The 144,179-nt window shown below is 41.1% G+C and overlaps 2 protein-coding genes across 6 annotated transcripts in view; both read left to right on the top strand.

Moving 5' to 3' along the window:
- pou2f2b (POU class 2 homeobox 2b) overlaps positions 1 to 46,942 on the top strand; it is a 59,619-nt gene extending 12,677 nt beyond the window's left edge. The window contains exons 1-16 of one of the 5 annotated variants that reach the window (XM_084727188.1): positions 22,761 to 22,889; positions 31,300 to 31,365; positions 31,525 to 31,559; positions 33,163 to 33,219; positions 34,054 to 34,173; positions 34,935 to 35,282; positions 35,615 to 35,720; positions 36,663 to 36,754; positions 36,883 to 37,032; positions 37,134 to 37,275; positions 37,603 to 37,751; positions 38,450 to 38,647; positions 38,732 to 38,937; positions 40,830 to 40,898; positions 41,218 to 41,291; positions 44,996 to 46,942. In XM_084727188.1, the coding sequence (XP_084583314.1) occupies positions 22,835 to 22,889; positions 31,300 to 31,365; positions 31,525 to 31,559; positions 33,163 to 33,219; positions 34,054 to 34,173; positions 34,935 to 35,282; positions 35,615 to 35,720; positions 36,663 to 36,754; positions 36,883 to 37,032; positions 37,134 to 37,275; positions 37,603 to 37,751; positions 38,450 to 38,647; positions 38,732 to 38,937; positions 40,830 to 40,898; positions 41,218 to 41,291; positions 44,996 to 45,318 (2,190 nt within the window). In that variant the 5' untranslated portion in view covers positions 22,761 to 22,834 and the 3' untranslated portion in view covers positions 45,319 to 46,942. Of the gene's footprint in view, positions 1 to 22,760; positions 22,890 to 31,299; positions 31,366 to 31,524; positions 31,560 to 33,162; positions 33,220 to 34,053; positions 34,174 to 34,934; positions 35,283 to 35,614; positions 35,721 to 36,662; positions 36,755 to 36,882; positions 37,033 to 37,133; positions 37,276 to 37,602; positions 37,752 to 38,449; positions 38,648 to 38,731; positions 38,938 to 40,829; positions 40,899 to 41,217; positions 41,292 to 44,995 lie in introns of those variants that run through there. The other 4 variants (XM_084727187.1, XM_084727191.1, XM_084727189.1 and 1 more) reach the window with 4 other exon arrangements.
- Positions 46,943 to 81,779: 34,837 nt separating this feature from the next.
- erfl3 (Ets2 repressor factor like 3) lies at positions 81,780 to 141,384 on the top strand. The gene is made up of 5 exons (XM_084727186.1): positions 81,780 to 82,421; positions 123,559 to 123,793; positions 138,338 to 138,453; positions 138,638 to 139,788; positions 140,465 to 141,384. The coding sequence occupies exons 1-5, from the start codon at positions 82,400 to 82,402 to the stop codon at positions 141,122 to 141,124; spliced, it is 2,184 nt and encodes a 727-aa protein (XP_084583312.1). The 5' UTR covers positions 81,780 to 82,399; the 3' UTR covers positions 141,125 to 141,384.
- The last annotated feature ends 2,795 nt before the right edge of the window (positions 141,385 to 144,179 follow it).

Raw genomic sequence — 144,179 nt, 5'->3', positions numbered from 1 at the left:
CCTCCTTTTCTGTCATTACAACACAGACTAGAACAATGAAATCACTGGGTGTGGTAGCAGCGCGGGCTTTGATTCTCACTGGCCAGATCTGTGTTATATTTGGGTGTACTTTGTTAGCGAGAGCAGATGTTAGCTCTCCAGCCGGCTAACGAGGTTTACAGTAATTAGGAGTGCTGATGAAGCGCTTTGATTCTCCGGCTGTGGCGGCCCTCTCATTAGCGGCTAGCTAGCTAGCGCTGCAGCAGGCGCTCCAGTCACATCCTATTAGGCGGCTCAATGTACACTCTGAATTAGGAGCGGGAGATTAAGTGGAGATGAAAACTGTCTGCGTGCACACACAGATAAATGCACACACGCATGTGTGCACAGGCATACACACACACACACACACACACACACACACACACACACACACACACACACACACACACACACAAATTCAGACTGTTTAAAAAAAAGACCAGCAAAGTCCACATACACTCACTGTTATAATGAGGTTGGTAGAAGAAAATTCCTCCTTTGGAACCAACAAAAATTTAATAAGATACTAATTGGAGGCAGTGTTGTACTGAACATCTCTCAAACTTATGCACGTGTCAAATACCACGTTTTAATAAAACAGGCTTGTATGAGAAAAAAGACAAATGCAACAAATAGGAGGAAAACAGAATCATGAATTTTAAAGTGCCATATTACGCATTTTGGGTTTTTCCCTTTCCTTTAATGTATTGTGTAGCTTTTTGTCCATATAAGAAGTAAGCAAAATCACAAAGATCAAAGTCTATGCCAACAAACAGTCCTCCTGAACTGCTTGAGACTCCTTGTTTGTAATCCATCCTTTGTTCCGTTACTTGGTGACATAACTATGTAACGCATTTGCTTTGGGGCCTTAAGAAGACAAGAGCTAAAATGTTTCAAGCAGAGAGTGAGTTGTGTTGCTGCTAATGCCAGTATGATAAAAATAATGTAATGTTTAAAGTAATGTTTTTGAACATGAAACCATGTAAACCTGCTCTAATAGAAACTCAAACAAAGATATAAGCTTGATAATGAGCATAATATGACCACTTTAAAGGGCCAACTTAAGCAAGGTGAAAAATACAGATTTTTCCTCTGACTTGTAGTACTATTTATCCATCTAGATTGTGTTAGTGTGAGCTGCAGAGTTTTGGGGATATCAGACATAGAGATGTCTGCCTTCTCTCGAATATAATGGGACTAAATGGCACTCGACTTGTTGTGCTCAAAGCATCGCAAAAATAGATTTGAAAAACTCAAAACCAGCGTCTCTTTTCAAAAATCGTGGCCCAGTTACTCAAGACAATCCACAGACCTTGTTGTGAGCAGTTTCATGTAGGAACTACTTTCCTGCTAGTAGAAAGAATGTAGTTCCTACATGAAACTGCTCACAACAAGGTCTGTGGATTGTCTTGATGGGGTCATGATTTCTTCAAATGTATTTTATTTATTTATTTTTTTTGGCATTTTGAGCACCACAAGCTGAGTGCAGTCTACTTCCATTATATTCCAGATAAGGCAGACATCTCGACAACAGATATCTCCAAAACTCGAAAACTCATACCAAAACAATCTAGATGGATATATTGCACCACAGGCGGAGGAAAAAATATGTATTTTTGATTTTGGAATTGTCCCTTTAAGAAATAAATTTGTGTGTGTATCCATGAATCTCCAGTGACTAATCCAGGCGGTGGAAGAGTTCCTCGTGTTTCCTACAAATTAAAAAAAACAAAAAGAACACCTTGAAAACACTCAGCACCTTTTTTTCCCGTCAGTTCTTCTACCTCGCCATTCGTCAATACTCGCTACATGCTCCTCTCTGCTCTTCCCGCTCTCTCTCATCGTCTTTTGTGTGATGGAGTGATTATTGAGGACGTGGCTCCTGTGTTTAACGCTGGTTGATGAAGTCTGCCTTTGTCTGTCTGTGCTAACCTGTCGCAAACGGGACACCGCTTATAGCAAAATCAATACACAGAGTGGAGGAGAGAGAGAGGCCTGGCAAGGGAGGTAGAGAAAAGAAAGAAGAGGGAGGAGGAGGGTGGAGGGGAGGTAGATGAATGCAACGAGGAGCGAGGATGGAGCAGGAAGTCATTGGAAAGAAAAAAGGAAGAGACTGAGAATGGGAGGAGATTTAAATACTTAACTCCACCACTGGCTGGTGAAACGTGGTGAACGGCTGGTGTCACAGTCCTCGCATGTGTGTGTGTGTTTATGTGCGTGTAAATCAGGGCATTTATATGTATATGTTTGTCTTGCCTGTGCGTGGCCTTGACCGAGGGGCGGTTGTATCGCTGGTGGTGTGTGTGCATGTGATTGTTTAAGTGCCAGCAGAACGGGGCTATCACTGTGTGTATGTGTGTGTGTGTGTGTGAGCTTCTTTTGCTTCCACTCCCCAGAGTCGGAGCCGGCGTGAAGAGGCGACAGAGGGACGAGGAGAAGGACGGTGAAGCATAGGGAGAAGGGGAGAAGGAGAGGTGTAGGGGGGTAGCAGTTGTGTGAGAGAGGCACAGCTGGGAAATGAGAAATGCAACCCCCCTCCCCTTATACCACCACCTTACACTCACACATACGGCAGACACACACACATGCACGCACACACACGATCCCCATCTCTTTATCCTTCCCTCAGGAAAGAAGGGGTGGAGGTGGAGGTGGAGGAGGGGGTGAAGGGAAGGGAGAGGCAGGGGGGATAGGAAGAGATGGAGAAGGGGACAGATAGGGGCATTAAAATTCATGGCCTTTTTTTTTATTTTCCCTGCTGAAAATCAATAGTGTTTACTATGAATGAGTGGAACAGTGGACAACAGTGGTGCCGGGGGGACAGAGAGAGAGACAGAGAGGAGGAGGAGGAGGAGGAGGAGGAAGAGGAGGAGGAAGAAGAAAAGACAGAGAAAGAGAGAGGCAGGGAGGGAGAGGTAAAGAGGAGGAGGAGGGGTGACTTTATTGCGATAGGCAGAAGCACCAGAGGCCAAGGTTAAAGACCAGCCAGGGCAGGGAGACAGAGAGATAGAAGCACTAAGTAAATTCAGTTGTCTTCTAAAACAGACGTACTGCCCTGTAAATGCATATTTACTATTGGCTATCATAAAAATGTAATGTAATTTAAATCATAATCTGCCCTGCTGTAATGTTCCCTGCTGTAATATCAACCACTCCACTGTCTTTACTTTTCTAACTTTCCATTCCTCATTCCTCGCTTCGGCTGACTCTACCTTTCAAAAAAAAAAAAAAAAAAACTGTGTGTGTTAATTGGCAGCCCACAAACACGACTGACATGGTCTCTCCCTCACAAACAAACAGAGGGGCCATGTGCATGCACACACACACACACACACACACACACACACACACAAAACACAGAGACCAGTTCACACTGAGTTGTTCAGCAACCCTGACCCTGTTTCCTGCTGCTGAAAGCCTAGAAGTTCAGGATGGCTTACCAGTGTTTTGATTAAGCACTGCCTGTGTGTCTCACACCACTTGATCAAAGAAGAAAAACTGTGTGTTTTTATCTGTTTTTTTTTTTTCTTCTTTTTTGTCTAGATTTTGCTGGATGTGGCCCCCACATGTTTCATAGCAATCAAAGCTTTTAAAACAGTTATGTCGTTTTTCAGCCGGGCAAAATTCTGTCAGCAAATAGAAAGTAGATCATTTAAGATAGCCGAACACTGCTTCTAAATTACAGAAAAGTTTTGTTTTTCTCTCTTTTTTCTGAGACAAAACAGGGTGTTTTTTTTTCTAGTTGTATTTCTTTTCTCTCTACATGTATAGTATCAGATTCTCACCATGGAAGCTGTGTCTTTGAGTTGTTTTGTGCGCAGCTGTGGTGGACTGCATGAGTGTGTATGTGTGCATATGTGGCAGCATGTAAGTGTGCATGGCTATCTTGTGCGTGTATATGGATGTGTGTGTGAGAGAGCTGTGCAGGGGGTGATATATATTCAGGCAGCTCATGCATTATGGAGAGTGCAGGTGAGAGCGTCTAAATGTGAACTGCTGGTATGTGGAGGGTTCAGGGCCAATCTCACCCGAGCCTTTTGTATTCGCATAGCATCTCCATTTCAAATCGGCCTGTCAAAAGCCAGAAGCATGTTTTATTCAGCAACAGATATTGATCACATATTATGCATACATACCAAATCTATATTGCATACCAAATCCGGGCCTTTGATATGTATATGATACTGCTTTGCAAATATGCTGCATGCAGAATGTAGGTGTTTGTTATGTGCATAAACTCTGCAGCACTTTGGTGATGCAAAATATATATATTATTTATTTATTCATTTTGAAGCTGCAGTTATTTGATGTGATGAAGGGTTTTGACGTCAGCCATGACCCGATGGTCCATGGTCACAAAAAGTTACTCTGTGGCCACCAAATATGTCATATAGGTGGCCCCCTGCCCCAAACTGCGAGCCTTCATCAACACATTAGTTACACAAATATTCCAATTCCTTCACACCTTTTAGTTCATTCTATGAAAACAGCAAACAAGACTTGTTGCCGGCTAGCTACCAATATGCCTGGGCTACTGAAGTATGGGTTTACGGGGTAGGTGTACTCAGTCTACTAACACAACCTTTACAGAAGAACCAGAAACACAAAACACAGAGTATGAAAGAATGAAATGGCAGCAAAAGTTTGGGAATCAATGGAAGCAAGAGTTTTAGTGGCATCTGAAAAAGTAATGTACTGCTGCTGTACTCAACTAGCTGAGAAGTCTGGCTCATTTTTCATTGGAAACGATGCCTTCGGGAAACTTCATGCCACAATTCAAGAGGACAACACAAGTGTCACAGTTCCCTCCGGAGTCCAGGTTTATCTTGCTACATTAACATGCATTGTATCCTATTTTCAGCATAAATTCAACTATTGTTCATTATTTATACACACAAATAGCGTAGAAACGTAAAAAATAAAACCACAATACTGTCTGTTTACATGTAAAGTGTTTCCAATTCACTTTGGTGCCTATTTCATTGAAAGTCAGCCTGTAAACTGAAACAAAAAAATATTAAACTAAACTTTTTTTTTTGAAGTTTTTGTGTTGTGTGCAGACATATATGACACAATGAGAGAAAGCTCCATGGCAGCACTTTCAGCTGGTTTTCCCAGCTTGTCTCTACATGATTTGTAAATAAAGTTATTTTACCATAAACTAGAAGAGTGCACTAAGTAGAGCACAGATCTCCGCCTTTAATTAGTAACAGTATTTTAATTACACAGTAACTGTAACAGATTAAAATGACAGTTATTTTGTCATTTAATTACATGTAACTAGTTACACATAAGTAGTCACTCTCCAGCACTGCTAGTATGCTATTAAACATTAGCGTGACATTTTGTCATATTAAGCGTATGAATTCTTGCGTTACGTCACCTTGACCTTTGACCACAAAAATCTTTGGTTATAATATGTAGTAATGTTGATCAGGTGTTAAAGTTGGGAGCTGAGAATGACTTGTTTACTGGTCAAAGAACAGGCCAGAGGTAGGTGAGGTGCATCCATTCAGCTGCTGTGTGTGTGAGTGTGTGTGTGTGTGTGTGTGTGTGTAGACACTGCATCGTCTGCGGGGACGAGGAGAGTTTGCCGAGGTCAGAAAGGCACGGCGGTTCTTTCCTGTGGGCTTGGGTGTGTGTGTTCATTACTCCGCCGCCTCAAAAGACCAAAGTGTTGTGCTGTGTGCTAACTCCAATTCCTCGATCCACTTACCGAGCTTCAAGCTTCTCGGTTGGAAATGACCTCCAAGCACCCGTATACATTAACAGCCAACGTTTCACCATACCAAGCGTCTCTTTATCCATCACGCATGTTGTTCCATCAATAGTTTTCCACGTGTTAAAACCGGAGACCCGAGGCCATCTCTGCCTCTCTATCATGTGCCCTTTTTTTTCCTTTTTTTTTTTTTTTTTTTTACCATCACGCTGCATCGGTGCCGCACTAAATCTCCCTTCTCTAAATGACTGGAGTGGATGAGAGGTCACAGTATATGGGGGAGGAGGACAATGCAGGCGTTAGCTGTGATGGAGCTTGCTTTCTCACCCTTTATGAGCAGAGGTGGCCCATTTGGTGAATGGGACATGAGGAAGGTAAACGCTGGTTTTGTTGGGGAGTGAACATTTTTCCTTGACCACGTGACTCTGTTTTTTTTCTCCCCACGAGTTTTCCTACTGAGGTTGAATTCAGTGTTTCATTAGCTATCTGTCTTGTACCTCTTGAGTTTTTTTTTTTTTTTCAACCATCTTGTCCACCCCTCTTTCTCTCTATCTCTCTCCCTCTCTCAGTACTCTGTTCCCTTAGCGACCGTTTCCAAGGTGCCCATTCCCAAGGGCTGGAGGAGGGGTCCAGTGATGTCATGCATGCATAACTCTACACCTGTAATTCATGTCCTGCTCTCCGTTACTCTCTGTCTTTGTCACATTTTTCTTTCCTTACTCCCTCCTCCTCATCTCAAATGTTCCTCTACATGTCCCCCGTCTATTTTCCTCTTTTTTTTCTCCACACGTCTCCCCTCTCTTTCCTTGTGTGGCTTTCTTACACATCCGAAAACGACTTCTCCACCTTCTTCCCGCTATGATAAAACTCACTTTTGATTTAGGAATCGCTTTGGTTTACTTCAGATTTTGATTTAAACTTAACGTGAGTATTTTATTTTAACAGTATATGGAACGGTGACGCTTATCTTTTCAGTCGGCATTAAGAGACAGACAGTTGAGCTGCCCTCTGTCCACAGTGTACATGACTCTCTACATCTGCTCCATGTTTAAAAGGTCATTTGTCAAACCTGACATTTTCTGCCCTTACCAAAGGTTTCCTCAATATCCAGCCCCGGCTCTCCCCCATTCAGAGTTTATGTTTTTTCATCTATTTGTTTGCTTTTGTATAAACCTTTTCTGACAATGCGTTCCTCTTCAGTGTCAGAAGATATCAGGAGAGTGGGAGGCTGAATCCTATCATCTTGTAATGTTCAATAAACTAAGGAATGACAGATGAGGTCCCCTGTGTTGGTGTGTGTGTGTGTGTGTGTGTGTGTGTGTGTGTGTGTGTGTTTCAGTGTGTGGGTCTGGGTTGCCCGGGTAATGGGAGCGAGGATTCCATGAAATGTAAGTTGCAACCGGAAGTGTAGTGAGTGGGCACTTGCACACGCGCGCAGTGGGGTCTGATGAGGGATTAATCCGCGTGCATTTATATGAGTGTGTGTGTGTGCGTCCATGTGTGTGTGCCAGCAGGATGTTTTTACTCAGCACAGGTTGTCACTCTCCTGTTTCCCCCCGTGTGCCTTTTGTTCCACCCCTACTCCACCATTTTGGTTTTTGTCCCGGACAAAAAGAGGCCCCACAGCAAGGCCCCCTACCTGAGCACCGCCTCCCTCCTGATATTTTTCAAAGCTCCCCCTCTAACACACACACACACACACACACACACACTCTCACACCCGCTCTCTCTTCTAAAATCCTCTCTCCCCACCTCTCTTTCTCTCTCTCTCTCAAATTCAAATGAGCCTCACTTGCATGACCATAATTGAGCGCACAGTATTGCTAAAGCATGTCGTATAAAGTTTACAATGTAAGTATAATAAATCACAAGGTTTGAAAAAAATGAAACAAATGGTTTGCACATTACCACACACACCATAAAACACTCAATACAATGACATTGTTATGTAGTGTACTATAAGGCAGCGGTTGTCAAATAGGGGGTGAAATATTTTCAGATTTATTCGTTAAGTGTAGATTTTTTTTAAACAAAAGGCTTCAATAGTCCAACGGATAACATTTTCATGTTTTAAATCTAAAGTAGTTAGAGATTATGCTCTATAGATTATGTTCTACTCACCCATAAATGGTGGAACCTGGCTCTCTCTACATGGGTATTCTGTGCTGACATTTTTTCTACATGTCTACTATTTTTCTAATACTTTTCTCTTGTGTCGTTCTTTCACATAACTAAGTAGATGAGGTGGCCTTGGTATATTTTCTATCTTGTATGAAGGACAGGAAAGCAACAATTTGTAAACAAATAATTATAACAGTTAAAAAACTATACATATGATGAGATATAGCAATAGGAGGACAAGGAGGATCCATGCGTTTTTTTTGATAACTTTCCCTCATATTTGCTGCATCAATTAATTTGCATACAAAAACTACGTGGTAGTCAACAACAACAACAACAAAAGAATTGCTGTTTGCAAAATAGGGAGGTTGAAAATTACAGATGGAAACACAGCAGCTTCCAACTTCATTCGACATTTGCACAAAATAACAGTAAGTTAAGGTTCTGTTTTGTACAAGGTTTGGTGAAGAGTGTACTGGGACTTGTCTGTCTTGACTTGGGACTTGAGCGTCAAGACTTCAGACTTAACTTGTGACTTGGCAAACGATGACTTGGTCCCGCCTCTTTCTGGAAGTGTTGCTGCCTCTATTAAGCTGTCAGGAACAGCTCAGGATCATTTTGTCATAGCAGCTCCACTCTGTATTGTAGGTCACATGACAAAAACTTTCTCTACTGACACTACATATACATATTTTCATGACTTTGAAGCAACAGGAAGTCAGCCAACTTAACCAGAGGATGTCTAGAACATCCACTGTTTATAAGTTGTTTCAGCATTTATGTTCTGTGACTGATGTTCATTTTAATAAATGTGGCACCAGTTTGGAAATGCTTTCCAATTCTCTTAATATATCAACAATCACTACCTTGTTGTTGCTGTCAATTTTCTGTGGGTTGCCAGGTCAGTCTGTGTCCACCAGTCTCAGGTCAAGTTGTGGTCACTCAGCGTGGTTTTAGTTAATGTCTTTTTCAGACCCTCTGTCTGCTTAGCTGTGTGCTGTGGTGATTGGAGGGCTCTGGTGGGCTTGTTGAATGAACTCTGTGGTTGTGCTGACAAATCAATGATAAAGAGTAATGACATCAACAATGTAATGTATCTCCTCGTGCTTTCATTGACTCCCTCTGTCTCCCCCCTCAGCTCCCCTCGTTCTGTTTATGCCACCTTGGGTCTTTGACTTTGCTTTGCACCATAAACTATGTTTTTATCTCTTTATGTTTGTCATTATATGTATCTTTTATTTCTGTCGTTTGTTTCTCTCTATTGGTCTGTCTATCCTCTAACTCCCTCCCTCTCTCCCCCTCCCTCCCCTCCCTCTCTCTCTATTGATCCAGTCATAGTTTTCTCAGTCTTCACAGTACTGGGCCGCTCTAATCAATACAGATAATTGTCTGCTCTCTCTTGATGCCAAACATAGTCTCCCCTTCTCCCCTCTCCCTCCCTTCCTCCCTTTTTATCAATGAACCCCGGTCTTCCCTCACCCCTCCTCACCCGCCCGCCTCACCCCCCCCCCAGATGGGGAATCCCCCTCCCCTAATGACGAGAGATAACCTGCTTTCTTTACCGATTTTCTCCCACCCGCCTTCCTCCCCCACCACCACCACACACACACATCCCTGCCTCGCCCGCTGCCTCCCTTTCCTCCCTCGTTCATCGATTACCGTGAGAGTCGGGGCCCGGCCCGCCCGCCCTACAGATGTAAACACACACAGCGCTCGTGTTGTGGTTTAGTTGCCATTCGACCGCTCTTCGTGTGCGGGCTTGTTGGTTAATCAGCGTTATCCGGTGGTCTTCACCTGGCTTACGCAGCTTTCTATGATGATGCAACCCGTGATCGTCAGGAGGATGACAGCAAACATTCACCATCTCCAAAATATTATCTCCCATCACTCTCATTTGTGACGTCAAAGCAGACATCCTTGACCAGTAGAAGGCCCCAATCCATACAGCAATTGATCCATTTGTCTCCATACAGATTTTATCTGGTGCTGATGAAAACATGGTCCCACCAAAAGATGCTGTCACTGTAGTTAGGCTTCTCACGATAACTATTTTAAATAAAAGTTTATACATTGTGTGAAAGGAGAATATGTTTGTAACATGCATAATATATCTTTATGACCATTTTATGCCACTGATAAAATGATAATATAATAGCCTTGTGATGTAAGTGCACTCTTTCAAAGAGCAATGAACTTTTATGAACTTGAGCTGTGAAAAAACACATCTTGGCGTCTCATAGTCTGGAAAACCCTGATGTTTATTCTGGCATCAAGTTGGCTAAACTGCTGGTGACATTCTTACGTAAACAAACACACATGTAAATACAACAAGCAATACTGATATAATAAAAAAATTATACATGTCCATGTGGGATAGGAATTGACAAGATTTTATTGATACTAGTGCCATAATCGATAGGTATGATTCTTTATCGATTCCTGATCAAGTTTCATTGTCTCTGATTGTGAGCACAGAAGCCAAGTAGAAAAAAGACTCTACTTTGACTCTCTCTTGCAGCGTAGATGAGTTTGATGTTGTTGTTTTGCAGTTTGCAGCTGTTAGAAAAATACACATCGGCATCAATAAAAGGAACCAGTAAGCTCAGAGGCGTACGATTGTGATGGATTGGACAATTTGGACCTGGTCTAATATGATAATTTGATTACCTAATTATCATGACAGGCCTAACTACAGTACTACAGTAATACAAAGATTAAGAGCCTTTAATGAAGTCATATTGAGTCGATTGTATTTGTGCCGTTCAAAATCTGAAATTGATCTCATCTTTAAAATCCGTAGCCTACAACATATTACACTCTCAGGAATACCTGCACAAACCATTTAATATGACAGAAAAGCAGAAACTTCAGCAACATTTTCTTCATGGATGGCATGATGTAGAAGTGTTGCATATATACGTAAAGTAAATAAGAAGTAGCACTTTTAGAATTACAATATGGAGAAACAGAATAACAGTATTGAATTGACTGCATTAAGTAAATATAAAGTATAATAAGTTAAAGAGATTCAAGGAAAATGTAACAGAGTGAAGACTGGAGTGAACAAGCAATTGTACACAGTTGGACCCAGTGCAGCATTCATATTCTGTCTCTACATATGAAATCCTGCGTGTTTAATAATGCATCCACCCATCCAGGCAACAAGGCAGGTTATAGGCCTGCAGGTTATTGTACTCACACTATTGTGTGTGTGTTTGTGCGTGTGCACATGCACGCTTGTGTGTGTGTGTTTTCTTCCATGAATCAGACGTGTAGCATCCAGCAGAAGTCTCTGATGTATACTCTATCACTGAACTCAATCTGGAGCTGCACGTAAACCACACAAGCAATATCAATGACAATATATATACAGTATATGTATCCAATGTTTACACAAATATCTCATATCCACTCACATCTGCTGCTGCAGCTGATAGCTGAGGCAATGCCGTGTTTCTGTTTGGTCTTTACCACAAGAGGAGTAAGTGAGATGGAGTTGGAAGGGGAAAGAAACTGTTTCCATCATGATGGAGGTCGAACATGAAATGATGCTGCTGTAATGTGGGAAAACAAAAGATAGTGAGAGCAAAGCATTTGTATTTGAATTGTAAGAGTGTATAGGAGGCTTATGAATATGTTTGTGCATCGGTGAGTTTTCTGTGAATGTGTGTGTGTTTGTTTATGAGCAGACCGGTATGTGCACATCTGAGACTGGTGGAGAGAGTCTGGAGGCTAGGCTCAGGTTTACACGTGTCTGATCAGACTAAGCACGGCTTAAAAGGGCCAGCAGCGGGATGGAGAAGAGAAAAGAAGGGTGGAGGGAGGTGAGGCAGGGGGGTTATATTGTCCTGGAGGAGGTTTGGGGTGGGGGGGGGCTGGGGTCGGACGGGAGACAGCAGGGATCCTCCTCGCCCCCTGGGAGTTGAACCTACAACCCCCTAACCTTCCTCTAGCCCTCTGGTCATGGACTTGAACCCTGTAACCCCCTGATGGACAATCTGTTCTTCTCCCCAGCCTCGCCGCAGCGCCGTGCATGACATTAACGGATAAATAGGCTGTCTGTATGTGTGTGTGTGTGTGTGTGTGTGTGTGTGTGTGTGTGTGTGGGCACATGGACACTTGCATGTATGAGTCAAGTGTTTGGTCAGTTGGCCATGGCTTTGATGTTGGGTCTTGCCCCCTTTTTATTTAACGCTTGTCAAACAGAAGAGGTGAAAAAAGCCTGAAGCAGTGATTTGTTATTTCAACTGCCTCATTTTTGTCTCAAGACTTCTGTTTTGCAAGCCAGCGTGAGAGTGTTTTTTTTATTTTATTTTATTTTGCATGGGTACTAGGGGTATTTTGGAGTACTGCAGGGGTTACGTTAATACTTATTTACTTAATCGAAATTTTAATTAAAAGACTCAGTCGTGCATAATTCCTAAAATAGTTATACTATAATGAATTTCAGTTTGATTAAAGCACATTTTTTATGATACAGCTTTGTTTAATGCTCAATTCTGATTGGTCAATTCCAGCATTTTAAGGTCCGTTATTTTGGTGTTGCAGACGGTTGCTATGGATGGAGTTCTGATCATAGACTCCGGAGAAGCAGTGAAATAATTTTTAAATCAATAAAATAATTTTCATAATTGTGTCAGATTTAAAATTCAAAGAAGTATCTGTGTAATAAGCAGGATAATGTACAATGAGTGGGTCATTATTGCAAAATAAATCCCTTCAGCGTGATTCAAGTGTGCTGCAGCACCATGTTGGGGTTTATTTGACAGTTTACATTATCCCTAACATATTCAATATTATATTTTCAGTGCAATCGTTACCTGCCAAAAATTGTCAACTGCCTTAAAACCTCACAGAAGAACAAACGCAACCAACAAAATCATGTTCACTGTGAACAGGAAGTCGGTTTCTGTATTGAATGACAGGCGAAAATCAAGAAGTGTAGTGGAGGAAACTGAGCAGTAAAACAGCTGAAAACATGGAGAGAGAGAGAAGTGGAAAAGAAAGCGAAAACTGAGCCAACAAACTACTGTCACTACCAGGAAGAATGTGTTTTAATGAGATTTACCTCCATGAGCTGACAACGATGATGCCATGCTGTGTGATACCTCTTTATATAGGTATTTTTTTCTACCAACGTGTTTTGTTTGTGGGGATACTCGGCTGAACAAAAGATCTCAAACGGGGGTGCATCATTGAAAAAAGTTTGAGAACCACTATGAGAGAGTATTCGTTGCGATCCACATGGGCCGTTTCTGTCTCTCGTGGATTCCGGCTCTCCTAGTGTCCCTCTTAACAAGGACAGAGGCATAGAGGTTTATGCATGTTTGGACTTGGCTCATTCTTCACCTGTCAACAAAATCATTCTCCCCTCGGAAAGAAATGGAGATACAGCAGGGAGGAGGACAGGACGGGGGACTGAAAGGAGTAGAGTTGTCATGTTACCAGAATTTTAACCTTACGTAAAAAGTCATACTCAACACTTGCAGTACTTTTGATACAAGACAAAATAGTCCGATTTTCCTATGCTGCAAGACAAAGTTCTTATTTTATTCTTATTTAATTACTTGGATCATTTTTTTTAAATAGCCTTTGGTATGTTTTAAACACCTGGTATTGAAAAAGTATTTAAGTACTGATCCTTTTAACAATCTTAGAAAGGAGATATACAGATGAGGAAGAAGAGAAGAGGACGGGTGCTGATGTATTCCCCCTTTTCTCTTTTTTTGCTCTCCTTTATTCCTCTCTTTCTTTCCTTGTTTGTGTTTGTGTGCTCTTATCAGATCGTAGCTCCATTCAGGGCCTCGGTCAGGGGAAAGAAGAAGCCAGACGCCTCCATCTCTCCTTTCATTCAATCTCTCCGTCTTCTCTCTTGCTTTTCTCGTGCTCTCCCTCTGCTAACCTTTGAGAATAAGAGCCTTGAATTTGAATTTCAGAGCGAGCCAGCGAGCAAGAGGAGGGTTTGGAAAGAAGGAGGAGGTGGAGGAGGAGGAGGAGGAGGAGGAGGGGGGCGAGCAGGAGAGGCTTGGGGGGGAGGCTTGGTCGTTGAGAAAGGGCCGGCTCAGCGCGTCCCCCAGCCTCCCCCCTCGAAGGGGCCCCGATCGATACAAACTCGGAGCAATAAAGCTTTCCCCCTGTCATCTCTGCAGAATACAAAGCAGAATAGAGAGAGGGAGAGAGAAAGAGAGGGAGAGAGGGAGAAAAAGAGGGAGAGGTGAAAAGCTGTTCCGCTAGCCAGACCAATTTCCTAACCCCCCCTCCTCCTCTTGCACACTCCCCCCAACACACCATCACCACCACCTCTATCACCCCTTTCCTTACCTCCTTCTTTTTTATCTATCGCTCTTTCACCTCTTTTCCCCCAAATGCACTACATATCCCCCCAACTGTATAGCTGAGCAGCTATCTCTCCATAATAAATACAGCATGAATAAAGTATACAATAGATTCCCATGTTTCCACAACTATCTGAGAGAGAAAGATGGAAAAAAGTGGCAAAAATGAGGGGGAAAACAGTGAAACAGCCAGGAAGGAGGGATAGTAAATGCGCGAGCGTGTAGGGGGGGAGAATGGGGATAAGGTGGGGAAAAGGAGGGAGGGACAGAGGGGGATTTCACCCGGAGAAAGATGGATGTAGCGATACAGGTAGAGAGGAGGTGGAGGAATATTGATGAGGAAGAGGAAGAGGCAAAATGTGTGTGTGAGGGAAGCGAGCGCGGAAGAGAAAAGAGGTGAGGGGGTCAAACAGCAATCCCTTGAATTGAGAGCCAATTACTGTAATTGTAATCTGGATTCAAAGCGGTGAGACACAGCAGTGACAGGCTCACGCCGGCAACAGCACGCACACACTAAACAGACAAAAGACAGCGTGTGTGTACGTCTCTACTTGCTGTGTTGATTGTCCAAGCTGCAGATGTGTATGCATTTTGTGTGTGTGTGTGTGTGTGTGTGTGAGTCCTTGTCTCCATTCTTCTCCACTGAATGGCGGTGCAGGAGTCAGCCTGCCAATCAACTATTGTACTCTTGTCAATTTAATAATATTTCTGAGCACTGACCTCCACAGCGGCTACAGCCATCGCTCTATATGTGTGTGTGTTCCTATATATTTCTCTCCCTCTTTCACCTCAGCCTAACCCCCACCCCTCCCTCCCCCTCTCCTCTATCTCCCTCCCCCGGTCCCTGTCTCTCATTCTCTCCTTTATTAGAAGAAGATAGTGCGAATCCTTCATCTCTCCTCCACTAATTCTCTCCGTTATTGTCCCTCCGTCCACTCCTTCACTCGTGTCCTCCTTTTCTTTTCTTGCCGTGATCTATATTACTTGTTTTTTTTCCTGTCCTTTCCTGTTCTGCTTTAGCCTTCTCTCATTCTTTCTTCCAATCCCTATCTTTTCCTGCTCTCTTCTCCTACCTCATCCCTCCATCACCTTATCTCAACTTCCTCTCACCTTCTTTTCCCTCTCCGATGGCCCCTTTTCCAGGCCGACTCATTTTCAACATTGTCCCTTTTTGCTTTTTCATCATCATAGGCTCATTTTGTCAACTCCATGTCCCCTCTCTCATTCCTCACCCTCCCTCCATCCTTCCTTCCTTCCTTCCTCATCCCTCTCTCCCTCCCTCCCTCCCTCCACCCTGTTCGTTGTTCCCTGGGGAGGTCAGTAATAATGGTAGTGATGGAGTGAGAGAGGGAGGTGCGATTATTGTCTTGTCGGGAGTCAGAGGAATCGATCGGCCCAGAAATATGAGGCGCGAGAAAGAGCCGCTGTGTCAGATACAATAACCACCCGCTCCCGGGGGCTTACACACACACACATTTAGACACACACACACATTTAGACACACACACACACATTACATACAGACACGTACACGTATTCGACACCAACATACACATTTATTTGGTTCGGCGCAAGTGCAGACACTGACACGCGCGTACATTCTTTTTCATTAACACGATGCACACACATCCCTCTTCTTCTTCTTCGTCTTCTTCTTCTTCTTCTGTGGTAGTGGAGAGAAGAGTGGTGAAGCAGCCCAATCATCTACATGCTTTGATCTGCGATAAAGCACAGAAGTAGATCTGTTCTGATCATTCTTCATGCACAGATAAAGGGCAAGGCGAGGAAAATCACTCACACACCTTTCACTCACGTAGCTATAAACAGACATAAACACACACATACACGCGCATGCACGCACGCACGCCTCACACACACGCTCACACCGAGACCTTTCACTGCTGTTGCCTGGCAACGTGGCCGAGTGTCCAATCCGAGCGGAGAACAGTGGCCAGTGATGTCACAGCTGCTGCTGACCAGCAGGTCTGAGGGAGAAAGAGAGACAGAGGAGGAGAGGAGAAAGTTTAAATTGGAGGAAGAAAAGAGGGGGGAAGGTCGTGAAAAAAGAGAGGGATGATGATGATGACGATGATGAGAGGGTTTGAAAGGAAAGAGGAAGAGCGGGTGAAGAACAGGTGGAGGTGAAAGAGGGGACGGGAGCACAAAAAGACAGTAGTTTCCATAACTTAAGCACTCCCATTTTTTGTATTGCACTTGGGAAGATATGAATTAAAGCCCAATCAATGTTGGATTTTTTAGGCCGAGTAAAAAATTAAGATGTTGATATATGAGCCAATATTCTTTATACAAAATATAAAATACATCATAAACACTCATATTGTGCAATGATCCCTCAAGTTGTTAACACTTGTGTCAAAGATACGTAACTGAGGCTAGAGCCCAATCAATATCAGCCCGATATTGATCTATTATAGATCTATTGGTCTATACCTGTATCAGCATATATGTTGTCTGATATGTGCCTATATGAAAACTTTTTTTAAACAGAAAATAATGCAGACTGTTTTAAGATTTTCAGCTTAATAGACAGCATTTTATGTACATTTGTTTTTTGTTTTTCTTAATTCAGCATTTATATATACAGATATTTTACTTAAATTATGTTTCTTCTTTCTTCTTTCTGTAGTTATTTTAAAAACATTAAAAAGCACTGTTGCAAATTTACTGTTTCAGTGCCCTGATATCATTCTGGACAACAACTTTAATTCTCTTGAAATTCTTTCAATGGAATAACCCTTTTACATGTACCATCTTGTTTTCAAGGGGGTCTTTAACGACAAAAATACAACATAAACAAACTACAGACATACAATATAAACACTGTAAGACTAAACAATTAGCAAAAATAAAATAAAATGAAACATGACAAAAACAAACGAACAGCAGCAAAGTTCTGTATATATTCTTTATTGATATTAAAGAATATCATTATTGATATTAAAGAATATCAGCTGATGTATCAAATCAATATATATATATATATATATATATATATATATATATATATATATTTTTTTTTTTTTTTTTACTTCTGTACAGAGGTATCGGCATCAGCTCCAAAAATCCAGCATCAGTTGGCCCCTAAAATATACATAAACACACATTTTTTGCAATGATTCCTCATCAGTGGCAAAGGTAGGATATCAGGGAACTGAAACAGTTTAACTAACTATAAATTTAAAAAAACAAACAAACACACGAATAGAGCAAAATATATGCATATATTAAACCTGAAATGTAGAAAGGAATAAATAAAACTAAAAAAGATCAAATATAAACAGAATCCTGCCTATAAAGGAAACAAATAAAAACAATCTGTATTATGTTCTGTTAAAAAAAAAGTTTTGAAATAGGTGCATATCAGATAATAAAGCTTCGATGGGCCGGTATTGGGCAGAGAATATCCAATAATATATCAGCCAGGCTTTAATATGAAGGCTAATTCTACACAACAGCCTGTTTTGTCGGTGTAAGTGAGCAGTTTAGTCGAAAGTGGCCTCGATGCTCCTCGAGCTGGCGATGAAGGCCACCGCTTCCTCCTGATACTCCCTCCGCTCTTGTGCCAGGAAAGAAGAGGAAGAAGAGCGGGTGATAGGAGCAGAGAAAAAAGATTTGAGCTTCAACCTTGGTAGCGCCGTGGGAGAGAGCGGTGTCTGTCTAGACAAGCCCGGCTCCCTATGGGCTGCCGAGATGATATAGAGAGGAGGGGAATGGTGTGAGAGAAGGATGGAGGGGCGGAGGGGCCGGAGGAAAAGGAGCGATTGAGAGGTATTAGGACAAGGAGAGGGATAGGTGTTGTAAAGGTGTAGGCGGCATGTGTGTGTGTGCGAGAGAGATGGCGCATGCAGGTCCCATGGTAGCCAACAGTGTGAGTGTGTTTTAGCCCCTGCTGCTTTTCATACAAAACCTCAACCTCTGTAGTCTCCACACTGCTAGACCTACTGTTTATAATCCTGCAACTCCTCATGGGGCTACACCCGCACCCGCACACACACATGCCTACACTGCACTGGATTTTAAATCCCTCACCTTGTAGGATAGAGTCTTGCTGTTGGACTGTGCACAGGACTTGGAGGGTCCATCACCGAGCCGTGCTTTTGTCCCCTCTATAAGAAGAGGAATATGATGGATTATATGAATTAGAGCCAGTGTGTGCTCCAGGCCCGAGGCTGCGCTAGATATAGGAGGACCGAGCCGTGGAGGGACACTGAACTGGTTTGGAGACCTCCGAATTGTCCCTGCAATGACCCATTATACACGCAGTCTCCTCCCACCTGCCTCACCCCCAGCTAACATCCTTCCTCCAGTCTTTTTTTTTACTCCCATCTCTCTATCTCTCACCTTCATTCCCTTCTCCTTTATCCCCCTTCTGTGGCTGAAATTAACAAATATTTTCACTATGGATTTATCTGTCAACCTTGGTGAAAATTTTTGATCAAAACCCAGAAAAATGTCCTCAAATATCTTGTTTTCTCCACAACCCAAATATAATGTCATAGATGAGTAAAGAAACCAGAAAATATCCACATTTGAGAAGCTGAAATCAGAGAATTTGGACATTTTTTTCTTTTAATTGATCACCAAAATAGTTGGCAGTTAATGTAATAGTTGATTAATCGACTAATGGTTGCCGCTCTAATTCCTTCCCTTTATTCCTTTACTGTTTTCTCTCTTATAGTAACCCCCATTCCTCCCTCCCTGCCCCTCCCTCCCTCTCTGACAGTGGAGTGATTGATGGCGCTCTGGAGGCCCCAGCCTCCCCCCATCCTCCTCCCTGGGGTCCCGCTATCAGATTGTGTGTGTGTACTTATATATATATGTGTGTGTGTGTGTTGGTGTGTGTTTATTATCTTACAATTATAACTTCTGGTGGTGGTGTCCAAAGCACATATTTCCTAATTATGATAATAATATAATTTTCATTCATTTTAAGTTATTTATTCTGTTTTCCATATCTCTTATATTATCTACAGCAATTCATTGATTAGTTGTCAACTATTTTGATAATCAATTAATCGCTTTTAAGTGATTTTTTAAGTAAAAATGTCTTTCTTAAATCTAAATATTTTCTGTTTTTTTAGTCCACTATGACAGTACACTAGATATATTTAGGTTTTCACTATTTTATGATATTTTAAGGACCAAACAACTAATTGATTAATAGAGAAAATGATCCACAGATTAAAATAACATGAAAATAATCCTCAAAAATATCACACTGTATTATTAATATAGTGTGTGTTAATATGTCGACTACATTATTGAGACCATTTGTCGCTGGCCCGGTATCATCGAAGTGGCAAGGCTGGAGTGTTGCTAGGTCTGGTCTCCTAGGCCCCCCTGAACTGTACAACACACACACACACACACACACACACACACACACACACAGACACACACACACACACCGTGGTAGTTATGTGGGTAGATTGGAGTTTGAACAAAGGTCACGGCCAAAGCCAGGCAGCCCAGACGACCTCTGACCCAGAGTAACGCCCCCTTCCCCAAATCCCCAACGCACATTGGCCTGGCCAATGAGTTCACTCGTACACACATCTACAAACACACAGTCTCTCGCTCGCAGCTGATTACTTACAGGTAGACAAACAAATCTCTCTGTTCACGCCCTGATGAAGGCCAAAACACTATCATGAAAATAATGTGAGATTTGTCTCAGGCCTCATGTGTGTTTGGTTTACATCCTGCAGGTGTTGGAGGGGATATCAGTTTTTTTTTAAATTATTATTCAGAGCTGCAACAATTAGTTGATTAATTGTTTAGTTGCTTGACGGAAAATTAGTTGCCACCTCTTTTGATAATTGATTAATTGTTTCAGTTATTTTACAAAAAAGCATGTCAAACATTTTCTGGTTCCAGCTTCTTAAATGTGGGGATTTTCTGCTTTTCCTTGTCATATATGACAGTAAATGAAGAGTTTTTGTGTTTTGGACTTTTGGTTGGACAAATGAAGCAATCTGAAGACCTCACTTATGGCTCTGGGAAATTGTGATGCGCATTTTCACAAATGGTTTGATATTTTATAGGCTAAACAGTTAATTAATGATGAAAATAATTGTTAGTTGTGGCCTTAGATTGATTAGCACCCAAAAAAAGAAAGAACTGGAGAGGGAAATCCTGCTAGGGGTGTGACTAGGGAATCGTCTTTCCGTAAAATGTCATAAAACAGTGACAAAAAACCCCCATCAGAATTTCCAAGGTGGAATCCTCAGATTACTTGTTTTCTCCGATCATCACGCCAAAACCTTGAGACAGTGAGTTTAGAATTATAGTTGACAGAGAAAAGCAGCAAATCTTCAAATTTGAGAAGTTTTGATTCGGCATTTTTGCTTGAAAAATTACAGAAATTATTAATCGGTCATCAAAATAGTTGACAGTAATCTGTTGGTTGACTAACCATTAATCAACACATCGTTTCAGCTCTAAATTCAGCCATTCACCACAAAATATTGTTCGGCATATTGTTTGTTCCCATCTCAACAAGGTTTCTACACTGATATTATCTCCATGGTAAATATGTATTAACTTATGTCAGAGCATCAGTATTTTTTGTGTATGTGAGGACAGATTTAAAAAGATGTCTCTGTATTACTGGGGGCACCTCTAGTGCAGTGCCGTATATGCACTTCAGAGTGAGCGTCTCTCCAGCAGTACATTGGGCTGTTGTAAATCACCACATAAAGTATTTATAAGGTTAAACTTGGGAACTCTGCTGCCGTTAGCTTTTGAATTAGTGAACTCGGACCAAGGGAGAAGGAGGAGGTGGGGTGGAGGAGGTGGTGAGGGGGTGATCAGTGCACGCTCTCCTCTCCTCATCCCAGCCTGCTTGCCGATCAGTATTAGAGAATCAACAGTGCCACCTTATGGTCAGCGTGGCCTACTGTCAACATCCTCACTTTCAGATTTGAAAGTATAGGCAGTATTTCTGCTGAAACATGCTGTTCTGCTTCCTCGAGATTGTCAGATTTTCACTTATTTAGCAGCTTCTTAGTCTGTTAATCCTTGTGGGCGACACTGATAATAGCCCATATCTAGTTTATCTGTAAATGTTCCACTTTCACGCCACATCCACCCGCCACATGGTGTGGATTTCTGTGGTGTGCAGCACACAGTGTGGGGTGGTCAGTGGTACAGTGAGAGTTGTGACTGAGTTTTTCCTTCCGCTCGGGTTAGAGTGGAGCTGATAAACTCAGCTGAAGATGTCTCACATCTTCTGTTGGCGCCTGGTGACCTCCCTTGACAGACCACCTTACACCCACATATGTATTTCCTAACAACAACCACCAGCCACCACAGTCACGCTTCGACACTCATATGACCAAGGAGATATGGTCATGACTCATAGGAGGCAAAACAGGCCACCAGAGCTTTTTAAAAAACAATTAGTTAAGGAATCAGTTTTAGATTAGAGGTTTTTGAGGGTATACTGGGTCACACGCCACGTAAATGTGTAATGCAGTCTTCTGAGGATTTCCCAGGTGACGTCCACATTCACATTTGAGAGGGTGAAATCAGAGAAAGAGAAAAGAGAAAAGAGAAAAAAGAAAGAAAAGAGAGAAAGAGTTTTTTGTAAAAAATGACTCAGACTGATTAGGTAGGTAGCTCTGTTTTTCCTCGTTTGGAAATTTCAGTCTCACAGCAGCAGAGATACACAGGAATAGTTTAAAAAAAGGACAGTAAATAAGTGAAAACAAAACAAAACTAGACAATACTAATACTAATGTGAGAACAGGGTACATAATATGCCTAGTAAAGTGTAAACTGAAATATAAAAAGTGTAAAAAGTAAAGTGTAGAAACAGTGTTAAAGACGGTCTGCATGAGTAAAAAAGAAAGTATGAAAAGTGCAACTGTGCAAAAACATAATAAAGCAGTACAAAGTCAACGTGTATAGTTATTATAGTTGCCCTTTATTTTACAGTACACTAATAAGACATATCAAGGTGTACTTTGCACCAATTTAGACAAAAACTAGAAACAATACAATAATAATACAAAGTACAGCTTGTAGTGTCTTATTAGTGACTGTAAAATACAGTTCCACTGTTGGTATTATTATTACAAACTATCATAAACTCTCTTAATCAATCATCAAAATAGTCGGGGATGAATTAGAAAGGTGAATCAGTCAGAATGTCAAGCTTGCTGTTTTTCTCCTGTGTGAGTGAGCGTGAGTGTGTGTGAGTGTCTGTTTCCAGCCGCGCCATCACTTTCCGTCGTCATCCCCCTCTTTTTCACCTCGACTATCTCTTCTATCTTCCTCGCACACTCACTCACTCCCCCACTCTCTAACCTCTTGCGTGTCCCCCTTTCTTTCTTTTTTGTGTCTCTTGTATTTGTCTCTCCTCTCTGTGCCGAGTTCCTAGTCTTTTGAGGCTTACTTCCTGTGTTGCAGGATGTGGGGAGGAGGTGGGGCTTGGGGGTGTGGACTGTCATGTGTGAGAGAGAGAGAAAGAGAACGAGGGAGGGGCACAGTGATCCTCCAACCATATGATTTAATACACTCGTCCTTTTTGGTTAGAGAGAGACGGAGAGAGGGAGAGTGAGAGTTAACGTAGAAGCGCGCGCTCACACACACACTCTCTCACACACAGACAGATATGACCAAGACAGCAGCAATAGCCGCAAAGGACTTCACCAGTATGTGGTTGCCAGGTGAGTGACTGTCTGTGCAGCCCTCTCTGTTTGCTGGCCCTCATTTACCAAGGACCAATTAAGCTTTGCGTGAGGGAGAGGGCACTGTTTGTGTGTGTGTGTGTCTGAGAAAGTGTGTGTTTGTGTGTGTGTGTGAGAGAGAGAGAGAGAGAAAGAGAACTGTGTCCACACTGTTGATTAATGCCACTGGGTCTCACAAGCTCAGCTAATTAGAGAACATCAAAGAGCGAGAGGTGGTATGAGGAGAAAGATGTGGATGGATGGAGGGATGATGGATGGATGGAGGGATGGATGGATGGATGGAGGGATGGGTGGACGGCTGTCGCAGGCAGAGGGAAAGGTCAGACACCTCGCTAGCCCATAGCATTCTTCAGTGTGTGTTTGTGTGTGTGTGTGTGTGTGTGTGTGTGTGTTATACTGAGTAGTAAATGCTAAAAAAGCTTGAGAAGGATACAGTAAAAAAGTTTGCTGAAATGTCTTTTGAAAAGAAGAACTAGTGTTAGAGGTTGCATGTCTTTCCTGTACTTTTCTGTACTGTGGTTGTTTTTCGTTTGACATGATAAAGCATCTTTTCTTTTTATTATCTTGCACTTATGGTAGTGTTATACTTGCGTTTAGTTTATAGATATTTAGATGATAAGGTTTCTTTCCGTGCAACTGGTGTGAACTTTGTGTGTGTGTGTGTGTGTGTGTGTGTGTGTGTTGGAGATGTGGGGGCTTGCACTGATTATTGCTTTCAATTTTTAATTTTTGTAAATCATGGCTGCAACCAATGATTACTTTAATTGTTGTTTAAACTCTCAGTTACTTTTATTATTATTATTATTATTATTATTATTATTATTATTATTAATCGATTAGTTGCTTGGTCTATAAAATGTCTGAAAATGGTGAAAAATGTCAGTGTTTCCTAAAGCCCAAGATGATGTCCCAGAAAGTATTTACATTTAAGATGCTGAAATCAGAGTTTTTTTTCCTTTAAAAAAAAAAAAAATCCAAGACACATTTTTAAAGCATTCAAATTCAAAGATATTTGTTTTTAAAATAGTTTTAAAAGGTGGAGATGCCTAGATTGATTTTCCTTCTCAGTATTTGAAAACTGAAATGAAAACAAAGCAGGACAAAATCAGTCTTCTTCCTGCCCCACGGCCTTATTTTGGTCTTGGTCAGCTCAGGCTGGGAGATGTGGAAGACAGACAAAAAAAAGCATAGCATGGCTGTTGAATTACTCACTAGTTACCAGAAAATGTCAATTAGCTCATGTTTCTGCTGATATGCTTTCTTAAAAAACGTGTGTCTTTGAAAATCTTTGTTAATCAAGTTGTGATTCACTGATTAGAAATCACTGACTCACTTCCTAACCTGTTAAGGTCACTGCTGTGACTTTCGGTAACTTACTTGGACAAGAGTGACACATCCTCGGCCCAAAAACCAGCAACAAATAAGAAAACACCAGAGTGTAAACAAAACGCAGGTCCATGTTAGTGTAAGTGCTGTTTAATTAACTGATGTGCTGTTTAATTAACTGTAGTTCAAAATTCTGGAAATTTATTTTCTGAGTCATGTTCACAGTTCACGTGTTTTCTAATTTATGCCAGAGTTACACATGAATAAATGAGGACTATAATTGGGGCATTTCCCTAATTTTAGTTAATGGTGCAGTCAATATAACCTCCGTGCCTTCTGCATTTACAACCACACTCATCTGCTCAAAGTGCATCAATTCAGTAAGGGAAAAAATATGTATTTACTTTGAAATATTAACATAATTCTATATTTAAATTGTCTTAGACCTGCCACACATGTGCCCTTATTCCAGCAGCATTTTCTTATATTCATAAGGTGTTTTATGAGCTCACATTTTGCATTTTAAATCATTAGTAATTTGTGTGTAGTTAACACTGTGGGCTGCAACTAACAACTATTTTTATTGTCAGTTAATTTGTCACTTTTTTCTTGATTAATTGAGTAGTTGTACTGTTACAGAGGACTAAAGAAACACGAAAATATTCACATTTAAGAAGCTGAAATCTGAGAATTTGGGCTTTTTTCCCTTTAAAAAATGCCAATTAATCGATTATCAAAATAGTTGGCGATTAACTTCATAGTTGATGACTACTCGATTAATTGTTGCAGCGGAGTTTCATCTCAGCCAAAATACCCAGAGGAGAATAACAGAAACAGTCCAGACTGAGCGCAGGCGCTGCTGTTCCTCCTTGTTCCTTTTTATTGCATCATTTATTCATGACACAGGATTATACAGCATTAAATTTGCTCTGTTTAAGATACAGTGAGGATGATTTAGCTGCCTGGTCTCACTGGGTCACAGATAAACCCTGAGCTTTGGTGTAAGATTAGCATACGCTGTAACAGCTTAATGATGGACGAAACAGACATAGTAATTTAACTTTGTATGCGGAAAAATGCTTCTTAAAACTACTGCAAAATAAGTTTTTACCCCTCAAGGAGAGGCTATTAACAGATGCTGCTTTATTCTCAAACTTCTGAAATTGTAAAAACATCTATAACATGTGACTCTGCTCTGTGTCAAGCAAAATTAGTTGTGTGTTTGCATGTGCAGCAATGTGTTGAAAAGAGAGAGAGAGCATTTTAAAAGATAGAAGGAGAGAGTGAGACAGAGAGAGCAGGCTAATATTAATAGCCTCACTGACAGTAAGTGTTAGGTTTAGCACTCTGCGTTCAACCCGGTACAAGGGGAAGTCGGGAGGGGAAGTGAGAAAAAGACACAGCATCTTGATATACTGTCCCACCACTGTATTACTGACCACATTATCCACCATGCTACTGTCTGTAGGCCATTTTCCACCATGAATCAATACACACACACCTTTCTCGGCCGGGTGTCCCACAAGTTAGTGAGCTGGCAGTGCAGCGCGAGAGGCAGCACTTTGGGAACTTCACATTACAGCTGTTTTATGAGCTGGCCAATCATTTTATATGGTGGATTTGGCTTTGGTGTTGCACACTGCGTGTATTGATGATCTGAGCACGAGATAGTCCAAAGCAATACGAGTGACACACGGTCGAAATTCTGTTTTGCGTTGCAGCTTTTTTAAGTTTTGAACAGCGGTTGAATAAAGTATTTTTTTCTAAAAACTGCTCAAGGAAGGGGAGACCAGGGACTGTTGTAACATTTTTTACATTTTCTGTCATAACTCACAGACTACTTGAAACACACTAGTCATCATCATCATCGTCATCATCAATAATATAGCCTTTATATTTTCACTAATAAGAACAGCACTATAATATATATAGAGTTCATAGAGTTGTAATTGCCCCTTTGTTGGTGGCAAAAATAAATCATATTAACCTGCTGTATCTCAAAATCACATCTGAAAGTATGGTTCTAAATATACTGCTGTTGTGATATCTAAAAATTTTACTTATTTTTTTATATTGTTCAAATTCTTTTAGATGCATCCAAAGCAAAAAATCTCTCTCTATTTTTGCAGACTAGTCAACTAATCTAATTGTAACTAGATTTGTTATCATTTCAACTGAGATCAAGGTAATTTTACCTTTAAATTTAGTGGAATATGAAAAATGTCAACACAGATATGCAAGGTGCTTACATCGGGCCACAGTGTTACAATTTTCCCTGCCCTTGCAGCCATGATAAAATCTTGTATGCTAGCTAGCCACACCTATAGTAGCATTTCCGTTTGTCATTTTAACAAAAGACCTTGAGATAAAATTGATCTAAGTTTAAATTCACAGTCGTCTAAACTTTAGACAAGAGAATAAAAACCCAAAAAGTAACTTTAATGCCTCAAAATCATTTGATTCCAATCGAGCGTGTTACAATTCCATACTGTTACAGTTGCCCCCGGTCTCCCCTATTAGTTACTTCTTAACCGATGATGTTTAGTGCTTTATCAACAGCTGGCACTCAATCAAAAGACATTCCTGTTTCTTCAAATGTTAAGTTTAAATTACTCCCAACTGCTCAGCGGTCATGGTCACGTCTCCAAACCTGCGCCTGCTGCAGCATTTGTAGTCCATTCTTCATGGTTTCATTCAACCTTATTGGCTACAAAAATGCAGATGAAGAGGGGCACAGACAGGTCACTAATCTGTATCTGTATTTGTATCTGTTCATTAAACAGAATTATCTGTTTCTGTATCTGTATTTAGATAGAAGACCGGAGGTTAGCGTGATTTATTCTGGAAGTGGTGTTAAATTGGGAAAATGCTGTAGTTTCTAACCTCATATTCATTGGCAATGCAATTATTGTGTCTTCAAAGCATTAGGTTGATTTATTATTGACTTCTAATTGTGCGCATATTACTATGAAATACATTTACACATCCTCATACTGTTCATTTTCTTTTCATCTCTCCCTCTTTATTTGTGTTTTTAACTAAACTAAATTTAGATGGGGCCTGTGTCACTTAACACGCTTGCTGGGTCATGCATTAAATCGGTGCTTAATTAAGTTATTTTTTCTTCCTGAATAATAATGAGCCACTTTGTGAAGTAGAAAAATGTTTCCATCACATTATTTGTGCTTTCCCAAATCAGTTATTTGGATTTGGGTGCATCCCTAGTAGTTAATTATGAGATTAAAAGTAACTAAATGGATAGACCAATGTATGCTTAAGTTACAGTAAAATTACTGTGCAAGTACCCAGAAATTGTAGTTAATTACAGTTATTTGAGTAGTTGCAATTTCTTACTTCCACCTGTGGTTTTAAATGTGTGCATCTTAAGCGGAAGACATTATATTTTTGTACAGATTCGGTGGTTTTTATTACCAAAAATTGAGCAACATTGGGCAGTTTTAGCCATGCACTATACCACCAGAACAGGAGCCATATGTAATGCTGGAATAACCACGAATTGACCCCATAATAATAGATCAACCAGATGTTTGCATCCACTGGTCAGTGACCAAATTAGCTTTTTGCAGAAGTCGTTTATTTGAGGGAAATCCTGCGGTCAGTCTATGTGTGTGTGTGTGTGTGTGTGTGTGTGTGTGTGTGTGTTCCCTGACCTCAGGTTATAACCAGAGTGGCGGCAGAGTGGAGCTTCTCTAGCTGATCGCCACTTCCCCCTTCCCCTAAAGACACGCATGTACCAAAGTCCACTGTTCTCACATCTGGTTCACTGAAACAAATGTGTTTCTGCAGCTGACTGTGAATCTGAGCAGGGAGTGGCTGACTTTATCTGTAAGTTCTTGCTTTTGTAATGACTGCACTGGACTGGTTTGGTTATTTTAAAAGTGGCATCTGGTCAGTGATGGTCAGTGAAGCAGGTTTGCCAGCTTCTCCGTGTGTCACTGCTGCCCCCCGATGGCGAAAACCATGCTTGACCAATGCAGAAAGGCAAAAGGGAGTGTTTTCTGTGTCTAGTGTTCCTTCTTGATAAAAGCACAGCAATGAGCTGATGGGAAAATGAAATGATTTGCCATCGTGCCAGTGCTCTCTCATCTGCAACATGAGAAAAAAACAGGATGAAGAGAGGACAGATGAAGGGGAGAGGAGGAGGGGTTGAAAGGGGAGAGAGAAGGAGGAGGGAGACTGAGAGTTTATTATGCAGGTGGCAGATATAATTAGTTGGTCGTTGGGCAGATTTGCATGTTTTCACAAAAGGGAAGTAGCTCTGCATGTGTGTGTGGTGTGTGTGTGTGTGTGTGTGTGTGTGTGTGTGTGTGTGTGTGTGTGTGTGTGTGTGTGTGTGTGTGTGTGTGTGGTTGTCAGAGAGAGAACAAGAGAGGAAAAAAAGGTTTCAAATGGACATAACAAAAAGTTGCAGTTTGTGGTTTCAGACAAATGAAAAGTCTTTTAGTGAGATGATACAATCAGGTTATTAACAAAAGAAAACTACACACACGCATAGAAGTATGTAAACATGCACAGTGGACGGGTGGTGAAAGTACGCATGTTATTTACGTAAGTAGAAGAACAGATACTTGTGTGAAAAAAAAAAAAGACCGGTAAAAGTAGAAGCACTGATTCAACTTCTTTACTTAAGTAAAAGTGGAAAAGTACAGGCTCTGAAATGTACTCAGAGTGTAAAAATAAAAAGTAGCTCTCTGAAGGATATTTCTACAGGCTGTGTCTGTGCGAAGCTCACTGAACCTCGCTTTTCCTCCACTCAGCAGTCTCCCTGTCTTGTCTGTTTCGTCTGATGTCATTTTCTTCTTGTTGCGTTTATCGTGCGTGATATGCACTGATGGATACGCCAAGGAATCGTCTTCTCTTCGATTATTGCTCCATCTATTTAGGCTGATATCAGTCTGAATGTTGGGAAGGCAGGGCGCAATGAAGCAAAATAAACATTGCGAGGAGTAGTGGGTACAAATATTGTGTTAAAATACAGGGAATAAGTTTTAATTGTGTTAAAATACAGGGAATAAGTTAAAAATTGTCATAAAAATAAATACTCGTGTAAAGTACGGATATTTGAACTTAGTTACTTCCCATCTCTCACAATGGACACCTATATCCTCACAAAGTTGGAGGGAATTTGAAAAAAAATGTTATTCTCCAAATTCTTCACCATCCCGACTCAGAGTAAACATCAAGGTGTTGGAATGAATTGTTGGAGGTTAAGTGGATCAAACAGCCAATCATTATCATTTATTTTGGGACTGTCCAAAGCTAATAAATGCTTGGAACTGGTTGTATTTTAAACCATTTGACACTCTGGCGACATATGGGTACTATTATACAGAATATTCAGAGTACAGCTGACAAACGCTCAATGAGAATATTACTCATTGAAAGGAAAAAGCTGTGAGACTAACTTTTTCTATAAATATGCGAACAGAGAAATTGTGGGGAATGTGGTTAAACTGGATCAGGTACATCTTCTCACGGAGATCAGACCTGCTCTCATTCAAATTGCCATTTCAGCTGGACTGCTACAGCAGGGGTCCCCAAACTTTTTCATGTCAAGGACCTTGACAAAAGATTCACATTAGACCACACACATCCATTTTGAGAGGATTTGGTCTGAAGCAATTCCCTCTGAGTGATTTTTTTTATTGTATTTATTTTTAGGGTTTAAGGTCTTCATCAAACCAGGATCACTATAAATTACAATCAGTCAAAAGAGATGCAGTGTTTAATAGTAATAATAGTTGTCAACCATTGATAATAGTTATTTTTAAGGAAAGTCCAAGTTCTCTGATTCCTAAATGATAATATTTTCTTATTTCTTCACTCATCTATGACAATAAAATGGAATATCTTTGAATTGTGGACAAAAGAACCCTTGGGCTTTGGGGAGCAATGATCAACAATTTATCTAATCAATCAATCAAGAAAATAATCAACAAATTAACAGTGAAAATAACTGTTAGTCGCAGCCCTAATCAAAATGTCTATCTCTATTTCTTGCCTTGTTGTTCACATTAAAAAAAAATGTGATAATAGAAAAAAAAAAGTCCACCCTTTTGCTGGGGACCTCCTGCAACTCACTCAAGGACTCCTCTTGGTCCCCAGACCTCAGTTTGAAAACCACTGTACTAAAGACATTGCGTAAGGATGTATATGTGAGTGTGTGTGACTTAGTTTTGTTTAAATGTTCATAGTTACTGAAAGTAAAACGAAAGCAAGAGCAGTAGAAGGAAGACAGACTTTATTTAGACAAGGATCAATGTAATTATTAATGTTTATATTATTATGTTTTCATGTAAATGTGATCTATGTACTCCTAAATCCTCTTTTCTTTTTCTTTTCTCTTGTAAACCTAGACTATAAACTCCCTCCTCAATAAAAATAAAATGAAGAGAAAAGTGAAGAAGTACATATACATACACACACATGTACATGTACATACATACACACTTATTTTCTCAAAACTCTCTTCAGATTATTCTCTGTCCCATCATTCCTACACTCTCTGCTACTGAAGTGCCACATTTCTTTTGTAGTCAGTGATATTAAAGACTTAAATTTCTTTTGTTCTTCCCTTCAGTGCTGTTGCCATAGGGACTGTCCCATTACAGTACCAACCAGGAAGTGATGTGGTCTGATAATGAATGACACACAACATGAGACATTTTTAGTGCCGAGTTGCTCCCACGTAAACACCTTGTGTTGGGTTAAATTTAGAACAAGCAAACACCTTGGTTCAACCTACTCTTTATGTCAAACCGCTGATTGGAAACAATGAATGAATGCAGGCTGGATTCAGCTTGTCAGTGATTCAGCCACATTGTCTGGTGTACAGTGAGTAGGTTTAGGTCTGTGACCTGAAAACACTTAACCCTGACCTATCTGACATCAACGCCCTGGCCATCCTCTTTCCCCTGTTTCGTCATCGAGATTCTTATCTCCTGCTTCTGTTACTCTGCTTCTGTCTGCTCTTTTCTCTCTCTGGCACAGATTTAAGATTCACCCATGCTGACTTGTCTATCTGTGTGTCTTCCTCTTACAGATATCAGGATGTCAAAGCCAGTAGAGGTGGAGAAAGTAGGGGCTGACTCTCCGTTGGAGGGCACAGGTAAGAAGTGCTGTTATTGGTGGCAGAAAACACACAATTTACATGTATTTACTGTATATAAAAAGTTGTCCATACATGATGCGGTATGTTTCAGTCATCTGTGCGTTTGTGCTCGAACACATGATCGATTTCTCACTTTTTCCTTTCCCTCCCACGCAGATTCAGAGCGGAATGGACCTGAATCGAATCACCAGGTACATCTGACGCCTGTGATTATTACATTTATCTTCCACCTCTTTCACCTACATGATTGATGCACCAACAGAGATAACAGTGCCAGTCAGATATTTGTAGGGCTGATTAATTCCATTATGGATTGATTTGTCCTTTCTTTTTCATTTAATCTACAGATGAAACCAAAACCAAAATTATCACGGTTATTAGTATTATTATGGTGGTGTTCAAATGTGCTGAAAATGTTCAGAAAGTACTGATAACACACTCTGAAATCGCTACACCAACTTTTATATTGAAAACCTCTCGACAGCGTAAATGGGATCATGTCTTTTGTTGATGTCAGTGTTTTCGTTGATGAAAAACAAACTGTTGCCGTGGTTGTGTCTACGTCTGGGAGACTGTTGCTAACTTTTCCTGATGTCGATGCTGAACAGTGTTGTGCAGTTCATGCCTCACCAGAGCTAAGTTCAGTTAACTGAGATTAAAATGAAGTAATTCATGTTCACAATTTTGAATTTTATAACTAAATTCGCAGTCGCAAAAATGAACTAGTTCACGTTCATTTCCTCTGTTTCTTTAAAACGTATTTTTAAATAGAACCTCCTCCTACAGCAGAGTGAAAACTTGAACACCAACATACCGTTGAACTTGGAAATTCCAACTTCCCAGTTCAAATTGAACACATCATAATGCTTCTTACTGTTGAGATCGAGATCTCATTCTCAAGTCATACCTGAGTACAAAATAGGATAAAAAGATAAAATATTAATAAAAATGAAAGGACATAGATTAAATTAAGTGGCAAAGATTTAAATATACATTCATATAGACAACAGCATGATAAAAAACTAAAGATACATTTTAAAATATCCTTGGCATCTGTATTCAAATAATTAAAAAAAAAAGAAAAGTATATATTTTTTTAAAACAATCACACCTAATATCACTAAGCCCTCTAATCAAAGTTTTGAATCAATGTGTCAATGGCACAAAATATCTAAAGCTGTCTCTCCAATATTGCTATTTATTGTGGGCACATATAAAGTTTAAAGTCAGTTTCTCAGAGGCGAAGGTGGCAGCAATTCTTCACTTTTAAACAGTTGGAATCAGTGAGTGTTCAGCCTTTTTGCTTGATAAGTCAGTAAAACAACTGTCAAGAAAGTAAAATTTCTGTTAATAGATCATGTATTTTTGTAGTAGCAAAGAAAATAAAATCAGGGTAATAGTTTATATAATAATTTAGTAATTCATTATGCCATAATGAATGATTTAGAAATTATTTAAGCGTCATTCAGGAATAACAGACCATAGAATGTAACTTGACCAATAAGAATCGAGTGTTCGACAATACGGTGTAATAAGTGAGGGATAAAATACAGCGAGTTCTTCGTGTTGGGGTCCTGCACCACCATTATCCCACTTTTTACATGGCTACTTAAAGTAAAAAAATAAATGTGACATGTGTCATTTAAAGTCTACTCAGACATTAGAATGCCCTAATTGACCAATCAGAATCAGGTATTCACCAAAGCCGTGTTATGATAATAAAACTTATTGCATACAAACTCATTTTCAGAAGTAATTTCTGATATGTGTTGTGGTCTCATTCTCCTCCTGTAGGCACAGTCAATGAAAGTCAATCCATTTCCTTTGTCACCAACTCTGAGCAGCAGCAAGGTGAGTGATTGTGTGTGTGTGTGTGCTTGCGTGTGTGTGTGTGTCCATGTTAGTGAGCTGTCTGTGCATGTCTGTGTATAAGTCTGGGCCTATGTTTGTGCATCTTTTGTGTTTCAACGTAACAATAATGGGTTTATTGACAGTATAGCCGCCTCAGCTTTGTATTCATTGCTATGCATTCAATTGCTGTTTTGTCATGTTCGACGTTGAGGCTCGTAAAGTGTCGACTCTCCACCCAGTCGTGAGTGTAAACAAATTCACTGAGAGTGAAGAGTATGATGGCACTCTCCCGTCACAAAGCACATTTAAAACTGAAATAGGTCTCTAAATACTACAACTCACCAAAATGTGGAATCATCCTCATTTGGATACCACTGGAGATATGCAAATCAGTACACTGGAAGAGTCCCCCACCCCCCCCGCTAGTTCAAACATGCCTGATCCTGGGAAAGAAGTTCACCTCTTTGTGCAAGAGAAAGAGAGACTAGTTGACTGTTAGTCCCTGAGACAGACTAGACACATTTCTGATCAGTTTAAATGTGACTGATCATTAAAACTACCTGAAATTATACATAAATTTTAACTGATCAATGCTGCCTGTCATGATCTTGAACCAGGTAAGCTTATGTAGTTGTATGTTTCTAATTGGCCTCTCTTTTTATTTGACCAGTTTAAGCTCTGGAAAGAGCCCTGCCTCATGTTTTTGATATTTGTCATCTTTTTCTGTTTGTATTTTTAATACAGGCCTGATTTTTGCAGGATTTTTGTTTTGGATACATGTATGTTTTTGTTTTAATCGGTGTTCGTCTACATTTACCCTTTTGTTCCCCACAGAATAAGATGGAGGAGTGTGGTGAGATGTCCCCGGCCCTTCCTCTCTCTCACGGTCCGACCCCCTCACAGACAGCTCTGCAACACACACAGCTCATGCTGACCGGCTCCCAAATAGCAGGGGTAAGACAGACTTACAGCCAGACAGTGGAATTAGTGGAAGGGGCTTACAAGTGAAGAGGAAGTGCCTTGAACCTGCATTCTCTCTAATGGCCAGCAGGAGGCATCTCTGCTGGTTGCAAAACGAAGTCTCACTTGACTTATGACTTCAGTAAACAGTTTACAAATGGGTTGCCTCAGTCACTAAGACTGCCTTAATGTGCAACACATAAGGCTCACGAAACTCTGCTTAAATATGGATCAAGATCAAGCTTATTTCTCACTCAAAATGATTTCACAAACATATTTTAGTGCAATGGTCAGCTGTAATATGAGAAAGCTGGCGACCAGGCAGGCCGTCATTAATTTTTGTTGAACGGACGAACCAAAAACAAGCACCTCCCAAGTCACACTGCGTCATCCACCAGCTCCACACTCATGTCTGTACTATGCATGCAAACAAGGTGGCAGCACCCATTAATGCCAAACTCGAGGCTTCAAAACCCACAAACCAATGTGTGATAGCACAGTGGCTCTGTCCATTTTTTCTTCTGTCTATGCTCACGACACATCCACACAGACACACTTTGCTTTGCTTTTACCCTGCTTGCTTCCCTTGTGCTGCTTTTTGAACACTTTCTTTCCTTCTTTGTCTCCTCTGTCCTTTTCCTTTCTTTTCTGCTCTTCTCAATCCTCTCCTCTCCTCTCCTCTCCTCTCCTCTCCTCTCCTCTCCTCTCCTCTCCTCTCCTCTCCTCTCCTCTCCTCTCCTCTTTCTATCCATCAGTTGACAGCTCTGTTGCCGGCTCAGCAGCAGTTGTTGCTGCAGCAGGCTCAGGCGCAGCTCCTTGCTGCAGCTGTGCAGCAGTCCAGCGCAGCCCACGCCGCTCACGCTGCCCACGCAGCCGCCCAAGCCAATCAGCAAGCTCAGGCAGCCGCAGCAGCGAATCAGCAAGCCCAGCAGCAGCAACAGCAGCAGCAGCAGCAGCAACAGGCGGGACAAACGGGTCAGCAGGCCCAGTCGCAGTCCCAGGGACAGGGACAGAGCACACAGGAACAGACAGCCCAAAGTGTCCCTGTCCCACCTCCGCCACCCCAGCTCACCCTGTCCCAGCCAATCCAGCTCACCGCCCAGGTACTGACTGCCAATCAGAGCCACTTCCTGCTGAGCGGCTTGATTGAGGAACCAACCGTGGAACAATTTTTCTTGCATGTCAATAGAATATTTCATGATTCACTGTTTCCACTTTGCATGAATGCACACAGTTTTCCATTTCTTCTCTCTTATGTTATACAATAACAAAGTTCTTCCTCCTACTTCTATGTTTTCCGTATGTCCAAATCTGCTCCTCCTCTCAGCTGGAGATACGTAACATATTAACACATTTTTTCCATTGCTGAGTCCCTCTATCTGTACTTATTAATTCATAAATTCTGACATGTCTTGGTTATGTTTTGATTAAACAGGACATCCAGCAGTTGCTGCAGCTTCAGCAGTTGGTGTTGGTGCCCGGCCATCCGCTCCCATCTCCTGCCCAGTTCCTCCTCCCACAGGCACAGCAGGGCCAGCAAGGTGGGCAGGCCTCTCACCGACAGTAGTGGAAAGATGACTGAAAATCCACTACACAAATAAAAGCACTGTTACATTACTGAAATATTGCACTGCTACTAGTAAAACTACTGGTGTTAAAACAATACTGACGTAAAATACAAAGCATTCCTGTCAGTACTAGTTACTTTTCAGCTGTTGGTGTTCAGTGCATTATCAAGAGCAGCAGTAGCCCATTTGCAATCAAATAGCCTTATTGGCTACAAAAATGCACATGAGAGGTTTGGATTTTTATTCAAATTAAAGGTCTGCTCAGTAGGAAATTATGATTTTAACCCTCTATTTCATGGTGTTGCCATAGAAGAACAATTAGTTGAACTTTATCTTATTTTTTCTAAAAGATTGTGATATAATATCCCTGTTTGCTGTTTAGTTGTGAAAAGATGCTCTTTTACTTTGAAAAGGACAAATAATTGATTACATTACATAACCAGGAAATCCTGTTCATGGCAACTGTATGCAAATACATCTGTGTGCATTCAGTCTGTTCAGCTGTCATTAACTTACATAGCACTAGGCTACTGTGAGTCTCTGTTTACAGCTTTAGATTACATTTAATTTACATTTAGACTTCGTAACTGTAACATATTGTGTGGATTGTAATTATAAATTACAACACTGGAAATCATAGTTGTAACAGAAGGAATTTCTGATATCCCACCCAAATTATATGTTGGTCCACTTAGGAGTACATTTCTAGTCAATAAGCCAGTTTAAAAAGTAACTAAGTATATTACATGGTATAATGCATACTTAAGTAAGTAAATGCAAAAATACAGGCTTGAAAAAATACTCTAAAAATTTAATTTTCTTGTGTGTTTTTGGTAGAAATACGTCGGGATGCTACCATGAAATCTACTTTTTGTCATAATTATAGTTGATAATGTATTTTTATGTTTCTCCCAGGACTCCTATCACCACCAAATCTTATTCCGCTACCTCAGCAAAACCAAGGGAGTCTGCTGTCCGCTCCGACTAGAATGGGGCTCCAAGCACAGGTATAAGGAAACTTTCAAGCTTCAGTCAGTGGAAAAGTAAAACTCAACCTCTGCAGCACGGATGAACAAACACTTCTGTTTCTCTTTCCCTCTCACTTTCATTTCCTCTGACGTCGTACCTGCCACAGCGAGATAAGAGTGTGGAGGTGAGCGGCGGTGGAGGCATGACCACGGTGCCCTCAGTGACCTCTCACCCCGAGGAGCCCAGCGACCTGGAGGAGCTGGAGCAGTTCGCCCGCACTTTCAAACAGAGACGCATCAAACTGGGCTTCACGCAGGTAAGCAGAGACACTCGCTGTGTGTGTGTGTGTGTGTGTGTGTATTAATGCGCAGCTTGTGTTTTGACTTGTCTAAAACTCCTTTGTTATCCGTCCACCAGGGAGATGTCGGTTTGGCCATGGGGAAGCTGTACGGCAACGACTTCAGTCAGACCACAATCTCCCGCTTCGAAGCCCTCAACCTGAGCTTTAAGAACATGTGCAAGCTGAAGCCACTGCTGGAGAAGTGGCTCAATGACGCAGGTGAACACTTCTTTACCTGACATTTACATTTAGATCACATGTTCAGATGAACTACAACTAGTTTTGAACTGTTTTAATAATTTAAGTTTACCGATGCCTCTTTGTGACCTACATAAGCAAACAAGATTACAAGTTAAAACGTAAAAAAAAAAGAAAAAGAAGCAGGAGGAAATTTTCTTTTGGTAAAGTTAGTTTTGATGTTGTATTTTGCGGTTGCCCCCAAAATCGACACATTATGAAAGTTCCTCGTAGCTGCATTGAAGTGGGTTTGTGTGGCAGTTATTCTAATATTCAGTCCTGTGTGCTGTTTTTTTTTTCCTCCATCAGAAACCATGTCTATAGACAGCACCCTGCCCAGCCCCAGCTCGCTGTCCTCACCCTCTCTGGGCTTCGATGGGGTTCCTGGTCGCCGCAGAAAGAAGAGAACCAGCATCGAGACGAATGTACGTGTGGCCCTGGAACGCTCATTCATGACGGTAAGACAATTAACCTTATTATTTCTTTACAGTTTGTAGAATTTTCATATAAATTTTAGTAAGTAAGTTCATTTATATACTTTTTTGGATCGATTTTAATGTCTTGCCTGGCCCAAGTGCAAAAACAACTTTGTGACTGATCTCAACCTGCTTGATAGTGTTTCTATAGTTTAAATAAAGATTAGTGTCTGTATTTTTGTCACCACACAAGATTACACTGGTTGAGTAACATAAAATGCTTTAATGGCCACAGGAGTTTAATGGGGTTTTAAACCGTCATCTTAATACAGCCACTTAATAGAATCATTTGTTAAGTCATTGTTTTTTAGCAGAGGTTTTAAAGGTGCTATGTGTAAGATATTTTATTTTATCAACAGAATGTGAAGACTGAACAGTTGTGATGTCATATTTAAGACTTAGCTGCAGGTCCAGCCAGACTCGAGTCAGCAAAGGGCCACAGGCTACAGGGCTAACTGAGCTAACGTCAGCTTGTAGGCTAACTATAGCCAAAGATAGTGACAACACAGAGCAAACTAAGCAGCGGTTAGCAGGAATTCTGGTGATATGCTGCCTCCTATTTCTTTGGAGTTACAGTATCTTACACAGTGCTCCTTTAAATGTCAGATTCTGCTCTTTGTGTTCATGAAATGTTGCGTTGTTGAAATGATCCGAGTTCCTGTCTCCCTCCTTTCCTGCAGAACCAGAAGCCTACCTCAGAAGAGATCCTGCTGATCGCCGAGCAGCTCAACATGGAGAAGGAGGTGATCCGGGTCTGGTTCTGCAACCGCCGGCAGAAAGAGAAACGCATCAATCCCACCAGTGCCACCCCTCCCCTGCCCAGCCAGCCCCCCACTGCCCCACCAACGCACAAACCGCCATGCTACAGCCCTCACATGGTAAATATCCAGCCTCGTCTCATCTCTCATCTCAGCTGTTCGTAGTGTCAGAATCCTGAACCCGTCTATCTTTCTCTCTGCCAGATGTCCAGCCAGCTGTCGCAGGCCGTGACCAGTCTCAGCAGCACAACAGTGACCACCATGTCCTCCGTCTGCCCCCTGACTTCCAGCCTCACCTCCACCCACCCCTCCCTCAGCTCCGCACCCTCCCCGGTGACTCCCCCTCCTCCTCCCCGCAGCACGGCCAGCCCAGCCACTCCCAGCCACAGCACACTCAACCTTAACACAGGGTAAGAGACCCCGAGATGCTCGCAATACACCACAGGGATTACCCAATCAGTTACTTTACAGCAGCTACGGTTAGATTAATTTAGGATTTTAAAGCATCAGTTCATGCATATTATGAAAAAATATATTTTCTAATTACCTTCCGGGATATCTAGCCTTTCAGATAGTTTTATTGTTTTATTTGGCCAGATATAGTATATAATATAATATATCTGCTCTAAATGGAGCCAGTGTGCTTCTGAAACCCTCTTGTCCCACACGCTTTCAGACACCGAAACCCATCCTACAATATTTATAACTTTCTGAAACAGACTAATCATCCCACATTCACGCCCACTTCAGGGTTTGAATTTAACCCTTAATCCCTCTATTTTCATTCTTGAAGCAACGATCTCTGCCACTTTTCGTGTATACAAACAAGTGCAGTACTACGAATGCCTTCCAGGAGAGGCCGTTAATGTTTTCATGATACCAGATTTTTAAACTTCGATATTATACTAGTATTAAAAAAAGATACTTGATACCACAGCAAAAAGAAAAAAAAAGTCCTAAGCACACAAAATGGGATCATTTTTCTTCTCTTTTTTCAAATTAACAACCTGCAGAGAATGCTGATACAGAGAACGTCACTGAACACTGTCTGGTTATGCTGCAAGCCAAATTTCAGGCAGGACAATAAAGGCTGAACTGAAGTGAGGTCATGAATGAACACTTAAGATTTTTTTTTAACAGCTTCAGTTGCCGCCAAAAATATAATTAACAGAGATCGTATCGTGCTAATCACGTGGGATTGAAAAAAAAAGGAAATGACAGTAGTTTTGACAACTTTCATAGCTGTTGGGTTTGACCACATTAGCTTTCCAACATGTAAAAAATAGTTCTTTTCGAGCAAACCTGGCCCTGAGATGTCTGCCACAACTACCCCAGCACAGTGGAGGTGAATGAGGTTTTGCTCGTGGTTTCTCTTCAGAAACAATCAGAAACATTTACACCTGGTATTAAAATGGGATTTGTATCCAGATACTTTATCCACATGAGAAAAAACACATGTGAATGCGAGGTGTAAATGCTCCGTGATCAGAACTTTTTTTGCTTTAAGTTATCATCATGAAGTAAATGTTGATTGCAGAGTGTAACGCCTGTAGAATAATGACACCATCTGCATTTAGACCCCCATGAGTCTCGCTTTCAGATTGCAATTCTGTCTGCACCGAGCATGATTTTTCCTGGAAAAATCATATCCATTATAGACTAAACCAATGCACAAATTTAGACTTTTTCTCCTAATGTCACTCCCACCTTTTACCCCACGCCACCCCCGGCTGCAGTGTGTTTCCTGTCACGTAGTGTTTCACTTGATGGTGCCCTCTGATGTTAAAGAGAAGGGTTATGGTTAGGCGTAGCAGAGTAATGGTAAGTGGGAGCTCATATCAACTGGGAAATCAAATCAACGCCCGTCATCTTTGCCACAGCAGCAAACCAATAATGGAAACGCTAAAGGGCTGATAAGTTGTCTGTTTCCACTTTAAGTAAAACCACAGCATCTGCCTTTCTCACTTTGTAATTTGGATGAACTGACCCTTTATGTGTTTCAGCTATGTATGACCTCAACCGAATCCTGAATATTTATTAAACAATCACTGTTTCTACTGAATATTTTAGGCAAAACATTTAAAGACACACAACCACAGATTTCCATGCACACGCTCACCATGAATACTACACTGCACCTGCTCGGTTCACCTGCAGTTTGTAGTTAAATGGTTGATACTTAACACACACACAGTGATTGTTCTTGCTCACGCACACACACACTGATACCTCACTGCTTCCCCTGTGCAGCAGTGCTTTATAACCCTGTGTGTGTTTGTGTGTGTGGTTCTTGTGTTCACAGCTTATGGCGTATGGGTAAAAAGAACGGTGACGTGTCTAACTACATCACCGATTTTGCTGCAAACTTAAGGTGAATACGACAGAGACACGCATGCAGATACACAGTGCAATACACATAAATGCATAGCTAATGAGAGTTTTGGTGTTTTGTAACATTTTTCAAGATGTTTCTGTTTCTTTCTGCTTTTCTAACCTCTTGTTTACAGCTAACTGTCAGCAAACTACTGCTCTTTAAATGTGCAGGGCTGAATTTGCCCTCTGCTTTGTCCTTGCTGCTAAACCTACTTTTTTTCTCACCTTTTCTCCTCTGCCTGTCTGTGTTCGTATATATGCTTGCACATGTATGGTGCTGCGTGTGTGTCTGTGTGTGTGTGTGTGTGACACAACAGGAACACTGTGATGGGAGTTAACACAGGGATGAGCCAAGCCCTCCTCGGTAACAATCCCCTGGCCACTATCCAAGGTGTGTGTGCGAGAGAGAAAGACGCTGAAATGGGTTTATTTCAGGACAGTGAAAAGACACTAAACTTAGCATCAGCACCGCTGATAAGCAGAATATAATTTAGAGGTCAAGGCTGAGGTGGAGGTGTGCTTTATTATTTCATTTCTGGAGAAATCTCGGGGTCACAGAATGCATAAAAATACCACAGAAAAGAGTTTTTATGCCCAGCACATTGGCGATACATTTCTCTCCTCTCAAATACTTACACAAACCTTCATCTCTCATACACTCCTACACACACATGAATGCTCAAATTCAGCCACATACTGTACACGACACATACCCTCACACACACCTTCCTACACTTGAGAACAATGCAAGAATAGCAACAGGAGGAGAAGGAAAAAAAGTGTACAATCCTGTAGAAATGACCAAACCAAACACTCCCGACCACCGTCAGCAGAGCTAATTTCTAATCATACTTGGTGGCGTGTTGGTGAGAGATGTATTAAAAAGAGAAGTGTGATGATGAGTAATACAGTTATGCATGGTAGGTGAATCAAATCGTGCTGGTAGACGGCAGGCTGGAGACATGGATGAATAGGCAGTGGAGGGTTTTTGCTCATCCACAGTATGAGGCACCCGAGGACAGAAGAATGACTTACTTCTCACATGTTGCCGTCGACATCCATTAAAACCATCCCATCAAGTGTCTGTGTATGTGTGAGTGACGACGGTTACGTTAACGTGTGGGCGAAGTGTATATGTGTGTGCGTCTGTGTTGTCTCACTCATCTGTAGCTTTTCATCTCTTCATTTCATCACTGGTCACATCAAATTCATCAAAATGTACGCTGTTGTCAGGGATGTTTCTTGCACCTCATGTAGTTGTTTGGGGGCTTTTATTTGTTTTTAAAACATAGATTTCATGGTAACACTTTATTTGAAGGGGAGTGCGTATGACTGCCATTAAACTGTCATAACCATGTCCTGACACCTGGATGTATATGACCTTTGTCATTTGCTCAGTTGTGTCATATTTTATGCAAACTTGACATTGTGGCAGATGTCTTTGTTATGACAACTTGACATTAACCAAGACGAAAATGTCTTTGTTTTGACAACTTATTAAGCAAGACAACATAACCTGTCAATGTCTTTGTTATGACAACTTGACATTAACCGAAACAATTCGGTTTCACAGGAAATACAAAATGGAGGTGGTTTTCTTGCTAGGTTTGGACCCTGACACCCCGGCTAATTAGGCAGCTAGCTCCAAAGCTAACCATGCTAAGTAGCTAACACGGGTAACTCTGTGAGCTAAATCACCTTGGTGCTGCTCTCTGTTGTCAAACTGGCCTTATAACATTTAATGACATCTTTATGACAAGTCCAAGATGTACCACTGTTACCACTTTTACGTTGGGGAGGACATTCATGACACACTTATAATGGCAGGCAGGGACAAAACCAACCACATATGACAGTTTAATGCCATGATAAAACATAAAGCTACACAGTTTCTGTTTATTTTCAGTTTGATAATGTTGTCATGACAAAGACATTGACAGTTTATGTTATATTGATTAATAACAAGTTGTCATAATAACCAAATAGCTTAGTCAACTTTCCATAACTAATACACCTTAAACAATGTGGACTTTGCATTAAAGATGACATAATTGACCACTACACTTGTAAAGGGGTGTCATGACACAACTTTTCCACGACGCATAAAATTAAGTTAACAAACAGACATGACATGTCATGACATGAAAACGTGTCAAGTCAAAGCACAGTCTAATACCATTAGTTCCCAGGTTGACGCCTCTCCCTCCTCATATGATCAATAAAGGGTCCCCTGGTCTTCAGAAACCTGGGGTGGGACTTGAATAGAGGATACAGATTTTCTCTAAGATCTAGATAAGAAATTGAGTCATTAAGCTTTTTAAGCAGATCTGGGAAAATCAGTCTCTCAGTATGACCTTTTATTTCTATGACTATGTGAACATGAGGGCTCATTGTAATACTGCAGGAAGAGCCAAAAAATAGTTTGTTTAACCCAATATCACAAAAAGATGCTTTTATTTATTTTCATGTGAATGTGTGCACCAGTAATGGATGTAAAAAGGTTTAAACCATCAACATTAAATATCAGGTGTTGGTGTCAGAGCCTCAGAGTCACAGAGCAGGAGCTGCATGTTGGACACTTTGATGCTCTACACTCCTCAACACACCAAGAGATCGATCACTGAGGAGGCAGAAATATCAGTTTCTTCACCAAAAGTAGCCTCAACAGACCATGATGCACTGCACCCACAAGACATTCTGAGCTTTGAGTAGCAGGGGTGTTTAATGCCCCCCCCCCAAGGATAGAAAAAAACTGTTTTTGTGATCACAAATGTTATTAGGCTGCATGCACATGTAGCATTTTGCGTGTGAAAGCAACGCTGCATGAAGCGCCTCTCACAGCCCATCATCCACCTTGTTTCCATAACAACAGACCACTCACGTCAGCTCACCTGTTGCTGAGCTGAATCTGATCCCAAAGATCAGCTTGCAACAGATATTAGACTGTGTTCAGTTATCACAACAAGCTGTCATCTCTGTTGACTCTCACTCAAAACAAAAAGTGCACAGCAGCCGTACTCTGAGCACACTGTGGCCACTCCCTGTGCCTTCCATTTAAAAGAGGTGGCGACGGTTATTCTCCACCCAATTCTGCTGAATGCAACAAGTTCAGGCACTTGCTCTGGTCTGCCTGCATGCTGTAGGAAATTATTAACTTGAGTAGTGGTAGATGAGGAAGGCTGACAGAGAGTTGATGGACTGAACATTTTATTACATACAACACCTGCTCAAAAGCACCGAATATTACTATTTAATGACAATATATACCAAATTTTACTGTGTAACAAAGGACAAAAGATAGAGTGGAGGACTGTGTTTGATTTCCTTTATGAAGGGTCCGAAAGAGGAGGAGTAGAAAAAATATGTATACACTAAAAATGTATCTGAGAGGGAGCCTGATAATGCTAAAGGTTTATAAAGGCATGCACATCCAGATGCAATAAATGCTAGATACTAGACAGGAAAAATAGAGCCTGCACACCAGGTTTTGCCCCCCTGAACATTTAATAATATATCACCAAGGGATGCACCAATCATGTTTTTTTGCCGCCGATCCCGATTGCTGTCGTTTCTTGATTCCTTATGGCAGCCAGTGTATCAGTATTGTCGAACAGTTCGATATTAAGCAAAGTCCGGGCTGAAAATACTGAATTCTACTGACATTTTTAGTGAATTTTTAGCACTAGGCGATGCAGGTGACTCAGCCGCTCATGAGTGAAAAAGTAAGAGCCAATCAATGAAAGCAGAGTTGTAAGAAGGTGAGTTTCCACAACACATTCCTGCAGATGTTTCACAATAAAAGCATTGTTCATGTGGAGGCAGCCTAAGGCAACATGGGGTGAGTAACTGTGAGCATAAATCCCAATCGCCTGATCGAATATTTTTTATTGAATATCAGCCGATAACGATCAGTCCGGGCATCCCTAATGATACGGTGACATATATTCATGAGAGCATTATCTAGTGTGCAGATTATTTTTCCCTTTAAGGAGCCAAATAATACCAAAACACAAAAATGAAATTAAGTCTGCCTCTGAAATACTGTAAAAGTGGAACATTCCTTTAACCTTTTCCTCTTCTCTCTCCCTCCTACAGCCCTGGCAGCCAGTGGTGGCCAGCTGCCTCTTTCCAGTCTTGAGGGGGGCAGCAAGGTGATGCTGGGGGCCTCTGGGGGCCAGGGAGGGGGCCTCCCTTCCTCCCTCTTCCTCAACCACCCGGCCCTTCTCCACATGGGCCAGAACCCCGGCGTTGGACTGATCAGCGCCGCCGTAGCCAAAGCCTCCCAGCCCTCACCTTTCCCCTCGGCCAGCAGCATCAGCCCCACCCCGTGCTCCCCCTGCTCCAGCCCGGCCTCTTCCTGCTCCTCCAGCGAAATGGCACACAGCCCGCCCTCTCTGGGCGGAGCCAAGATTGAGTGACCACGCCAACTGGCCAATCAGAGAGGAGGAGGAAGGAGGAAGCAAGAACCTCGCCTTTCACACCAAAGCTATCTCTTTCTCTCTCTTGCGCTCTTCTTCCGTTATTTTTCTCGCAATGGCTCTCTCGCTCCGTCTCTCCCGGTCTTTCGATGCCAAAAATACACAGAATGAAAGAGGAGGGAGGGAGGGAGAGAGGTGAAGGAGGGGAGAAGGGGGGGAGAAAGGGGAAGATTGAAACCAAAAATCTTTATCTATCCAAACAGATGGGGAAGAGGCAACGTGGGACCTTTTTGTCAATAACACGTGATATCGACATGGCGCCTCTCCACTCTTTCTCTCTGAAGGAAAACAAACCAATGACTCTTTAACAAAGAGATGGAAGAGACGGCAGAGACCCATGTCGGAGTGCATAAACCAAAAATGACAAAAGATAACTTTACTATGTGACAAAGGAATGGCGGCAAGGACAAAGAACGGAGAGGAGGACTGTGCTTTCTTTTTTTTATTATCATTTTGAAAAGCTGCGGGTCTGAAGGAAGAGGAGTAGGGAGGATAAGTTTAAACCAAAAATTTACCTGAGGAGGAGGCGGCGGAGGAATACACAATGACAAAAAAGAAAAAAAAAAAAAACGACAACCATACCAAAATCCCAAATACCAAAAACCAAAAATACGGAGAGAAAAGCTTTATTCAAAAGGACGTGTAAATACTGAAGCTATCCAGGACCAGGACTTCTTCTACTGCTACTGCTACTCACACACACACTCACACACACACACCAACACACACACACACACACACATCAAGAGCCAATCCATCTTTACCATCGACTCATCCTGTCTGTGTCAGCTCATGTGTCTCTCATAGGTTTTCATGCAAGATATTTTGGACAATTTTTGTAAAAGATTGTTACTGAAACGAGTGGAAAGCTCGTGTATGAATGATTGCCAGTTCTACTGTACCTTCATGTGTTAGTCTCTTTACCTACCTCTGGTTCGAAGAGCATAGAATAGCTTTCCTCTCTCCTTTTGATTTCAGAGGCTTGTTATTCACTGTCTGTTTTTTTACACTTTGAGAAGTACAGTAAGGATTTGTTTTTTTTATTATTTATTAGTATCATTTTACAAATCCAGCTCCTATTTATTGTCGCAGTCTTTTTAAGAGTTAGCTTTTTTTTAGGAGTTTACATCATCATCAGTGTCATCATCATCGTCTTCATCGTGCATTTGTGTTGTCAATGTGCTTTTTTTTTTTTTTAAATGTGACTATTCTGCAGGAACAGAGATGACGAGGGTGAAAAGACGCTCACCAAGTGCCAAACAGATCCAAAACAGAGTTGGCACACGAGTTACGAGTTGATTTCAAGGTGTGAATGAATTTATTAAGACTTAAACATGTGACATTTTGTGCTGTTAATCGGACCACTCTGCCCTCACTCTTTAAGATAACCCATTATCGGGTGACTCCATGGCTAAATGAACATGCCCTGGAAAACTTCACACATTTGTTAAGAGTGGGCGAACGTTTTTGAAAGTATGAAATAGGGCCGTGATTGGAGATTTAAAGTAATAACCGTGGAGACTGAAGGCTGAATAAGTCAATAAAGCCAAGTTTAGTCACAGCCGCCTCTCGTTCCTGCCTCGTCAATCAGCATAGACGCCCCCAACACCTGTCTGTCTAGACATGTTTACTGATATTTGTCTGTTTCCATCATCACTCCATCAATCACATTTCACTGTCATTTTCCACCTCAGACTGCCATTAATTCTCAAATGGAAACCAAAGCATTCTCAAGGCTGTCTCAAGCTCTTTGTAAAGAGCCTCAGCCAAGACATATGAACACAATAAAGACACAGAAGGGGAAGAAGTGGGGGGTGAGAACAGGACTTTACCACTGGAAGCCCCCCTGGTGTAATCCCCTCCACCTGGCCCGTCCAAAAAAAATCCCTGCACGCACGGGGGAAGCTTTATTTAGGGAACTGATCCTTTACTCCGAACCCCCAGAATGAAGGGTACACTGGGACAGGCGAAGGAGGGACACACTGTAGTGCGGGGAGCAGCAGGCGTCACACTTTTTTTTGTAAGAGGATACCAAAAATAAACCCAAACCAAACCAAAAAACCCAAGGAATGACAGAAGCAAACCAAAAAGAACCCTAACCAAATGTGGCTGGAGGGAGGAGGGGAGGAGGACAAAGTGCAGGTCGCATCTGTCTCTCTGTCTGTCTGTCTGTCTGTTAGCTTTAGGGCTGCAGCATTCGCCCCACTCTGAAACTGTGTAGCATGAATGGAGGGACGGATGGACAGGCAGATAGACACGCGAGCAAAAAGAAGGACAAGACAATTTCCTCCCCTCCTCTGCCCCTCTCACTCTCTCCAGCTCGGCTCTCTGGTCCTGGATGGAGCTAAACGCAAATGACCTCACTGAACTGAAATCTTCTTTAAAAAAAAATCTGTTTTTATTTTTCTGTTGGTTGGTTCTGATTGTTTTATCTCTGCTGTGTCTCTTGATGCCGTTTTATGTACTGTACTTTAGTGCTTACTACTCATTTGGAATAACGTACTCGCTTACTTACTTACTACAAGAGCTCCTTATTTTTTTCGTAGTCGTGCTAGAGATTTTTATCAGGTGGTTGGAAAAAATACTGTGAAAATTTAGCTTCCAGATTTTTATTAGATAAAGAAACAGACTGTCTTGGCAGAAACAAAAAAGACACACAAAAAGCCAAAAACAAAGATCTTGAATAGCAAAACCTTAAAAACGCCAAACCAAATGCTGAACCAAACCGAACACAGTTAGAGAGGAGCTGCCTTCTCTGCGCGAGGGCACGGAAATGGGTAAAAGTCAATTTGTCTGAGGTTGACCTGTGCGTTTTTCTGTTTATGTGAGGCCAAATGGTTAAAAAAAAAGAAAAGAAAAATGAGTAGGGTCTGCAGTGATGTCTTGTCATTAATTTTGACCTCACACGCTTCATATGCAGAATAACAGCCACAGCGGCGGCCTCAGTCAAGTTGACGGTTTGAGAGTTGGACGCAAACATATCCAAAGAATATTTGGTTTGATCCACACCAGAAAAAAAAAAACAGTCGACACACGAGAATCGTCTCACGAACCAAACTTTAGATGTGGGGTTTGCACCATAAAAAGGTGAAACCTTTTCTCCACATTGACTCTTAGACGGAATGTATCTGTTAGTGCTTCTATAGATTTTGTAGAAAAAAGATCTATGTTCTACTGCTTACTTATCGCTAATGTATTAAAAAGAAAAAAACGTACAAAAAAGACTTTGAGAAAAAAAAAGATCCTAAAAAACATTGATGATAATAACTTGATTTTAGACCAAAAATTTTAACTATCTCTCTTTGGACTTTTTATTTCTCCTTACTGCGATGATTTAGACTTTTGATTGTACTATTTATTCAGGGTAGGGTTGATTTATTTGCTTGTTATCTTTTTTGCCTTGCTATTTATTTCTTAATTTATTTCTAGAGGTGCTTTTTCATATTCTGGGATGTATTTGCGATGTTTTTTTTTTTCTTTTGTCCCCTGCTGAAGTTCTTTCTTACTTCTTTAAACCAAATAATACCAGAAATGCAACCACGGGTCCTGTCGGGGCTTAATAAGAGAATACAGCTGACTGGAAGGTCGGCCGTGAAGATATTCTCTTTCTCACTGAGACGACGCTCCTCTTAAAGGGGAGGGGAAGCTCATGGTAGTGAGAGGCAGCACTGTGTGGACAAACACCTCATAATTTACACTTCTCAAGAGAAGAAATGAATTTGTGAAGGCTTTCTGGACAGACACATGCCTTCATAAGTGGGATTGGGTATCGTTTGGATTTTAACAATTTCAATTTCGATTTTGCTTCTCAATTTCCAAGAATTTCATTACGATTGGTGTTAGGGGTTCATGAGTTGGTTCACTCCATTATAGCTACACTAAAATAATATAGTTATGTATGCATTCTTAAGAGAATTGATACAGACATTTAAAAGTAAGACAAAATTTACTTCCCTTACTACTTCTATATAATTGGTAATGTAATTCAGTTACTTTGAGAGAAGTAACTAGTAAGTGTAACTAATGACTAAATTTTAGTAACTTTCCCAACACTGGTCATCTGCCTGAGGTGGACGGTGCAAGGGAAGACGGAGAGAGGCTGTGCTGCTGCCAGAGCAGTGCTGACTAAGATTACAGCATGTATTGTTGTAAATGACCAAATAATAGATTTGTTTATGTTCCTCACTTTTCTCCTGATGGTCTGAATAATTCCTATATTACATATTTTAGCAGTAAAAAGAGACCCATGGCTAAAGATAGGCAGTGGACCAAACCACTGAGGCATAATGAGGGGAAAGACGTAAACATATTGCTTTGCATCTATAATTAGCACAGGTGCTTTGTCACAGTACTGAATTTCACCAGCTAACATTGACTAGACTCTGACAGACAAGCTTTCTTTAATATTTTGGGGTTTACATAGGCTACTTAACTGTGACAACAGAGAGTATCCCATCCTTGTGAAGCATAGTATTTGTTGAAGGGTCAGCCACCATTACAAACTTCTATTGGGTCAAAAGTAATGATTGAAAGGAATTTTGTTTATGTAAGTCTATACGTTGTCGTTTTTCAGCAGAGGACAGTGTTGTTTATTACATCTTTAACTGAGAATAATACTAGACTCACGATTTAATTAGAGAAATGCATTTGGAGACAGGAAGACATGCATGCATTCAGCTCCCATGTCTATAGGTCTACAGGTGCAGGCAGATAGCCAGGGTGATATGTGGTAGGTGTTAGCAGTACGCAGTTTAATTTGAAACTAGCACAAGTGAAATTTTTGTGGGAATTGATAGTCAGAACCGAAATTTCAATTTCAAAATCAATTCTTGATGCCCAACCCTGTTTATAAGACAAAAAGGCAAGTTTCACGCATAAATATGATTTGTGTTTGTGAAAAACAGCCTGAGTTACTGCATGAGGTGTTCTCTGAGACACCGTGCTGCTTCTGTTCTCTATATTTTCTCCACTGGGAGAACACGCTGAAAGCTTTACAGCTACACAACCAAAAACACAAAAGAAGAAGATCAACTGGGGCTAAAGGCGAAAGTTTTTTACATGACAGAGAGGAAAGACGGAGACAAGAGAGAGGAGGGTGATTTTTGGATTCCCAGCCGTAAATTGCCCTCTTAACTTCTCACTTTGTCTCTTTTTCAGTTTATTTTTAAATCTCTTTTTGTTTCCAGTTTTCTATAAGTTGGGTCAAACTTTTTTCTTCATCCACTGTAGGATGTAAAAGAGAGATAGTTCATCATATACCTCATATTCTTTGATGATAAACCAAATAGATGAATGCTTTAAAATGCGGGGTTCAAGTGGGGATCAGGGTGTGGGGCAGTGTGTCCGTGTGGCTGCGAGCAGACACAGTGAGGCCAAAGGTCAAAGGTCGTCGTCCTAATGGAGGTAAACAGAGATGTGGGATTGATCTGTAAAGTAAAAGATCATCCAATAGATTGCAGTTTTTCTCCATGGGATTCAGAAGGTGCCATTTAAGGTCGTACTGGTTCATGCTCCGGTCTGTGCACACACACACACACACACACTCCTTGTCCCCCTGGAAAACACCCCCCGCTGTCTGTGTTGAGCTTTGAACACAGCCCTCTCCTCATATCTGACCCGTCCTCCCTGTCAAACACCGTGGACTGTGGGTTTAAAGCTGCTCTTTGGCACAGATCTAGGATCAAATCTGGATCAATTTTTCGGCTTAAAAAAAGCTTTGTTCCTGTGAGTAACTTTATCACCAACAAGGTCGCCGAGCCCTCTCTCGCCTTCAGGTCTTCGCTGCCTGATGAGGGGGCGTATTGACCAGTTGATGTCCATGTGTATCAGGGAGCGCCGCTGGGCAGGTAACCGGGGAGCGGCTGAGACCGGGGTTGCTAGGTGACGCGTACAGACACTTCTCACGACTCACGGTGTGTGTCGAGACGTTGGAAGCCGGAGGGAGAAGTGTGATCAAACTCTTCTTGTTTTTCTCGCTCAGAGGAAGTGGAAGCAGAGCCGCTGCGTCACTCTGCTGTTTTGTTTCTGACGAGGCACTTTTTCTGTTTGTTTGGTTTTTTTTTTGTGAACATCAGGGTTCGAGGGACCAGGTGTCAAGAAAGTGTCGGTCTCTGTGGTGGGGATACCCCCTTAGTGAATGATACCAAAGTCAATGCCCTGCCACGGGATCCTGCACAACGTACATGCTCCCTTAAATCCTGATGCCCACCCGAGTGTTCAGAAACTCCACTTTTCCTCCGCAAGGCTCACACGCCAGCAGATTTCTCTCTCCACACAATCACGAAGTCTCCACAGACAGAACAGGCAGGGATGTCACTTTACAAAAGCATCTGTAAAAGAAGCCTTAAAGGAACATCTTCATTTTCTTGCCAAAGGTTAGAAGTCAGACATGGCCAAAAAATAGTTCTGGCACTTAACTTCTCATGTGACAAAAATGTGGTTTTACACTTGGATTTTTGAACAGTGTAAACAAACTACAGTATGTAACATCTAAATTACTTTAGAGGAGTTTTAGAGGTACTGGTGACTGAGTTTGTTACCTGTGGACACATGAATGAATCTTTAACATCATATTTAAACTAAACTAACTATGACAATTCAGTAGCTTTTAGCTATGGAGCTCCCCTCACTGGTGACTTAGAGCACTGTTTTTAGCTCAGCCTCACAGGATGTCACTGCCTGGTTAAAGGGATACGTCACCTCAAAGTCAAAAACACACTTTTTTACCCCCTTGCCTGTAAATCTAGATTTATCCATCTAGATCAGGGCTGCCTAAAGTGGGACCCAAATATTCAATTTGACACATAAGATGTTCCTAGTGAATCTTTCAAGAATCAGAGTACAAATAACTGCTTATGCTGTTTTATTTTCTGTGAGGTAAAATGCTTTACATTATGAATAAGATCCCTAATTCTTAATTATTTTTACATAATCTGAGCACAGTGGACAGAGGGACACGTAGTGCAGAATGTCAGTTATTTAACGGAAGTTGGGATCCTCGTATAATTTTGCATCTCAGCTGTGCAAAGGGGAAAAGTCTGGTCACCCCTGATCTAGTTGTAGATTGTTTTGGAGTTTTAGAAATATCAGCTGGAGAGACATCTGCCTTCTCTTGAATACACTGGAACTAGATGGCACTCGGCTTGTGGTGCTCAAAGCACCCAAAACACATTTGAAAAACTCAACACCAGTGTCTCTTTGTATAAATCATGATCTGTTTACTCAAGATAGTCCACAGACCTTGTTGTGAACAGTTTCATGTAGGAACCATTTTCTTTGTTTTGGATAAATAGCATTACAACCAGAAAAAAATATGGATTTTTGATTTTGAGTGATCTCTTCTTTAAAGGTTTATTGAAAATCTCAGAAAGCTGCATAAAAAATAGGATTTAATAACTCTGTTGCAAAGACATGTCTGAAAGCAACTTATTTAGGCTTTGTTTTATTCTGAACTGAAAGTAAAAACTTTAACCAGCAGCAGACTGAACTTTCTTGTTATAACTTGATAGGTTTGAATGACATACTAACTTGGAAAATATCTTGTTACAGCATGAAAAACATCTTTTTATAATGACAAACCTTTCATGTTAAAACATTATACTGACCAGTTTAGCTTTTTCTGGCCTGGTAGCAATACGCTGCTGTAACCTGGCATCTAAATTTTGTTTTCTTTTACATAAATAAAGATCATACCACTACAAATTGATGCAGAAAATGCACAAAACTGTGCAGAAGAATATTTGCAAAATGCAGGAAACAAAGTGTTTGATGCTGCTCAGAATTTCCCCACTTGATAGCCGATGTGTCCACATTAATGTTGGAATGAAACCCACAGCCTTTAGTGCATTTGAAGTGTGATGCATTCACTTAACTTAAAAAAAAAACTAGTTTGAAACTATTTGAATCAGCAAGGTGATTCATGATTTCCACCTCATCCTGGCAGAGCCAGGCTAGCGGTTTCCCCCTGTTTCCAGTCTTTATGCTAAGCTAAGATAACCAACATTTCAGCTGCAGCCTCAAATTTAAGCTACGGGCATGAGAGCGATATCGGTCTTCTCATCTAACTCTTGGCAAGAAAGCGAATGAGCATATTTCCCACAATGTTTAACTGTTTCTTTGATGTTTGAATCATTTGAAAAAAAAATATATGTGCGGGCACGATGGGCATGAGAGATGTGATTGTTGGAGAAGGAGAGTCACAGCGTGCAAAGCAAAGAAAACAACAAAAACAAGCTGCTACTTCTTCCTCCACCCACTCTCATCCACACACACACACACTCACACACTTTTCCTCTCTTTCATCCATTCCTTCTTTCTTTCTCTCTCTCTCTCTCTTCTACAATACAGCTTTAGTCCAAAGGTTTCTCCAGCAACACAGCAAAGCGAGTCAGATGTTAAAGAATAAAACCAAAGAGCTCTAACTTGACCTTCTCTTCAACACAAAGCCTCCACTGCATCCTTCACCTCTCTCTCTCTCTCTCTCTCTCTCTCTATCCATCCATCCATCCCATCCTGTCTGCTCTCCTTTAACCCTTCGGTCACCTAGCGAGCCGCCGGTCTTTGAAGCGTTAACCTCAGCTATCCAAAGGGGAATAATAATGATAATAATGATGATAATTAAGATGATGATGAAATGTATATTTTTAAGTATTTGTCATTGGAAAAATAATCTTAAGCTTCTCATAATTATGATGATCATGATGATGACGACGACGCTGATGATGATGATGATGATGATAATGAAGTTTCTCTTGGTATCTTTGTAGCTGTTCTGATCCTTCTTAAGTTCTTGTCCTTTCTGCTCGTGCTGCCAGAGAGTACTGCTTAACTCCCATCAGCCCTCTCTCTCATCCTCCCCCACCCCTGCCTCCCCCTCTTTTCATTTGGTTTACCTGATGTTTGGTCCTAACGTCTATCTGTCTGACCTTTACCCCCGAGTGTTTGTCTACGCCTGTGCGTGCATGTGTGTGTGTGTGTGAAAGAGCGAGCTGTCAAACATTGACGAGGGGAAGTTTTAAGTTTTTCTTTGGAAAGTGGTTCTTGTTGTTAGCTGTTAAAAGAGGGGAGGGCTTCAGTCTGTTACATCTCCACCTGTAGGGTAGCGTGTACGTATGTGTGTGTCAGACAGGGTGGGGTTGCTGGAAAGTGGGACGGGTGTGGTTCACCGCAGCAAAAAAGACAAAAAGAATCCTTGTTCTTTGGACAACAACAAGCCCCACCGTCAACTGTAACGTACTGTTTGCCAACTTCCTACATGTAGCTTTAATTCCCCCCTGTCACAACAGCCAGCTTGTTTCCTTATTGAGTGTGTGTGTGTGCGTGTGAAAGCGTGTGTGTGCAGGTATGGTTGCATCGCCATCACTCCTCCCTCCCTGTGTGTCTTCCATCCGCCCTCCCAACCCCCCACATCCCTCTCTGTCTCCCCCCTTCTTCTCCCTTGTGGTAGCAAGTTAGCCTTTTAGTGTATTTATCTTGAAAACCAAAAAAGAAGAAAAATAACTCTACTTGTTCATTGTACAGTGTTGTTCATTTTAAGTCATTTTTGTAACTGAAAGTGTTTCATTCATCCAAATAAAACAGGAGACAAAAACTGTACAGATGATCCTCCTCCCTCTCTGCCTCGTGTCTTGTCTCTTAGACTCCGTTCCTTGTAGCCGTTTTCATTCCTGAACCTCAGGTTTCGCTCAGTTTGGAGATCCGCAAAGCAGGAAATGTGCCTCGATATGTCATGCTGCTTCTTAACCAGAGGAGGGTGCTGTCAGACTTGATATCTTTCCCAACAGAGGTTAGGTTGACTATCAATCTTAGCTGATACTTCTGGGGCCGTGACAAAGCTTCCTCTTAAAACGAGCCGCTCCTGGTGATGAAATTCTAAGAAAATTCTTAGAATTGTGACATTTTAAAGTGAAGTGTAGATCTCAGTAAAGATAAAAGTTATTCACAAAGCATCTTAGCACTTAAAGAGCTTCAAGGTGAAAACATGTTTTGAGTTGAGAGGAGGACTTTTATCAGGCTCAAGAGTTTCTATAACAGAGGAGAAAATGGCAGAAGAGTATGCAGGAGAAATATTCAAATGCTGAATGAGTTAATGACATGCTACAAGTTAAATCATGCAGGAATAATGTTTGTGGTTGATCTCATTAGAGATGTGCTCACTTAATAATAATAATAATAACAACAATACTAATAAACTTTATTTACATGCCCTTTCCTTCACAATGTTACAAAGTGTTTTACGTAAGAAAATAAAACTGCATTCATGGACAAAGCAGGTTCCCCTGTTAATATCAAATATATTAGTATTAAGTAAAATTACCAGAATAGTTAATAAACATAAATAAATAAATATAATGTAAACATAACAACTGTGAGTATGTGAAAAGGCCTATGCGCAAGTACAACCATGTTTTCAAACTTTCATGACCACTTTAAAAGTCTGGCTTACAATTTATTCAGAAGAAATGATCTGAAATCGGATTCTGAATTGTCAGAGTGCATTTCTTTGTAGTTTTTTCTTCTTTTTTGGATCAACTAATCACACTCTTTAAAAGCATGTCTCAGATCTAGCAAACAGAGTCAGCTACACCTCTCAGATAAAAGTGTCTGTTCCTTCCTGGCTCAGAGTTGCTCTGAGAGTTTTCCTAAATCACTCCTAAGCTATGAGTCCTTGCGAAAAGCTTTTAGGTTTAGTCAAGAGCTCTCCGAGATGATTCCCTGAATGTTCATGAATGTGGTCCTCGTGCTCTTTGACCCTCTCAGTTATGGACGACCAAGAGTGTCAAGGAAATGCTTCTAAAAATATATCGCTGGACAATAAAAACAGAAATTAATAAAATATTTCACAATTTAATTAATCAATCCATAAATAAAAAGCTCAGGTTAAAGATTAATATGACCTCCAATAGATGCATCATACAACACAGGCAGGTAACGAGGATGAGGTATATACAGGGATAACATGAGCTTGATTGTGGGTAATGGATCTACTTGGTTTGTTTGCTTTTTTTTAATATTATTATTTATCTTTGATATGTGGGAAGTGATTTTTTGATGCATTAGAAACAAAAATAGGTAATGAACATCTGAATAATCAATGAAATTTCAAAATGAATTTGAAAATGCAGTTTTAATATAAGTTTCTTTTTCTATATTACTGCTTGGTTATTTATTAGGAGTGTAACAATACATGTAACTGGATCAATAGATAGATTTGGTGTTAATTTATTCAATATTATCCATGAAAGGTGATAATATCGATCTATATCGTCATCTTTAAGATAAATATTTATTTTGAAATTTCCATGGCATGTTTTGTGCTTTAAATATATATTACAGATTTCTCCTTTAATAATTCACATAAATTGACCTGACCTACCCTCTAATAATGAATAATAAGCACAAACAGCATCAAAATAGAGACAGCTGTGTTGCGTTGCATTGGAGATGTCCAGGGCTGAATGTCTTTCCCAGGACACATCTCTGTCCCCACATAACCTGTAATGAGATCTGCGCCCTTGAGCTCTGGGCTAAAACAAAGTTTCCAATTATCGATTATCATTTCTGTGGAGTGACAGAAAACAGTAAGAAAAAAAATACCCATCAGTTTCTTACAGTTCAAGGTGACTTATTTTGTTTGATCAACAGTCATCACCCCAAAGATATTCAGTTTACTATGATGCAAGACTGAGAAAAATCACAAAAGCTCATGTTTGAAGGGTTGAGATCATCATGCTGTCAAGAGACTAAATGATTGCATCACTAAAGTACAATAATTTCTACATATTTCCTGAGGTTTGATGAGTGATTAATGGTTTTCATACACTACAGAAAAGGAATTTCAAGAAAAAAGCCTCATGTCTGGATAATAAGTCTTGTTTTTTGTTTAAAAAGAAAAATATTCTTGTCAAGCAGGCTTTGCATTACAAAAGTAATCTTACTTAAGAAAACATATCTTTGTCTTAATAAGATATTACAGACATTAAACTATATTTAGCCAATAACAAGTTATGTTGCCAATATATTTAAGTGAAACAGCTAGTTTATCCCTAAAGGTTTTAGATGCTAAAAAAAGAATTCTTTTAGTGCCTTGTTTGTTAATTTACTTATTTTATTGCTAATTATTCATCTCAGTTTAAGGTATAGATTCGTAATGTCAGTTCAGTCAAAAACTTTTGATTTTTTACTCATTTTAAGTAAATATTTCTGAAATAAGAGATTTTTTTTTTTTTTCCATTATGGTCTTTAAGCGGCTAGATTTCTAAGCTAATCTTAAGAATTGCAGTCATGCAAAATTAGCTTATCCCATTTGCTTAAAATAAGCCTTTTTTTTTTTACACTCAAGAGTGTTTGGCTTCTTTCTTGTAGGGCTGTTTGTGCAGTGAAATAGATAGACAATTCAGTATGACATTTTATTGACACAAAAATAATCACTTTTAACCCAGTGACTTGAGACACCTTGAGTGAGAGGAAGTCACGTAGGCGAGGGCTCATCTCAGGTCTCATCCCGTGTCCCAACACCCTGAAATAAGTTCTCACCCAGCAGATTTGGTGGTGGTAGGGGGAGGGAGAAGAGGAGTCAGATCATCTCTCCCTCCATTTATTTTCTCTCAGCTGAGTCAGGGGACATCTGCTAATTGACACGCGGCATCGTCGCATACGTTTGGCCTTCTCCTCTCAACCACAAGTGTGTGTTTGTCTCTCTGTCTGACTGTTTTGTTGTCTCCGTCCTCCTCCTCCTCCTCCATCCTCCTCCTCCTCCGGTTCATCGCCCTCCCTCTCTTGTTAACTGCCTCTCCTTCAGTCTGTCTCCCTCTGCCTCTCTCCTGCTCCCCCCTACTGTGTGGCACAGTAGGTGGATGATTAGGTAGGATGCTGGAGTGTGTAAGTGTGACAGCTTTCAGACACCCACCTCCGAGTTGAGTCACGGACGGCGGTGGTGAGCATGTGATCCTATCACCAGGGTGACTCGGGTAGATCTGTGTTGCTGTGTTGTCGCAGAGACGTGCAACGTTTGTTCTTTTCCAAAATGTAGCCTTTTCAGAGATATATCTGTCCTTCATGTTGATATATCTATAAAATCCAAACTGTAACTTTCAATGCTCCCTTCTGTTAATCACATGTACTCAATGGTGGAGAGTAACTAAGTATGTTTAGTACTCAGTTACAGTACTGAGTGCACCTTTGTTCTTTTTGCTACCATTTTATGTTACATTATACTTCAAATGGAGATTTAATATAATATTCCTAATTGTGTTTTCATTAGTCTATCATCACCTGAAAATAAGAATCATTTGGCCTCATGCATGAATCGTTCACACACACAGATCTGATCTTAAATTGTTTTTGCAAGCATGTGTGAGAACTTTTGCGGCGTTCATCACTGCTTTTGTATTTTCCATGTGTTCTCAGGTATAGAACAAAATTAAGAGCTCTCCAGACCACTCAGAAGCCAGTATGCACAAAAGCAAACTCACGATTTGTGCTGCTTCAAGAAAACACAGAAGAAAAATGTTAGACTTGAAGATGAGGAGGTTACGGAGACAGATTATTCTTAACTGACCCGGCTGCACCTGCTGGCTGCATCTGCTGCAGCCCCGTGACAGAGGAACCTCTCGAAACCGCTGTAATGAAACTCCAATGTGCTGCTCCATGTCAGCTGAAAGTTTGTTTTTTCTTTCTGCCTTCCGTCAGTGTCATTTCTTTTTCCTTTCCTTTATTCTTTTCTCTGAGTTAAACGTTACCTGTCAAATGTCAGCAGCTTGTTGCTTTGTAGTTTGCACGCGGCGCTTCAGCATAGGATTTTCGTATTATCCTCCTACTGCTTTGTTTAAGAACAAATATAAGAGAAAAGCTGCGACGTGTGAGAGACGTTATTCATGACTACATCCAAAACACACAGGCATCTTAGCTTCAGCGGCTAACGTTAGCTTTTGGAGGGAGAAAATCACGACGCCACTTCTGCGACTTCTGCATCTGTCACTTACAGTACAGTTCTTTCTTGACTTGTAAAATTATTTTTAAAATTGACAGACATCATGTTTGGCAAAATTCAAACAGGATCACGATATTGTTTATCTCTCGCCATTAACTACAGTTCTTATTTTTTCTGAAGTAAGGTTGCATGATGGTCCACCAGAAGGGGACGGACTTTGCGTCTTGATTGCGTCCACTCTTTGGGTTAATTGTTCAGCTACTGTACTGTTGTTATTATTATACTTTGAATATAACATGAAATGTCCACAAACATATCCGACCTAAGTGTCATATTCAATATGTCAAGGGTTGTCAGTTTACTCATAATGGTTTCTTTTCAGTAAGATATACTGTCTAAGTAACTGCTGTTTTTTCTTTTTCATTCCAAAATTAGATAATCACAAGTAGTCTACTTTTCTTAGATCAAATGTTGTTGCTATGTAACAGCACTGAGTCAAAATGTCATGGTATCTCCAGAGAGTTGTTCTAGCAGGGAGCAAATTATTCGCAGTGGCACTGATGGGCATCATAACTTTGTCTGCCATGTCTGCCATCATCTTAGAGATGACGCCTGTAAAGCCACTCTCCGTGACTGCAATAAAACCACACAGTGTGGCATGAAGCGGGTAACTGGAGAGCAACGTATCTGGTTAGGTGAGGAGTCAGTTAACACAGTAGTAATTCTGCTGGTGCTGGAAGAACCCCAGTAAAGGTGGAACTGGCTTCGAATAAGGCCTCAGTGTGTCAGTGGTACGAGAAGACAGAATGCCAGCTGTCAGTTCAACCAGGAACACTGCCAGTGTGTGTGTGTGCGTGTGTGTGCGTGCGTGTTATTGGTGCCAGGGAGAGACAGTGCCAGCGGTGAAGTGCCACTAGACAGATCTGGTTTCCCTCCCTGAGCAGCAGTGTGTGTGTGTGTGTGTGTGTTATGTCCTGTAGGTTGTGTGTTCTGTGTGTCAGTATGAGCTGCTGTTGCCTCACTGATCGACCTCCTGCCCTCTACCAATGGAGTACTGAGTATTGGCCTTAAGTGTAAAAGCGCTTACCGGAAGAAATATTCTGGTAATTCTGAGGCCCAGATTTGTGAATCGTCTCTTAATGTTCGCACCAACTAACAAGTTTACAAGCGTCGGTGATTTATGAGGCGTAACAACATTGAGTTGAGCTGATGATTATTTTTTAAATTTCGTTTCGTTAATTGATTATTTCAATCTGTCAGTCCACGTCAGAAAAACAGAAATGTTCATCACAGCCTCCCACACCTCAAAGTAACATCTTTTAATTGATGTTTTCTGTCAGACGAACAGTCAAAAGCCTCAAAGATATTCAATTTACAATTGCATAAAATAGAGAAAAGCAGCCAATATCACATTTTAGAAGCTGGAACTAGTGATAGTGAAGTGCCAAAAATGATTAAAAACAAAAAACGTTGATAATATTAAAGTTTATAATATATGAAAATAGATACAGTATTATTTAAGTGAAATGAGCTGTAATCTTCATGAGGTAAAAAAAATTAATTTGAGAGAGAGAAATAAACTTAATGGTGCAATACGTAACAATTGGCCACCTGTTGAATTCATCCTCCAAACCTCTAACTGCTGCTAAGTGTAGCTGCAATAAGCTAGTCAGCTCAGTTAGACGTGCAGCCAGCGGTCTGGAGCACCAGGGGTTTTCAACGGAGTAGGAAGTTTGCAGGCCTGGAGTGGAGGGAGACCCAGTGGAGGACGCTGGTGAGGAGTGGCGTCAGCATGGGCAACACAACTGGAGCCAGGTGAGCAGGGCAGCAGCCAGGACCAAATACAGCTGTCACAGTCTCTCTGTGGTCTTTACTTCCTGTCTTTGTCTGTTTTTCCACCCTTTTGATTTCTGATTGTTTCCACCTGCCCCTGATTAGCCTCCCAGCGCACTTAGTCTTGTGTCTGTTCCCTCCCTGGATGCCAGTTTCTCATTTGTGTGTCAAGCCTCCTAGTGTTTCCTTGGAGATCAGTGTTTTCTCCCCCCCGTTTGCTTTGATTATTGCATTTTCTGGACTGTGAGTATCCTGCCTCTCCTTCTGGATTTGTTGTTTGTTTGTGACCTTTTCTCTGGTTAAGGACCCTCCTGCCTGACCTACATGTTAACCTATTTTTGTATTGACCTTTGAGTTTGTTTAATGTTTTGAACAGCAACTGCTCTGCTTCCGCTCAGAATTTTTGGGTCCATCGTCTTGTTTCCGTTCTTCCTGCTTTACTACGTGTGACAACAGCAGCCGAGAAAGAGGCCAGTTTGATGACAGGAAATACAGTGCTGAGGTAATTTATACTGGCTCGAACCAGGACTCGTACTCCAGGAATAGCAAAGGCACGGCAGTCGATGACAGGAGAGGTGTGAAGCAGGAGAGGAGCAAGAGGGTAGTCGCCCGTCAGTCAGTGCCCACCTCTGGAGGCCTGAGAGGGTGTTATGCTGGGGTCACTCGCAGGGTGCCAGGAGCTAAACCAGGCAAGAAAACCACATCAGCGTTGTTGGACTGAGGACAGTCTGGGTGCTGCATTGACTCACTATTGCCATTTGAGGTACAAAGTTGTCTTACGAGTAGGGTTAGGGACCAAGCTTGGTAGTTTTAAGTACCTAATTACGTCGGTTCTACGCAGCACCAATTTATGTTGTAAGTTCATGTGGGTAAGAGAGTAATAGAGCGTATGGAGAAAAAGAGAAACAGAACACTGTTTTCATAACACCTGAAAGCCAAGTCCCCAGCGGCAGCTGAAGCTAACGTTAGCACGAGTTCAGCTAGCGTCTGAACGGTGTAAGTTAACCCTCCACGAACAACATAACTTTAAGTGAGGCATTGACGACTTCATCAACATCTTAAGACGATTAATTAGCTAGTTGGATAGATTGTTGTAGGAAATAGCTTGGCAGTTTACTGTGATAACTACCGTATCTTGGTTGGCTTAGTGTTTTTCCCAGCGTTAGCGTTACCCGAAACTCCTTAACCCAGCATGCTATGTATTAAGCTACAGCAGTGTGTCAGATTTATTAGGATGTCTGACACTACAAAACCAATATTCGTGAAGTGCAATGTATCAACGGGGAAATATGACAGTATGCAAGCACAGCGGTGGTAATGATGACAACAACAATACAGGAGGGATATCACGTGTTTCCTCCATGACACAAACAGCAATGTTGCCCTGCAGATGTAAGAGGAGGGTTTGAGATGAAAGAGGGAGGGATTTTATTACCTGTGGTGTTTAAAATGCTCCAAATAAATAACAAAATATTCTAAATCAACAATGTTTAAACTGAGGAGTTTAGACTTGTTAGCGTGATAACTTCAGTAGATGTCTTTGACTTGACATCTGAACTGTTTTCTCTTCACGTTCTGTGGATAATCTCTTAAGTTTCACCTCAGAGGTGACACAGGCTTGAAATGTTTCACCAGAAAAACTGCTTTTCAGCCTGGCGTTAGGTTACTCTTTACAGTTACATGTTCCCTGCCACTGCAGCTCTACTTTATAAAGTCTATAACAAATAAATATAAATCTCTGTTGATTTTGGAGTGGGTAAGACAAGGACAATGCCATTGTTTTCAGTGCTTTGACTACATTTTATTTTATTGAAGGCCATTGTTTCTCCTTTCCTTTATCATAGCAATATAAAAAAGTAACCTTAGCTCTCAATACTTCAACAGAAATCTCTTCAAAAAAAACAAGAATGAATAAACTTTCTATTCATGTAACAACTTTATCTGAATAAGCTGTAGATGAGTTTTGGCCTTGTCTTGTCCATAACAGTCACTTCAAGGTGTGTGGATTTAAATACCAGTACGTGAGGAAAAAGAAATGTTTCCTACAGCTGTGGGTCTGGTGAAGCCTCATTTGATGCTTCGCTGTTCTTTGACTTCATGTCATCTATTCAGTTTCAATTAAGTGTTTACAGTTTAGTGCTCCGAGGTAAATCTAGAACAACGGTGTAATCAGCATCACATAAATATGCCGCGGTGACACAGTGGATATGTTGTGTGTTTGAGCGGCTCTGTTCTTTAATCCGCCTCCTCTTATCTCTCCTGTCATTCCCTCTGCCTTCACCTTGTCAATAAAATGCCAAAAACCTGAATGAAGGCAGGATGCCGACACTTCACGGAAATTAACATCAGAGCGCTTTGGGAGAGATAAGGATGTCATTTAGTACAAGAGCCTCCTCCATTCCTCCATCACAACAGTTTTATGGGATCTGAACATCACTCAGAAACACACACAGACACACACACACGCACACACACACACACACACACACACACACACACACACTCGAGCACACACCAACAGTAGGCACAGCAGGGATGCCGTCCGCCCCCTGAATGACACATCACCCAGAGCTCCCACTGCCCAGAGAAACCCTCCATAACACTAACACCTCCTCTCTTCCCCACAGTCTTGCAGATGATTACTTTTATTTTCTTCAGTGGTTTAAATCTGTTTTGATAAAAATAATCTTAACTCCATCGGCCGAGGAAGACAAGATGCACAACGCTCCTGAAAACTATAAAAAAACATGGACCTTGATTTAAGGTCCAAGGTCAAAAGTGAACTTTCACACTCAACAATGAAGCAGACATTTAAGTATTACTGTGACAGGTTTGGCAGAAAAGGATGTGTGGCCTCTAAATTAGGAATATCCAAAATGACAAAGCTCACATGACCAAAACCTCATGAGGATGTGCATATGAATTCATTTTAAGTACCAATGTGTCAGATTCAGTGGCATTGAACGTTGCAGGCTGCAAACAAGTTATCTCACCCTCCCCTTCCTAGTGTGTAGGACAACCTGACGTGGTCATGAAACAAACGCAAACAATGTGAAAGGCTGTACCTATAGCCGGTGTTTGGTTTGTGCCTTCGGGGCTACTGTAGAAACTCGACGGTTCAACATGTCAGCATAGTCAAACCCGTCCTCTACTGGTGCTAGGGCTGGATATTGGTGTGTAACTCCTGTTTGCCTTGATGGCACCAAAACATTTGAAAGTATGGCTATACAACATACCTGTGGCGTCTGAAAAAAACTAAAACTAAATGCATGAATGCAGAACAAATATTTCAGGAATGCTTCCATTTACATCAAATGAAGTGGGGAAAAATGAAACATGCTGTTGGTATCAGTATCACTTTAAGAGTCCTGGCATTGGCACAGGTATTGTAACTTTTTAACTGATATCCAGTCCTATTTGTATACGAGAGTTTTACTGTGACAGGGTTGGAGGAAAAAGAAAAACACGCCATGAATGTTACATCTTGTGTTGTCATTAGCACGAGCCTCTCGTCCGTTAGTAGATGCACACTTCCCTCTGCATGATGATACAGTCGGTCGTAGTTTGGTGAGATATTGTGACCCTGACCGCAGTTTGATGACTACAATTTAAAATTGCTGCAAATAGGCACAACAGTGCTTTGAACAAAATGTTAATGTCAACATGCTAACACAGTGAGAGTACTAACATTCTTATATTTAGCAGTTATAATGTGAACTATGTGAAGTCTTAGTTTGGTGTTCTAGTCTGCTAACATTTGCTCATGGCTGCAGGCAGTGGATTAATTGCAGCTTACCTTAGGTTGTCATCAGTGGCTCATAGTAATAGACAGCAACTACAAAGATGTCCTCATTCTTGACAATCAATAGTTTGACCAAAACATAAAGATTTTTCAGGGGTTTCAAGCACACTTCACTGTCTTCTTCAGTAACTAGAGTCTGCAGGTTCCATTTCTTTGATTCTTGCTAAGGAACCACAGGACAGCACAGTTTTATTTATAAAATGATGCATTCACCACATGTGTCATCGCTAAACAGACACAGGTGTGTGATATGAGGACGCAGCAGACAAGAAAATGTTTTTCGAGTGACTCAAGCAAGATTAAGTTGTTTTTTGCAGTAGTCCGATATTGAGTCAGAGTCTAAGTTCTGAGAATGCTGTGGATCAAAGGCACTGAAGTACATTTCATTTTATTACAATCATAACGCAAAGCACATTTGCATGCACCACTCATTCATTTTCACTCTTTCAACTTGCTGAAGTCAAGCGCTGACAGACAGACAGTATATTGTAGATATTTTTAGAAGTCTGTCCATAAAGGCATCCATTGAGCTTCACTTTCTGACTGAAAGCCATGACAGAGTTATTGAGTTATCTACGGTTTTCTTCATCAACTGAAGACCATAAGATGCAGCTTAAAGCCTTATAGCTACTGAGGTGACCTTGAGGTAAAACATTTCTTTGACACATTGTGTAAAGCTTCTGTAGCATCTACTCTTGATTATCCTAATGTCTATATTATAAAATGAGCTGTACACGGATAATTAGTTGAGGACTTGTGCGATGCAAAACACGAGCCGTCAAACTGCCACACAATGGCACACACAGGTCAGGAAAAAATGAATCAGTACCACTGTATAAGAGCAGCTCCCACACTGTGAATGAGCCCACTGCGCGGCACCTCCACAAAGGGACCTTCAATATAGCAATGCAAAAACAAACACACACACACACAGAGCCACGCACATATGAGGAGAAATCCGACAAAGCAAAGGATGATGGTGATTATGACACATAGCTATGCCACCCACAGTGGTGCCTGTGCGAGGGCAGAGCACATCAAACTGAGCAAGTGTAACACATGCTCTGTGTCAGTCCTCCTCCCCTGCACTGGCATGTAATGTATGACACATAGCTGAACCACCTACAGGCCTGCTGTCTCCATGCCCAGCTGATGATGATGGGAGGGGGATTGGGGAGGGGGGGGGTGCCGGCCAAGGAGACGGATTCTTCCGGATTCTGCCGGATCGTCCTCTGGGTGAAAGAGGGGGTAGTGTGTGTGTTTACAAGCTGCTCAGAATGTGTCAGCGAGAGGGTGCGAGGACAACTTGTTTTGATTTAAATGTTGCTTTTCAACTTCAAAAATATCCCCAAATGTCACTTGGCGTAAAGCGCATGAATGTACCGCTGAACGTCATCCGCTATCGCATTCGTTCCGCCCCCAGTTAAACATGTGAACTCATGTTTGAAACAAGCCTCTGGGTGTTATGTGGCTGCAGGGGCATGCGTCCAGGGCGCAGGGCTATTCTCTGTATGTGATGAGTGTGTGGTATTGGGTGGGTGGGTGGGTAAGTGGCTGGTGGCCAAGCACCTCTGGGTGATCCAATCTGAAGAGCGGGTGAGTGACCCAGACTTATAGCCCGGTGCGACGATGACTAATTGAGGATGAGAGAGAGGGGGGAGAAGCTGTTACTGGATCTGACCTCTTACGCACATACAGTACATGCCTCACACACACACACACACACACACACACACACACAGAAGACAGGGAGTGATCCAGAAACCTACTCTAATTCTGGACTTGCTGTGACACATATGGATGAGAGCAGGGAACAGAGTCAGGAATATTTGTACTGTACGGGATGAAAGGTGAGGCATTTCTGACAAATTTCATTTTCATTGAATCATTTCAAGATTTGTCTGTTTTCTCATCTTTTGCTTTAATGTTTTTATTATTAAATTTGTTGTTAATTATCTATGAACAGCAGTGAAGGTTGCAATAAAAAAAAAAAAGGTAAGCAAATTTAAGACTGAAACAATTTATCGATTGTTCTCGCATCGTGCCAGATTTACAGTTTCCAAGTGAGAAAATTTCCCAATTTGTTGGCTGTAAATTCACAATACATCCCTATACAGTCATACTGCCAAAACATAGAAATGTACTGATTTTAGTGACCCTATCACCATTACTCTAGCACCATTATGAAGCCAAATTTTCTGTGAACAATAGATCTTCAAAACTAAAAGCTGAGAACATTCATACCCCAGGAGGATTAGATCAAAATCTTTAGTCTTAACTCTCATGCTTTGGCTTATAAACTGTTTTGTTTCACCAACAGTCCAGACAACTAAACAGAAAAAAAGCAGCATGTTCATATGTTTAAGAGGCGGCCAAAATTCAAGTGGATAATAAACACTTTACTCTTGATAGATGACTGAAACTTGCAATAACATTTTTTGGTCACTTGGAGGGAGCATAAACAGGCTATAAACATGACATTGACATATCTTTGAAGTTGAGCAACCTTTCAAGTTTATTTAGCAGACATGTTAGCAAGCATTCAGATATTTTTTGATGAGTGATTGCCAATTTAGAGAGCCAGCATTTGATTGGGGGCACACGAAAACCCATGAACATATTTTAGGGTTTGTGGTTGGTCTGATTAGTGTTTAACATTTGCCTGTTTCCAGATAGAACAGATCATTATCTGTCCTGAGAAGAGACAAGGTAAAAGTTGTAAAGTGGTAAACGTTTTCCTGAAACCTCCTTTTCCGATCTTGCTAACTTTAGCCAACAGCACTAATGATGACACAGGTGCCACTAGATGCCATGCAACCAGAAGCAAAATGCAAACAAATCAGTGCTGAGGAGAAAGATGATGGCAAACCAAAACAGTGACCTGAAAGTTGCTATAAAACTTTGTAGAGTTGAGTGGAGCAACAGAGTCGGGTGAACTACTGCAAGCAACCACTCTCATTTACAAGTAGGCATGTGAGCCATGTTTGTATAAAAATACTGACTGTAGCCACCTTAACGTCCAGGTGAAACAGTGAACAGTGAATGAAACAGCATAGGCAGGACTTAATGTTGGGAGGAATGTGTTTTGAATGTTGAAAAGTGGGCGTGTCCCGACATACCATGCTGTAGGTAGCTGGCTTACTGATGACTGAATCACTAACATGTCATATTTTGTTTTATAAGAAGAAAAACATAATATATCATATTTTCTACAAACACAGTATGTCCCTGTAACATCACAATTGTGATGTTTTAGTGATGTTACAACAACATAACAGTCACACCATCATTAGTTGTGTTGCTGCTGCACTGTTGAAATGTTACAACATAACAGGTATTCTGTGGTGTTTTTGCAACAGCTGTTCAATGTCCTCTGCATGGCGTTTCCTGTACTTTATATAATGACGTTGCACAACATCTGCAAAAAGTGGTGGAAGCACTGGTGAAACATACCAGCGACATTTATAATAACATGCTAGTGACATCTCTCTGCAACGTCACATGTCACAAAAGTTGCATTGCAACTACGTTCGTGCAGTTACTTTGTGATAGTAGGGATATTAAGAAATTGATTTTTTGTTTTTTGTGTGTTGGCATATATTGTTAAATAGGTGCACAATATGGCAAGTAATGTGATCTAAAGGGGTTAAAAAGCAAATTTTTCATTCCATCTTCACTTTAAACATTGGAAAATAAATAAATGTCGAGTAATTATCTGCCAATCAAGTAATTTTTTGGCACTTATTGTCACTAGTCCCTCCTCTTTTCACCATGGTCTTGACTGGGAGGGCAGTGTTTTGGACAATGGGCCCTGGCAAAGGTCTGCCCTCTATTGAGTGTTTAATTGTTGCTCTTGCAATAATAGCAGCCTCTTGTTCATGCAAATAAAGCATAACTGAATTCAACTGACAGAGAAAGAGGAAGAAGAGCGAGAAATGTACAGTGAGTCCAAGGCAGTTGCACTGAGTGGAAACAGGTGATAGTAAGATGCAGATGCAGGGGAGAGACTGAGAATACATTTAAATCAAAGATAAGGAGCGGTATTATAGATGGGAGGAAGAGAGCGTGCACTTGGGTCACTGAGGGGTAGAGAGGAGTTAAGTGGGGAAGAGGAAGCTCTGCACTGTGCCAATAGGAAGAGTTTGTTCCTCAGTCAGATACAGGAGACAGTGTCAACACACACGCTGTGCTCAATATAGCTACTGTCACACAGCCAGGCATACCTCTCTCTCCTTTCCAGCCTGACACTTGCACCTTCCTGAACACCCCTCCTGCCTCGCTCACGTTCTTCTACCCCCCCAACCCCCCCCCCCCCCCACGCCCGCTTCATCTGAACAGGTTACATTCTTCCTCTCCCTTCCCTCTCAGTCCTCCCTCACGGCCCCCGTCCATCAATGTCACGTCCCCGGAGCTAAATTAACTGATCTCCCTTCCTTTGCTCTTTCTCCCCCTCGCCTCTCCCCTCGCCCTCTGTATATATTACAGGCTTGACACCCTGCCAGACATTGGTTTAATATAACACACATTCTCTGTGCCTTCCACCCGCTCTCACATTACCCTCTCTTTCCAACTCCCACCACCCCGCTTTCATATGGGCACTGGCCGCTTGCTTTTTCCATACTTTACCCGCCGCAAAAGGAGCTTTTTGTTCTTGAATAGCTCCCTCATTGCCATGGCAATCCAACAGAAAGAGAGTGCGGTTTTTCTGTCTAGGGCCTCGCAGATGAAAATAGTAAGTCATGATGGGTTTCTTTAAGTGGCCCTGAATCTGAGAAATCAGTCAGTGCAAATTTGGAGCTGTCATAAAGAAGTCAGAAGTTTATATACACAAAAATATAAACACAACACTTTTGTTTTTGCTCCTATTTGTTATCAGCTGAAGCAGATGATCTTAGACTTCTTCTAGGCACACAAAAGACTAATTTTTCTCAAATTTTGTTCACAAATTTGTTCAAATCTGTTAGTAAACACTTCTCCTTTGCCAAGATAATCCATCCACCTGACAGGTGTGGCAGGTAGAGATTCTGATTAAACACCATGATTATTGTACTGGTGTATCTTGGATTGGTCACACTTCTCTAAAATGTGCAGTTTGATCTTGAAAAAAGACATTTATTAGGTATTGAACTACGGTTATTTCACACAGGGCTACAGAAACCTTTTTTGTCCCAGGAGGTCAAAGTCATGACCTGCCCTACTCTGCCTCTGATGGGCCTTTTCCATTGGCACTTTGGCCAGGTAAAATGTGCCATGGTGATTTGCGTTTTCATTACCATATTTAATGCCCTGAGTGGTGCCGGGTGTTGAGATGGACTGTCTCTGTAATGGGGCCAAAGTGAGTCCGACCATCCTCCAAGCAGACAGCAGTGATATCGTGCCAACTGTGGTAACTGTTGTAATGAACCTGCAAAAATCCTTGCCTTGCCAAACTGGGCTAACATGCTGAGTCAAAGCGACTCAAGCCAAGGCAAAAATGGATATAATGGGCTAGTGCTCATTCACTTCATTGGCTGGGTTGGTTAGATTTAGGGCCCGGTGACACACATACGCGAGTTAAGGGGAGCGGCTGTGAATTTGCGGAATTTCTTCACATCAAGTTCGACTACGGTGAACTTTGAAGGGTCGGTGTCACAGCCTCAACCAGTAGTGAAAAAATTTGTCTCGAAAGGCAGTTGTGTATGAGTGACCAGGCATTTCAGAATGACGAGTGATTGGTTAGGCTTAGGGTAAGAATATCAGAGTAAATTAATCAAAGTCAGAGCAGGGCGGGTCATGACTTTACCCTCCTTGGAAATAACTTTGCTATCTGTTATCCCTATATGAAACAGCCATAGCTCAGAGCTTATTAACAGTGTTTTTCAAAATAAAACAGCACATTTTAGAGTTGCCTTTTATTGTGACCAGTCCAGGGAACATCTGTGTTATAATCATGCAGTTTAATCAGCATCTCTATATGCCACAACTGTCGGGTGGATGGACTATCTTGGCAAAGAAGAAGCACTCACTAAGACAAGCAAAATTTGAAAGAAATAAACCTTTTGTGTGCACAGAAGAAGTAACTCCAACCCATGAAAAACGGTAGGAAAAACAAAAGTATTTTGTTGAGTGTATGTGCGCATAACTGTCAGTGTTTACCAAAATCAAGACATTTCCCACTTTTGTCTTCCAGGTGGCCCACTTTTTGCCATCTCAGCCTTCCCCGTTGATCCCCCTCTTCCTCTGTCTCCCTTGTCCTCCAACGTCACCCTCCACCGCCCCTTTCCTTCCCTCCTCCACCACCACCTCGCCACTCGCTGTGGTAATCCCATTACTCATGTGCGAATACCAGCTGGGGAAGAGAGGGGAGGGAGGGGAGGGAGAATGTGGACAGAGGATAACTGTGTAGAGGCCTCGGGTCTCAACTAGACGGTTGGACACTCGAGACGTTTTTTTTTTTTTTTCAAAGAGAAGAGAAGAGAAGAGAAGAAAATATTGATTGAAATTGAAAATCATTTCACTGTAATGTAAAACGTGCTCATGACCCTATTTGGGGTAAGAGGAGAGGAAAATAGAGTCCAAGAGACAGAGGGAGTGATATCTGGCTGTGTCTCCTGACGGTTGGACTGGCAAGCTTGAAAATAAACAAGTTCTTTGATGACAAAGAGCCCATTGACTCTCTTATTCCCTCTCTCTCCCACTCCTTATTCTCCACAGCTTTGCTCTCTTTTCCTCTCTCTGTCCTTTTTTGCTCTTGCCGTTTCGAAGGGGTGAGGTTGGAGGGTGAGTGTGTTGTGTGTATGTGTGCGTGTTAGGGGGGAGGCATTAACCGCCACCCTGCTGCACTTGTTGTCCCCTCAGCTGCCGGCTTTTTCTTTCATCCGGTCTGCTCTCACCCTACACGCCTTTTAGTCTAGCGACCCATCTTCCCTTCTTCTCCTTTCACTGTCACACAAGAAGTTAAACCTTTTTCTCCCCAGTCAAGGTTCTCCACATGAAGAATTCAAGCTGAACAAGGGTTTAAGTTTGCAGGTCTTTCATTCAATACCGTCTGAAGTGTGTTATGTAAGATCATTTGCTTGAAATCAAGTCAAACATAATTGTGGCACTTGCAAAGAATGGGTGAATGAAAAAAAGGAAAGGAAAAGAAAGAAAGAGAGACTGAGTGTGTGCACATGCAAGTCTTTGTTCACGTCACCACTGGTATGAATCATCACATGCCCTATGTACATATTACACCTCTGTTGGTTGTTTAACGCCCTGTCCAGGAATTATAATCCTGCCTGGCCTCCACTGGTTGCTGAAATCGAGTTCTGCGTGTACATGCATCGTGTGTGTGTGTGTGTTTGTGTGTCTGCATTGCCTGTGGTGGCACTGGTTAGTGGGCTACCACACCCATTGTCCACGGTAATTACACTGACCCGAGCCATCTGTGTTGTAGAGGCTCAGACCAGAAGAAACCGGTGTGTGTATCACTGCTGACTGCATGGTATGCTAAGAAGTTGCACCGTTGACATCCACTGGAAAACGTCTGTGGTGTTTTTGACCTTCTTGTATATTATCTTGTATATCAGTTGCAGAGGTGGGAAGTAACAAACTATTTGTACTTTTCCGGAATCTGTACTTGAGTATTTATTTTTATGACAACTTTTTACTTTTACATTTGAACACAAATATTTGTACTTTCCACTTTTCCACTACTTACATTTTCAAAACAGGCTTGTTACTTTAGATTTAATGCATTTGAGAGAACTTATTGATTGACCTTGTTTTTTTTAAATGTATTTATTCATTTATTTATTTTTTTGCATCATTTCTATGGTAGCCAGATCCCAGCACAACAAATGTAGGACAAAGAGTGACTTTATGTGGGACAATATGGGACACATGCTGAGAGGTCTATTTTCTATGTAATATTTATCAAACTTAAAAACTGCCTCTTAGCTCATAACAGCTTTGTCCTCTGGGTAGCACACAAGAGACAATATATGAGTAGTTTCCCAGTCTATGTTGTCGCTGTTTTTATTGTGGTAATTTCCATTATATTCTGCCTCAGTCTGCATAGCTGATGACTTTGGAGTGATTTGCAATTTTCCCCGTTGGATGTAGGACACAGCAAAAATGGTGACAGGTTGACCTGCTCTCCCTGCTTTCTTCACAGCCACTGGATAAAACCCATGATCTTAGAAAAAATGTCTGTCCTGCAGTCGTTTGACTTTTAAAGACTAGAGACAATCAAATTGTGGGACATTATCTCAATATGCAGAACAGTAGGACAACGGATAAAAATACTGTGCAGTTTCACATGAAGTGGGACACATGGTCACCCTAAGGCACACCGCCTTCCTAACATCAAGACTGACTTCAACCGAAATGGACAATAAGACAAAGAAAATTCCTCGGTGTACTTATTAGTCCATATCACACACAACATACTGTAAAAACTAAAAAACTGTTTTAACTTAAAAAAGTCAATGCTGCCTTAAAATTTCAAGATGACTGAATTAAAAGACAAGCTGAGGAAATTTTATTAATGATTCAAAACAAATAAACTTTGCTAGTCAAATAAACTTGATATTAATTCAGTTGTAGTTGAGAGCAAAGTAAAAAAGAAATTAGAAAATAAGGAAATACAGACAGAAGGCAGGCATCATGATTCCTTAACTTAATAAGTTGATATGATAATATTACAATATCAGTTATTACCATGATTAATTAAACTCATAATTTCAAGTCAAAATTTTTAAGTTTAAATAACTTGAAAAAAAAAGACGAAACAGAAATAGAGGGACACTTATCCATACAGAAAGACTGACATTTATATAGTCTTTTTCAGAGCATGTACTTTTTCACTTTTAGTTGAAACAGTACTTCTGCTTTTACCAGTCTTTTTTACACAAGTGTTTTTACTACTTGGGTAAAGAATGTGTTTTTGCCACCTCCGATCAGTTGTGAGTGTTTGGCACCGATCTCAGTCATGCCGACCATTCTTGACACATCCCTTTGCTCACATTAAGATAAAGAGCGGAAAGGATGGGGGGTGGGGAAGTGTTTTAATCTATAGAGAAGATATCTGGGGATGTTCGCACCCACACCCACCCAACCTTGAGCATTCACATGCACACAAACACCCCAATGACAAAATCTCCGCTCTCCCTTTCATTCTCCCCGTCTTTCTCTGCAGAGCGTCTGTCTGTCACTATGATTAGGAACGGACAGAGTCACATAAAGCACGGAGGGCATGAAAAAGGGCGGGATGGGAGATAGAGGGAGTTACAGATGATGTGGAACCAATAGGACAAGGCTCTTCTGTGATACACCCTGTTTGTCAAACACATCATCAAGTTCATTTGCGAAGACCCAGTGGGGTCCAAGTTAACTGTCAAAAAATATGTGACAATTTAAAACATGAAATCTGAAGAACACACCGCAGATATTGGAACTTTGACTTCCCCTGCTAAACAAACGTTTTTGAACAGCAAATATCAACGGATATTTATAGTACACACATATTATATTGTTCAGCAGATGGCGCTTTTCAAAGAATATTTGGGGTCATGTTATAACCAGTGTTGGAGAAAGTTTTCAGATCCTTTACTTGAGTGAAAGTACTAATACCACACTGTAGCAGCAAATCCTCACATTTGAGAGGATTATTTAAAATTCATTACAAATAGTTGACATCAACTGATTGTTTGTCCAGACAAATTTCTTGGAGTAAAAAGACAAGTACATCAAATATGCACTTAAGTACAACACTTAATTGGTCACATTCCATACTGTTTGTGCTTGTAATAAGGACTTATATGCCAGGAGAACGAGAGAAATGAAGAAATCTTACACAACAAAAGTCTCTAGCCACACTTGGATGCTGCAATTAGCCCAAAGTCAACAGGAAACCATACTGCTTTAAACAAAAGTATGTCAGGCCTTCGTTTCAGGTTTTTGATATACTTTGATAACTGCTAAGTTACTATGAGAGTTTTTTTAAAGGACCAGTGTGTAGAATTTAGTGCCATCTAGTAGTGAGCTTGCAGAATGCAAACACCTCATTTGATTCTCTCCTTCCGAGTGTGTGAGAACCACGAAACTAGCGCAAAATGTGACAGTCCATATCTAGAGCCAGTTTTTAGTTTGTTATGAGCTACTGTAGAAACTTGGCGGTGCAACATGGCACCATCCACGAAAGAGCAAAATTCTTATTTTGAGGTGTTTTGTATGTAATGAAAACATGCTAAATATTAAATGAATATTATATTAAGTTTCTGCCATGCTGCCATCCCTGTTAACCTTACACAAAAGACATTTAACCAAAAAACTAATTAAATTTCAAAAATGTATTAATTGGCAAGCACTCACATTCTAATGAGACTCTCAATTATAACTTTATTGAAGATGAGTGTACAGGAAAGCTCCACAATTTATTAAAAATACACTCGAACAACAAAAAACAGGCAGTACAGGCATGAAGGACAAATATACTTTATAGTGCTTTAAAGTACTTTAAAGTTTTAGGGTATTAATTTATTTTATTTATGCTTTTGTTTTGATTCTGAAATAAAGATCCTGATCACATAAAAGCAGCTATTGGCAATAAAAATCATTTGCACGTATTCATTTCATGAGACCATCAACCTTGAGCATGCAGCTGAAATAATGACCTGAGGAGAGAAAGTGAGTGATAAGTGTGAGGGAGGAAGAGAGGTGCAGGCGTGGAGAGGTGGCAGAGGATGGAGCGGGAGGAGGAAGAGAAGAGGTGTGAGAGTGAGTTAGGATGGACGGACGTATGGATGGATGGATGAGTGGTAAAAGACGACAGGACAGCAATGAACAGAGCATGGCAGGAAAGTATAGAGGGAATGGGGGAGAGAAAACAGGAGAGGTGGATAAACAGTCAGGGTGAGGGAGGAGGAGGAGGAGGAGGAGGAGGAGGAGGAGGAGGAGGAGGAGGAGGAGGAGGACATGGGTGGGAGAGAGGAAGGGTGTTGAGTGAAGCACTGTGTTTATCAGTGTTCAGAATGTGCTGTGCTGTAGATTTGTCTGTAAATGTCATCTCCTGTGCTTGAATTACAATAGAACACACACACACACACACACACACACACACACACACACACACACACACACACACACACACACACACACACACACATAAACACACAGAGAAATATCAAATGGGAGAAGTCATTTGTCCACCCTGCACTTAATCGCTAAATCACTCCTCTTCTCCTGTCTTTGATGTCTTCTCTGTCATTTCTTCCTCTGTGTGAAGAGCCTGGGGGCCGCTGAAGAGCTCTTCACCTCCACCAGAAATACAGACATCAGAAAATGGGAAAATGATAGATATGTGGCAGATGCATGCCAAAACACATGACAACACAGCCGAGACGGCAACAAACAGAGAAGCAGCGGTGCCTGGTTGCATAAACCACCTTAAGTTTGTCCCTTGAGCAAAATATTTCCCTAAGCTAAGGGGTTCACTTGGGAGCGTTTCATAAAGTCTCTTAGGTTGTCTCCTTGCCTAAGTGATTAGACTAAGGCTTTCACAGCAGTAACTTTCAAAATAAAGCACACGTATTACCGGTTACTGTTGTTACACTTTTTGCATCTGAAATCCCATATTAACATGTAAACTTTCCATGTTAGCATGTTTTAGCAAACTAAAACAGTTTGTGAGATTTTTTAGTATGTCCAAAAAATTAGTATTAATCCAACAGTACAGAAAGTGCATACTATATCCCTGTAAGCAAGCACCAGACACTACACGCAGGCATAGATATCCAACAATGCGATGCATTTATAAGGACCACAACAAAACAGACACATGCATTACCTGACTTTTGTTATGTGACTGTTGTCTTGCGAGCAAATAAAAAATGATGGATGCTGGTGTCTCAACTTCCTCCTTCTTTGCAAAAATGCTGCATATATATGCATATATATATATATATATATATATATATGTACATACATATATATATATATATATATATATATATATATATATATATATATACATATATATATATATATGTCCTAGATATAGATGAGTGATAAGATGAGTGCTGCCATCTTGCGCTGGTGACATCATTTGGATCCACCATCTGCGCAGTAGAGATCATGGTTGGAGCCGTGCTTTTGAGTTCCTGCCCAGGGCCCACAGCTGCACAACTCAATCACCCTTTTTATAGCATCAAACAACTAATTAAAACCAAACAAATCATAAAACTAAACACATCTGCGTGATAAGAAATACCTAAAATTACAGAAACCATGTTTGGACCATGTCCTATCTACTAAAATGGAGGGGGTGACATTTATGACCTATACTGCAGCCAGCCACCAGGGGACGATCAAGATGTTTTGACTTTACTTTTGACGAACTATCATGATGTCCATCACTATATATGTCAATGAAAATCAACAAACATGGTCGAAACCTAACCAAGCAGTTTTTTGTGCCTGCGCCTACCCAAACTGCAACCAGTTCACAGCATCAACCATGTGTTAAAAATGTCTCTCTGGGTATGTCCAACACAACTGATAAAGGGTACATGTGCGTTTCAGTAGCAGACACCGAGGGGCGGGGATAATCGTCAGTATGTGACGAGTTGGGATGAGAATGGATGTTGATTTTATGCAAGTCATTTTTTCCCAAAGCATCCTGAGATGAAATTTTAAGCGAAACCTTAGCCTAAGTGGTTTTATGCAAGCTGGCAGAGGAGAATAGTTCAACTCTCCTGTTCCCAGCTGATTGCCCTATTGTCAGCCTCTGTGTGAGAAAATGCCACGCGGGTCTGTCCAGAGGTTTTCCTGCTCTGAAGAAGAATAATACAGGATAACAGTTTCCTGAACATGAAGGTTCAGCATCCAATTTAGATGCTCTCTTTTTTTCTCTTTGGTCCAGTTTCTTATCGGGCAGAGCAGAGTGGGTTTCCTGCAGCCTGTCAGAGAATGGCCAGTAAAGAGAAGAGAAATCCTGTTAGTAAATCACACCACAGGGATGTTGCTGCTGTCAGGGGACTTTGTTTACTTTGTTTTACTACCACTGTCTTATCCTGTTGACAGGGCAGGGCAGTGGTGTGTATCACTGATGTAACACACTCAAAGAAATGCACAAAAAACACACATTAAGGCCTCCGTCCCGTGCACCAGGTGCCAATGTACGGGAAGGCGAAAGAGGAGATGCACTTCACCTCCCGTGTATGACGCCTCACCCACTCATATGCTCTTATCGATAACACATGACAGCTTCATATCAGTGGCACGTGAGGAAGCAGAAGGTCGGCGTGTTCGAGGTGACAGGAAACAAGCCAGGGCATGACACCAGTCCTTACAATCAAACAAGCCCTGATGGACATTGGTCAAGTGGAACAGCCTACATAAGACATGATCGGATGTCCCTGTGTTCTTCATATGCACATGGACATGCATACATATAGCATATGCTAATGCACACTCTGCGTCATTGTACATGTTTGATTGTGAGTTAAAGGGTAGATACAGTCTGCTGCACTTTAAAAAAGAGGAAAAGAGAGTTAGTGCTACATGAGAGGAACAGGATGCAGGTTCATATTCAAATTAACCACAAGGGTTTCTCTTTTTTTTCGTTGTTTTTATGTGTAGACGTTGGTCTACATTGCTTTGATCTAAGTCCCATGTATTTCAGTAGAAATTAAGTGTAAAACACCAGATTTGCTGTCAAGGGTTATATTGTGGTACCAAGCCCAAGGACTAGTTCACTTAAAAGAAATGTCATTTACAGAACCATAACAAATTGTAATAATTTACCCCCTTAATATTCACCTAATAAAAAATAAATTATCCTTTAAAAAGAACATGCAGTAGCATTTATTGGCATACAGATGACAGACTGAATAGGTGGTAAAAATCTGTGCTAGTTTTTTTAATATTTGTGTTTTCATGTGATTTGCATAATTCTCATTCTGTTTAAGAACTTTAATCATTTATATATTGGGTTTTTAATAGCATTTATATACATGTATGTGCAATGTTGACCAGCTTTTAATGCATGAATATATACTGATGTAATTTTATGTAAATTAATGTCCTTTCTGTTCATTCATGTAACGTCGACCCCAGCAAGACTCGTTTATTACTTCGGCTCCAGCTAACAGGGATTCTTTAAATAAACAAATAAACAAACACTGTAAGTAATTGTTAAATTAATTACCACTTCGGTCCAGACTGCGATATCTCATCTGCTATTCAGACACACAGATATTCATGGTTGCCACAGAGTGAACCCTAACGACTTTGGTGATCCCCTGACTTTTCATCTATTTCAGGTCAGAGCTTGCACTTATCCAGCAAAATATCTCATCTTTTACTAGATGCATTCAGCGAAAATTGGTTGATATATTCATGATCCGCAGAGGATGAATTGTAATTACTTTGGTGATCCTCTGACTCCTCATCTAGCAACAGTTCTTTGGTTTACGTTTATGTAAGCATGCTAACTCTCTAAACTAAGATGGTGAGCATGGTAAACATTATACCTGTCAGTCTCATCGCCATGAGCGCGTCAGCATGCTGATGTTAGCATGCAGCTCAAATCACCATTACGCCCATGGACTGCCTCACAGATCACAGGTTCACTCTAATTTAGCCTATTAATAATAAACATTGTGAAAATCTCCCATTTGATGACACATTTGATCAATATTCATTGCTGTAGATGCATTATATATGCATCTTCTTTGTTTCATCATCAAAGAGCAGGTCTTGTGGTTATTCTTAGACTATAGTTTTATTAAAGGTTCAATATGTATGATTTATGGGGATTTTTTGGCAGAGTATGTCAGAAATTGAATATAATATTAATAAATATGTTTTCATTAGTGTATAATCATCTGATAATAAGAACTGTTGGGGTTTTTTTTACTTTAGAATGAGCTGTAGCCTTTATAGCTCTACGGTGGCTGTGGGTCCTCTTCCATAGAGTTCGCCATTTTGCACCGCCATGTTTCTACAGTATCACAGAACAGACAAACACTGCTCTCTTTGTAGAGACTTCCACATTCTGTGTCTACCGTAGGTTCTCCTACATGCCTGGAAAAGCAGAGTGACATGAGGTATTTGCAGTTTGTCAGCTCACCACCATAATTGCCACTAAATTCTACACACTGGTTCTTTGAGCTTAAAATGTGTGTCAAATGTACTGGAGGATCTGTAACAGACATATCCCTTATATCTCGGTAAAAATACTAAGACAAGGCAGGTGACATTTACATTTCAGCATTAACAGCCTTCTATGATCACTGTTAGAAAGTCCAATCTATATTCAACTTAGACTAGATTTTAAATCTAAATAAAAGATTATCTCACTTAGATTTTTTGCAGATAACGCAAAGGTAAAATCCTCTGTTTATTAAAGGTTTCAGCAACCTGAGAGGAGTATATTACCAATTTAATCTGACATCCAGTTTTGAAAAGGTGAACTAGTTTATTTTGGCATTTAATAAAAAGAACCTCAAGTGATAAGTTGATCATCTTAAAAAAGATATACAGTTTAATAAGGCCAGAGATATACATGCTGTTTATCCCCACATTTGCTTAGCATTCATTCTCAGTATGTGTTAAAAGCAAATATATTTCCAGCCTAAGATATACTGTATTAAAATACTCTGCTTTAAATTATAATTTGCCTTGTGTTTTTTTTTAAGTACACATTGTTAAGGGCACATCTACTCTCCTTAATTGAAAATCTATCTTGAGTGTGCAAACATGCTTCATTGCAAATTTTATCTTCCAGATGCAAGACGTCCCGAGCTCCATTCTCAGTGTACTACAGCCTGTGTAGTGGAGGTTTATTGTTTACACATCACACTTGTTGCACACTGGACCATGACTGATGATTGCGACAAAATAATGCTTGTACATATACGTGTTGAATTAAAGGTGAGCATGGAGAAACTTTTTCCCTTCAGTAGATGAATGTGAAAGCAGACTGTCAAACACTCATCAGTCTTTACAGTGAGGTGTGGTATAGTTCACCAATAACAATTGTTGTAGCCTACTTAAAACATTGTCTCCAGATATATAAGACATAAAAAAAATACATTACTTGAAATAGTAATTTGTTTCATATGGTTTTTAAACAAAAACAGTTCAATATGCTGCTTAAAGATTATTAAAAACACATCTACTCTTTTCCTTCATTGAAAAAAATCTATGAATATGCAACAAGCTTACAATATGCACTGGAAGTTTTCAGGTTTCAACATTGCACCTGTTGCATAGTAGACAATGCAAATGATTGTGATATCATAAAATAATGCTTTATATGTGATTTAAGGTGAGGTCAGCAGAAGAATGAGAAAACACAAGTTTTCTGAGTGGAGCAGAACTTAAAGTGCAATTCAGTATGCCCAACTTTTGTTTTTATTCTGCGTAAGAGAACTGTTCTCATCTCTCCAGTCATACGTAAAAGCAGCCTGATTTGATCTGCAGTAATAGGCCTGTGCTGAGTTTGAATTTCCTGTTTTCAGTGTTAATCACTAACTGACGCTTTCAGATTTAATTTGCCAATTTAATAAGTGTAATTATGCTGACATGAAAGGGCCTAATTAGAACCGTAACCCCTGATTGACGTAAATGGACACCATGAGCCGAGCCGCTCTCGCGCCTCTCTCGAATCTTAGCACTCGGATGTGACGTCACCACGGCAACAGCGCGCTGTGGCGGTCTCCAAGGCAACGCCGCGTGCTGCAGTGACGCCAGCCCGGGCCTCGGCTCGTGGTGAGTGGGCGTGACTCGCCACGTTAGCCCCCCCTCTCCCTCCCTCCTCTCCCGTCAGTGTGGGCGGGCCCCGCTCAGAAGAGAGCCGAGAGAAACACGACACCCCGAGGACGGAGAGAGGCACGGGGGGGAGGAGAGACGAGCGCTGAATGGTGTGAGAGTGAGTGGAGGACTTAAAAAAGTCTGTAAAGAAAGAGAGGCTCCTCTCTAACGTTAATTTCTGTCAAACAAGTGACAAAGCTTCGCGGTGGAGAGATGTCAAACAGCGACGAAGATGCGGTTGAGACGGAGTAAACAGCCACCGGACAGTTAGCGACACAACTTGTTCAAAGAGAAGAGAAAGGCTTTTCGGCTGGCTCGAGTCGGGACGGTTGGCCGTTTTCCGCCGCAACTTGAGCAGATTTCAACGCCGCGAGTTAACGGCAAGAGAAGCGAGGACCGACAGCGAGGTCTTGACCGCACAGGTCGCGGGAAAGCAAAGCCCTTCGGTCGGTTTGGACGGTTGGACGGTTGGCAGAGCGCCGCCGGGGGAAACGTTCGGAGCGGCTGCCGCTCGAGCTCCAAAAGTTTGCCGTGTATCTTCACCTACTTTTCCAGATTGGGAACGAGAGGGGGAGGAAGAGGCCGAGAGACTGACTTTTCTTTCCACAAGCAACTTTGAGGAATTCATCCTCATCTAGCAAACTTTAGCCGCTTGCTAAGTAGCTAAAGAAGCAAGAATGAAAACACCTGGAGATACTGGTAAGTTTACATGACTCCTGCTCTTATTTTTTTGTCCTTTAATCAACCATTGTCTTTCTTGTTTACTTGTCGTGGCAAACATTAACTGCACAAGCCAACATCATTTTCTTCCAATCGAAAAAGACGCTGAAACCTGTTGATTTTAGTTGTTCAGGATCAGTGCGGTGGTTAATCTAAGTTAGATACGAGTCAAAAATCTGGTGCAGGTTTAGTACAGTACTCCGGTACAAGAGGAAGTGGTTAAACTACTGTACAGTTGTTACAGCGACATCCTCCGTGTCACCCTGACAACCTAATTTCACCATCCAGCACCTTTCAGAGAACAGGCAGAATATCCTAGAAGCACTGTGTGAGTGTGTTTTTTCCTGACTGACTGAGAAAGAGATGCTGGCGTGTTGATTTATAAGTTACTTGAAGACTTCTCTCCTCCTCCTGGTGGTGGTGTTGTTGATGTGACTGGATCTAGCTGATATTAACCCCGTAAACTGAGCATATATTTGTCAGGTACTTGGCCTGCCTGTCAGCATATTGAAGTGAGAGCAGGGGGGGATTTCCAGTAGTCAGCTGAGTCTCTGTGTGTGTCATTTTGTCTAATTCCTGAAATGCTTGCATAAGTTTGTTCTTGCTCCCTACAGTGGAAGCCAAAGCATTTTTTCTCTAGAAAGGAGGAAGTGGAAGTGCTATAATTTGTGCCAGCTTTTCAGTTTTTCCTTCTTTGAGTGTCAGTAATAATCTGCCTCACATGACAATTTCTGAAAGTGACGAAACCACATTTGTTTGATTTATATCTGTTGACAAAACAAAATTTAAGCACATAGGACTAGGGCATTTCATCTGAAAGTATGGCTGCACAATTAATGAAAATATAGAAACTGCAGTAGGGCCGAGTACAATATCTAAATCGCAGAAGCTGCAATTGATAAAGGTAAAATGTGTGACTAAACAGCACTATAATGAAATACTGTTGCACTACAGAGGTGTCCTGTCCAGATGAAAGAAAACATGTTTGATTGGTACAGATGTCACATCACCATGAATCTAAAAGTTTTGTCGGTGAAAATGAAAAGTGTGGTGTAAAAGTGATCACTCCCACTAATTGTGAATCACATTGCAATGGCAATATATATCAAAATAATCATGATATCTCTTTTTTATCAATTTGTGCAGCCCCATTGTCAGTAATAATGTGGTGGACATGACACTTTATATAAGTGACAAAACTGCAATTGTTTGATTTGTATCAGTTGATGTAATTGAGCAAAATTTAAGCACAAGAGAACCAGTGGATAACACTTGAAAGTGTATAACAATCCTTTATTGTCTGTGTACAACAAAATATGCACATTTAATCAGTTGTTTTTCCTGCGGGAACAATGTGATGACTTCCTAAGTAGTTACTGGTAAGCATTTGGCAGAGGGCCGTGTGTGTGACTGACAAACAGTGTGGTGGGACCCTTTTCCACTTAGGACGTTCCCCTCCCCTCCCCCACCCTGTCCCCTCCTGACTCCCGCTGCACCCAGCCTCAGCCCCTCAACCCTCCACATTCCTGCACACACACACCCACTCCCTGCAGCAGCCCCAAGGAGGCTGCCATGACATCACACCACATCCCACCACAAGTAGCTCTTTTATTACAAGGAACCCAGTGTGTTTTTGTGGCAGCAGATAGCTTATGGCCTTCTGGGAAGGTACTAAACATTGATTGTGCTTAGGTTATGGGTTTGATGTATGCAGTTGGTGTGTGTTTGTGTATTAGGTTGCTTGTATTTGGCATCTGTTTAGTAAAAGTTAAAAAACAGGTAAAAAAAAACTGTGATGTTGGTGTAAAGTGTGTGTTTTCTCATTCTTTCTCATTTTTTGTTTTTTTTTAAACTGGTTTTGTGTATAAAATGTTAACCTCAAAGTTAAGTCTTGACATCACCTACTTAGTCTGACAGTCCTGAAAGTCTCAAAGTTTTCAATTTATAGGCTAATGATCAGAGCTGCAACAAACAACTTTCAATTGCTTTCTTCATTAAGTGTTCAGTAACTGTATAATAAAGGAGGTTTAATAAAGGTGTAAAAAGTCAGAAGACAGTGAAAGATGCCCTTTACAATTTCCTTGACCCCAAGGTCACAGCTTATAGCCAAATTATATTAAGTAAGAAAAACCAGCAAATAGTCACATCTAGGAATGTCAGTCATCAATAATCAACAAAGTTGCTGATTAAGTTATTAATAATTTACCTTTCTTATTCATTTTTGCATAGGTTTACCTGGCTGATTTTACTTACCTCACTTTTGAAATGTTTAAATCTGGTCCACCATGTAGAGCACTTCGTAATTTTGTTTTGAAAAGCACTGTATACATATTTTTTTTGTTATTATTTCCCCTGCCCCAGCCTCTTTCCCCTGTGAAGCTACTTTAATCAGGTTATTTAGTCTGGTATCAAGCTTGATTAATTCTTTTTTATTTAACTAATTGATTAATCCTTTCAGCATTAGTTGGTAAACATAGCAACTCAATCTCGGCGACGTTATCTAACAACAAATCTGATCTTATAACAGAACCTTTAAACAGAATTATTGAACTGGTTAATCCGCAGTGCTGTCCTGATCTGTCTGATCTCCTACTGCGCTTGCAATCAGGACACAAGTTTTAACCCTTAACCTGTGTAGATCCCATCATTCCCAGTGAGCACGTTTCTTGAATACGGAAGGATATAACCGTGCCTGGATATGTGTAGGATAAAAAATGTAATCATCCCTTCCTCGGATGTTTGGTGATGTAGGATTACATCCCATATGGTAAGCTACTGCATCTATGAAGCTTACCTCCATTCTCTCCATCACCAGATACTTCCCCTTGCACTCCCGTTTTCCACAGTCACTTCATTAGCCTGAATAGATGATAGGATTTCTGCTGAGATAGAGAATTGATGTGATGAAGCAGGAAATGGCGGGGCAATAGATGCATCTGTTGTTGCTGGCAGATTGGTGTTGGTTTTGTGGTGTTGCAAAGTCTCTGATTTAATTTGTTTGTATCTAATCACTGCTGTTTACCTGGTCTTCTGTTAGTGTTTTATGTAGGCTGGGGAATTGCTTGGAGGCAACGTATTCTACAGGTTGCATTAATCAGCACACAGGGAGTTGGTAGTAGCTCGTCTACACTTAGTCATATATCCAAATTTTGTATACCTCAAAGGCTGTACCGATAATTGTTAAAGCTCTGGTGATAAGAACATACACACAATAATAACTTGCCTACTGCATGCCTCTCCTTTCCATTCCTAATATGTTATCTACTCCCCAACTGGACACACTTTACACTTTGTGTTTCGCTCATTTTCTTCTATCCCTTCCCAAGGGTTTACGATTTTTCTTCTGCCACTTCTGTCATCCTTTTCTTTCTCTCTCTGACGGGATAAGGACGGGTGTGTGTCTTTGTGTGATGGAATTGCATAGTGGGACCCCTGGCTCTGGAGTGGCCATTGTATGTGTATGTGTGTGGAGTATGGGACAATGGTGGGAGTGGGGCAGGCCTTGGGGCTGATTGTGTGTGGACTTGTGGGGCCAGGGACCTCTCATTGTACTCATAATGGTGCGGAGTAGCTCATAGTTTGGTGGTGCTTTTGACAAGTGAAGAGACCGCACTTGTGCATGCATGTGTGTGTCAGAAAGAAAGTGTGAGGTAAAATGTGGGCTATTTTCCATCAGTCATTCAACTATATAGTTTAATGAGGATTGTTTTGTGTTGCTTCCCCAGTGTGATTGACATGCCATGGAACCATTTTACCATTTATTCTAGACACACACATGCAGTCACACACGCAGTCCTTCCTTGTGTTATGATGTGGCAGGGCAGGAGACAAAAGGGTAGGCTGTGAGCAAGGCACTGAGAAGGAACATTTCACCTTTTCCCTGTGTGGGTTTATGTGTGCGATTGCAAGCATATGCTTTTCAATCTCAACACACAACCACTGTGATGATAAGCACAGCGATTAGCCTTATCTGTGAAAACTCCCTCGCAGTGCTGACCACAGCAAAACCACTACCTCCCATTATCCCAATACCGTTTTACAGCCTGGTTTATGGGACAGTGTCCTGCTGTGATTGGGCTCAGCCAACATGCTTTAAGTCTAAAACAGATGATGTTCCATAACAAAAGTGGTTATCTTCCATCTGAAAAAGCTGGCAAATTCTATTATGTGCCAAGAATCAACTTTGATTACTGGTGTGAACATATAAGCTCTTGGGAATACTGCTGTGATGTATCTTTGCTGACAAAATTGTGGGCTAAAATCTTATGCAGCACTTCACAGCTTAATATTTACAATGTAATAACTATTTTAAAGGGATAGTTCGGATTATTTGATGTAGAGCTGAATGAGGTACTTATCGATTGTCAGTGTACTACCAACCATAGATGGCGGTTGGCACGCCCCCAGTTTGGAGAAGCAGAGAGTAGTACCAGCACAGTAGCTAAGCAATGAACTGTTGTGGCCAGGGTCAGCAACAAAAGGTAGGTGTTTAGCTAATAAAGCTTAGCTATTTTAAAAAAAGCCCACCTAAAAAACTCATTATCAGTTTAAGTGTACACTATATTTAGAGTATTTTCAGCGCTTTTACCTTGCCATTTCTTACAGAAAATGGCCAGTATACAAGCCAAATGTTGCTCTCTCCAAACCAACCAATCGCTATAGATGAAATCAGTAATTTTACCTTGGGAGTTGTTGGTCTACCACTTGCCCAATCTGTCAGTTTGTTTGTGTGTTATTGTGTGACATCTGTGTTTTAAAAGGAAAATTCAGACTCACTTAAGTCACAGAGTAAGACACACAAACTACAAGTTTGAGGCAGCGGTAGTCCAGCAAGTCCCATGTCCTGTGAGATAGAATTACTGATTTTGCCTATGGAGTTTGCTACGAATTATATCTTTGATGTAGTGTTTTAAGTCGTTGTAAAATAATGGATTTTATGCTCAATATTATAGAGACTGACTTAATAAACAGTTTTTTGTAAAAGTTTTGACATGGTTGTCTGTGATACTAAGTTGACAAATGACTTCTGGTAGAGAAGGCCTTCAGTTGTGGAAATGTCTGTATTTAGCCAGGAATGTGACCAAAGGGAACAATGTGCTCAGCCAGTCGACACTAATGGACCTCCCCACCATTAGTCCTGGGCCGCCCTTGACCAGGGAGACCAGAGAGACCACAGCCAACAAGGCAGCATTACCCTTGATAGCCTGGGTGCTTCTGACCGCTGTCCAGTGCTGCTGGCGGCCTGTTCGTCCCCCCACTCCCCACTGCCCCAGGGACCCACACATTAACCTCAGATCTGTACATCCAGTCTTATAGATTATTGACCTCTTAGACCTGTTTGATCAACTGCATGGTTGCTATGTTCTACACTGAAAAGCACCATTTAAAATTCACTTTTACGCTTATAACACAGCTGCAGAACTAAATGTGTCCTCAGGCTATGTGCGTATGTCTGTGATGTTAGTTGAGCCTAGTTTTACTGTGATGCCATTGGTTGTAGCCACAGCATGACCCCATATTGACCGTATTGGCTATTGGTCAGAGATGGTAATGAGTTGGGTCTGGATGGGATGGATTGTTGACAGATAACTGTAACACTGTGAGGGACATATGTGTGAGTACATATACAGAACACACACTCACTCACACTGCTGCTTTTTATTGGAATTCTTGGACCTCCCACATTCCTGCTTAGAAGGTTAATAGTTGCCGGCTGTGTTGCATTACACATGAGGGGAAAACACAACAGTCACTATCTCTGCAAGCCTTTCCTGAACACACTCACTCAGTGACTAGCAAAGGCATGCATGCATTTATATACACACATATTTTAAATACCTCCTTAGCACAATATGAATAAAACTGATTAAATAATGCAATCAACATAATGCCTATTATTTGAAGAGATGGAAGGTAAATGTTTTATTGAAGCCTGCAGCCTTAAAATGCATACACAACCCATCATGCACACACACACACACACAAACACACACACACACACACACACACACACACACACACACACACACACACACACACACAGACATTCTCTTTTCAAATGGGTATCAAAATTCATGTTGAGAATGCAGTAGGGTGTGTTGGTGTGCATGGATTGACCTGCACTGTTGAGCAGCTGTTTGTGTTTGCGCATGCATGTGTATTGTAATGCAATACGGGGAGTTTACAGAGCTACATTGTTGTAGGGGTGACTCAGAGTGAGGCGCAGAATGGCATGTCATTGTAAAACAATATCAAATGTGTATATGAAGGAGACAGGGTTTTCTGGGTGGGCAGCTGTGTAAAGGTATTAGTTGTGAACAAAGTGTGCGCGTTGGTGCTTGTGGGTGTATGTATAACAGCTTCTTGGTGATAGCGGCGCCGTTGAAACTGATCTGAGTCTGATGACATGCGCACACACACACACACACACACACACACACACACACACACACCAGTGAAGATCAGGTAACTCTACTCCCGTGATCCTTCCAGATGAGAGGTTTTATTTTGGATCCTCACAACACAATGACCTGTCCTTATAGGTTAGAGCCTGGAGTGTCACCTCTCTGTTGGTTGGAGTATAATCAGAGTGTAAGCTGTCAAGACCATGACAGCATTTAGTCAGTCAGCCACTCAGTCATGAAGCTAACTTTTCCTTCACCCATTTCCCCTTGCTCCATTTCTAAACCACACCACAACCACCTGGCCTGGCCTGTTGTGCACGTACACACCACACACCACACACACACACACACACACACACACACACACACACAGACACAGACACACAGAGTAGTTTCTCATAATCCTCTACTGATGCCTCTGCACCCAACGGTGGCTGTTTTTGCCAGTGGTAGCGCTCAGCCCGAGTGGCGTTGTAATGTATACTCCTAATCTTCTTAGATTAACCCCAATAATACTGGTCATGCTGAGGGCATCTTTTCAGTCGGGATCTGCACACAGTGGGCTGCTAACGTACATTCCCGGCAGGATCAAAACACCAAGAATGGATCCACACTATCCACTGTGAATTAAAATTAACTGACAAATTTTTTAACTTTAATATGGCCTCAGTAAGTCTCGTGTTTAAGGTGAATCTCTTTTATTTAAAGAGACCACCAGAACATGTGTTAATCTGCACTAGGGCTGGTGATTGATACTCAATACCTTTAAAGTATCAACTCAAATAACCCAGTAGCAAGTAGTATTGAAACTTCTCCAAATGATACCTGTTTGACCATTTTTGTTCTGACATCTAAAAACAACAATTTTTATTTGATTTTGCTTGCAGACTGTTAGAGCTGCAACGATTAATAATTACTAATTGACCGTTAAATTAATCACAGACTATTTTAAAAATTGATTGATCATTATGTGTCATTTTTTATTAAAAATGCCCAGATCCTCTGATTCAGATACTCAAATATGAATATTTACTGTTTTTAGTCTGCTGTGACAGTACACTGAATATCTTTGGGTTGTGTTCTTTGTTTTAATTTGACGTGTGATTGGCCCTCTATTGTAGCAGCTACAACTCATACAGTCTGTGAATCCGAGCAATGTTTTATTTGACAGCAGTTCAGCAGGTCGACATGCCACCAAAACATCCAAAACAATGACTGTACTACAAGCCTGAGGCCTCTGTGACAAAACAAAACGCATAAAAGGATTATTTCAAGACTGCTTCCATTCACACTATGGGTATCAAATGAAGTAGAAAAAAGGTATCAAATCAGGCAATCTATTGGTATCAGTATAACTTTAAGATTTACTGATATTGTAATTTTTTAAATGATACTCAGCCCTAAACTGCAATTGGATTGCATGGTTAATTGTGTATAATAATCCATTATTAATCATATATAGTATTGGCAATTGGGCAGTCCTTGGTAATGGTAAAACAGCAATCGCAACTATTCTTGTACACAGCATTATAAACTTCATTAGTGCTTGTGTGTGTCTATAAGTCTGGCAGAGATCAGGTTGTCCTGCTGTCCCAGGCCCTCTGATTCAGGGAGGTGGCGAGTGGAGCTCCTAACCCCTCTCTAACCCCTTAAGTCCAGTGCAGTCAGCAGACACTCCCTGCAGAAAGGCAGCAGTGTTTGAATAGTTCCTCTGGCTATTTTTATCTGGGAATCTGCCTCTGTGCTGGACCCAGGGAGCGGGGGTGGAGGGCAAATATCTAATCTAATTTCAGACGATGGGAAGTCACCAAAAGGACTTCTGTGCCACTTGCATAGTGTCGATATTTTGTGCGAGTGTCTGTGTGGTTAGTTGTAGGGTATTGAAATGCCGTCTGGCGCCAAGTTAAACTTTCTCTCTTGTCACCTTCCTCCTCTCCTCCCTTCTCTCCCTTCCCCCATCCCTCCCTCTTTTTTCCTTGCCTCTCTCTTTCTCTCCTTCCCTGCACCCCATGTAAGGAATGCAAGATCACGTTTGGAGTTTTCTTTTCTTCCAGTCTTTCCTCTTCCTCTGCCTGTCTGTCTGTCTCACTGTGCTGGCTGTGTTTGTCTCTCGGCCTTCTTTATCTTGTTTCGCTCTCTCCCTCCATGTTCAGACCTGTTCTCTTTTATACGTCAGAGTTCATTTTGAACTTTGAGCCAACTCATCACAGCCTGTGTGAGTGAGAAAGTTATGTGCATTTGAGAGGCACGGCTTTAGGTGGGAATGCCATATGAGAGGTAAAATGTGTCGATTTGGGAACAAACTGTCCCTAACTTTTGTTAATGAAAAAGATTTATTAAGTGTACCTGTTAGGCTTCAAATGAATCTGTATGTACACACATGCAATCAGTCCAGCTGTCACAGTGTATACCCATACTGGCATGAGGAAAGAGTTGACTTTCTTGCCATTAAAGGTATAGTTCAGATTATTTGAAGTGAGGTTGTGAGATACTTATTGATAGTCAGTGTATTACCTACAGTGAATGTCAGTCGACACACACCCAGTTTGAAGAAGTAGAGAGGGCCAGTAGCATTGAAGTTAAGCAATATACGTCTGTGGACAGGGTCAGCACAAGAAGATATTTTAGTCACCAAAAGGCTTGGCCAAAAAAAAAAAAAAAATCAATATCTGTTTAAGTGTACACTATATTTAGAATACTTTCACTGCTTTACTTCGCTGTAAGACAGCCTTTTCCACCTGGAAACCACCATTATGGAAGCCAAAACTCACTATCTCTTGCTCAACCAGACTCCATTGGAAAATTCAGCTATTTAAAATAGCAGAAAACGGGAGTTGGAAGAGGCTGTCTTCTGGCATTGTAAAGCTACTACATATACTCTACATATATTAATATTAAAACTAATGTTTTTTTTTAAAATGGGCCTTTTAAGTGCCTAAAATACAGTTTGCTGCTGACCCTGTCCACAACAGTACATTGCCTCTGTGCTGGTACTCTTCTCTGCTTCTCTAAATAGGGAATTTGTTAATTGCCACTCTTGGTAATACTCTGACTGTTGACAAGTACCTCACACAACTGCATGTCAAATAATTCGAACTGTCCCTTGTAATGGAAAGAAAGCCAGCTCCTTCCTCATCTGAGCATACACTGTGAAATAACACATGGACTTTTTGCATGTGTGTACATTTAGACACCACCTAATTGTGAGCCAAATGGCTCTGTGTCTGGTAGGGTAAGCAGAAGCAGTGTGTGTGTGTGTGTGTGTGTGTGTGTGTGTGTGTGTGCGTGTGCGACAGGGAAAGTGATAAGTGGAAAGAGGACATCCTCTGCTTTTTATCAGCTGTGACTGCTTGATCTAATTTCATCCTTCTGGACAACTCCACACGCAAGCACTGTCTTTTATATTGGAGATTTACAAACACAAACTCTCTGTCTCAACCTAAATTAGACCAAGTGATTGCTAATCTACTTCTTACAGGAATCACAAGCTGGTCACTCTAGATTTCTGACTTGATGGAACCATGACCTGTGTGTATGTATATGAGAGAGAGAGGGAGAGAGAGGGAGAGAGAGGGAGAGAGAGGGAGGGAGAGAGAGAGAGAGAGAGAGAGAGAGAGAGAGAGAGAGAGATAGTGTTTTCATTTGAAACAGACTGTTGTGTTTGTGCACACACAGATGCACATGTCCCTGTAGGGGAGTGAAACCTTTTTAGGCATCGATTGACCCCCCCCAATTCCACCATTTTCTCCTCCCTCTTGCTATCATTTCTGTGTCACCAATCCATGGACTAATACCCTAGTGGCAGCTCCTCTTCCATTAGCCTCCTCCTCTTTCCTCCTCTCCCCCTCTTTCCTGCTTCATGTGACCCTACCCTGTCTCTGTCTTCTTTCACTGGACACCCTGATTTACCTGCCAAAATGATACCACCAGATACAGCACGGTTGTCTGCTAACATGGCTCAAATAGTGTAGAAACCTGTCAGTCACTGTCAAAAAGCATTGGCTATCAGTGGTGGCTGGTGTTCGCAGAGTCGCCCTGAAAACTCAAAAAATGAGTTGGAAGTCAGTCTAGACCACAAGCTGGTATCAAGTGCAAGCTGGCCTCAGTGCATGTAGCAGTTTGAACATATGTCCGTACTCACACAAACACACACACAGCCAAGGGCTCCTTCCAAGATGTGTGGTCACGGGCAGAATAAAGATTGCACTCACAGCAGGACAAACATCCGACTCTATTTTTGTCAACTGGCCATCGTCCTCTTAAATGTTCATAAGACTTCCTTCCTCCAGGGCACGGGCTTTTTCTTGGCTCTCCAGGTGTGTGTCTGTGTGTTTCTCTGTTTGTGTATCTGTGTGTGTGTGTGCGTGCTGGCCTGAGAGAAACTGAATAATGCATGGGATCATTGGAAAGGTATTTATAGGAAAGCAGAGTGATTAAACATTAATGACAAAGTCGGCCATCAGTGCAGCACATCATATAGCATATCCCCCTCCGTGCACACACACACACAGCTGGAAGCACACACATCTTGTCACACATTTCTTCGGGAATTTGCCCATAAGTGAGTGTGCTAGCCAGCCACTCTCCACTCTTTTAGTGCCTTGACCAAAACATATCCACATATCCTATTTATTTATTTATTTTTTCATCCCAGCCAGGGACCAAACATTGGGTGTTTTGACTCAAACCTTTTATTGGATGGGATGAATTTTAAATGACACATTACACTTTCTTTGGTGTGGGTAATTTGCTGAAGTTTGAGTTAATAATTCATGTTGGAGAAGTGTTACACTTAGTCAAAGACAGTGAATTTTGTTAAAGTGCCTGTCGTCTACGCCTCTTAATCTAAATAGTTCACTGTAGTTGCTTTTTCCTTTTTACCAGCCCCCTCAATTACAGTATTGTCCTTTGCAAAACTCTACCCTTTTTTTATTAAAATAAAGTTACACACTACAGACTGTACTTATGACCACCCCTCACCACATAGATACTATTATATAGATATTTTCTTAAATTACCAGTAAGGCTTATGTCTGTAGTAAGAATTGAGGCAGCCCATTTGATTTTTTCACCTGACAGAAGCATTTGTGTCCTACTATCCTATTTATCTAGCCAAATTTTGTTTTGTAGTGGAATAACCACCAGGGGAGCAGGAGCAGTGATTTTGAGTGATTGCTTTATTTTATACAATTCATCATGATAGAACCGTAGTACCTTGAAATATTTTATTAGTAAGAACTAAGAATGTCATAATTGAGCACTAGTTACTAATCAGTAATGTTAAACATTGTCCAAAAAGCGCTCCTTGTATTAAGAGCCATTTGAAACAGAACATTCTTCAGTAAATAAACCATATTTTAAATGCTATGGAAACTTCGCACAGTATGTTATCCTACTCAGCATAACTGCTCACTAAATGTGTTATCTTTTCGGACTGAGTAGGATCAGGACCAGTGTCTGCTGGTAAATAATCATTTATCCACAGCTAGCAGTAGCTGCCATACAGTGTGCCTAATGTTAGCATTGCTAGCACCAGCAGTCTGCTTTCCTTGCAGGTTAACATCCACATGCCTGTGCTTAATGTGGTTAAGTATTGCCTCAGTTGAGTGGTCTTACAAGATGTCCTCTCTCCCCCTTTACCGATTACAGTGTCCAGAGCATCTGGGCTTTAGCATGCGCCAGTGGCAGGCAGCTGCATAACATCTTAGAAGCAACTGTTAACTGGCCTTGTACATTAATAAAATATTTATAATTAGTTTAACTGACTAGTATTTGTGGTGCAGACTAGCACGGGTAGTGAAGTCTAATTATTTAATCGACTAATCATGGACATCTCAAGTCAGAACACACAATTTACTTTGATTGTGTTGCAAAAATAACTCATGTTTATAGTTTTCATTGAGGAAAAATGTGCATTTTCTGGCCTATAAGGCTTGAATGATTATCAACAATTGAATACCAGCATGACTGATGATCCATTAAGGAAAAAAGGTTTAAAAAAGCTTAAAATTAGCATCCTTGGTGCATGACATTAGGGTTAAACAGCTTGCCTAGCCTCTGTTGTCTGTGTGTAGCTACGTGTGTGCGGTGTGTGCACCAGTGCCTCTGTACAGTAGCCCTGCCCTCGGTCACAATAGTTTTATCCATGTCCATTTTTAGCATCAGATGTGGCCCAGTGAAATTATGTAACAACCAGGCAGTTGCATGCGGGTGGGCGCACACACATATAGGCCTTCTGTACATACACACACAGTGATTGTTGTTTTAGGGGATTAAAGCTTTTGATGAAGAGAACAGTGAGCTAGATCCCCTGACCAGTCACAGGGTGAGAGGGAAAACGAAAAGAAGGGAAGAATGGATCAAGAGCAGCAGGGGGATTTACAAAGCAAAAAGGGAAGGAGGGAAAGATGACGAGCTATATAGGGACAACCAAAAGGGTGTTGGAGGAAGAGAAAATGGATAAAAGGTGCTTGGTCAAAAGGGTTGGTAAGAGACTATCAAGTGAAGGACAGGGAGGCTCTTAAGCCCAGTACAACTGAAATTCAAGTTAGTGTTTTGTTTTTTGTTTTGTTTTTTATCACCAATTAAAAAGATAATCTAGATGAGGGTGTTGTGACTTCAATGTACAGGTCACATCACATCAATAAAAATGCTCATTGGAATATTTTCTGTAATGTAGCATGTCTGCTCTTTAACTGCCAGCATGTGCATATCTGTTAATACTTTGTATACATGTTACCTTGGAAACAAGTCTGAAGTGCAGAATATTTTTCCTGCCAAGAGACGTCAATCATAAATATCAGCTACAGTCTTGACTGCAGGCTACAGAAAGAGTGCAGAAAATGAATTAGAAATGATGTAACCATAATTTCAGTGAACAGTTTCTGCCCATATTCACGCTAATATACACTAGGGGCTTTGTAGTCACTCTCACACACGAGCATTGAGCATCACACGTACCCTCATACACAGCTTTTTCTTCGGCAGGCCCCCAGCTAGTATCCTCTGTTTGTGTGTGGGTGTTGTGTTAGTAGGGTTATTGTGTTCGTCTGGCCCAAGTATTAGCTGGGTTCTGTGCAAAGGTACACTCTCTCCCTTAGGTTAGTTGTTAGAGGAGGCAGCGTGCAGAGGTGTGTGTGGGAACGTGGGATCTATGCGTGCGCGTGTGACTCATTGATGTCAGTGATGTGAATGTGTAAACTCGTTTCTCTGTGTAATGAAGGGTGCGGCAATAAGTCACAAATTTTTGCCACCACCATGCAGTTAATCTGTGATTGCCAGTATTTTGGTTCTAGGGCTGGGCAATATATCAATATTATATCGACAGTGTGATATGAGACTAGATATTGTCTTTGAACTTGGATACCTTTTATCATCACATGGATTAATGTTGTCTCTGCTTGATTTCAAGGCTGCATCACTGTAAAGTGATTTTTTTTAACTTAAGTACTGTTCTAGCTGTATTTTTACTTTTACACTCAGTCATTATATCCACATTACTGGTGAATATTTATCAAAAAAATATCATTTTGTTAATATTTTGTGAAAGCACCAATAGCAATATTGCAGTTATATCAATATTGAGGTATTTGGTCAAAAATATTTTATTATATTATGATATTTGATTTTGTCCATATTGTCTGGTCCTTATTTTGTTTACAGGGTAGAATTTAATTATCAGATTACAGACAGAGCAGCAAGAATGTGCATTCATTGATGAAAGGAGCCCCATGCCCATTTTTCCAGTGTGCTTGTTGTTGGCAGGTATCTTAGACACCATTTTTTTTGCCTGATTATGGATACCTCAGATCGTTGAGGAGACAGAAATTTAAACTTAAAAGTGCCAACATAAAAAATATCTAGTACAGTACAATCAAGTACATCCAGCTACAAATACAGTAAATAATCAGATTAAAGGAAATTTAAAGGTAATAGTTAACATGCTGAAGTGCATGGGGTAGGGTTAGGCAATATGGACTCCTCTTCCCACACACACACACACACACACACACACACACACACACACACTCACACAGACACACCATGTTCCTGAGATGTGTGCGAGCCGCATGTTCGCTACCTCATGTTTGCTACATCCAATTCTATATAGAATCAGAATAAATTCAAAAAATGTCAAAAAAGGAAATATTTTACACCAATGATGACCAGCAGCTAAAAAAACAGCGAGTAATGGACAGTCACTGATAGATTTGTCAAACTGCCTGTCTCTAGTTGATGCTTCTTGTCCACATTGATGAAAACTATCTAATTTTACAAACTGTTATTCACAGCCCTTCTCTGAATTAAAAGACACAGACATCAGTTACAAGCTGCAGTGATTTCAGTGGTTGAAGATTAATATCAGTCTTACTTACTTAGATAACACAATTAAGGTTTTAACTGTGCAACAATTGAATTATTTCCTAAATTAATAGTGTGTGTGAGTCTGATCTTTTGTTGGGATGTGTGTATGTGTGTCATCAGACTAGTATTGTGGAGATGTAACTGTAAGCCAGTGCAGCTGTCACTTCATGGGGAACCCCCATGCTACCTTACACCTTGGACGAATGATCTGAGCCCTTTTGAATCAGCACTCAGGACAATAGTTTGTATGTACGCTGTCTGTATAATATGCGCTTGTGTCTTTGTGTGTGAAATGTAACTGAGAGGTATCACTATTGTATGTTCACACACATGTACCCACGTACCAACCCCCACGCACACACACACAGAGTGAGGTAGCGCCTCATGTTATGAGTTCCACCAAGCGGAGGTAATCGGTGTGTGTACACTCAGCTCTTACATAACACCATCCAAGCAGTACACTGACAGAGGGGAGAAAGTTCATTGCTCTCTCTCTCTTTCTCTGCTACTCAGTCTTTTATCTCTGTGAACTTACTTCCTTCCCCATCGCTCATTCATTTCTCTCTTTTTTCACTTCCTTCCCTCTTGTCGTTTTCTCTTTCTGTTTCTCCTGACACCTGGTATTTATTTTTGACACGCACGATTTCCCAACAGCAACATTGAAAAGGCAGTCTTGTTAGAAGAAGAAAATCACGTATAAGAGCATAGTATTTGATATAACAAATAGATTAGATAGAGAAAAATAAATAAATATAGAAGAACACTTAAAGGAGCAAATGTGCATGAAAAACTAGTACTGAGGTTCAAATAGTGAGTTGGAGCCATAGATTGTATATTAAATGAGTTGAAGTTAAATAGATAGGCTGCAGGAATACTGTAGGAGTGCGAGACAAACACAACATCTTAAATTGACAGAAGTAAGCGACGACGAGTAACTCCACTTTAAGTTGATCAGCTTTTTATAACTGTCATTTGTCTGTTAATGTAAAGCTAAGGCTGCTATCCCGAAAATAAAAGCCCAGTGCTCTGAAAATAGACAGTCTTGAGTTTAAGTTAAGTGACTGTCTGTCTCATTGCCTGCTAGACTCCATTAACATATTGCTTAATTAACCGGTAAAAACATTTACGCCTCCTACAAGGCTATTTATGATTTCTTACAACTCATGAACAGACACTTACTCATTCAGTGAACTTTCGGCATTAATTTTAGCACTAATCTCCAAATAGAAATTCCAAAGGAGGACACTGTGGCAGGAGTGAGTATTTCAATTATACACATTTCCTTAATGTTTGATGGATATTGTGGTCATTTTATGATTTATTACAGTAAATATATCATATTTACTGTAATTTAAAAAGTTAAAAATTGTGTAGTTGTAGAGTTTCCCAGTCTGCAGCAGCAGTAGTAAGGAAAGTAAGTAAGGTATGACGGGGAAAGGGAGGTGATTTTGTGTAATACTGGGCCTTGTGCTGTTGAATTCACATTTTACTTAGGTAGTAGGATATTTTTGAGGAGTGAATCAGTGGTTTAAGGTGAACGTGTAACTTGATCGACCTGTCCTGGTCAAGCCCAGGATGGGTATTTTGTCTCAAACTCTCTTCAGCCATTCCTGTTCTTGTCTACCATGAACTGTTCAATAAAGGTAAAAACATCTTCCGCATTTTTGGTTGTTCTGAAATTATTAAAGTAAGGCTTGCAGCATTATAATGAAGTACTGGAGTGCTGCAGAGCTGCCCTGGCCTACAAATCTTGTTCCCCAGATGTAAGAAAACATGTTTGTTTTGTATAGACCCTAACAAATGTCACGTCATCACTATTTCAGTTGTTTTGTTTTTTGTTTTGGTTTTTTTTTCAGTAAAAATGAAAATTGTAATACCATATGATCATTTTCACGATTGTATCACACATTGCAGTTACAATTTCAGCCAAAATAATCATAAAATGACTTTTTTTTACCATATCATGCAGCCCTAGAAACAAGCTAGCAAGATTTTGATATTTATTTTAAAAAAAAAACACTACAGATCAGTATTTTAGTATTTTACCCTTTACATTTAACCCTCCCAAAGTCCAAGGTGACACTATGTTAGTCCAGACTCAAAGATATTCAGTTTATAATAAAATAAAGAAAAGAAAAGGAGCAAAGTTTCTCAACTGAGAAGATTTAACCAGAGAATATTTGGCGTTTTCGCTTGAAAAGTGATATTACATGAAAATCAATAATCAAAGTAGTCAACAACTATTCGTTTTAGCTAGGGATGTGTCATTCACAATATATTGTTACGGTTATCGTATTGTGATAATGGTGGGTGGGCTTCAGTAGTGTGGAAGTGGTTTGGTTACAAAATTTCAGATTATATGCCACAGTGACATGTAATTACAAGAAGACTAACTGCATAAGGGGGCAGTACAACAAATGTCACCACCACAAGGAGAAGCATCCGATTAAGTAAGAAGAGAGCCAAAAATCCTGCAAGGAGAGCTCAACAGCTAGTTTAAGTAAAAAAAAAAAAAAAATATATATATATATATATATATATATATTTTTCAGTATTTTGTCATATTGTCAAGAATATCATTATTGCAGAAATACCCTAAAATATTGTGGTATTATTTTAGGGCAATGTTGCCCACCCCTAGTTTTAAGATTAATTCAAATTTATTGTAAACTATATTGTAGAATCAGTGTTATTTTAATTTGCAGCGCTGTAGCTGTCTTGATGAATGTTGACTTAAAGGTCCAGTGTTCAAGATTTAGAGGGATCTATTGGTAGAATATGACAGGAATTCAATTTAATATCCGTAAATGTGTTTTTATTATTGTATAATCACCTGAAAATAAGAATCATTAGTTTTTCATTACCTTAGAATGAGCCCTTGATATCTGTAGAGTACGTGCCACCTCTTTCACAAAAGCTGCCATGTTGAATTGCAATTTTTGTACAGTAACCCAGAATGAACAAACTAAACACTGGCTCTACATGGGGCCTTTCACATCTTTCATGTTATGTGGCCTGGAAGGGAAGGATGAGGGGATCAGTAAGAAGTTTGTTGTGATCTACATCTCCACAGCTAGATGTTACTAAACCCTACGCACTATTCCTTTAACAACTCACTTTTTGTCATGACAGTGTTGCTGCAGGTGATGTTTAAAAGGTGGCCTCACCTTTATCCACAATTTTTCCATCTACAGTGTAGAATCCAAATTGCTCTCACACAATACTTGTCAGATGATTTGGTGTCATGATTATCTGTTCAGTATGGCTCGCTGGTTTATTCTATTGTTTTAACAAAAAGGACAACAACTGCTCAGTTTATTTATAGGGCAACAAGGCATACAGTTCACCAGAATGGCCGTGCATTTTACAAACAACGTGTTGTGTTTGCACACTTTGAATTTTAAATTCAGTCCAATAATAACAGATCCTCTAATTTTTTCCCACACTGATACAGTATTTTGAACTCCAAGTGAAAAGTGACAGCCTTTGAGAGCTGCTTCCATTGTATTCATTACCCCTGCCTTTCTGAGTCTGGCAGGCCAGTCAGAGCCGCCTAGTAGGTTGAATCAGGAACACAGTCCCATATATGCCACTCAGGGAGGTCTTAATGAAACCAAATATAACACTGGCATTGACCTTAAATCATGTAGTCTGGTTTTGTGTGTGGCTGGGGCAAGGAGTGAAGAGGACTGGTCTCTGCCAGTGCAGGGCAGCTGTGTGTGTTTACTGCTGAGCTCATTGCCCAGCAGAGCGGATTGGCTACCATTGTTCAGATGGGTGGCTGGCACCATATAGCACCGTAAGGTACATCCATCAGGCTGCCATGAGATGGATCTTGGTCATTTTGTGAAGTCAGCTGCATCAAGGCTGCATGTCACACATACCTTTGTGTCTCAGACTCTTCTTCTCTTGCCCTTGCCCTTCATTTCTGCATTTTGCTCTTCTCTCAAGTTACATCATCATCAGCCTTTCTCTCACTTTCTCTCTTCCTCCCTCTCCCGGGCTCTTGCATAACGTCCAGCTTTATTTGCTCCAGCTGAGGATTCTAATCTTTCCCACGAGGCAGAGTGCAAGAGCAAACCAGGAGAAGAGGGAAGAGGAGCTGGGCTCGACCTTTCTAACCTGCTTGTGTGCATTGTCTCCTTAACTCAATCACTCTGCCAATTAATGAGATCTGGAATGGGGCTTTGTTTACAGGCACCGCCAACACAGGGTTAAAGTGTGTGTGTGTGTGTGTGTGTGTGTGTGTGTGTGTGTGTGTGTGTGTGTGTGTGTGTGTGTGTGTGTGTGTGTGTGTGTGTGTGTGAGAGAGAGAGAGAGAGAGAGAGAGAGAGAGAGAGAGATTGTTTGTAAAGATGTTTTTTAATAATTAATGCCCACAGTCATTCATGTCAAGTGTGTGAGTGTGTGAACTGGCGTGTGTGTCCCACCCTCTTGTGCAGTGTTGTAGGTGCATCGTCTCTCTTGGCAGGCCCATACTAACTGGGGGATAAGCAGTGATTATCTACATAGGAGCACACACACACACACACACACCTGGGGAGACCATGATGATGTGTACATTCCACCATAGTGGCCAAATGTGCTCATGTCAGTGAGACCATGCACTCACTTGGCTCTAATCCAAGAAGAGCGTAATACGTGCATACGACCATATCTTTGCATGTATGCATGTGTATGAACTCTATGCAGAGGAATGTTCATTGAAGCAAAATTTGACTCTCAATCTCTCAAATACACACACAGAGGCACAAAGACAATATGCTGGCTGGCTGGCAGCGACGTCTGTGCGAGGTGAATGTTACGTAAGGCTGATCAACACTACTTAATCAGCTTTAGGAGACATGCTTAACAAGCTGACCAAGTGGGGTGAGGGTTGGAGGAGGAGGAGGAGGAGAAGGAGGGAGGCAGCGAGAAGGCGAAGGGGCGCAAGACAAGGGCAAGGGCACAGGAACAAGACTTGATGGAAAACAGGAGAAGTGAGTGAAGGGTGAAAACAGTAGGGGAAGAAGAGAACGTGGTGACAGGCGGTGACACGGCATGTGTCTCTTGTCCCTGTTTACGACGGGATAAACACACACGCATAAACACGCTGTGCTCTGCCCTCTGTGTCCCCCTCACAGCCTGCTGTGATGCACAGTGGTGATTGCCAGTATCCTGTGTGTGCATGTGTATGTTTTTCTATGACTGTGTGTGTGTGAGAGTGTGTCTTTCTGGACATTTACTCTGTCCACTCGGGGTGAAAGACGACCACGTCAGCCCACACTGGTCAAGACAATATGAGTCTTTATTTGGGACACTTTTTACAGTGGACACATGTAGTCCCCTGCAGATGCCAGCCTGATATTTTTAACAGTCTGTGTTCAACATGATAACATGATGAATGTTGAATTTATTGAATCAGCCAGCATGTGTTGTTGCCATTCCCATGACTCACCACGGTAAACACCACTCCTGCAGCCTTTATGTGCTGGGAAAATGAACCAGTTACCTAGGGTAAGAACCAAGCTGTCACAGCAAGCAAGTAGTCAGTGTTAATGAGGTATTAGTTGGTCAAAAATACTCTATAACTTTGTTTTAAAGGTCCAGGGTGGAGATCTACAGGAATTCATTAGCAGGATAATAACCACATTTACACGTTGGCCATTTTCCTTTCACATCACACTCCGCATGGGAAGTTCATGCTGTTATCAAAAGGATAAGTGCTGTACTGCTGCGTTTCAAGTGGCAAGTTGTATAAAGGTAAGAAATCTGACAACTTGTTGTCATGTCACCAATTCCTGATTGATCAACAACTGAAAAGACAAAGGATACTGAAAATCTAGAGGGACAGGGGGGCCATATTTCAGAGTAAAACAACATATTTGATAACCCATTTGCTTAGATAACAGCTAATTTAGCATTCAACCACTTCCTTGCTACCAACACCATTTGATAGTGTTACATGATATAACAGGAAAGGTACACATTAGTTATTCTGTTTATTTTACCGTGAATTTGAATGAGCTTTCTACTCTGAGAGTGACATCAGAAAATGGCCACCATGTGAATATGTCGAATGACAGAAATGGGACTTAATTTTCAGAAGTATGTTTTTATTCATGTATAATCAACTGAAAATGAGAATCATTTTTGTTCATGTTTTCGTGACTGTAGAATGATCCACTTGCATCTACAGAAGGCAAGGGTCCTCTTCCATGGAGGCTGCCATATTGCACCCACAAGTTTCAGCAGTAGCTCAGAATGGACAAACTAAACACTGAGTAAGTTTCATGGCCACTGTAGGCTGTCCTATCGACTAGAAAGGGAAGAGTGAGACGATGTGGTTACAGTCTACAAGCTGACCACTAGATGCCACTAAATCCTACACACTGGTCCACCGGTAGCTTATTTTTGTAACTCTATCAGATGAGGCTACGGTTCAGTTTAATTTTATCTGAAGCAAATCTTTAAAGTGGCAATCAAACACCTTAAGATGAGAGATGTGTTGCATACTGTAAACCTACTGCAGCAAAAGAGTTAATTTGTGTGTATCACACTGAGTTTTGACTTCTCCTGTGGCCAGCATGTCAAAACCATGGGTTACTCATTCTCCCTCTGTCTTTTGTTTTGGACTACAAATTATTCCCATTTGGATGATTTATGAACATTAAAGAGCGCACCATTTCCAAGCACTCTGCCTTAACATTTGTCTGTGCTTTTCGGGGGCAAATTGAGCTAAATTATAATGTTTAGTTTTTTTCCGCATTCTCTTCACTTGTGATGGCAGTTTGTTGCTCTTGTGGTTCACCACTGTCAAGTAAATGCAGAGGAAACACTCTAAATCTAAATGATGGTATTTTAGTCATGATGGACAGTTGTTCTGGTTGTGACAGCAACTCTGTCTTTATCCCGTTTGTTTTATACCTTTCCTTTTATTTCCTTTTCAGCACTTATTTCACTGCTCTCTCCCTTTGACCTTTCCCCAGTTTCCTTTCTCTGAAACGCACACATACACAAACCTCTTAAGAATGACTAGCAGATGTGGACAGAGCTTTTTCCTTCATCTAAAATTAGCTGAGATAGAAGAATGGCAGGAAAGCGTACAGGGTTGGACGCACAGACGGCAGAGCTGAGGGGGGTTGGGATGGGGGATTGATGGAGAAATAGACTAGAAGTGGAGGAAGGAATAGGTTGATGGGACTTAGAGAAGTAGTGTGTATTTTTGGTGCTATTCACACACATTGCTGACGCACAGGAACCACTGAAGGCATAAAGTCTAGCTCCGCCTGAGACTTTGAATGTGCATGTATTGCTATGTAATGCCCTCTGTTAAGTATTGTTTCGGGCATCTGGGCCAGTATGAAATGAATTCAATGCATCAAGGAGCAGCGGAGGTAATCAAAGATGGTGATTGTTTGTCAGTGTGCTCCTTTGGTTTTTTCACAATTGTCATTTATTGCATTGAAGGGACATTAAATGTCATTAAACCGCATTGCTGCGCCAGCAGTTGTCTTTCATTTATCAAAATTAGATTTGAAATAAATATCTAAACACTGACTTTTGAGTTGCAAACAGCAAAGCAGACCTAGGCTTCGGCCTGTTTCTCTCACCATCACCCTGATGCAGTGCTGCTGTGAAATGTTGCAGCTTTAATTTTTGTAATTACCCATCTATTAGCACTGTGGAAGCTAGATGTTGTCCACAGCTCCAAAGCTGCTCTCCCCCAAGCAGCAGGAAGGTGTTAAGGACAACAGTGCTGGTTGGCAAGCTGCCGATGTCCCCTGTTCACTCATCACCCAAAGGGCCCGTTTAGAATACCAGGTCACCAGCCCTCTGCTTCACCCTTAAGTAAGGTTTATCTCTCCCCTGATGATCACATAGCCTACGAGGGAGTGCGTGTGTATGTGTATTTGTTGGATGGGAGTATGGTGACTCGCTCAACATTGATATTTTGATGTTTTTCCACATGCAGTCATACATTCTGTTTTGTATAAAACCCGTGCAGCTTTTATGCTATAGTCACCTTTTTTTCAGGAAACACCCTGGGTAACTGTGTGTATGTGTGTATGTTTGTACTGTACTACTCACAGTGAATACCTTGTGAATGCAAGCCATCATCATCACAGTTAGCAGCACCAGAGCAGTACCAGAGAAAAACATGATTCCCCAGGGCCCATCACCTATTCCAGTCTCACCTCTAGTCTGAACAACAGCGCGCAGCTCATAACAAGAGGCACACATAAACACACTCACATAGTACATCCACAGGCTTTCCATTTGAGTTTTTGAAAGTATGTGTGATGGATTTTTTTTTCTCTGGCTTCAGGATTTCAAAAGTAGCTCCAGCTTAACAAGTAAAATAAGTTAATACATTTAGGCTCTATATTGTGACACAGTAAAGGCCAAATTTGTCTAAAAGCATTAATAGTGTGCTAGCCAAAACCATTTGGCAGGGGATGTGTCATATGGCATAGGGTCTTTTTTTTCTGTCTTGTTGATGTCGTAAGAAGGGTTCAGTGTTAATGTATTTTTCACTTGCCTGTTCAGGTGAGTGGGCCAGAAATCTACTTGCCCAAAGTCTCTTTTTTCCTTACATTGTATAAATTGTTATATTTATTAGCAGTTATCAAAAAACGACAAACACCAAAGTTAATTTTTATGTTTAATCTATAGCTGCAGTGTCTATAAAATGTCAGAAAAGGGTGAAAAATGTCCATCCCAGTGTATAGTGATGTCTTTCAGTGTTTCATTCTGTCAGTCCAGAACATAAAGATATTTTGTTTGAGGTGATAGGAAATCTGAAATGTGTGAGGTCAAAAACAGCATTTTTGCATTAAAAATGACCTTAACAATTGATTACATGGGCAAGTTGAATTCTTTACCACTTGCCCAGTCAGGCAAGTGAGTTGCTAGGTTTACTAGCCCGACATGGGACTTGCTGCAGGCAGTCCTCACTGAGTCAGATTAAGGATCCCACATTTTCAGAATAAAATTGAAAATAAAAGAGGCATGGTATACATCACCAAAAATTTAGAGAGGCTATAGTACCTTCATTAATAGGTAATTGCCATGTAATACTGACAGGGAGTGGAATAATAAAATGAGGTTCAAGGCAAGGGGCATGTCCCTTTTCTTCATCAATAACAGCACTGAGTATGTATCAAGCTATATCAGGGTTAGAGAGAATCTGACTGGGTTTTCTGTTAATAAGATCCATTAGTGCATCGTCATCAGGACCTGCATTTTCAGTTAGGTACTTTGCAAGCTGTTAACAGACTTGAGAACAAAATGACAAAAAGAAAGCAGATGAGTGCCATACATTTCAGTCTAAATAGGTACATCAGTTTGCTTTTACACAGAAGCCATGGCCACATTATGTGTCAGTGCAATTAATGTATTGCTTTGTTCAGTCAGTTATGAAAATGCATTTTGAGATGTAGAGCACCAGCTGCTTGCTGCGCGACTAAAAGAGGGAATTTGAATTATGTAAGCCTACTGGTGCTCTGTAGTGGATATGTAAAGGCAAAATATTGACAGCCTGCTGTATGTCATGGGTTGAATGCTTAGTGCTGCTGACTATTTGACCTCCTACAACAATTTCAAATGCATCCAAAAGAAAGTTGCATGTTTATATCCCCAAGAACAGTCCATGATTGTACTCTCTTGATTGCATAAACACAAACTCTCCTCACAAGTAGACCGGTGTTTGTAATTTTGAGTTATCATGTATTGGTGCAATAGACATTAAAATCTTCCTTACGTGATTCACTGTTAACATTGGAAACTGTTAATAAAAAATAAGTATTTCTGTAAGGAAAATGGAAGTGATGCTTTCACACTTATACACTGCACTAATCCAGCATACATTGGGCAAGTGGTGAGTCATTTGTTCATTCGATTAACAATTTCCTTCCCAGCTCACAGATTTTATCTAACTAACCAACACGTAAAAAGTAAATATTTTTATTGTCTACTGCCTCAAAAAGTTTGGATTAGGTCAACAAAGCCCCATAGGCTAAAGTGCAATATCTAAAGAATGAACTTGATAAATCACAGCTGCTGTTTTATAGCAATGACAAAATGCTATTGAGAGGACAAATGCTCAAGCAATTTGCAAAGTCCTTGATTACAGTGAGGCTATTTCTGGAAATGAGAGAAAATATGAATGCCATGACCACTGAATGGCTTGAAGTTTTACCACCTAGTTGATATCACCTCTTACCTGTGAAAAGACACAATTCTGCTTCATACAGGGTATTTAAACCAAAGCTGGGGCTTTTTGTCCAGGATATTAAAATTGGCTTGCTACTACAGTTTGAAACATACTTAGCCTTCTGGAGGGACCAGCTTTACCAGAGTCCTAGCTCATCATTTGCCCTTCAAGTTTTTATATCTGAGCATATGATGTCCTTCAGAGCTCAGATGCGTGACAGTTTGTTCTATCAAAAGTTTTTAAAAATCCTGACAGAGCAGTAGGACCATCACTGGAAACTACTTCATTGAAATAATGCCTTAGTCACAGTTAGTGTGAGTTAGTGTAGTGCACCAAGTATTAAGCCCAGCCTGACAAGAATCATTAATTCACAGTCCGTGACCTGTTAATTTGGTACTTGGAGATGCAATGCAAATCCTATACCTTTTAATATTACCAGCAATTTGCTGGAGCCAGCAAATGTTTGACATTCTTTTGATCAATTTAGCAATTAATCTAAGGAAATTAAAATAATATATTTATTATATTTAAATAAAATATACTAAAATGTACTTCTGTAATTTTCATGTGAAAAAGTCAGAAACCATCAGATACAATTACATTACAATTATGCTGAGTATGTAGTTTATAAAAATATTGTGACTTGATATTTTTGCCTACATTGCACTGCCTTGATCTGATTTTAAAAAAAACAACTCCCCCCCGGCTTGTGAGATGTCTGGTGTAAAGATCAGGTGTCTGGCTGCTTTGTCTCTCACTTGCCATCACGCATCCAGAATGTTAATCCACTGTGGAATGCGTCGACTTCAGACGCTAGACAGCAGGCCTCGCTCCGTGTACGTGTGTGTTCATGACTCAGTTGTCTTTACTTTGTTTCATAACATTGTTTATTTCGTAATGTTGTAGGACGAGGAGGGAAAAAAAATCACAATAAAAGTGCTCGCCGTCAAAGAGAGAGAGGCCTTGCCGAGTTCTTTTGACATGCGGCGTGTTATTCTCTTCAAACTCTGTTTAACACAGGACTTGTTGCCAGCTTGTTGCACAGCCGCTGGGCTGGTTTACACTGCAGCCTTGTTTGCCTTGAGCAGCTCCTGCTTTTGGAGAGGGTGGAAAAGTTCTGTCTTGTTCCCAGCCAAGGCTAGTGGGCACACACGCGCTCATATACACACACACACATTATGCACACACACACTCTGTCATGTAGCGCAGAACTCTGTCTCCTGACGACTACCTGTTGCTGGCAGATTCAGCCTCCCACTCCTTTCTCTCTGTGTCTCTCCATCTTGCGCTCGCTTGCTCCTGCCCCGCTCTTCCTTTTCTAATACCTGGTCTATTTGAGTCCGTGTTCCAGGCTTGAAAGGATTAATTGCCCGTTTATGCTTTATTTTTTTGTTCTGTTCGTTTCTGGGGGGTTATTTTTAGGCCTTAAGTGTCTGGTTGCTAGGAGACAGTGTGAGAGAGAGGCAAGAGAATGGAGGAGAGTTTGCGTTGCGAAGGCTGAATTACAAACACGTACACGCACTGAGTCAGCACTGACACACACTCACACACATAAATATACACACACAGTGTGTTCTAGTCTGTAGCTGTTATGGTGGACTTGTTTTTCTGGTTCAGTGTATCTTTTCAGCAGGTCGGCACTTTGTATGTATTACTGTCATTTATGTTTGGAAAGTTTGGCTCCTCTACAATACCTGCTGTCACATGCACACCTCAGTGAGGCTGTGAATTGGTATATAAAGGACAGTAGTTGCAGGTGGTACAGTCAAGTGCAACAAGTGTGCATCGCCTCTTGTCCTTTTTTTAATACAATGAATGCAATCATCACTGAGTACAAATAGTTATTATTTCTGAGTATACTGAGCAAGCTATGTTTAATATTCTTCTGTATTGCCTGAGTTAGTTTTGATTCTCACCAGATTTTATTGTGTATCAGAAATGACATGCATGGACACACACACAGGAAACAGATCTGTTGTTGTGGTGCATAACAGTTGCTAACATCCTGTCCCGCTCTAGTGGCACATTCCAGGAAACCACCTCCCAAAAGTACCACCTATCTCGTAGACACACACACACACACACACACACACAAACACACACACACACACCTGACAGTTATATGGTTCAATCATGCCACATGTAATTTACTCTGCTGTGGCAAAGTCACCTATTGACCTTAGAAGCACACGATGAGCTAAATACCCACTGTCCCATGGTTGCACTTTCTATGTCTTTACTTCTATTCACACTCAAAGACAATGTGGCCAGAAATTTTCATATTGAAATATTATGGGTTTACTGCTCTCAAGCCTAAATGAATGTTATTAAAATTACTTTGAAACATTTACTCAGTGGAACAAAGCTAATAGAGCTGCCACCAATAGTTATTTGTGTTATCAATTAATCACACTTTTATTTTATTTTTTTTATCAATTGTGTTTGTTCGTATAATGTCAGAAAATTATGTTATATGGCATTAGTGAAATATACACATTATAAGTTGCCAAGTTGACTTGTCTTGTCAACTTAATTTTGTCCAGCAGTCCAAAACCCAACTTCCACATATAACAAAATCAGCATCAAATCCTCACATTTGAATAGCTCAAACAAGCAAATATTTTTGCCATTTCTGCTTTAGAATTTACTGAAATTATCAAATGGAGATAACAAAATACAAATAAATTAAGGTATAGTAATTTGACTAATTGCTCTAAGGACTTATGGTTTCACCTCTATAAGCTTGCTTTTGAGTTAGACTTAGACAATACACATCATATAATCTGGATATTGAGATGAAGTCCCTATATGCACTCCTACATACAGAGGTGTGCACTCAGTCAAACGCACTCTTACAGGCTGTAGTGAGTGTAGGCAATGTGTTGTTGAACCAGAGGTGAAGTGTCAGCTGGCAGCTCTCTGCCAAGCTGTTGGCTGCAGAAGTACATTAACACCAGCCTGTGAGGTGGGGCAACAGAGTGAAAGAGAAGAGAGGCGCCTGTGGCCTGTGACATGGTCATGTTAGGTCTTAACAGCTTTTCCCTAAAAGTAACTTTGAAGGAAATTATTAGCCTATCATGGGAAAATTACACAAGAGAGCCACTTCCCTAAACACTTAAAGCCATATTTCAATGAAGCTTTGTCTAGCTACACTTCATACACTTTAATGTAAAAGTGAAAATTAGGAGTACAACTTACATGGTGTTTTCAGTGCCAGCTTTCATTTATTCTCACACATTTCTCACAACACAATAAAAAAAGTGCACTGGAGCCATACCATCATTAATATTATGTCAAAAGGAGTCAAAGCTTGTGTTGAAAGTGAAAAGGCACGAAAGAAAGTGTAACTGTCAGAAACTAGGGTTGCTAGGTGATTAAACAGACACTACAGTTTCAAAATTAGTGTCCATATCAATTTAAAATATTAAGTTTCTGCTCTAACTTACTTTCATTCAGTCATTATGGTCCATCACAGCTCTCCTTGGTACATACCTTTGTCTTATCTATCTTAATGAGTTCATCTCAGATGTTTGAGGAAAGTTATCCTCCCAAATACTCAGGAATTACTACTCCTGCACCCTCTAGAACATCCTGATGGGGAACATCACTGCCTGGTGTGGAAACAGGACTGCAAGGCCCTAGAAAGAGTGGTTCATTCAATTAAACATACATTAGATGTGACTCTATCCTGCCCAATAAATATTTACACCACTATACACAGCATTTTCTCCCTGCTACAGTAAAGAGGAGGGTACCTACCTTCAGGCCACTAGGGTCCTAAATGAGGTCAGGACTGCCCCCCACTCGCAGTCATACAAATATATTTATTAGTATTCCTAATCCAGATAATCTTTTAATGAATAAATTGAAGGAATTGGTGTGATTATATTTTATTTATTGTACCTTATGTTATTACATGTGACAAATGAACATGAACTTGCAGCTCATGCAGCTGCAGCAGGTATGAACACTGCGTGTGTGTGTGTGTGTGTGTGTGTGTGTGTGTGTGTGTGGGTGTGTGTGTGTGTGTGTGTGTGTGTGTGTGTGTGTGTGTGTGTGTGTGTATGTCTAAGGAGAGAAGTTAATGTCCTGGGAGCAGTGCGTCACTTTGGTGAGAGTAAATATACCTAACAGTGCCCTGAGAGCAACAGGACTCTTCCCTCGCTGACACAATATTATTCTGCTGTTCTCAACACACTCTGGGGAACACACACACAAACACACACTATCCCACCAGGCTTGTTTATGAGTGCGATTACACAGACTGAAGTCCAGCTGTCCGGCTCACCTGAGAGCGCATCAGGTGCAGTGCCGCTGGGCTTTATGTGTGCTCGTGCATGGACAGTGCTCAGTGTTTTGTTCACATGGTGCTCATCCTACACCCATTTGTGGCTGCCAATGACTTTTGCTCTTTTAGTCTTCCAGTTCCCATGTGGAAAAGATGGATAGGGGTGTGTGCAAGTGTGTGAGTGAGTGAGTGGGTGGGTGGGGTGTGTGTGTGGTTGTGTGTTTGTGCCTTTTCTTAGAGCTCCCAGGTGAAGAACTGCCTGTTGTGTGTAAGTGTTGCTTGCTATATGTGCTGTGTAGTGTGTTGTCCCGTGTGGTGAGATACTATAGATACTAGACTACTCACACCCTAAAATCAAACTCACCACTGGGCTCAGTGTCTTTTGAAACCAGCCAACCCCTCGTAAGTGATCAAATATTAATTGAGTTAGTTTTATCTAGTGGTTAATCAGTTTAACTTTTTTTGTTGTTGTTGTTGTTTTGTTCTCAATCTTAAGCAGCCCTGATTGTGATGTATATTTGAGTCCCTTAATGGGAAATCAGATATATTTTCCATTGCATTTGGCATTCATTTAATCACACTTTTTAAAAGTGATTTCCCACCTTTCAGGCAGTCAGAGGCTTATATTTATTTTTACTGCTTTTCAAAAATCACTTAAACTTAAAACTTCTCTCTTGTCTTGTCAAAGTTTTGTTTAGTTCTGTTAAAATCAGAATGATGAATATATGTATAGTTTTTTTACTGTAATTTTCTGGCTCTCATCCATACACTGTGAACTGTTTGACATGATTTTTGTGTCAGTGGTAAAAGAGGTTAGTAGTGTTTGAGTATGTTGTGGGGACTTGTCTGCAGCATGATTTGCAAATTATGGTCTTCTGGTCCATGTCAAACTTTTCATACCAAAACTGAATCCATGCAACAGAAGTAGGCCTTCTTTTAGGTATGAGCTTCTTGTTTTGTCTTGGCTGACTGGAGTTCTCCTTTTGGGAAAATTCCACATTCTGTTACATTTACTCTCCTCAATGTTTGTTAGTGTTGCTTGTTTGTAAATTATATGTCTGCATCTGTTCAAGAGAATGCAAAGTGTTGTCTAAATGACAAAACATATCACTGTTAACAGTGTGATTTTCAACAAAACGAAATAAATGATAGAGCATGATATGAAACAGCGCACAGTTTTCCATCACCACATAATAAATACCGTTATGTCGCACAGCCCTAGTTCACTGTGTTGGATTAACTATCTTGAACAACTTTAAGATTTCTTCAAGTTGATATTCATAATGTACTGTGGTAAATAGCTGTGAAAATACTTGACTGTCAACAGTAAAGTAATTTGTAGTTTATTGCTTAAAATATACAAAAGTCTGGTAGAGCCCTAAAAGGATAACAGTGGAGATGTCAGTGTGTTTTTAGTCAAGTCAGTTGATAAACCACATATGGATCTCTGCATTCAAAGTAATCCCTGAAACACACACTCTTCCACACACTTCAATGCCTTTCCTCAGCTAATGGATCTTTGAACCATGTCGTGACTTAACAAGCCGTTTACAGTCTAGCAGTCGAGCATGTGAACTAGATGTGGAGGGTTGCAGGAGAGGAGCCTGTTCTGGAAGAGAGGATCCCTATGGACATGCCTTTTTTCCCCCCCTTTCTTGCTCCTCCCCTACAGTTTCCTGGAAAAGACGTCTGTCTGTTCACTGGAAGACGCGCCATACAGCAGCGAGAGGGAGAGGCAGAGAGACGAAATCGTTCGTCTTACATCATGTCCTTCTCATTCTCTGTCCCACTTGTTCCCTCACTGCCGCCTCCTCTTCCTCCTTCAGCACTTCTGTACTTTCCCTCTTCTCCCCATCCTTGTTGTGTGTTCTCACTCTCTCTCTCTTGCTCTCCCACTGTTGAACAATAACCCCAGTGTGTGTAAGTGTGTGTGGCGCTATTTTTGGCCCCTCCATGGCCACAGAGCACTCTCTTCTCTCTTGCTCTTTCTGTGTTTTGCTCTTCTGCAGCTATATGGCACTGAGTGAGAGCCTATAGAAAGTATAAATAGTGGTGACCTCTAGGAATAGTTGAGCAGCCTGCTAGGCTTACATGTTTTTGTGTGTCATGTGTGTTTAACCCCTCCTGGCACTCAGGTGAGACAGGGGGTATGAACATTCTGGGCTCATCAAGGACCTCTAACAAGATGATTCCTCCAAGGGAAACAGGTCTTTGTCTGGATTATTCACAACAACCCACATTTCTTTAGAGGATTGTCTCCCAACCAGTAAAACCTACTCAGCGTATTTCAATAAAACTACAATGATCACAAGCTTGCTGGCTTTATCAAACAACTTGCCTACTTGTTTATCACCCCCTAAGTCAAGTTCTGCAGAATTTAGCCTAATTAAACCAGTGTGAAATTAAAATGGAAACTAAGCCTAACAGTGAGCAGTTCTTCTGACCTGCATCTTTACTAGACATTTCTACTTGTGGCTTCTTTAAACATCTGATATTTAGTCTTGAATAGAAATGAGCAGCAAAGAAACATGCAGCCAAATGCAGAAACTTTTTTTCTGTCTTCCATTGAAGTTAGAAAATTCAGTTTTCAGTCGGTCCGTTCACTGCACAAATTGATAACATGAGACCAAAGACTGATGCGTATAGTTAGAGCTGAAACAATAGGTGGACTGACAGAAAATTAATTGACAACTATTTTGATCACTGATAAACCATTTATATAATTTTTTGTTTTAAATTAAAAGACCAAAAGTTACCTGCTTCCAGCCTGTCGGGTAATAATAGTTGCTGGTTTTCTAGTTTGCAGTCAGAGTAAGTTAAATACTTGAGGGTTTGGGACTGTAAGTCAGACACAACAAGTAATTTAAAGACAACAGCTTTAGTTCTGGGTTTATTTTAATGGACATTTTTCCTATTATCTTGTAATTTACAGACCAGATGATCAAATCAAGTCTAGTTAAATGTTATTTATATAGCCTAATATCACAAATCCTGAAATGCCTCAAGGTACTTCACAATCTGAATAATGTGCCGCATCCTCTCAGTAAAAACTGCCTGAAAAAACCCTTTTACATGTATAGAATATGATGGCAAAATTTTGTTTACATAAAATTATGAAATATATGTAAAGAATGTGAATTCAGGAGGTTGCTGAACAAGAGGACTGGCCACCAACTCACATGAATTACAAATTTTGATGACAAAATACACATTAAATTATAAAAAAAAATCTATATAACAATATAAACAATAAATAATATAACAAGAATCATTGTTGGTTGCAACTCTGTTTGTACTTCTCTCATAAACAGTATGAAACTATTAGTTAATGTCTCATTTTTACATTGACACTTATAAAAATCTCAAAATATAAACTAGGTTAATTTGTTCTGTCAGTGCCTTTGACTTAGGTGCTGGCTTAGAACTCAAGTTAGTTCCTGTTTGCTACACAGTGGCTGCCCACTGCTCCTAATACTTTAGGATGGGTCAAATGCATTTCACTGTATATATTGTACTGGTATGACTGTATGTGGGAAATAAATTATATTTACCTAACCTTTAAAACACAAAACATTTTGTATATGATCTTAAAAAAAAGATAAGCTGCATTTTTTGATAATACATCTTGAGTTGAAAGTTCCCTTCCAAATTATTTGCTTTTCCCATGAATGCATTTTTGTATATCCCCAACTTTTTGCTTTCTCTGTCATTCTGCTGTCCCTGTTCTCTCTCTCTCCGTGTCTCACTCTCTAGTCTTCCTCGAGTATTGGCCTAATGAATTTTTAATGGACTTGGTGGGAAGAGTCCAGACACTTTGGGATTCAGGCGTATAGGCTCTGATTACCCTCCTCCTCCTCGTCCTCCTCCTCCTGCGGAGCCCACCCTCCTCTTTCTCTGCCTCCTTTCACTCTTACTTTCTCTGTCTCACCCTCCAAGTCTTTTATTATCCCTCCATCCCTCCCCTCCACCTCCTGGTCTTGTGTTTCTTTCTGTCTTCTCTGTTCCCCGAGCTCGCCGCTTCAGGCAGTTTCACTTATCCAGGCAGCTGTGACAAAGACAAGGCTGTGTATACTTGTGAATGAATGCGCCATAGGCAAATGCTGACTGTCTCTCAATTTTTAGTGCTTTTACAGACTCTCAGAGCCGACAGTGACCTCACCCCCCTCACCCACACACACACTTGCAGCGGTCGTTTCCCACTTCCACGCTAAAGCTGAGTTGGTTTAAAGTAGTACGGTGCTAGCCAACTGCTGCTAATGGCTGTTCAGAGGCCCTGGCCCTGTATTAAAAACCCTGAGTCTGCAACTCCACTGTTAGTTTGGCACAGGCCTGTCAGTTGATTTGCTGCTGAGTAGGACTCGCAGCTCTGGGAATCTCTCCTCCTCATCTCTTTTCTCACTCTACTACTTTGTCTGACTGCCCGTCTGTCTCTGCCTCCTTCCCATCAGCTCTCGCCCTTCTTCACACGTCAGTCGCAGGTCGTGATCCAGTCTGTCATTTCTTTGAGACTGTGCGGTTGTCAAATGTTTTAGAGCTGAAACTAATAATTATTTTCATCATCAGTCAATTAACTGATCTTTAAGTTAATTCATTAAGCATTTTGTCTCATAAAATATTTCAAGTTGTGTTTATTTCCACAAGTAGTGTTGTCAGAAGGACTTTTGAGAGAGCACAAGACAGATAAGACACAAATAAAGAACGATATAAACCGTTGTGACAGTTTAAATGAATTATGAAGTCCAAGAAATAGGACAAGAACTTGTGATACTGTGCCAAACTGCAGCAGACACACTGACAATCCTAGGACACCACTATGTATTGAAGTTGACCAAGATGTTGCCTTTTACTTATCCTTAACACTGTGTTCAGCACCAGGTCACTTCATCATCTTCTCAGGTCTTTTGACATATTCTCTTTTTTTCCCTTTCTCTTTTTACTTCTTTTTTCATGTATTTGCTTTCATCTCCTTAGCCCCCCCCAGCTCAGTGCTGTGGTGTGTGTGTGTGAGTGAGTGGAGGTCATTGTTGAACTGGTGAGCGGTGCGCATAGCTGGAATAGCAGCAGTGTTAGAAGTCTGCTAGGGGCCTGCCACCAAGATCACACAGAGGAAAAGAGGCATCCGCACTCCTAGAGAGGAGGAGGAGGAGGGAATGGAGGAGGGGGGGATAAGCAATCTGATCTGGATGACAACAGACTACCAGACGAGCTATGATCTCATCCCTCTCTTAACCCCCCTCCCCTCCTCCTCCTTCTTCCTTCCCTCCATCCACCCCCTCTCTCCTCTCCCACTCTTGCCATTGTCTCTCTTTCTCTCCCCTTCCCACTTTTGTTTCCCTGACCTCCCTCCCCCGTCTTTTTCTCTCCCACTTTCTTTTCTCTGTTCTCCGCTTGTCCCAGTGCTCACCCCATCTCGTCTTGACTTCTTCTCTTTCACTCCAACCCCCCTCCTTTCTCCCTCCTCTTGCACTCTCCCTCCTCTTCGTCCCCTTTGCATCACTTTCTACCACCTGCCCCTCACTTGTCCCAACACACACAGCACACACACACACACACTCACCTCTTGACGCACTTGCACTCTCTAGTGTCCCAGGGCAGAGATTAGGCGCAGCCCTATCGTCAACCCTCCACACCAGTCTCTACATTATTGATGCTGAGTCTGTCTATGTGTATGTGTGTGTGTGAGTGTGAGGCTTGCGCATGCATGTTGTAATGGCTATCTGGTGTCTCCCCTGGGAGGGAGGGGGGTGAGGGAGGAAAGGAGCCACAGAGAGGGAGAGTCGAGGTCAGAGAGGTTAAGTGTGGTGTGGAGGGGGTTAGGTCGTGCTCTGCAAAGCTCTTCCCTGCTGCTTGTCGCTTCTTTTCTCTTCTTGATCCTGATGCACAACTTTACTTCACACAAATCGTATGCTCACTCTCTCTCTCTCACTCACTCACACACACACACACACACACACACACACACACACACACACACGTACAAACAGATTCCACAAATTCTCATCTGAAATTCTCCTATCGAATGTACAAGGCTGATGAAACACACCTGTGTGTGTGTGTGTGTGTGTGTGTGTGTGTGTGTGTGTGTGTGTGTGTGTGTGTGTGTGTGTGTGTGTGTGTGTGTGTGTGTGTGAGTGATAGCTGATCCAGTGTGAGTCAGGACAGCTCAGCCTAGGTTGGACTCTGGGTGGATAGAAGGACAAAGACACCTGTTCTTGCTCTCAGCATTCCTCTAAACATAATCCCTACCATCTCTCCCACACACACACACACACACACACACACACACACACACACAGTACATATCATGTAGGCTGTTCAATGTAAAGGATTTGACAGGTAAACTGATGATATACTGACATGTACAGTGCATGTATACACACCTGTGCACCACAGTTGTACCTCTCTTTATCTGCGTAGTCGCTTTGATATACACTGTTGCTGATGACAGTGAATCGTGTCATTTCATGCAGAGAATGTCCTCCTGCCTTTATTCACACAGCCCAGGTGCCAGTCTTCCAAGTATTTACATGGGATACATTTCACTCAAGGACGCTGAAATATGATGTGTGTGTGTGTGTGTGTGTGTGTGTGTGTGTGTGTGTGTGTGTGTGTGTGTGTGTGTGTGTGTTTATTTGTGTGTGTATAGTAGTCAGTGACCTCTGTGGTCCTTGCCAAAGTCAAAAAGATCATTGCAGATATACATGTAAACCGAATATCTTTGGACATCGTAGGATGTCACTTTGGGCTTTAGGAAACACTGATCAAGATTTAACTGATAATTAAAATAATTAGCAACTAGGTATTATTTTGATTATCAATTAATCTATCAGTCATTTTCTTAATTAAAGGTATTCAGTTTACTTTCAGGGCCAAAGAAACCAGAAAATATTCACATTTGAGAATGTAAAATCAGAGACTTTGACATAAAAAAGACTAAAAATGATATTATGAAATACTTGCTGATTAATTTTATGATTGACAAATAATTAATCCATTGGTTCCCAACCTGGGGTTTGGGCCCCCTCTAAGGGGACTGGCAAACAGCTGTGTGACCTCTCAAGCTCTGTGATAATGAATGATTATTCTTTTGTTAAGAGTGTGTATAAGTCAACTCTCTTGGGTTGTTAAAAGAGAAAAATGTTGAGCTTATTTGCTTAATTGATGATCATCTTTGACTAATTGTTGCAGCTCCAAAATGATCTTTAGTTGCAGCCCTAATTTACACATGCACAAACTCTGTTATAGCACCTTAAAATCTGTGTCTTAAAATCTTGTTTATTTTCATTACATTTATTTTAAAATGTGTCTTGTGTCTGTTTGATGAGCTTTGCATGCAAATTTTTTAGCAAGCAAGCTTTGCATGCAGACAGTTAATAACTTCTAGTACAAATAGCCCGCTACAGCCAGCCACTGAGCATCTTCAGTGGAGTAGTTGTCGGATCACCAGTAGCTCGTGGTGGTAAGAATATGGTTAGAATATGGTGACTAGCCAGCTTGATGGCTTGACTTGACACACATCACTTTCCTTGACACAGTTACCGTTAGTTTCCTGTATCTAGAAAGAATGTGTTGTCCTCTGCAGTATGAGTAGGGGTGGTGTTATTGTTGCAGGTACAGGCTCAGCCAGGCCAGTATGTTTATGATTGCCCCTGGTGTGTTCCTCTGTGACTGTAGTTCACTCTGGGTTTGATCATGCCACAAGTGGTTGTCTGAGTGTTTGAAAGTGAAAGAGGAGGACATGGGTGGGAAGAGAAAAAGGAAACAAAATGACAGCGAGTGAGTGTAACATTTTCCTGTATATGTAGGTAGAATTTACCATGAAAATGAAACAGACACAGACGGCACAGTTTATGCAGTTTTAACACCCATGGTCATTTCACACATCATGATGTTTATTATAAAGAACAATTATCTGTAGTTTGAATAAAGTGGCCAAGCTGCCTGCACAGCTTGTTTGTCAACTGCCTCATTGGCCACCTACTATCTGCATATATTATTCAACGCTGCTAAAATTCTGTCTGGAATTTGGAGATGGAAAATGTGTAGGCATCTTGTACATCGTTTCATATTCGTATATCTTTATTTTGAATCACGAAATGACTCCTGAGTGGGTGGGACAACTGAGTGATTCATTGACCATGCCCTGCAAATACATCACTGTGATTGGAGGAAACCCACCAGGAAATGGTGGTGAGGAATAGCTTCTTTGATGAGTAAGAAGACACATAGGAATATAACTTTCCTTTTAGCCTATTTTTAACAAAAACTGGTAACCTTAACAGGCCTGTGTCTGGTGGGTCTCTTATATAAAAAAAACATAAAAGCATTTGCATAAAAAGCAAAAATAGTAGTGTAGTTAGCTCATGTTCATGAAGGTCTCCAATAGCAACACTTACGTACAGATTCATAGATGTCTGGCAGATGTGCTATCAACATTATTTTGTGTTATGTAACAGTGACTAAATGGTCAGAGCAGGCTAGTGCAGCAGAGATTATCAGGGCTATCTATCTCTGCCTCAGGCTGTCATCCAGCAAATCCATTGACAGGCCTGCACATCCGTAATCTGATGATTTGGGCTGATGATTTGTTTCCCAATCTCCAGCCCAGCCTGTCTCATTTCCTCTGTTGCCATTTGCATGCGGCGCAGTTAAACACATTGCAAACACTGGCTTCATGCTAGCCTTATATAAGATAAGATAAGCCTGTATTGATCCCTCGAGGGGAAATTCAGGTGTACCAGCAGCAAGGACAGAAATCAGTACAGAAATAGAGAAAACTAAAAGATGAATAATATGAAGTATATAAAACAGCAATAGAAATAAAAAAAAAAAAGAAAGTATATAAGAGCACTTAAACTTGAACTTGACACAGTGGTGTGGTTATTAGCAGCAAAGTCAAGTATATTCACCCAATGTAGGAAGTAATAATAAAATTAACCATATGATTACAAAAGTAAATGTAAATGTTAGAAATACTAATTTTCTTCTAATACATTTTGTCAGTGTCAAATTTTATTTTTTATGGAACGGGAAGTCATTTTCGTGTTCCTTTTTCAAAACTATACTCTATTACAACTAGTCTATTTTAAATGTGGGGATCAAGTATCGGGGGAGAACACATGAGGGGCACCTCTACAAGTTGCTAGCTGCCTGGAAGAAAAATTAGCATCATCTGTATTTTGACTACAGTGCGATGATGTTGGAGCACAAGAACAAGATCTCTGCTTTTAAATCTCGTCCTCTAACTTCTGCAAGCACATTGAAATCAGTTGTACATGCTGCAGGGGAAAATGTAGTCAGCTAATAAGTGCTAGCTATGTTAATTTTTCATGTGTTATGTTTTATCTTTTATGCTGTTGACATTAACTAATCTTGTAACCAGTGGTCTGTTGAGCTTTTAGAGAGCTGTTAACCTGACTTAATGACAGCTCTAATTCATGTATAATATTAAGATGGAAAGTAACTTGTACTTTGAGTAATTTATTAACTAGGTACTTTTTTACTCTTACTCAAGAAGGTTTCTCAAATGGTCATTTTAATTCAAGCCATTTTTAGGGGAGTAACCATACTTTTACTCAAATAGAGATTTTCAGTACTCCACCCACCACTGATGTTGTTTTTAAAGACTGCATTATAGGTTATTTCTAATCATCTCCTTCCATGTCTGTAAATCAGGTAGACAAAATAGAAAAAAGCACACATCCATGAAAGGTAATCCAGTTATTTACTCCAGTGATCTTAAAACATAGTATAGAATTGAGTCAATAACATGCACACAATTGAAGAAGGAGGCACAACAAAGTCTGTGCAGTAGCATTTATTGAAGGGCTATTGTATTGCATCGCATTAGATCAGAAAGGTAACTGATTTTTTTCTGGGTATTCAGTGTAATGTGATGCGTAACATTGTACTAAACCTTATACAATAACAACAGCCGGACTCATAGGCATTAAATGCCCTGCACATCGACACTTTAGCAGGGTGGATGCTATTTCTTTGGTAACTCCACCTCCTCACTTGTTTATCAGTGCTGTGAGGGTGATTGTTGATAAAATAAAATCCAGTCCAGGCTATATCTGGCTGAATATTACACTGTTATAGTCTATTTTGCTCGGTCGTGTCAGATTTTCTTGACCACCCAGGCAACAGAATGTTAGTGGGAGACTTGCACAAACATTTTCAAACACGAGCACTGGCACATAAACTCTTTCAAACTCGTACATTTGGGCACACACATGCTCATACAAACAGTCATATACCCACGCCCACAGTCTCGTTCTGTGTCTCTTACTCTGCGTTTCCTTCGAGCAGAGGGTGGAGAGAGATGGAGGGATAGACAGGAGAGATGACTGGCCACGTTGTTTTCCTCCGGTCATAGGAAAGAATGACTGCACGAGAGGAAAGAGGTGGAGGAGAGGTGGAAAGGTTTTTCATGTGCCTAACTGTTCCATGAAGCCCACTGACACTACAACTTTCAGTATTGTAGTTTCAGTGTGCGTGTGTGTGTTTCCTGTGAAGAGCTACTGTGGTAAGGTGGTGACCTAGAGACAGGGATGTGGTTTATACAAAAGACTTAGTCTATGTCTGCATTAAGCCTGTCTGTGTCTGAATTTTATAACGCTTTTCGTTGGAAGATGATTCGCGTCCAGGCTACCATTTTTAGGTTGTTTCAGTAGAGACCTCTGTCTACAGTGAAACACCTCTTGTCATTCAACAAAAAACAAAACTGCATCACAGCCACAAGGAGTGGGACAGACAGCTAAACCAAATAATAATTTTATGGTTGCAATATTGTCAGACAAAATCTGTCAAATCAAATCAATTTATTTATATAGCCAAATCATAACAGTTATCTCAGGGCACTTTTTACAGAGAGACGACAATTCACACCAAGTACAAGCACTAAGGCAATAGTGGTGAGGAAAAACTTCCTTTTAAGAGGCAGAAACCTCGAACAGAACCAGGCTCTAGGGTGGGCAGTGGCGCTGAACAATTAATCAAGATTTTATCTAAATCACAATATGGCCATGTGCAATTTTCAAAATGCTGAAGGTGCAGTATTTGTTAAATTAATTTAAATATCGACATGCTACAGAGATGTCCTGGCCTACAAACGCTGTTTTAGTCTGGGCGGAGGGCTGAAACGGAGAGGAAAAGATGCCTCTATGAATTTAACCAGCTTATTGTGAACACACTTGTGTTGTTAGGATCCAAACAATTTAAGTTATAGGGGTGTTCTATAATTCAGCAGCCTCACATGCCATTTTTGTCAGATCTGTTGCCTTATTCTTTCTCTTCTCTTTACTTTTTCCTGGCCTTCCTCTTGCACTCCACTGTGTCAGACTGTCCCGCAAAAGAGAAATAGTTTGAGAGTAACCCATAAACATTATTCAAAGATTGACTGGAGGGTGAGAGAAAAAATGCAGGGAAGACTTGAGAGTAGTGAAGATAGCTATGTGCAATGTGAAATATGAATGAGGACACTCTGGGCTTGACAAAGCTGCTCTGTTGTATGTCATCCATACCTGGCTAGACACCTTTAATCCTCTTTCCTCTCATAGAATAGACTCCAGTCAACCTGAAACCGCTACAACTGCTGACTCTTAACTGTAATCATATCTTAGTCTTTTCTTTGCCTTGCTTTAAAGCATTTTTCAATCGATGGCATTGCTCTACAGAAGCAAACAAGATTTGTCAGGGTTCATTTGAGTTATTTGTAACTCACTTGTTTGATATTAGATACAGTCTTAAAAGTCTTTTTTTTTTTTCTTTAATTTATGACGTGCACTCCACATCATCATTCAGTTATTTGTTGTGCTCCAGTGACCCACACTAACCCTCCACTCTCTTAATCTCTTTTTACAGGGTTTGCCTTTCCAGACTGGGCCTACAAGCCCGAGTCGAGCCCCGGGTCCAGGCAGATCCAGCTGTGGCACTTCATCCTGGAGCTGCTGAGGAAAGAAGAGTATCATGATGTGATCGCATGGCAGGGGGACTACGGCGAGTTTGTCATCAAGGACCCTGATGAGGTGGCCCGGCTTTGGGGTGCCAGGAAGTGTAAACCCCAAATGAACTACGACAAGCTGAGCAGGGCACTGAGGTATGATGACAGAAAGACTTGCTGAATATGTTTGTTTCATTATGCATCTGTATGTGGGAGTGTGGATTCATTCATAGTTATTTGCTCCTATTCCTGACCTTTAACTTACACCAGATAATCTGTTTCCTGAAAAGCCTAATGTTGCCGCTTCACGGTAATCAAGATTATTATAAAGATCTGTGGAATTTACCATATTCACATAAACATACGGTAAAATTTTAGGAGCCCACATGCCCCAGTTAAGTGCCTAAGTTAACTAGGGCATGTGAGACCTTGCAATCAGATTATACAGAAGACTTGTCTATTAAGAATAGAACAAAGGACATGCAGTGCCTCTCCCAGGCCACTCTTAGCAGGGAAGAACTGCGAACCTTGACTAGTGATATTTTCAAGTGGTAGAAAAAAAACAACACAGAAAGTGTAAGCTTGTCTCTGAACGAAGTTGACTCAGAAGACTATTTTTCTCATAAATGAGACAGAGAAAGGGAACAGAAAGCAGTTAAGACAGTGACTCAGGGACGTCTAAGTGGAGGTGTCTGCAGTAACATGATGAAAGAAGTGAGATTTGTCTGGATTGATGCAGTAGCAGCAAACTTTTTTACTGGACTGTTGTGGTGAGGAGGGAGCTGAGCCTAAAGGTGATTTACTATCTGTGTTCAAACCTGTGGTCATGAACTCTTTAAAATACTTTATCCTAAGGCCAAGTTCACTACAATCTCCTTCCCAGTGGCAATGTGGTTTCCATGTGTGAAAAGGATGTGTGCACATCAGAGCACCAGATCAGGAAGGTTGTTTGTTTTCCACATGTAGACAAACTAGTACTGGTGCAAATGTTTAGTAAATTAGGTTATGACTTTTAAATACACACAGACACCCCAGGGACTACATTTATTTTGAAGAAACATTCTGTAGTCCAAATTGAGAATACCATCTGTGACCCAGGCAGTTGATTCCAGTTACAGCGATGACCTGCTGGAAGCCTTTCATTCAGCTTTGACTCTCTGGCTCTGTTTCACACAGACATTCCATTAGTCATGCCTGCCTAGGCACTAATAGCACTTAACCAAGTCCATAATACTATTGCAAGATTGACCCTGGCCACATGCCTTCACACGGCGTTGACCTGGACCAGTAGAGTTACAACACTGACCCATTTGGCCACTCACACCTTTACACCTTTCGGTTAAAGTTCTATTCATGGAACTCAGTCAAGCCCATTAGTGTGTTATGACAGTGATTTGGCACAATTAAGGTTGTCACCCCAGCTTCAAGTTCAAGTATAATGATCACATGAAAATATAACTAATGCAATATCATGGTAATGCTTTGTTCAGGTAGTTCAAGTACTTTTCTATCAACTACATTATGATTCTCTGTCATTTTTGTCACTTTATCATTTGATTTGGACCGCCCTGTGGCCAGTTTAGCTTCATATGCTGCTTGTCATTCACTTATTGTGAAGGTTAATGTTGGGGAACATTTTTAACTTTGTATGCAATGGTCTGGCTAAATCTGTTTTGCTGACCTTCAGATCAGGTTTGGTAAGTATGAGGTGAATCAAATTGGACTGACATGTCAGTAAAGCAAATTGCTTCAAGGCCAACAAAATAATTCTTGGTATTGCAAGGACAAAAAGGTCAAATCTGAGCCACACAGCAGCTGCTTCTAAATTTGCCTGTACTTTTGGCTTTCATAATGAAACCTTAGTTCACAATGTTGTTTAATAATAAAAAAGAAGATACACCTGATCAATTTTGTGATCCATGCTATTAACACAGTGACCTCTCAGCACATTAGAGTTCAGTATTAAAGACTTCCAATATCCTTGGAGAACTTCTCTCAGCTGATTCCCGTTGTAGTAAGTTGCAGTGACAGAATTTTCCCTGCTGTTATTTAGGATGGCTCAACAGCACAGTGTGTGGTATTGTCTCCATTCTTTGGTTGTTTTTGCAAATAACATCATTTATGATAAATGAAGTAAATTGATGCAGTAACACTGCCGGGTGCTAATCACTTACACTATGTTGCAATTTCTACAGTTTGGTCATTTCTTTTTCAAATGTAGCTATATTCTTACCTCCAGGGCATTTCTATCAAGTTTATTTACATACAGCAGCTACAGTAACACACACAAACATACACACACTGGTGACAAGAATCACAGAGCGGAACCAGCTGGCTTCCATATCAGATTACAACAACAAAGCTAACACAGCTTCCCTTTAGTATAAATTTTGTTAATGAGTTTTGCTTCAAATGAGGCTTAATATTCATACTTCATTTTTCATTCTCTTGCCTGAGTATTTGAATATTGGTCCAACATTACCCCAGCTTGTGGTAGTAACCACATTAGTGACATGCTAACAATAAGATCAACAGAATAACCTTGAAATAAACACTATAACAAAATAAAATGTGGCAAAACTTACAGCTTCCAAGTTGGAAGCTGAGTTGCAGACTGCCAGTATCAATCGATCACTGAGTTTGAACTGTGACTGGCCCTTTTATTGCTTGTTAAATATTTTTAGGCATTGATTCATTCATTTAACATTTATTGAATTTTAGAACAAGAAGGGCCTATCCTCATGAGAAAAAGAAAAAAACAAGATTATAATGTTTTTTGCAGTTGCTTACCATCTCCTGTGGTTGACTTGTCAATAGTGCAGTATTTCAAAATTGTGGTTATTGCAACAGTCATATTTTTAAGCGCAACATATAATTCACTGTGTTGTGTGTCCAAGGCTTGTTGTTTATAGCCAGGCAGGGCCAAAATTAGGCTAAGCACTTTAAAGAAAGTCACAAAGGCCAGTAAAAGAAGGAGATGCATTGAAATGCTTAATTTAGAGTGGAGAGGGTTTATGCACGCCGTTTACTCTGGTGAGATTAAGATAATGTCTGTTACAGATGTGATCTTATGGGGACAGAGGAAATTAATGGACTACTAATGTCTGAAATGCATGTCACACACACACACACACACACACACACACACACACACACACACACACGCGCGCGCGCGCACACACATTCAGACTTGTAGACAGGATTTAGAGTTCCTGAATTAGAGAGAAAAAGAGTATGCATGGGGATGCTTGTGGTCAGGCTGTGTATTTATAGCATGTCCATCCTCTAGAGCTGTAACAGATTTGGAGCTTAGGCTACAGTAAGTGCTTATATATAGCGGGTCTTAGTGCCCTCTGATGGACCAGCCTTAGAGGCTGATTATCAGCAACTTTTCTTCACAGGAGTTTCCCCTCTGGCACTCTTGTGTGCTGTCCCCACCCACCCTCTTATGGCCAGGTTGTCTCCCACTGTGCCTATAAATGTAGCAGAGAGTCACTTCAGGCTTAGAGTGAGAAGGACAGTCAACAAACACCCGCATGCACACACCCACGTCCACGTTGTCACCTGGTTTGACACCAGAGCTGCCGTCAGTCCTTCACTGCAAGAGACACTGGAAGTGAAGCGTCTCAAGACACACATCAATAGTAATGTGGCAAGAGGATTAATGGCACTAAAGATTAATGAAGTTATAAAGGAGGAACACAAGCACACATGTGCATGGTAACAGTCCCCATATGGAGCAAACTGCTGGAGAGCAGGCCACCTTGTGCCCTTCATATGGAGAAAACCTGGAGTCTGCTAATAATGGAGACCACAGTCAGCATGTGGCAATTAGCATACACACACATGCTCACATACTTGAAAAGACACGTCTGTTTTGAAGTGTTCTTTTTATCACTTAGCCTTTGTAATTATTATTTTTACCTCAATGATCTTATGCTTTCCTGTCTGCTGTGCACATGGTGGAAATTCCCTTAATCAGGACTGCTGTATTGTGTGTGTGGATGTGTGCGTATGTGCTGGCTTTCCGTTGAGGGGACACAGCCTCAGTCCATGCGTCATCCTGGTCTCCCGCTCCCACGGCTGCTGTGAAATTCCCACTCCTGTTGAGAGGATTACACTCATACTGTGTATGTGCATGTGTGTTTATGTGCAAGTGTGTGCACGTAAGTGTGCATGTGAACGTGTTTGATGGTGAAGAGGTTAGACTCTCATTTATTAGTGTTGTTGCTTAATTTTTTTAGGAATGATTTTGTTCTGTCCTGTTACATTGAATCAAATGCATGAAAGGTTCTATCAGGTCCGTCATGAATTCAGCTCTTTTCCAGTCATGCTCACTTTGTGATTTTATATTCCTCAATCCTTGATAGTAAGTGCTATCTGACAATTTTGGTGTAAGAAATGAATGAAAGAAGCTAACAGATCGATGCCAGTAGCTTTCATGTTCTGAAAGGTAAAATTGCTGATTTCACTTACGGAGTTTGGAGAGATTATATTTGGCTTATATAAGGAGTTTCCCATCATCAAAGTAGCGTACACTAAAACTGATATTTGGTTTTTTTTTTTATTATATATATATATATATATATATATTTTTTTTTTTTTTTTTTAGGTGAACCTTTTCTGAAGTGGCTAAAATACCTATTGTTGCTAACCCTGTCCACAGTTCATTGCTTAGCTTCTACACTGGTGTCCTCTCTCTGCTTCTCTGAATACACGAATATTGATAAATACAATACTACTTTAGATAATCCAAACTATCCCTATAAGCCTCAGGTGCATTTACATCATGAAGAATGATTTGGTAGGACAAAGAAGTAAACCCGTCCGCCTCCTGATTCTCTGACGCACCGTCTCGCTCTCTTGTACTGATCCACAAAAGAGAGTAGCGGGAAATGAAGCCTGTTGCCAATCAGTCATTGCAGAGTGCTGGCTTAATGAGTGTAATCATGCTAAGAGGTCCCAGCTCCTAGAGACCTCCAGGCCCCCCTGGCCTCCAGTCAGCAGCCCGCATTGGCTCCAGCACAGTGGTCAGAGGTCAGGGGGACTGCCACGCACAGCTGGCAAAGATTAACAACACAGCACATGTGCACATTCACATACACAAATGCACCATTGTACACAGACTCCTGTCCATGCATGCTTGCTTGCACACATGTTTGCACTGTTTGCTTCATTTCCAACATTCATTTGACTGTGATGGGCCGCCACAGCTGGAAAACTGCCCACAGAAAAGCACATAAATAGAGTGAAGGTTCCACAAGACGACTACTGGGTATGGTGAAGCTGTAAAAGTCAGGGCATTTTGTTTATCAAATGTAGGGCTGCACAAATAATCAAAATTTTACCCAAATCGTAGAAGCTGCAATTTTTTGATAAAGGAAAAATGTGGGACAAAACAGCTCTATAAAGAAGTACTGTAGTGCTGCAGAGATGCACTGACCTACAAATCATGTTGTCCAGATGTAAAAAAAAAAAAAAATGCATATGTTGGGTACAGACCCCAACAAATGTCACGTCATCATAATTAAATAAACTATATGAGAAAATGCATCTAATACCCTCTTTTTTTAAAATGACAGCTGACAAATTGCATTGTTCGTATAGTACGTTTTTTTTTTTTTTTAATTTACGTTACTTCATTTATTTACTTTTTAGTTCATTTTACTTTTTCAAAGTGTTCTGATGAATCTGTTTTTGGAACTGTACTATCGCTTATTAATATTCTGTGTATTGTTTATTTAGCTATGAGATATAGGGAGGGGTATGTGGATGAGAGAGATTCATAATATTAAAATGTCTGAAGACATGTTAGACACAAATATCAATAAAAAATTTATGGTACCATGGTAAAGTATAATGTGACTGTTCCACTGTCCTATTTTTCCAAAGAAATCCCTGATAGAGCCTACAGTAGCCATTTTTAATCTGTAGCACTAAACGTGGCTCTGATGTGCTTTTTAGAAGTAACCTCAGTGACCACATCTACAACACATACTGCAGGAAATATTGCTGCATATGCACAGAGTATTACTCACCTAGCTGGCCGGGTGTGTTTGTAGGTCAGAAGGCCCCTCTCTACAGCAGCACATTGTGTGGAAACACCCAGGGCTAGGGAGAAACTGCAGAGGGAGCATCCAGGGACAGTACCACTGTATGACTTTGTGTTCGACGTATGCTTGCGTGCATTGTCTTTCCATTGTCTCTCTCTTCAGCATGTATGTGTTCAGTGTACATGAGCGTTGTGTGTATGTCATTGTCCCTGACTGAATGAGGCCTTTATTTTCTATGAGGGTGGAATGCACACACACCAGAGTGTGCTCGAGCACATATTCACACCCACGGAGCATGTGACCAGCCTAATCGGACCCTGACGAGATCCTCCTCTTCACACACAAACACATACATATATAACCCCCACCCCACACACATATACACAGAGCATGTCATGTGACACCTTCCCTTATCATACACCTAACTCAGCCCACATCCCTGCACAAACACATTTCATTTCCTTTCTGAGACAGTAAACACTCGTCAAACCTGGCCTCTACACAAAGCACTCTCACATGTGCGCACACACACCTGAGTGTGAGCAGCTGGTGTGTGTGTGCATGTGTGCAGAGAAGGATCTGGCTGGGATGTGTGTGTGTAAAAGCCAATGCTGACGAAAGAGGCAGAAAATAAACACGGGGCTCATGGGGAGTATTGTAATCCCAACTTCCTGTCACAGTCAGCGCCTATTTACAGCCCAACAATGGGCAAGGCACAGCCTGTCCACGCACACACAAGCGGGTTGGTTTACTTCATCTTTAGTGTTGACATTGGTGTGTGTGTGTGTGTGTGTGTGTGTGTGTGTGTGTGTGTGTGTGTGTGTGTGTGTGTGTGTGTGTGTGTGTGTGTGTGTGTGTGCATACAGTGATACTGAAATAGATTGGTGACCTTATACACATATCATATTATAGGCTAATACAAAAAGTTAGCAATAGTGGACAGGTCTTTTGTCCTCAAGTAATACCTCACTATCTGAACTGTCGGGACAGAGACACGTCACGTTCCATACTTGCTCTGGCCATCAGTTGTAACAGTTATGATAACATTTTACTCTCTGAGATGTCAGAACACTGCAACGCTGCTAAAGAAACGGGGCAACAAGCATGAGGGGTCAGGCAAGCATACAGTTTGTAGACAAACCTCCAGGTTAGCCAAACTTAAAACTTGAACTTGAAACCTGAATGATAGTCTGATCATTTGACTTGGACTTGAGTCAGACTTGAGTCAAAAATTGGATGAATTTGATGACTCAGCAAAATCAAAAAAAGACTTGTACTTGCAATTCGACTAGAGCTGCAACACCAATGACCTGTTGCTTCACTTGGACTTGTGTTTTTGACTTGAAAAGACCTTCCCCCAAGCCAAAATATGTAATTTAAAAAGTGTGCCCTAAAACAGTTCATTTCCTGAATTAACTAACATTACCACCATTCATAATCAGCAATTCAAACCATAATTTTCTAGATCCAGTTTGTTTGAACCAATCTGACCACACCCAATCAAGTTGCAAGAACATGAAGAACTAGCGCTACTTTACTGAGCTCCATTTGCAAGAATGATATTCATATTCAAATTCAGTCACTTGATGAGCACAATGTTATCATATCCAGTGGAACTGGTGGACAGTCGGAGCAATGAGCAATTTTTTTAGAGTAAAAGAAGACTAGTTTTCCTTTGAGTCATAACTTTTCAAGTTTTGTTCTGTTTTATTTTGTATTTTCATTTTAAGTTAATGTATGGTTGTTTGTGTTCCAGATATTGTTGTGTTAAATGAACAAACTATTTATATTAGCCTGTTCAAACATGTCAAATAACACAAGGTTAAATAATAATACTGTGTTATTTCCCCGTAAATGGCTTCAGTCCTGGCTAAGGTGTGTAATGTGTGTTCATTCATTGCCACTGAGTTCCTGCGCTCTGATGTGTGTGTCTCTTTCTGCTTTGATCATATTGTTTTGGACCACAGCAGGCATATGTAATCACAGCCTTAATCCCTGGCCTAGAATCACACACAGTAACAACTGAGTTGATAGAAAGCCTCCCCTCGGTTTCCCTGAAGGCTTTGCCTAAATCCATACTTGCATTGATTGTTCAATCTACTCTTTTGGTTAAACAGCGAGAGGGATAAAGCTGCATCTCCTGGATGATACGTTCTGGGGGTGTGTGGGGGCACACATGCGCCCATGTGTTTGAGTATGCCTGAATGAGATGGCAGTTTATAGAGTCAGGATAAGGGAGAGGTGTGTGTGTGTATATGAGTGTACTTGTGTGTGTAAGGCGAGTGCGGTGGGCAGCTAAACACAGGCACTCAAAGAATCTCTTTCTTCTCTTTTGAAGTGAGTTCAAATGCTCTTCAAAGACAGTCTGCCTGTATGACGGCGCAGGAGGAGGGGGCATGGAGAAAGAATGGGTGACCATGTGCTCTAAACACAGCTTCAGTTGCTGCGGCTAGAATTACGCAAAGTTGTTGTCTGCTTCCAACTATGCATTTCAGCATTCTTTGTATTAGCTACATTTGTGAGTGCAGCCAACAGCACACAAAATTTGAGTTGGCCACACTCCCTACTATCAGACTGCCATGAGCTAGGGTCAGACACACGTGTCAGCACAGTGATATTATTGGCCTTTGGGATGTGTCCATGTTTATGCCAATTACACACTCAGATGCTAGTTTAGGAGGTACTCCTAGTTAAAACTAATGCAGTCTAGTACAGCAGCCAACAATAACTTGTATGGTCATGAAGGGTATAATGTTCAGTTTTTGCTAAAATTGTTTTAGAGAGGTGTTGATTTAACTTCATAGTCATTTTGGAGGATGTAGTCTGTGATGTTGATGAATAGTGAGAGGTGTTTCAAATATTTTGTCCCCCTCATTTACATCAGTGAAGATAGAATAGTAACAAAGCTGTTTTATTACTGTGAGGATCCACTGAACGTGATGCAGCCAAGTGGCAACCCCTGGGTCTGAAAAATTAAGGTCACTCAGAGGTGCAAAAAACTGCAGTTCCTCAAATGGTCACTTGTGGCTGGCTCTAACAGCAAGTTAATCCCCCGAGACCCTCCATATTAAAGGTTATTTTTGGGCTTTTTGCCTTTATTTAGATAGGACAACTGAAGATATGACAGGAAGAGGGGAGAGAGGAGGGGATGACACGCAGCAAATGTGCCACAGGCGGGAATCAAACCGGCAGCCGCTGCAAAGGACTGATAGCCTCAACACATGGTGCACACGCCCTACCAACTGAGCTATAGGGGCGCCTGAGACCCCCCATAATAAAATAGTCAACATTACAGCAGAAATAAATGTTTTTACAGCCTGCGACAAAAATGTTTTTAGTCTATATAGCTCATATCCCCGTTCATGACAATGGGGGTGAATTTTTGTACAACTCACCCATTTAAATGGTATTCCGCTAGGGTAGCCACTTCATTCGGCCACCTCAGCTCCACTCTTGCTCTGCATCATCGCCCATTTTTGGATTACTTAGCTGAATCAGAGGGACCGCACTGTGAGCTTGACTATGGCTCTTCAGAAACCTATGGGTGACATTACAGAGGCGCATATACATCCAGTGGACGCGACATGCGGTTGACCACCCAAAACCTCGCCTCATCCTTGCTAATGTGCGACTGAGCCTTTACAGTATGCCCCTTTCATACCCAATCATGATGCTACCCCCTGTGACCAATTAACCTGTTTTCCATGTGGAATGTTCCAAACAGGTTGTTTCGAGCATTCCACACGTGTCTTTTGTTGCCACTGTCACAACTTGTTTGAAACATGTTGCTGGAATCAAATTCATTAAAATAAGCATATATTTACACATATCAATGATGTAACAGACAGACAGTAAAATATTAAATATTTTGTCTATGTACTCTTTTCAGTTGAGTAAGTGTCAAAAAAGATTAGCAAATTATCTTTTTTTTTTCTTTATCTATGTTTTACGCAGCATCCCAGCTTTTTTGGAATCGGGGTTGTTTGTCCCCTGCCTCCACGATTTTGCATAGAAACTGAAATGATGTGCTGCTTACCTCATACAAAGTCAAGTAAATTGTAGGAAGATGTTGCAGGATGCTTATTTAGTTTTGCTAACTAGCATGCTATTCACTGGCGACAAGCAAGAAGTGGTGGAGGCTTGTTTAGTTTAGTTTATATCAAATTTTAGTAACTGTGGTGCTTCAGAAGCTGGTAAAAGTGCAGTATGTCATGAAATTCTGCTCCAGTTAGGAATTTCAATGTGTGTGACACACAAACAAATTACTCTTAGATGTTTTTGTTTGTTTTCCACTCTTGCAATCCATATTTGTTTTGGACCCATATGTTGGCCCTTGCACAGCCTGTTGACTTTTCTGTCATCAGCTAATTCGATCACAGTCCTGTTGTGGCTTTAATTCTGCTTGACTTCCTGCCCATCTCTGTCCGTCCCCTCGCTCCCAACTGCCTGTCTGTCCCCCCCCTTCCCGGCCCTTGTGAGTGTCTCCCCTAGAGCAGAAATTACATGCTGCTTTGTGCCTGGCGTAAACAATGTTTTCAACAGTGCAGGCCTGTCCTGTCTCTCTCTGTCTCTCCCTCTCTCTCACCCTCTCCCATCGCCTCAGGGGACGAGTGGAGAGCGCAGGGAGGAGAGAGTTGGGATAAAGAGGAGGGGGGAGGTGAATTGATGAGAGAAAGACAGAGAGAGGTATCAGTAGGATAAAGGGAGAAGAGGAGGAGGAGGAGGAGGGTTGAAGATTGAAAAAGAGCAACAGTCTGTTCCCAGAGAAAAAATGGCCCAACCAGTCTGTGTAATAAGCATAATAAGAGGGGGTGAAGGGCGACACCTCCCCACCACCAAACAGACAGACACTCACACTCACACACACATACACACAGCGCCGTCTGGATAACTACCATTCAGTGTAATGATAGTCAATGGGCTCTGATTAACTCAGCATTACCTACATACCCTGAAGCCCCTATCTTTGTCAGCACACTTCACTTAACTTGTGCCAGCAGACACATGCTGGAGGAAGGGAAAGCGGAGCCTTTAGTGCTATAAAAGCAGGTAGACATCCAGACATGATGAGCAAATGTGCCGTCTGGTTAAATCTTGCGTTTAATAGCCAAGGATAGTGTTGAAAGGATAGGTGGTAGTTTTGGTGAGTGTGGATGGCACACAGGCTTGTTATCTCCCTGACGGACAAACAAACCCTGCGTCTTTGTTCCTTTCTTTGCTCTTTATCTCTTCCTCTTTTCTTCGCTCCATCTCAGCCCTCAGCGTGTGAGGCTCGGCAGCCAGGGATCTAGAGGTTACATAAAGTGGATGTGGATCTGGGTAAGAAAAGGAGAGAGATGTTACATAAAGAGCTGTAGCTGGACAAAGGTTAATAAAAATGGAGCCTTGTACTGTAGGCAGGAGCCATGGGAGAGAGAAAGCTTGGAAAAAACAGAGAGAATGGCCATTACATAAACAGATAAAGATGGGGTGAATTATTGGTGGCTTTGCTTTTGGTGTTACATAAAGAGATGGGTCCATCTAGCAAAATGAATAACAGAATGTGTTGTTGTGTGTGACACTTGCCTGACAAAATCTGAACTTAAAAGACCTGAAAATTTTACTTTTTTCTAATTCCTGACCTTCATTTAAGGTAAAAAGGAAGATTTATTCATCATTTTACCACACAGGGTTGTATAACGAGATTAAAGCCCCACTCCCAGAGTATTTTAGCATTTTAATGATATTTCATATTATTCTGAGTCATTTCCTGACTATGTTGACTAACCACACAGATCGCTAAATGTGTTTTGACAAAAAGACTTGATTTAATGGTCAATGCTAAAAATTTTTTAGCTGTGATTGAACGAGAACTATAGTGTATGACTGTAGTAGAAGCTTATACGTCATCCATCAAGTTGTATAGGCGCACTGCATCTTTGTCACATTTGTCCATTTTGCTGCTTAGTCTCTGGTTATAAACATATATACGTAGATACTGCATTGTCTTTTGGATTATACGTCAATTTCATCGCCATAATGGACATTTAGCGTGGGATGTAGCTTGTTGGCTAACAGCTTGGGTCCTCATTTTTCAGGCGAAGACTTGGAGAAAAATCCCCCCAGATCCCTCTCATAACTTATGCTGTATTCTAGACAACATCGGAGCTCAGAATTTCGCAGTTGAAATTTCCAACTTCTGACCTCAAAGCGTTCAAGGTACACGAAGCGAAGTTGGGCAGATGGCAGCTCTTAAAAGCAGCGTGGTTTGGCATTGTTTTGACACAGAAAATGGAAATGAGGTTGAATGTATTCTGTGACAGAATAAACTTATATATAACCACTCGACTGGAGCAATATGTGATCGAATTAAGCACAGACATGGACATTAACCTGCAAGCAGAGCTGGCTGCTGCTGCTAGTTCTGCTAATGTAAGCCACACTTTGGCAGGCTGGGTAAATGTTACCTTTTGCCCACAGACACTGTGATCCATTTTGGTCTGAAAAGGTGAATCATGTTTTGTAGGTTAATGTGCAGTGTTCATATTGCTCGGCGCAAAGTGCCACATTCCACCAGCATTTAAAAAATTCTGCGATTGTAGACTGTGATTAACGGCTTCAAATGGCTCTCAATACAATTCTTTTATTTTTTGGACAATTAATCAGTTAATAAGTTGTGCTCAATTTTAACTGTTTTCTGAGTGTTTCTTACTGCTAGATTAGTCAACTAGTCTAAATTAAATTTACATTTAAGCAACAGGGAAATTAGTCACTAGGAACATCCCTAATCCGTGCTATCACTGTCTATGCTAATGATGTCAACCAATCTGGTTGGCTGGTCTGGATTAACCCCACCCCCCTTCTCTGTTTGAGAAAGAACATTAACCTAAAAACATCAGTTAACACTGGGAGGAGTGGGGCTTTAAGTTGTAGTTCCAAAACAAAAAACTCTTTTTTTTGTGTTGCTGAGGATGAAGGAGTCGTCTCACAGCCTGAGAGAAGAAGCTCCTCTGTAGTCTGGTAGTACAGCAGCACTGAAACATATGAATTAGTGAAAGTGTCAGTCCTGCAAAATACACAGAAAGTAACACACACCTGTGTCACGGCAACTTTTAATCTATTAGTTGTCAACTATTAAATTAATCTCAATTTTGATAATCGATCAGTTAGTTTGAGTAATTTTTTAAGAAAGTAAAAGCCTAAATTCTCTAATTTATTTCAGATCCTTAAATGTGAATATTTCCTGGTTCCGTTACTCCTTTATGACAGTAAACAGAATATCTGTAGACAAAACAAGACATTTGAGGATGTAATCTTGGGTTTTGTATAACACCGAAACATTTTATGCCATTCTCTGACATTTTATAGACCCAACAACTAGTCGATTAATCAAGAAAATAATTGACAGATTAATTGGTAATGAAAACAATCGTTAGTTGCAGCTCTACCTGCTTACTCACCCTTGTGCCCTCTCAGTCCATTCACACTCCACACCGGACTGCAGTGTTAATGCTGCATACATTAACCTCTGATCTCTTGATTGTTTGTTTATCCCTCCACACAACATCACTGCTGCTCCCCTACTCAGTCCGTCTACTGTTGCTCATCTCTCTGTTCTTCCTTTTTCATCCCTCTTTCTCTCTACCCCTCTCTTCCTCCTGCTCCCGCCCTTCACTGGGTCTGCTTTGTGCAAATGTCATACAACACTCTGTAATATCTATCATTAGAAAGGGGGGGGGGGGGGGCATGAAAGACTCATGCTTATTAAAGTGTGTGCTTGAGTGTGCAGGCACATCTGTCATGGTCTTAATGACTTCAGGAACAAATGATATTTTAAAATGAGGTATACATGTTAGATAGATTAAATGCTTCAGTGCTGTTAATAGCTCAGTATTTATATTTCTGGCGAATCTAAAGTCAGTGATTTAACTCTGATATGTGTATTTACATTTGTCTTTACAAGGCATATAGCAATACCAAAAACTCAAGGTATGTACTGTTGTATATCACAATATTATGTTTTCTGATTTTGTATCGATTCTTAAAACATTCTATCATGATGTTGTGATACATGCAAAGATTGATGGCAGTGGTTCATTTTGTGTTTTGTTACGTTTAAACTCCCAACCATTAGATTGCAGTGTTATTATGTATCTTCACTAACCTTCACTTAAGATTTGCTCACAGTATCACGATATATTGACGTATCAGATACTTGCCAATACACATCTCTAATGATAAAACCATGACAAAAAATGCACAATACAGTTATTTTTGCGACATTGAAAAACACTTGAAAAATGTATTTTATTAAATAATCTGATTTGTACAGTGTTTTTTGTTCATGTAAATTTTGTTTGCCAGCTATGACCCTAAACATCATAGCTGGCAAAAACTTGTCTTTGGCATTAAATGTTTGGATTATGTATATACAATTACAAAACAACAGACAAATCAACACTGCATCAGCGAGTAGCAGTCCTTTTCTTAAATAAACTAAAATGTAGTACCGCAGTTGATATCATCACAGTACTGAGACATTTTTTTATGTTTTATTTATTCGATATATTGTTACATCCCTTGTCTTATCATGCATTAAGCACATGTGAGCTTTTGTGTGTCTTTTCTTAACATTTTTCTAAATCCTGTGCTTTATTCTCTTTACCAGATACTACTACAACAAGAGGATCCTCCATAAGACCAAAGGCAAGAGGTTCACCTATAAGTTCAACTTCAATAAACTGGTTTTGGTCAACTACCCATTTATCGACATGGGCTCCACTGGTAAGCCTGGACTGTATGGCACTGTGTGTGTGTGCGCGTGCATGCATGCCTGTGCATGATCAGATATCTCATAATCCCACAATAGGATAGCATGATTGCATAAGATTACACAGAAGAACATTATATACTTTTTCTCAGTATTTTCTCTCTCTTTTTTGTCCTCTCCCTCCTTTTACGTCTCCAGGAAGCAGCGTTCCTCAGAGCGCCCCTCCTGTCCCCACCGGTGCAGGAACTCACTTTCGCTTTCCTCCTTCGACCCCCTCTGAAGTCCTCTCCCCAAATGAGGACCTGCGCAGCCCCAGCAGCATGTTCAGCTCTGTGGCTCGACGAATGGCACGTGGGTCAGTCAGCGACTGCAGCGACGGCACATCGGTCAACTCTGAGATCGAGGAGGGCAACACGGGAGCAGGAGAGGAGAGGGGAGAGAGGGGTGTGAGTGGAGGAGGAGGACCTGGAGGTGGAGGAGGAGGTTACAGAAGTATCATCCACCCCCGTCTGTCTCATGAAACCCTGTTCCGCATGTACGGAGCACCAGGTAACCCCGCTGGGCACCCAGGCTCCCGTGGCCCCACGGGGCACCGCATCCACCCAGAGCCACTGTCCCCCTTCCCTGTGTCCCCTCTGCCAGGGCCAGGTGGAGCCGGCCTCCTTGCTCCTCCTCTGTCCCCTGCGCTCTCCATGACCCCAACATCTCACCTCCCCTACACCCCCTCACCCACCCTGTCGCCCATGTTAGGCTCCCACTTCTCCTTCAACCCAGAGGACATGAAGCGCTACCTGCAGGCCCACACTCAGTCGGTGTACAACTATGGCCTTAGCCCCAGGGCATTCCTCCAGTACCCAAACATCGTCATCCCGCAGCCCCACCGGCCCGCTGCCGACAAGAGCGGTCTGACCACAGAGAGAGGTGACAGAGCAGAGAGAGCAGCGACAGCAGGCGGAGGAGAAAGGGGAGGAGACCGCCACCACCATCCACCTCTAGCTCACTCTGCTCACCACCACCCACATCCGCCTCACTCTGCCCACCCTCACCCCCATTCCCACCCCATGCATCACCCGCTCCACCTGGGCGAGGAGCCTCCACACATGTCTCCCTTCAAGTTCAAGCTGCAGCCGCCGCCCCTGGGCAGGAAGCAGAGGGACAGTCAGAGCCAGTGTAAAGCCCGGCAGAGCTCCATGTCCTCAGGATCAGGATCTGGCTCCATGTCGTCTACCTCTGGCCTCGGCTCCTCGCTGTCGTTCGGCAGCGACCTGAGCTCAGCCAGCGGCTCAGGACTCATCTCTGCCTCGTCCTCTACACAGTCCCTAAACAGTGCAGGACTTCCCAAGATAAAGGTGAGATACAGAAACACAAATATCCCCTACTGTGATGAAACCTTTCCATGCCAAGGCCCCCCTAATGGTCTCAACTTATGGCCAGGACCCCCTGTAAGATGTGTTAAAAAAACAATTGAATTTTATAACAAAGGTTTAAAAAAAAAAAAAAACAACAAAAAACCCTTCTTAATATATTTATTTACTTTTATTAGTGCAGTAATAAATTTCTTATTTTATATTTTAACATTTTTTTCCTCTTCCCTCCATTTGTCTGAGGCTCTTCAGCTCCCTGGTGACAGCAGTGTTCCTGTCTATAAACAAGTTTGAATAAATATAATTTAGCTAAAATACAATTAAGTAATATTTAATATCTTCGCAAATATTGGGTTTAGTAAAAGTACATTTTACTTGATACTGGCCAGTGAGTTGTACTGCAGTAGTGAGATTTATTTAAAAGTATTTGTTTAAATTGTTACAAGAAATTTATCAAGTACATGTTACTTTTTCAGTGTGTGCAGATTTGAACTTGTTATAATTTTGATTAGAGTTACTTAGTGTATGTGTTTTATGTTTTATATGCATAAGTTTTATGTTTTATATGCATAAAATTAATTGAAATCAGTATCAGTGAGTTCCTCCATATTCTGTTTCCCGCTTTGCTCATCTCTGTACCTGTGTCTGTCCAACTGTCCAGGTGGAGCCCATCTCTGATATCGAGTCAGAGGAAGAGGTGGAGGTGACCGACATTAGTGATGAAGACCCAGATGAGAGAGATGAAGAGTTTGAGCTCTTCTCTCCTCGCCACTCCAGAGCCCCTGACCACCACCATCGGCTCTCTAACGGCACAGCTGCGCCCCAACATCAACCCCATCCTGATGAGGACCTGGACGAGGATGTCTTCAAAGCCCCTGCTCCACCTCCACCTGGCCTGATGCCCTTCTTCACCTCGCAGCACATTCACTCCAGTGCGCATCGTGGGCTGCCCATCCTCAAGAGTGAACCCATTGAACCAGGGGAGGGTAACACACCCCCACCTCAGTCGGGCTCGGCAGGAGCACCTCAGACGAAGTGCATCCCCCTCAAGCTGCGCTTCAAGAGGCGCTGGAGCGAAGACCAGCGCATGGAGGCCTCACAGGAGGAATCTGACGACAAGAAAGTACGACCAGAGGAGGAGAGGGAAAGAGAGAGGCAAAGTAATGGACGAATGGAAATGGAGGAGGACGGGACGGGCAGCGGAGAAGGGGACAGTCCTCCCCCGTTAGCGTACGAGGGCTCTTTATCCACACCGCTGAGGGTGAGCGCCGAGCTGCATCGTGCCACTGCACAGCTGTCTCTGGAGAACAAAGACTGCTGATGAGAGATACAGTCCAAACACTACTGCTCCAGCAGCACTGGAGGTGGCACAGGAGTATGTAAATGGTCCCTCTGTAATCCCTCTCCCACACTGACAAACTAGATTCCTGAAACCTCCAGTGAACTGAGAGCACAGTCCAACATACACACATATAAACCAACACCTCAGAGACAGCCTGACTCTTGTTCTGTCAGATCCCCCATCAACCCTCTGTCTGGATCAGGGCTCCTCTGGGACACATCCTTTGGGAGGTGGGACTAACTCAGACTCGGCCACCCCAGGCACAGTGACTTTAAACGGAGCTGAAATCTCTCTACTCGCACAATGTAGTGTGATTTATGCCTGCTTTACGGGCTGCAAGTTTGTTTACTTCCTCTCAATGCCATAGTAACTTTACCTTTACCTACAAATTCAGTGATCTTTTATCCTTAAGTCTGTTACTTCACTTTTCACAGTTAGCTTGGTACGTGTTGTTAATAGTATTTACAGATCATTTTGTATATAATGTTTTTGAGCGTTTTGATCACCTCAGCAGGGTCCGATATTAACCGTGACCCAATGGCCTGTGGTCACAAAAAGTTACTCTGTGGCCGCCAAGTTTCATCCCCATACTGTGAGCCTTCATCAACACAATGTGACAGCTCCACAAACATCCTGATCCCTTTGTGCCTTTTAGTTCCACATTCTAAAAAAATGGAGAGCAGTACTAGCTTGCTGGCCGGCTACTGAAGTCTGGGTTCGCTCAGCCAACTCAAACTGCTAACGCGATCATTAGAGAAGGGCCAGAAACCTAAATGACAAAGAAATGTGGGAGTGAAAGGAAAGAGGAGTTTAAGTGGCGAGAATATGACACATCCAAAGACGTAGAATAGTGTGGAAATTCATGAGGGAAATGGACAACACAGTGTCACAGTAGCTGTATTAAATTGCCTTTACTGTATTGTTTTTTACATGAGTTTACATTTGAGCCACCAAAAGTGGCCACCAAATTTAGGGGCTGGTTAGCTCATGGGGCTAGTGCTTAAATGTATTAGTGTCTGTCGCTGCTCAGTGTCTTAGATAACCATTACCAAAGTTAGTTAGCTTGCTAGCTTTGTCTTCTTCATTGAGACTCATCAGAAACAAAATAAAACTCACCAGAAAACCCCTTGGCTCATCTTTCCACTTTCAGCTGTTCACTAGCTAGCTTTCATTGATTACGGTTGTATATGAAAGTGGTACTTAAAATGTGTGCTGTGTGATTTTGTGACATCCATACATTATTATTGCAATATATTATCCGAAAAGTTACGATTTAATTTTTAATTTACTATATCAGTACTTTGTACCCACTCGTTCCCCAGTTCAAAGAGATATTTCTACATCCTAGTAAAAATACCTTTAAAAACTCTCTGTCAGAGGAAATCCCCATTTTTTGCCATTTGCGGAGTTGCTGTATTGTGGGAATTATTTGTTTTTGTTTATTTAGGAGTGTGACACATCAAAGGCCCTTTTTTCCCACCTGAACTTTGTCTCTGGTTGGCTAGAACTTGTTGTCTCTGTTGGTTAGGTTGCTTATAGAGGCTGTTTTGCACAGACATAAACACAGGTGTGTCTTGAGATTTTTGACTTGCCCTTTGGTTGCTTTGTGCACAAAAAGTTTGAAAACCACTGATCAAAGACACTGAGGTAATGCTCATGCATGCACCAAGATAAAAGTAAAAAGTGAAGTAACTAACTTAAAGGTGGAAAGTCACTGAGTGTGTAGGCTAAGGTAATGCTGCTATTGGGTGGACAGGAAGTAAAACGACATGCAGCTCATAAAAACCTGATACACATCATACTACACTGTGCGAGCAGAGAATCAGTGGGAGGCTCCCTCATGAAACTTGGCTCCGAGTTCACCTCCCACCTGGCCAGTGAAGCTCCAGATGCCCTGCCCCAGTAGCACAGCGCCCGCCTTCAGGCCCCATCAGTAGAATCAGCAGCCAGTCAGCACTTTTCCTCAGGGGACACACACTCCCTCACAGCCCAGCAACACACCTAGGACGACAATGTGCACACTCCTCCCTTACGCTACTTTTCCCATAAGCTGACGGGACTTTGATAAGTGCCTGTATCTAAAAACCCACAGCCCTGGAGTGACATGGAAGAGAGCAAAGAAGGGAGAGGACTGCCATGAGTAATCATTCTTTAACTCATGAAACCCAGATACTGAAAAGTCATGGGGGGGGGAAGAGGAAAATTTGTTTTAAAGACTGAAGAGTGGGGCTGTTGGGTGTTGTCTGACTGACTCTTAAACCTGGCCCACTCCACTCAGGGAAGCCTATTGCTGTATGTTTATTGGAATCATGCACACAAACACACACAAGCAAAAAAAAAAAACAACAACAGCGGACTCACAGTGGAAGCATCGACTGCAACTCAAGAATCACACATCCACATTTATTACGCATCACACAGAAACTCTGGCACACTTGTTCTCTCAGAGCTTTTGACTTTTGTATAACCTTCCTTCTGTCTCTCGCCTGTCCTGCCTCCTCTTCTTTCTCTTGCGGACCACCTGTGGAAAAGATCACAACTCCACTCACAGAAATAATTTTAACCCCAGGGACAGAGAGGAAAAGAAGAAGAATGAAGAAGTCGAGGAAGGACTTGCTGAGGGGGACCACAAAGGGGGAAGCAGCAGGGGAAGGAAGGGGGTTTGAGGGGTTCCAGTAACTGTTAAACTAGCCTTCTCTCCTCACCTTGTACACTGAAAATAGTTTCTCTCAAGTCCCAGCAGCACAGAATCTCCTAGTTCACCAGCGAAAGCTCCTCTAACAATCATAGATAGTGTTAAACTAAACCAGCAAAGACACGCGCGCACACACACACACACACACACACACACACACACACACACACACACACACACACAAATGCACAACACTGCCTTCAGCTTTTAAACATGCTCCCTTCTCTAAGTCTGGACCAAAGTTATTGTAGTGGACTAAAACTGAAAAGAAAAAGAAAAACTGCACTAAAGACTGAACTAAACTAACTGAAACAATATTGTAGGTACTTACAAAACTCA

The sequence above is a fragment of the Lutjanus erythropterus genome, chromosome 9 (genome assembly GCF_056507025.1).
Source record: "Lutjanus erythropterus isolate fLutEry1 chromosome 9, fLutEry1.hap2, whole genome shotgun sequence".
Taxonomy (NCBI): domain Eukaryota; kingdom Metazoa; phylum Chordata; class Actinopteri; order Lutjaniformes; family Lutjanidae; genus Lutjanus; species Lutjanus erythropterus.
Note: the sequence above shows the minus strand (reverse complement) of the source record. Positions and strands in the feature narration are given on the sequence as shown.

What these genes read in the sequence shown, in the direction of transcription:
- erfl3 (XM_084727186.1), top strand. Translation starts at nt 82,400, where the DNA reads ATGAAAACACCTGGAGATACTG. An exon ending in AAGCTGAGCAGGGCACTGAG is followed by an intron (nt 123,794 to 138,337) that starts GTATGATGACAG and finishes TCTCTTTACCAG; the next exon opens with ATACTACTACAACAAGAGGA. An exon ending in CAGGACTTCCCAAGATAAAG is followed by an intron (nt 139,789 to 140,464) that starts GTGAGATACAGA and finishes CCAACTGTCCAG; the next exon opens with GTGGAGCCCATCTCTGATAT.